Here is a 144179-nt window from a genome sequence, read left to right on the forward strand (position 1 = left end):
TATTTCAAACAATGTTTACAAGACAACACTATACCTAAAGGTCTTCGTAGTAATTTTGCCCCTACAGGGTTATTTGTGGATGCAGCATTTTTAACTGAGTTAAAGACTCTGTTTGATAAACAAGGGACACAGTTACTTGAACTCATGATTAAACACTACTCACTGTGCATAACAACTCTCACAGCGGAGATTAATCAGTTGGATAAGTTGATTAAACTGGACCTTGATTTTATCAGATATAAATATGACTACACCCATATATTTAATAGCATAGATGCTTTACTAGTCAAACTTAAGGATAATAAATCCAAAAAAACTGAGTAGGGACAGACTTTTGTACCAGCAAGAAAAAGCTTATCCTAGGCTGATATTACCTAGGTTTTGTACTGACACTTTGGGTATTCATGCTGCATCTACCAGTAACGGAGAAGTCCCTGGTCAACACAGTATTTCTAATCTAGACAACATTTTGGAAGAACATGACACTGAACTTGTCCAGGGTCCCAGACGGAGCAACAGAATAAAAGCAAATAGAAACAATAACTTTAATCACACTTTGCACAATCAACGAGAAGGAGACATTGACCAATTTAATAGTAACAACAGCAATTTTTTAGGTCACCACAACAACAATCGCCAGTTCAATCGCAAGAACAGGAACTGGAACAAGCATTAGAATTAAGTTTCAACAATGACTTTGATTTACTTGATGACAACAATTTAAAAATCATCTTTAATAGCAGGGGGGACTTTAAAATTTATAACTTTTCTAGTATTACACTAGACCAGGACTTAATAGACCTTGTAGCTTTTGGTAATACCTTTGTGCCTAGTCATAACTTTAACTTAACTAAAACTATATTAGACTTAACAAGCTTTGTGCGTAAATTGAATTTAGATATTTTGTTTCCTACCCCTTTATTACAACAAACTAGTAATCTTAAATTGCCCAGTGTGTTTAACCCAGTTTTACACCCAGACCTTGTTTTGTTTGAAAGAGCTTGTGAGGCAGACTTTAGGCACCTAAATAAGAACTACAGGCTTTATTCAGGGTTTAAGAAGGATAACACGTCTAAGGAACAAATGTCCCTGTTGAACAACCTCTGTAGTTTGCCAGTTAGAGTATTGAAACCAGATAAAGGGGGTGGTCTAGTAATCTTTGATAATAATGATTACAAAGACAAAATGGCATCTGTTTTAAACAACTCAGCATACACCCCATCATCTAAAAATGAAATGAACACAGTTTACTCTAGAAACAGGGGTTACTTCAGAGACTTATTCCTTTCTGGCAAAATTGACTTAGACACCTACCATTACATTGACATCACGTTCCCCAATGTTCCTGTGATTTTTGGGATTCCCAAAATTCACAAGAATTTATATAACCCTCCTATGAGAGCCTTGGTGGATGGTAGGTTATCTATGACTCATCCCTGTGCACGTCTGGTGGATAAAATTTTGAGTAAATACCTGAAACTCATTCCTCGTATCTGTAAAGATTCCTGGTCATTCCTTCGTGATATTAATAATATTACATTCGACCAAGCTTGCAACTTCCTCACTATAGATGTCGTCGATCTCTACACCTCTATTCCACACATTGAGGCTATAGAGTGGGTAGGTAATACACTTGCTGACCTGGGTGCCCCACCGGTCGAGATTGATACTGTCTCTGAGTTATTAGACATTATTTTATCATCTAATTTCTTCATTTTCGACCAACAATATTACCTTCAAACACAAGGTATAGCTATGGGGTCACCATGTGGCACCAGTGTAGCAAATGCTTTTGTTGCACATTGGGAAAAACAATTCATCTTACACAATAATGATTTTAATCACCAGGTCATGTATTACACCAGATAGCTGGACGACATCTTTATTCTATTTAAAGGAAATATTGGGGAAGCTGCAGCTTTGGTAGAATATATGAACAGTACCACTAGTTTTTTTAAGTTTACTTATCAGCTTTCGACAACAGGAATTGACTACTTGGATGTCAAGCTCGAAAAGGACATTATAAGAGGCTTATTTCTGTCATCTATTTATAGGAAGCCAACTTATTGTAATTCATTTCTTCATTTTTCAAGCTTGCATCCTTATAAACAAAAACGATCAATAGTGAAAGGACAGCTTATCAGGGCCGCCAAAATGTGTAGCACAACTGAAAGCTTTGAAGAAGAATGCCTCACATTGTCTGGAATGTTTTCTAGCCGTGATTATCCTGATTCATTAATAATAGAATTAACACATGAAGTGAGAAACAAAAGAGACTCAGGTTTATATGCCCCTTTGTTAAACAACAGTGTCTTAAACACAAATGACGTCCTAGACACCTTAGAGACTTGCTCCAGTATGACTGAAAATAGTGACAGCATTAATAGAACTGATGTGAGTCCTAAGTTCATTACCAGTTTCATTACTACTTTTAATAATGATTCTACCTTAATACGGTCTATTCTTTATAAGAACTGGTATTTTATTACCAGTAACTCTCAACTTTTTGAGAAATTAGGTAGTAACCCATTAATAGTTTACAGGAGAGGCAATAACATGAAAAGTCTCCTAGAGAGAAATAACAACAGTGACTCATTTTCTAAATGCAAGGGTACCTTTATATGTAGTCACTGTAACTGGTGTAAATATTTAAAGACAGGTTCAACATTTCAAATCAGGGGTAGAAAATATAACATCTATCACAAAATGAATTGTGACACCAGATCAATAGTCTATTTAGCTTTTTGTGATTGTTGTTCAGCATACTATGTTGGTAAAACGGATCAAAAGTTTAAAGATAGAATTTACCAGCATTGTTATGCTATTAGAAAAAGGGAAATTGATAATGCTTTAGCTAAGCATAATATTAACTATGAGGGGCACAACTTTCATTTTATGGCTATAGACCATGTTCCCCACAATATCAGGGGAGGCCCTAGTGCACTGATTCTAGAAACTAAGGAACTTGAATGGCAAATAAAACTAGAGGCATTTAACAGTCCTGGTTTAAATGAACAGTGTAACATCTCCTGCCTTTTGAAACTTAAAAGTTATATGAGATGACCATTTGCTGTACTGGAATAGCGCTTAATAATAACTTTTAATTTTTAATCTTATTTTAATCTTATTTTTTTCTTCTTTTAATTTATGTTTCCATATATCTACACAATTATAAAATTTGTCATAATATATTTATATATTTAATTGGTTAATAGATATATTATTGGGTACCTGATTTCTACTTCAAACAGACTATTTCAAACAAATTGCTTAAGATTTTTTTAGATTATAGTAATAGAAATCTAATAATTAAATGTAGACCCAGGCATTATTATAACATTTACAAATACTTATATGTTTGGTGACTGTTATGTTTCCAACTTATCCATTGGTGTTCTATAATAGTTGGTAACAATGTGACCATTGTATTCATTAATAGTCAGTACAGGTTTAGTAAACTGATATATACATGCACAATTTTTCTACAACCTGTATAAATATTAAGGCTCTTTTAGAACTGCAACAATGTTATAGCCTTAAAGTATTTTATTTAATGGAATTTTATGCTGTGATAGATAGTTTTTTAAAAGGGAAGTTACGTTTGCAGGTGTGACATTACATCAAAGTATTTAAATCACTTTTGGCGCTACTTTGTATCACTCTGAAGAAGCTACTGAAGTATCAGTAGCGAAAACGCTGTAACTTTTATCTTTGTTTTAGTTTAATAAATTTGCGTTAAGAAAAAGAATACTACTATTGCCTTGGTCTCCCTCGTCTCTGGATAACCGTGCCTTTGGATCTATTTATAATAAATACCAGAGTTTAAATCACAGGAAATATTAAAATAACACAGATGAACAGATTCATACAGATACAGGAATGCAGTACTTAACTAATCTCACTGTATTTTTCTGACTGATCTAAAGAATTACTATTCCCTGGTCACTTACTAGAGAAAGGTAAGATAATGTAGGTGAGGGGTCCTTCTTCAACAGGTACCAAAACCAGACTGCTCTGAGACTTTAGTCTCATCTATTTATTTATTTAACATTTGTTAACTAGGAAAATTCAACATGGAACAAAGCCAATTTTCAGCAGAGGCCCGGGGAGAAATGCTCAGGATGCATGCCTTTGTAACATGGGAGGAAACCAGAGCACCCAGAGGAAACCCGCATAAATGTAGGGTGGACATGCAGACTCCACACAGAAGGCACCCCAGCCGAGAATCGAACTGGAGAACCTCTTGCTGTGAGATGACAACAATTATCTCTTGGCTAGTGGGGGCTGGTTCTTTTGTGTTGTTGTAAAAAAAAAAAAAAGTTTCTGTCTTTTGCACACAGTGCAGACTAGAGAAGTTGTGACTGCAGCTGAGCTACAAAATATAAGTATCATCTTGATTTTTTTTTGATTATTTTTACAGATTACTGTTTTTACAATTTAATATATATAAAGCACTTTGTCTATTCAGTATCTTCACAAATCCTTATCTGTTTAAAAACTTTCATTTGTCTCTAGTGCTTGCTGTCTGGTAGGCTATTGTGTAAACTGAAACATCTCCTCTGTAATTATCTCTTGGCTAGTGGGGCTGGTTCTTTTGTGTTCTTGTAAAAAAAAAAAAAGTTTCTGTCTTTTGCACACAGTGCAGACTAGAGAAGTTGTGACTGCAGCTGAGCTACAAAATATAAGTATCATCTTGATTTTTTTTTTGATTATTTTTACAGATTACTGTTTTTACAATTTAATATATATAAAGCACTTTGTCTATTCAGTATCTTCACAAATCCTTATCTGTTTAAAAACTTTCATTTGTCTCTAGTGCTTGCTGTCTGGTAGGCTATTGTGTAAACTGAAACATCTCCTCTGTGTAATTATCTCTTGGCTAGTGGGGGCTGGTTCTTTTGTGTTCTTGTAAAAAAAAAAAAAAAAAAAGTTTCTGTCTTTTGCACACAGTGCAGACTAGATAAGTTGTGACTGCAGCTGAGCTACAAAATATAAGTATCATCTTGATTTTTTATTATTTTTACAGATTACTGTTTTTACAATTTAATATATATAAAGCACTTTGTCTATTCAGTATCTTCACAAATCCTTATCTGTTTAAAAACTTTCATTTGTCTCTGTAGTGCTTGCTGTCTTGTAGGCTATTTTGTCCCACCCTCCCTCCCTGTTGGTGTCTTGCTGTTATACTTGGTGGCTTTGCAGTTGCCCACCCCTACTGTAACACACCTCCCAGTCTAGTGTCATTAGCTCATTCTGCTTAATACAGAGAGAAGATTTGATAAGGCCTTCTGTTCCTCCTTTTTCCCTTTCAAAAAGTAAAACAAAACTTTTTTTTTTCTCTTTCGCCTGAACCTTTTTGTGTTCTGACTGTCCTTCTCAAACATTTTGGAAATATACAGTATATTTCAGAGCATTTGTTATAACTGTATTTGCTATAACTGATTTAAGTATTTTTTTCTGGTTTTTTGATTATTTACTGCTTAGCGACTGCATTTTAGCCTGTTTATACAGCTCTGCATTCTATTTAAACTGTTTTTGTGTTGATTAACTGTTTTGCACTTTTAAAAAGTTAGTTGTTGCTTAATTTTACCTGTAGGCTAACACACTCAAGTGCGCTAGCCGCTTAAAAGCATTTATAGCATTTACTGTCTGTTTTCCTCTGTTTTCTGCAAAAAGAAAGAAAAAAAATTTTGTTTTCCGCCTTACTGAACTAGAATAGTCCAGTCTTCAGAGTTTGCTGATCTCTGGGCTTTGTCTTGGTTCCTGTGCTATTCCATATCCTTATTTGGATAAAAGGAAGCGTCTTTGTTCACCAGTGGGAGTGGGGAGCACTGAGCGGCCTATTTGTCCCTAGAGGAGTGGTTTCCAGCCAGAAACTTGTAGTCTATTGGCCATTTTGGGTCAATTCCTAGCTCTTTTCAGCCCCCTGCAATAAAGCCCGCTTTAGCGTGCTTTTTCGCTTGTATTCAACTCAGCACAGCTCCTCGTGGTGTACTGCAGAGTTCTACAAGCAGCAGAGAGCAAAAGAGTGATTTTTTCCTGATTTAAGTATTTTTTTCTGGCTTTTTGATTATTTACTGCTTAGCGACTGCTTTTTCACCTGTTTATACAGCTCTGCATTCTATTTAAACTGTTTTTGTGTTGAGTAACTGTTTTGCACTTTTAAAAAGTTATTTGTTGCTTAATTTTACTTGTAGGCTAACACACTCAAGTGCTAGCCGTTTAAAAGCATTTATAGCATTTACTGTCTGTTTTTCTTCTGTTTTCTGCAAAAGAAAAAACAAAAACAAAAAAAATCTTGTTTTCCGCTTTACTGAACTAGAATAGTCCAGTCTTCAGAGTTTGCTGACCTCTGGGCTTTGTCTTGGTTCCTGTGCTATTCCATATCCTTATTTGGATAAAGGAAGCGTCTTTGTTCACCAGTGGGAGTGGGGATCACTGAGCGGCCTGTTTGTCCCTAGAGGAGTGGTTCCAGCCAGAAACTTGTAGTCTATTGGCCATTTTGGGTCAATTCCTAGCTCTTTTCAGCCCCTGTAATAAAGCCCGCTTTAGCGCTTTTTCGCTTGTATTCAACTCAGCACAGCTCCTCGTGGTGTCCTGCAGATTTCTACAAGCAGCAAAGAGCAAAAGAGTGACTTTTTCCTGATTTAAGTATTTTTTCTGGCTTTTTGATTATTTACTGCTTAGCGACTGCATTTTCGCCTGTTTATACAGCTCTGCATTCTATTTAAACTGTTTTTGTGTTGATTAACTGTTTTGCACTTTTAAAAAAGTTATTTGTTGCTTAATTTTACCTGTAGGCTAACACACTCAAGTGCGCTAGCCGTTTAAAAGCATTTATAGCATTTATTGTCTGTTTTTCCTCTGTTTTCTGTATAAAAAAAAAAAAAAAAAAAAATCTTGTTTTCCCACCTTACTGAACTAGAATAGTCCAGTCTTCAGAGTTTGCTGATCTCTGGGCTTTGGCTTGGTTCCTGTGCTATTCCATATCCTTATTTGGATAAAGGGAAGCTTCTTTGTTCACCAGTGGGAGTGGGGAGCACTGAGCAGCCTATTTGTCCCTAGAGCAGTGGTTCCAGCCAGAAACTTGTAGTCTATTGGCCATTTTGGGTCAATTCCTAGGTCTTTTCAACCCCCTGCTATAAAGCCCACTTTAGCGCGCTTTGGCGTGATTTAGCGCGGAGTTGCCCATAGAGCACCATCGGGCAGCGCCCGGTTAAACAAGGTTAAACTATTTCTGGCTCCGTAAAGTCTGCTCTTCAATTTTTCCCTTAGAACTACTCTACTTGCAATCTAAACAGTCTATTCTCTATCTCAATAGCTCAGCACTTGCTCCTAAAGCATTTTTATATAGGTAAAGTACTTGTATACTAAACAAAGTACTACATTAGCCTAGAATCCGTTTGATGACCCATTTCCCTATAGGTCCCTTCTGACTCAGTTACACAGCAAACTTTTTCACTTTTTCTAGCATGTCCAAGGGTCAGTTGCTAGCATCCTCTCCTGTTCAGCTGGTGAATCTGGGCATCTTGAGGCAATGTTACAATTGCCTCATGTACACAGACAACCCACTCCTTCTCCCACAAAACACAAATACATGTGAGAGATGCAACTATATAGCCAAACTGGAGGCTGAGCTCTCTCAACTCAGGACTGGCAAGACCAGACAGGAGGAGAAGGAAACCACGCACACCACAAACCCAGTTTCACATAGAACTATCACAACTGCAAAACAAACACATAAACACACAAAGACATACTCGGAGGCACTGATCAAAAATCTACCAAAACTACAGAGGCCTCCAAAGCAGACACCCAAGCAACTGCCACCTCAAGACATAAGACATGCAACACATAGTTCTCAAAGTCAGTGTGCTAAACAGTCACAGCCCTTAAGGCCAAACACAATGCCAGACACACTTGTTATAGGTGACTCCATAGTCAGACACACTGACGTCCCACTCACCAGACTGAACAAGGAAAAGATCACAGTTAGCTGCCTGTCAGGCGCTAGAATCCGCCACATAACACAAGCACTCAGGTCACTCCACAGCAAGTACAAGTATGACTCAGTCATTGTCCATGCCGGTGTGAACGACCTGAGACGTACCTCCCTGGACTACATGAAAAGAGACATAGAGGAGCTCTCAGATTATGTAGCCCAGGCCGGTATGACCCTGACCCTGAGCAGTATCCTACCCTCACCAAGAATGATGCCACAATGCAGAGACAAAATGATCAGCTTTAATAATTGGCTTAATTACTGGTGTCATTCTAAGGGGATCCAATGTCTGTCTGCCTGGGATGACATGCTTGACAAGCCACGCTGCTTCGCAAGGGACGGCTTGTACCTATCACCCCTGGGCTTCCGGATATTGGCAAAGGCTCTTGCCACCCCCATAGTGCCTTTTTTAGGCAAGGCTCAAATGATAAACCTACCGCCCTAGAAAACAAAAATGGAGAAAAACTAAGGGTAATACTGCTCAATGCCAGAAGTCTAAACCTCAAGATGCACGCCCTTGAAGCCCTCCTCAGTATGGAGAACATCGATGTTTGTGCTGTGACTGAAACCTGGTTCAAGGCTCCTGAGAGCACCCCAGCACTATCAGGTTATACCTCATATCATGTGTTCCAGCCCCAAAATCCGGACCGAACTACAAAAGGAGGGGGAGTATCCATATTCATAAATGATACCCACACCTCCAGGTTAGTGGCAACGCAGGTGCAATTAACCATAGGTAAAACTGCCCTACAGTTTGTAACATGCTACAGACCACCTTCTCAAACTCAGGAAACCCACACAGCTTTCCTGAAGACACTGGAGAGTATAAATGTCTCTCCAAACACCATCATATTGGGTGACTTCAACTACCCAAACATAGACTGGGAACATTACTCAAGCCCCAACACCTTAGCCCAAAGGTTCCTTGAGTTCATAAACTCAAATGCTATGGAACAACTAGTCACCATTCCCACAAGAGGAGAAAATATACTAGACCTGATCATCACAAACATGGGGACAAAATGCTCCACACCGGAAGTATATCCCTCATTGGTGAGATCAGACAATAAATTAATCTCACTGGAGATCCACATCCCGCCCCAACCCCCAGCAAAAAAGACCACAGTGAAGAACTTCTCAAAAGCAAACTTCACACTTCTTAAGACTGGAGTGGTATCCTTCAAGGCCCCCGAGCCAGTGGAAACCACAACCCACACTGCTGAAACCCTTACAAATGCCTTCTACGAGCACCTCCAGGAATGTATGGATCAAGCAATCCCTAATAAAATCAAGACCTTTTCCACCAAAGGCAGGCGCCCGGTCTGGTGGACTCCAGCCATAAACAAACTCTACAACAAGAGGAGAAAGCTACTACATGACAGAGAAAATCCTAAATGGGAAGGCATCTCTGATCAATACTAGCAAAAAACTACGATCACTCATAAAATCATCCAAGGCCAACTTTGAGAGAAAAATCGCTAATGACACAAAAGACAGTCATAAAGCCTTCTTTAGCTATGTTAGAAACCTGTGTGGAAACTCCCAGATATGCTCAGAATTAGTCCAAAATGATAAAAAATCACTGAACCCACAGACATTGCCAACATACTGGCAGACAGGTTCAGTGCAAATTTCTCCTCCCTCCCCCAAAGGAGAAATATCTATCCCACCAGAGTCTAGCCTCCCAAACATCTCAGATGCCCAGGTGAGAGCTGCTCTCTCTAAAGCAAAAAACACAGCATCAATGGGACCGGACGGTGTCCCCGGCTGTGTGCTACGAACTCAATGAGGAACTAAACCCACACATAAGGCTGCTGTTTAATCTTAGCCTTACTACAGGATACGCACCCAAAGAATGGCGACGGCAACTGTGGTCCCACTCCACAAAGGCGGTGCTTCTACGGACATCGAAATTACCGCCCCATAAGCTTGACGAGCCTTGTCTGCAAAGCTATGGAGAGGATCATAATGGAACTCATAAATAAAGACATTGCGGACCTACAGACACTGGATCCTACCCAATTTGGCTTTGTCAAGGGCAGATCCTGCCTCTTGAACTTGGTCGACTTTTTCGAAACAGTCACTAAGGCCATTGATGAGGGTAAGGCAGTTCACACAGCCTACCTTGACCTAGCAAAAGCATTCGACACAATACCCCACTCGGGCATCATAGAAAAGCTCACCAGCTTAGATGTAAACCCATATGTCACAAGATGGGTTGCAAACTGGCTCAAGGACAGAACACACAGGGTTAGAGTTGCTGGTGCCATGTCAGACTCTAAGCCGGTCATGAGCAGTGTCCCACAGGGCTCAGTCCTGGGCCCCCTCTTGTTCGGCATTTATTTTTCTGAAGTGCAGGCAAACATAGGGGGATTGTGGCTGACAAAATTTGCAGATGACTGCAAACTGGGCACCATAATTGACACTCCATCAGACACAGACATCCTCCAGAAAGGTCTCATAGAAATGGATAACTGGTGCCAGAGCCATGGCCTTAAGCTAAATGCCAAAAATGTATAGTCATACCCTTTGGGAAAAACAAGGTAACCCTAATTACCACATAGGTGGTAATTCATTAAACACAGAAGAAGTTATCAGGGACCTGGGGACCCAAGTTGACAGTAACCTCTCTTTGACACTCACATTGCCAAAGTGGTTAGGAAGACCTTCTACATTGCCCACCTGATCATGAAGGATTCACATCCAGATCAGGAGAGGTCATTGTACCCTGTACTCTTCACTTATCAGACCAATGATTGAGTACAACGCCCCATTCGAATGTACCTTACCCGACACCTGCAGCAGTTGGAAAGACCCCAAAGTTCCTCACCAAAAGGATAAAGGGGCTCAAACATATGTCATACGATGCCCGACTGAAGAAACTCCAGCTCTATTCAGTCGCATACCGTCTGCTCAGAGGTGATCTGTGCCTGACATACAAGGCCATGTCCAACCCGGAATTAATGGACATGCTCCACCTCAAAAATCCAAATCCACCAGAGCCACGAGAGCAAGAGACTTAAACCTCAACACGGATATAAATAGGACGTGCTGGAGGGACAGATTCATCACCCAGAGACTCCCTACACTGTGGAACAGAATCCCAGTCCATGTGAGGCAGAGCCCCTCACTGACTCTGTTCAAGAGAAATCTTGACGAGTGGATGGGAGATCGTAGGTTTACCCCGGGAATCATCTCTGTATCACTGCTGGACAGAGGCACAGCAAACTAATGGGTATAGTATTCTCATCCTAAGGGGTGGTGAAAGCCACACACACTCTGGCTAGGCTTATAAATGCCCTAGGGCATATAGCCTAGTATGAACCTATGAACCTATGAACCTATGAACTTACAGAATGACATCACATACACATCTGGTCATCTGTCTGCTGGTTCCTATACTACCCCCATTACTGAAAACTGAACCAGAATCTCACACATGTGTGTTACAATACACACAATAGAGCTTTACTAAGATCTCTTGCAGCTTCTGGAAGTCATAAAACAATAAAACACTTCCACTCTTCCTACAGGGGCTAATAAACCATTCACTGGCCCAAATATTTCGTCTCTGGCTGCAATCAGAACTGTAAGATACAATCTTTATGGCCTAAATTAAGTAATTTAATTTCATACTATTTTCAAAGTTAGCTGGAGCTGAGCTTAACTTCTCTTCCAGTATCCTCTTTTACAATATTAATTTCAATGATTATAATACAGTCTGGCATACAATTATATTTCTTTTTCTGTCCAGCAGGACACACTGTTGGTATTTTTTAGCACAAGAGGCTTTACAAATACATTTTTCAACAGAAGTGTCTGCACAAATCAGTTTGCTATACAAATGACATATAATTCTTTACAAAATTCCAGGTAACTGTTCTGGCATATGTTACACATCCACTGCCGTACTTCTCCTGGCATAGCTGGCAAAACTTCACATTGTCACACGTTTACAGTACTTCTCAATTACATGCACGTTGTAATGTTTGCACAGTTTCCAATTTAACCTTTACAATACAGACTGTCAGCCATATGTATATCACAGCCAGCAACAAGATGTGAAACTGTTTCTATTTCTAGACCAGACAAATTACATTTGCCTGCATCTCCCAGTCTATCGATTTTTGAACTAACACATACATAGTATTCCCATTCCTGGGCTGCCATTATTAATATTTCATCTTCTAGTTTAAGTTTTCCTCTCCTTAACTCTTCATGCATCAAATCTTTGCCAACAAGTGATAGCCCCAGTAGTTCTCTATAATTGCAAATATAATTTTGAGCTTTCCAGTTTTCTTTTCCCTTCTTTTCTGGTCATAAGTTCTAAATGTTTTCTCTTTTTTTAGCACTTTCTGCTAATGAGAATAAGGATGTCAACTTAGAATATATTTCTATATGGCTTAGAACTTTTACTACTTTCCTTTTTGATGGTCTAAACATATATAGATATATATTTTTCTATGGCTACAGGTCAACATTGCAAATGTTCATATGAGCAAATGCAAATGCTTTTTGAATCTGTAAACAAGAGCAAATCCTCATATGGGTGAATGTTCTTCTCTGTGGTGTTTTTGACGGTGGCCTATTGTGTAATACTGCAGTGCAGGTGGTAAGTTACTCATATGTATATTTTTCAGCTATACACAAACAGATATGTTCAATAATAGATATGTTCAATAATAACATAGCTAACTCTCTACCTTATCAAAAGCCTCAGTTGTCAAAATGAACATACTGCCTAAACTCCTATAATGTTTGAAGCATCTATATCATGTAATCGACAGATTAGATTGTCAAATGTTTAAACATCAACACCTAAGCGTCGAAACCTTACAATATCGAATGGTCACATACGTGAATTCTTTCCTCGGGAAAGAACTCACTAGGCCGTCCAGAAACAAAATAAACAAGAAAACCCAAACATAGTGGGGGGCTTTGCACCCCACAACCCCCTAACTAAATATATCACCTCCAAGATTGCTCTACATTGAGGAAAGGGGGAACTTATATATATATATATATATATATATATATATATATATATATATATATATATATATATATATACACACATATATATATATATGTGTGTGTGTGTGTGTGTGTGTGTGTGTGTGTGTGTGTGTGTGTGTGTGTGTGTGTGTGTGTGTGTGTGTGTGTGTGTGTGTGTGTGTGTGTGTGTATATATATATATATATATATATATATATATATATATATATATTCATATATCATTATATATCATTTTATATATATTATATATATATATATATATATATATATATATATATATATATATATGTATACCAGATGGCTTAGTGGTTAAGGTCTTCGCCTCCCATGCACAAGGAACAAGGTTCAATCCTGACCTCCGACCAATGCTTGTTTGGAATTTGCATGTTCTCCCTGTGTCTCTGTGGGGTTTCTCCCATGTCCGAAAAACATGCTGAGTGTTTCCATCTCAAACTCACCAATGAATGCAGCTGTGGGCAGCAGCACAGACTCTACATGGTGCCCTATAGGGGGAAAAGTTGTACAAACCAACCACTTTGGGCATCTACCGTGGTGCACAGTATCCTTAAGATAGGAGAACATGGATCACAGACTGCATGCCATGGCAGAGCTAGCCACTTGTTGGTGTAAAATATGGCTCTAGGTGATTCGGTCATGTTGACTAATGTCGCCAAAAATTGGCATAGGCATGGGCAGTTAACGGTGATGAGTGGGTTGAGGACCCGGCCTACTCTGACCCACGCCAGGGACCCTTGCTAGTATATGTGCCCCTATTGGCCAGTGTGTGCCCACCATAAACCCCAGCATCTTGGTTCAATAAGCTACTGGCTGTTGCCTAGCCTGGATTACCTGGGATAGCTCTGCTGAGTGAAAGCTGGAAGTAAAACCAATCAACCTGCCAAACATAAATTGGGAATTGCTGTGCTTAATGTAGGTTCACTGACAGGATGCAGCTTATAAGTGGATGACATGATGATACAGAGGAGGCTGGACATCCTATGTATCCAAGAGATGAGATAGAAGGGCAGTGCAGCAAAGCCACTTGGCTTGGGATCCAGAGTCTACTACTCAAGTGGAGGACAGGCTAGAAATGGTGTAGGAATTGTGGTGAGAACGAGGCTTCAGAAGGCAGTAAAGGATATCATCAGAATTAATGACAGACTCATGGCAGTCAGACTCCAGTGTCATGATAGGGCAGTATTCATAATCTCAGCCTATGCCCCACAGCAGGGCTGTGATAGTGAGGAAAAAAGTGCATTCAGACAGCATAAGGCAGGACAACATGAATTGATGTTGATAATGGGTGACTAGAATGCACATATCGGGACAGACAGAACAGGATATGAGGACTGCCTGGGTTGACATGGGTGGGGCAACAGGAATAAAGAAGTAGAAGCCATTCTAGACTTCTGCCTGGCAAATGGCTTGATAGTAGCCAATACATGGTTCAGAAAGAGAAACAGTCACAAGATCACATACAAGAGTAGTCAACATGCAACTCAAGTAGACTTCATCCTAGTAAGCAAAAAGCACTGAAAGAATCAATGATTGCAAAGTCATCCCCAGTGAAACAGTCAGCCCACAGCATAAACCACCAGTTGCTACAATCAGCTGCAAGCAGTGGTCAGAGAAGGTTCTAAGGTCAGCAGAGACCAGGCTGAAGACCTGGAGGTTGACTGGAAAGAAAGTGCAATAGTTCAAGGAATTACTCAGGGCTCTAGCTCCCCAAGAAGAGGAGGAAATAGGTGGAGATGAAGAAGAATGGCAGCACCTAAAAACAACAGAAAAGATATGTGGTGAGCCAGGTATGGAAATAAGGTACATAAGGAAAGCTGGTGGTGGAATGCAGAAGTTCAGGAAGTCATCGAAAGAAGGAGTGCAGGAAGAAATTGGAGATAGAAAAGACTGACAAGGCTATGGAGGACTACTGGTAGGCTAAAAAAGAATCTAAGAAAGAAGTTGCAATAGCAAGGAATAGGGCATCAGATGCACTGTGCCAACTTCTGGAAAAAGACTCAGTAAGGGGCACAAAAAAGCTATATCAGGTTACAAGGCAAAGACAGAAAGATAGAGACGATAGACACCCTTCATAAGGGATGCCAGCAACAACCTGCTCACCTGTCCAGAGGACAAGGCAGATGGACGGAGTATTTCCAGCAGCTTCTGAATGAAGAAAACTCCACAGAAGCTGTACTGCCCCAGAAACAGCCTACGATGAGAGAAGAAGAGGAGCCCACCCAAGAAGAAGTAAGAACAGCACTAAGGAAGATGAAGTCAGGGAATGCAGCAGGCTCAGATGAGGTCACAGCAGATATGATAAGGTGCTGGGTGAGATACGGGAGAAATGGCTCCTGAGGGTACTAATAGCAGTGTGGAGAGAAAGGCGTATCCCAGATGACGAGAATAAGCATAATTGTGCCAGTGTACAAGAACAAAGGGGACATCCACGTGTGGGCAGTACAGAGGCTTCAAACTCCTATCACATTGCATGAAAGTTCTGGAGAGGGTGATTGATAAATGGATACGCAGAGTAGTATAATGTAAGATGGGAGATGAGCAGTTTGGATTTAGATCAGGATGCAGCACAAATGACCCAATGTTTGCATTGAGACAGATACTTGAGAAGAAGCTAGAGATGAAGAGAGAGTCCAAATGGGTATTCCTAGACTTGGAGAAAGCATATGACAAGGTCCCAAGAAAGCTGATCTGGGCAGTACTGTGGTGGTTTGAAGTCCCAGAAACATTGGTAGAATTAGTGCAAGCTATGTACAAGGACCCAATGACTCTCAAGTACGAACAGTGTTTGGCCTCACAGAGGGGTTGTCAGTGGGAGTGGGTGTACATTAGGGTTCAGCTCTGAGCCCACTGCTGTTCATACTGGTGATGGACTACATTAGCAAACAGGTTGGAGGGGACGGATCAACAAAGCTACTGTATGCAGACGATGTGGCAGTACAGGCAGACTCTGATCTAGAATTTCAGCAAAGGATAGGAGAATGGAATGCAAATCTGAAGGTGCATGGGATGCAACTAAGTACAGATAAGATGGTGGTAATGGCAGCAAATTGGGGAAATCAGAAGAAGCTAAGAATAGAGATAGAAGGGAAGACAGTGGAACAGGTAAACAGCTTCAAGTATATGGGAGGGGTGGTTGAGGAAAAGGGTAGTCTGAATGAAGAGGTCAAAGCTAGAATCAGAGGAGCTGCAGCCAACTGGCATAGAGTATCAGGTGTAGTCTATGACAGAAGAATGCCAAAGAAGCTGAAAAGTAAGGTGTAAAAGACAGTGGTGTAACCAGTACTACTGTATGGTACAGAAACCTGGGCAGTAAAGGCAGAACAGTTGAAGAAGCTAGAGGTGATGGAAATGAAGAGCCTGAGAAAGGTGGTAGGATGCACACTGTGGGACAGACGAAGAAATGAAGACAAAAGCGCAGAAGCCAAAGTAGCTCCAGTTGCAGAAAAGATCAAAGGGAACAGATTACGGTGGTTTGGGCACATGTGTAGAAAAGCAGAAGACAATCTGGTGAGGAAGATTTGGGACAGATAGGAAGAAGGTAAGAGATAGCAAGAATGTCCAGCAAAAAGGTGGATGGATTGTGTGAAAGAAGATCTTCTACAGTCAGGCATGAGTGTTGAAGAAGACAGGAATGTGGCACTAAATCGAGAGAGTTGGCAACAGTTAACATGATACCCCGATCCCATGTAGAAAAATGGGAAAAAGGGGGCTGATGATGATGATGATGATATATATATATATATATATATATATATATATATGAGTATATGATTATACTTCCCTTCCTTGAACATCTATTCCATTGAGCCTCATTACATCAGCTCTCAACACCATACAGTCAATAAAATATAAGTAAGTAAAAACAGGAAAACATTTTGTTACAGGGAGGCAATTCCCCCTGCACCCCTACATCCTCACTACATTAACTATACCAAACCTGAGATTGCACAATAGTGGGGAAAAAGAGAAATTGCTCTTCCCCACTATTTCACAATTTGAGACATAAAAACTACCAAATCATTAAGAAACATTTCAGTGAAAGAGGAATTCTACCAAAAGAACAGTGAATTACTGTTTTGATGAAGCAAACCTGTGACAAACACAATTGCACTCATGCCAAAGCTCTAAGTTGGAACAGGGAGGGAAGGCTAGTTTGCAAACTGAAATTTATTTCTAAGTATCAAGGTAGTTTTCAATATTAGTTGAACCTTCTGAAATACTCCTACGTTTTACTCTCATACGTTTGTGCTGTCCTGCTGGCAATTCATCCTCTTCCCAGATATTTGTGCACTTCTAGTTCAATTTCTTTTATATCATATTCCTCACTGATCACCCTTTAAACTTAAAATTGCAAATCCCCTCCCTAAACCTAAATTCCTCTATCACTCCCTAAGCAGAAAACTTCCCTTTTCCTCCCAAAACGTAAACTCCCCCTTCCCACTCCCTAAACATTCAATTTCTTTTATATCATATTCCCACTGAACACTCTTTAAACTTAAAATTCTAAACCACCTCCCTAAACCTAAATTCCCCTATCACTCCCTAAGCATAAAATGTCCCTCCTGCTCCCAAAACTTAACCCCCCCTTCCCACTCCCTAAACATAAAACCTCTATTCGTACTCCTTAAAATCCCTCTCTAAACCTAAAACTCCATTCCCTAAACTGAAAGTCCCTTCCTTTTCCATGAACGTAAAATTCCTGTCCTGCTCACTAAATCTAAAATCTCCCTCCTCACTCTCTAAACCTAAAATAGTCCTCCTGCTGTCTAAGTCCAGTCTTCCCTGAAAAAATAACTGTGAATAAAAATATTTATTTTAAGTGATTTACAATAAATTCCTTCTTCAGTTCTCGGACTGGTGGAATTATGTTTGTGGTATCAATGCTTTTCTGCTGACCAGTCTGTTTTTTTCTCAGGGTTGCCTTCCTTATTACTGCAATCACAATTGTTTTTTAGTTAATTTTTGCACTAATTTCTTAGTTCCTAATCTTCCTCTTCTACTTCCTCCCCATGGCTGCTTGCCCAAACTCATATTCAAGTTCAAGCAACAGGAGCAGCCTGCCTGAGTTGCAAGATGCACAGATCCCTGGCTTCAAGACAGTGCTTTTCTAGCAGTTGAGATGCAAGTACCTGCAGAGCTACCAATATTATTTGTGTGTGTGTGTGTGTGTGTGTGTGTGTGTGTGTGTGTGTGTGTGTGTGTGTGTGTATACATATATATATATATATATATATATATATATATATATATATATATATATATATATATATATATATATATATATATACATACACATGTGTGTGTATCAGCAAACTGCAAATGCTCATAAGAACGAATACAGACAAAGTGATAATTTTACATTGAAATGTATATATAACTTCACCAAAAAACAGCACTCAGCATTCAGAAAATAGATTTTCCACAGTTCAATATCATTTAATGCATCCCAAAAAAATTAAAATAGAAGCAGTCTGGCTAGAAACCAAAATGATCGCAGACCTGTTTCGCCCACTGGCATCATCAGTGTAATACAAACACGTTCACTCTGAGAGCTTATAAGTGAGCAGTTTTAAAGCTACAGCAACCCCTACAACTCTCCAACATACAAAATTATTTTCACATATTAATCACATTAATACATGTTGCAGAAAATTGCTAATTCTGTTTAGACTACAAATTGAGACAAAATTCCATCAAGTCAGAATATCAGAATTACTAGCTACCATCAAATATTAATTAAACAGTATAAAAACACATACTAAATGTATTATATTTAAACCATCTCTATTATTTGATTAAACCTATTCTGCCAGTTTTCATTAATCCCTAGTTTACACATAGCACCTAAGTTAATAATCTACTTTCTTTTCTTCTGATCCAAAATTTTATATCTAGACAGATTGGATAACCCTTCACCTAGTACAACATCAATGCCAACAAAATGAAATGTGCAGAAGCATATTCTAGTTGGTGCTAATATAAAGCACTTCTAGTCTTTTTACAATTAGTATAACTCAAGTGAATCGCTATCCTTTGTTTAAAAGGTCTGGAAGTCTGACCAACATTGAAAGCTCCACACTGGCACTCTGCCATATACACAACCCATTCGGTGCTACAAGTGATTAGGTGTCTAATGTTATATAGTATACATACATACACACACACACACACACACACACACACATACATATATATATATATATATATATATATATATATATATTTATATATATATATATATATATATATATATATATATATATATATATATATATATATATATATATATATATAAAATCCATATAGCAAAAGCAGTGCACGAGTCATTTAAGAAAGTGCTCATAATACCACAATATCGAATGAAACAACACTTCCAGCACTATCAAAAGAATGTGAAAGCACAAATGCAGCAGATATTGAACATTTTATTCCACTTCAATGACCAGGCTTGCAATAAAACAACAAACTGGTTTCGGCCCATGGCGTCTTCAGTGCAAATCCGGAAATTGCTACAGCAATGCAACTGAACTCTTCACTTAAAGACACAGTCCCTTTATAGAAAACTCTAATCCAACCAACTGAATTACATCCCCCAAAGGATAAAAAAAGGATAACAAAAAAAAAGAAAGACAAAAAATATATCAGCAGTGGATGCAAAGACTTCTCTATCTATAACAAATAATGAAATACTTCACCATTATTAAAATGATCAAAAAGGATAGTGAGCCCTATATTTTAATGTATATACATATATATGTTAATATATATATACACACACACACACACACACACACACACACACACACACACACACACACACACACACACACGTCATATATAATACAAAAATCACCAAGTGCTTAAATCAGAGAAAATCATGAAGTCCAAGCCTACAAAGTGCACCCAAATTAATAATCCACATTTTCTCTTTTTGTGACTGTATTTCATATCAATACCAGCAAAAATGAATTTACTGTGGAATGTTCAAGCTGGTGCTTAAACAGAGCACTCCTAGAGCATCTGCTGTTAATATCACTGATATGAACTGCAATTCTCTGTTTAAAAGGTCTAGCTGTCTGGCCAGCATAGAAAGCTCCACATTGGCAAATTGCCATATAAACTACCCACTCACTCTTGCATGTAATCAAATTTCTGATATTATAAACCTTGAGCATATTAACCAAAGTAAATGATTTTGTCTTAAAAACAATTTTGCAATAAATGCAATTACCACAAAATGTGCTTCCACATGGCTTATCCTGTCTACACTATCTATTAATATTACTACCTACTACAGCATTTTTGAAACCTGAAAAATTTCACCCAAAGCTTTTCACCTTCAATAACCAAAGTGGCAGTGGGAGTCTAAATCCTGATCAAAAAAATGGGTCCATTTTCAAGAGATGCCAATGTCTATTAATCACCTCTTTCACCTTAAAAGTGATTGTCCCAAAGTGGTTATAAGCCTGGATGTGCACATATCTTGGCCATTCAAAGCCACTTCATCCTAACACTCCACCAATAGTTCCCTTGATTGATTAATGGCTGCATCGTAAGCCGTTTTTATTAAACTTCTCCTGTATCCCCTCTTTTCAAACCTCTTCTCCATTTTAGAAGCCTCTATGTTAAACCCTGCATCAGAACTACATATACGCCTTAAGCATAAAAATTGCACCGTGGGGATATTCTCAGTAACATGATCAGGATGACAACTTTTAGCATGCAGCATGGAATTTTTGATGAAGGGTTTTCGATATAAACTTATTATCATCCAATAAATCAATGTTAAACAAATCTGTCTTTCGAACAAAAACTAGATCAAATTAATTAACATTAAGAAAGTCCACAAACAATCTCCACAACTCCAATGTACCACACCAGACACACCAGCAGTCATCAAGGAAATGCTGCCACATATTAAAATATTTCATATGGGGATTTTCAAGATTACAGATCAAATTCAACTCTAAATATCCCATAAATAATTACGCATATATGGGAGCAAAAGTAGCACCCATTGCTGTACCCTTAATTTGTAAAAAAACAATTGGCCTTATACCGGAACACACTGTGTTCCAATATTATACCAAGTAATCTTGACAAAAATTCAATCTCAATCTCAGAGTACATCTGCAAATAAAATAACCAGTTGTCTGACTGCAAGTATCCCACCCTGATGAGGAAGGCAAGTGTACAAAGATTGTACATCCAATGTACACAAATAAAAGTTTGAAGGCACCTGGATTTCATTTATTAACACAAGGAGCTCATTAGTATCCTTGATATGTGTCCTCATGAACTTTAAAAGTGGTTTAATCTTGGTTTTGAGATACACAGACAGTGGTTCAATTAATGAGCCTCCCCCTGAGACTATTGGTCTTCCAGGCCAGTTAGTTATCGACTTATGTATTTTGCGTAGAATATAGAACCACTGTAGCTTGGGATCATCCACTGTCAACTGCTGAACCAAAATATCCACAATAACCACTTGATTTTTAGCCTCAATTAAAAAAAATGTGTGTGTGTGTGTGTGTGTGTGTGTGTGTGTGTGTGTGTGTGTGTGTGTGTGTGTGTGTGTGTGTGTGTGTGTGTGTGTGTGTGTATACATACATAACCACATTATCTGAAAAACAGCTAACTTGGGAGTTTTCTCAAGGTCAGTCTGTTCTGAGGTAGAAGGCACTACTAAAATGTACACTGGGGTCGCAGTGTGTAGTTCTTCTCCTAGAAGTGGCAGCACATAGCTCTCTTTATAGTGTCATTTGCTGTTCTACTTTAATTGTTCTTGCTCCCCTTCTTTCTGAACCTTATACATAGGACCCCCTTCCATTTGCTTAGAGTGCCTGCATTTTGCCTCAGTGGGACTATAATTAGGATTTTATTCAAGGTTATTGTCTGTTAGTATACTTTACCATCTCCTTTTTCTTGTCTTTTCTGTCACTCTCCCTTTCTTTCAGGTTGACTAAACTCTGCCCTCCAAGTTTATTTCTCTTCTCTAGGTTGCTCACTATCTGCAAAAGATTTATTTCCAATGTTTTACTATTCTCCTTGCCCACAGATACCTGTTACATAGTGTCTTCCCTCATGGCAGTCTGTCTTACACTGACAGAAATGGCTTTAGAACTCTAAAAAGGTACTGTTTCTTTCTCATTAACTACTCTGGTGAAACTTTTCTGATTGTTACATTTCTCCTTCTGAACACCTAACTGCTGCTTAGAATTCTCAGTTTCTGGGGCTTTCTGTTTTAGCTTGACAGAAAGTTGAGAATTCAACAAAAGTTGCACATTTTCCATACTTCTTAATGTCACTACGTTAGAGTAAAGCATCTCAGTGAGTGATTCCTTCTTTTCAATACTGCTAACCACTTCCACTCCTTGTTTTGTAACATTTTGTGTTTATAATAACATTTCTACTATCTGTTTTGGATTATTTTCTGCTGGAATTACATTTCAGCTCTCTACTTTGCGACACTTTAAGCTGCAATACATTGATTCGGCTGTTCTGTCACAGTGTAATGTTTTTGTATTTAAGTACCTCCTTTTTTATAGATTAAGTTCTTGCAGGTAGCTCAAGTATATGCTGAGATATATGATTATGTTGTGCCTGTTCTTCCCTTCTCTGTGTCCATAATCAAATGTTTGTATCTTTACAACCTTCTAACAGAAAATTATCTTTGTTGGTTTCATAAGCTCCAATGAATGTATTTGGTGGTTGTTTCCCCATTTTCCAGATTAGCCAGATGCAATTTGGTAGGCTTGCTTACTTGGTTGTCCCTTTCTCCACAATTATAGGATAATCTATAAAAATAACTACTTGTTTTCCACAAATCTTTAATGTGAGGAAAATCATTCACTGTGATGAATTGCGAATGACAGTAATAAGATAACCCTCTATCCCAAGCACCATTTATATTTTTATCTGGGTAATAGGATATTGTTTCTTATCCCATGAGTGCATGCAACTTCAACTACTTTGCAAGTAATTGAGTTACTTTAAGTACATACTGCCCTTCAGAGGTGAGAATATACTGTCTGAGTCTAGTATTCCTGATAGCTCTTTACCATTAATTAAAACTTACACTTCTCAGTTTTGCAGTAGAACATTAACATAATGCAGTCCCAACCATTATAGTAAATGATTTACCACATTCCATAGGCATACCATCAGCAGTAGCAGGATTTTCCAAGGTTATAGTTTTCACACATATAACAACATTGTTAAGCATTATTACAAAAATCTAGCTTTGTGACTATAATACCCAAAGCTGATACTTTTTATTTGTCATTCACATATGAAAAAGGTTTTACTGCAGGTCTAGATGTCTCAGCTGTAAACAGAGTTTCAAGTCATATAAATATTTTTAAGAGAGCAGCACAACTTTCATAGCTGCTAAGATCAGTTTGATACACCAACTTTCTTAAAGATGGTTAAAGTATTATTTATCAGTTGCTATCATTTCTGTCATTTTACTTTTGTCATGCTGACCCTCATGGTCTAACTACAAAGAATGATATGCCTTAAGTCAGATAATTGTGATGTTACAATTTTGTTAGGAGAAAATTTTCAGCTGTAAAACTTATAAGTCGGTGTTTTTAAGACACTAGTTTAGGCAAGTAATGCCTTTTTGGATTTATTATAAACCATGAAGGCTCTCAATGGCACTGTAGTCAGTTGGGCTGATGTAATCCTGGCCTTGTCAGCTTAGTCCCATCACTCCTGGTGGGCATATCACTAAAAGGTAGTAAGATGCACCTTAGGGTCCTCATCCTAGGTATTTTGTTTTAATGGTAGCACTGTTCTTGATGGGGCCAAGCTCCTATGGATTGTAGTAACTGATCTTTCATGGTCATCTTGGCACAAAGATCCACACACAAAAATACTCAAAAACTTCCTGCACCACAAGACTGTCTCTCTTTGTAGTATTGCATTCATTTTTTTAGTGATGGGTGTAATCTTTGGATCTGACATTAGAAACTTGGAGCAAAATGCTCACCTCTATCCACCAGTGTAGAAGATTAAAACCACTGAGAACACCACTTTTAAAAATACATTTTATGTGCAAATGAAATTAAAATGCAGGCAATTGCAAGCAAAATCAAAGTATTGTGGTTTAACCACAGCACAACAAAAAACCTTTACTCAGTCATACACTGCTATGAAAGAGTCTCTTTTGGCAGTCTCTCTGGAGTCCTCTGTTAGGAACAATTTCCAGTTTCTTCTTCCAGGTCTTTCTTTATTGTGATTGATTCTTTCTCCCACAGCTGCTGCTCTGGACACCATGTCCCTTTTCACTAGGAGCAAATGCTGTCTCTGTGCCACTTGGTTGGAAGGATGATCATGCACAGAAATGTGCATATACTTCCCAAAGACAGCTATAATGAAGATTGCAGTCTGCCAAAAAGGTGGGGGGAGGGTAGGACAGTCCACATGATCTGTAGAGTAACCTCCCATAAAACCTGATTTTCACTTCTACTGAGGAAATTAATGAGATGGTGGACTTGTGACCTAATTAAGGAAACTTTGGTAATTTGGGTACAGGAAGGGAAACTATTGAGCTGATTCTGCTGTCCACAAAAAAATGTTAGTAGTCACTTGTGGCTACAAGGCAGAGAAGCTAATTCTAGATGAGAGGTCAGTGTGTCACAGGGTATGCACACTCACGCATGGCAATACAGACCTCAGGTCAGTTTGTATGACTAGCAGATTGTGTATAGCATGTCTGTGGAAGATTAAAGGAAATAGTCCACACTGACAGACAAGGTATGCAGGTATTGTAAAGAAAGAGCTCCATCTTCTGGAGGATTATAATAAGTGCAGTTTGGGTGGTCACCCAAAGTACACAACTCCAGGGGAGCCCATCGCCAGTACATGAGTATGGAACCACGGTTGCAGCTGCTTGAATAGAGACACTATGGGCCATTTATTTATTTATTTACTTATTTATTTATGTATTAATTTTTGTAAAGTAATGCCATATATCTTTACTGTAAAACAAAACAAAGTAAATAAGCTGAAGAGCAATGCTTTCAAAACTGCTACAGGTGTGACACTCTAAGGGGAACAAGCACCCGACCAGTCATCTTGCAGGCTTTCTGCTCTTTGCAGCCACATGATCTACCTATTTTATGGGTGGCAAGAAACAAGAAGTCCGTAAATATTAAAATGATAAGGGATAGTCACTGTGGAAGAAAGCAGCTATGGCAGCAGTAGTGTAAGGCACAATTTCTTGTTTTTTTTTTACCTTGCAGACACCCAGATATGAGAAGAAGGGTCGCTTTGCATGGTGAGTACTTTACTATGGGGGTTGACAAGCAAATGACTGTGTAAACAACGGTGAAATATATTACTGTGTCATGCTTATATTATTTTTTTTATTTTATTACAGACAGATATCTGAGATATAAACAACTGCAAAGCAGCTATCATTGCCAGATACAGGGACTATGTGTAGATAATGACATATGTCGTTTATTATTCTGACTTTACAGTAATTATATGATTTGTGTGAAACAGGTTTATTTATTTTATTCATTCTTTTTTTTTATTTACATACTTACATTTTGTTGATTGGGTTAGTCCCATTAGGACAATGGCCTATTTTCAGAGGAGACCCGAGATGGTACTCATACTGACTAGGACAAATTTGGTTAGAGCACTGAGGAACTTTCCCTACTCTTTTCAATAATTGGCATAGGATCTTTTAAACCCACCTGAGTTGCCAGCAATTCAGGCAGATGCAGTTGGGGCCTTGGTTTAACATGTCATCCAAAGGATGGAGTTAAGGAGGCAATAAGCTGGAAAACCTTACATTGGCTACTGCTCATGTAAACTAGGTTAAATACATTTGCTCTGACCATTATTTTTTATTGCAATGTGACATCTGAGATGTACTCAATCAACAAAGTGAATATTACTGCTGAGAAGAGGTGGGGCTGCCTGCGGATGAACATAATTTATCCTCGTCTCACTTGCTTATTATAAACAATCATTAATCTGGAATTGCAGGACCAGTGTATGTTTGTGTGAAGTAATTGGAAATAAGTTCCCCTGAAGCTACTGTGTCTTTGTGTGAAACAAATGTTAAATACATGTGATTATTTGGAACATTTAGCCTTCTATTACTGCAGGTCCAGAATACCAAGTAACATCATTCCATCTAGTTTTGTCTATAACTGCCAGTTCCTGTATTCACAGGGATTGGAGAGAGATCATTTCATTTGTTCCATTTGTATGGGGTACCACCTCTTTAACTCTGTAAATTACCTATTTTAAAGAAGGAAAGTGGAGGTAGGTTAAGGAGGGAAAACTCCCATTTTACAGATTGAATTAACCAAAACACCTAACACTATTTCTCAGAAAGTTACAGCGGCAATTCCTTTCAAAGTATGGTACTGCCGTAACATTCTATGAAATGTACAAATGTACTAGCACATTCCAATATTCTATGTTAACATGTAAATACATTACTGTAGCAATTATTTTATCAAAATCAGGTGTTTCAGGTGTACATAGTCAACAAAGTCTTCTGTGGATGAAAATATCTAATCATCTTGTCATCTGCACATTTTAAACAATCATTAATCTGGACTTGGAACATTAGTGTACATTTGTGAGGAAAAAAGCTGAAATACTTTGCTGTGATTACTGTACATTTGTGTGAAACAAATGCAAAATACATTACTGTGGCCATTTTTTATCACAATTAGGTATCTGAGATTCATAGTCAAAAAATTGGCTTTGACCTCTGGGTGGTAGTGCCTGTGGATAAAAGAAAATTATCCTCTTTTAGTTTGCTTATTTTAAATAGTCATTATTCTGGCTTTGCAGAACTAGTATGTATTTTTGTAGATAAGCTGGAATACTTAATTATGACTGCTGAATGTTTGTTTGAAGCAGATTTAAAATATATTATTGTGACTGATGATTATTATTATTATTATATTACTATTATTATTATTATTAATATCTCACAGTCAGACATCTTAGGTGCAAAAATTCAACAATGTAACTATAATTGCTGGATACAGCAACTGCCTGTTGATGAAAATGACTGACCTTGCTCTCATGATCAAGTAAAGCAGTCATTAATCTGGCTTTGTAGAACAAGGATGTGTTTGTGTAAAGCAAGTTGGAATACTTTGCTATGGGCATCTCATAATGAGAGGTAAGGGGTACACAATAACTAATATGCCTGTAATTGATGGGAATGGACTTTGGTGGAATATAATGGCATCAGTTTGTGTGGTCTTTTATGGTCGAAATTTTCTGGAATTGGTAATTTTGCTATTATTGGTTAGCAAATTTGTTTCACTTCTTACTGGAAAATGTCCAAGTCAGTGGAAGATTAAGGTACAGTTAATCTGCCACTGACTGCACTCAGGCAACAAACTGCCACTCTACTACTCTGTATACACACACACACACACACACACACACACACACACACACACACACACACACACACACACACACACACACACACACACACACACACACACACACACACACACACACACACACACACGCATGCACCTTGTTTATCTCATGTATCTGGGCAACTGGAATACTATGTAGCTATTTTATCTATACTCTTGGCACAACATCAAACGTTTATCTGTACTGTAAGCATGCCAATAATGGTTCAGCTACATCCTTGGTGCATCCCTATTCCTACAGCAATTCTCCTAAACCTGACACATTTATGTAGTTACTAAAACCTTAGGTGAATATTCACGCAAAATACTTGCAAAACACAGACAAACAAAGATCAAAAAGGTTCTGCTATAAGCACTCAAGTAAAATGTGCTCAAAGACCACTGTCTCAAAGTCATGGGCATGTGCATCTTGTAGCTCATGAAAGATGCTACTCACATTCAAACTCAAATAGGAGTTTGGGCAAGCAGCTGCCACACTTATCCAAGCATTTTCAATTTCAAATGAGGTAAGTGCAGCAGCCAAAGTGAGGGAGTGGTAGGGGGTGTAGACTAGGGTTTCAGCCAATGATCAGGAAGGGGATTTAGGTTTAGGCAGTGGGAGGAGAGCTTTAGGCTTAGGAATCAGAAAAGACCTTTTAGAGTTAAGAAGCAGGAGAAGAGTTTTAGGCATAAGGAATGGGAGAAAGTTAAGGGTTTGTGAGTGACAGCAGAGTTTTTGGTTTAGGGAGCAGGAGGGGAATTTAGGATTAGGGAGTGATCAGAGAGTTTAGGTTTAGGAAGGGTTTTGGGTTTTAGGTTAAGCAACCAATTAGAAACATTTAGGATTAAGGACTGGAAGTGGAGTTTTGGTTTAGAGAGTGATCAGAGATTTTAGGGTTAGAGAAGGAGACCAGATTTTTAGGGTTAGGGTTAGGGAATGAGGACTCAGGTTAGGAAAAAGGTGTGACTTTTAGGGTTATAGTTAAGGCTCTCAGGTAAGTCTTTTCACTTTAATAGGGTTGGAAGCTAAGTAATTAAGATTAAGCTAGTGGGAGTTGTAGCACTTGCCTTTTCAAACAATTGGAGTGAGCAAGTGTGTCGCAAGCTACTAGCATGCAAGCACTTGTAGTAGACCCCATCAAAATACATCAGTCCAACTAAAAATCCTCTGAAATCTATATATATGCTTACCTTTATAGAAAAAAAAATAAAATAAACAGTAAACTAAATCACAGACTGTTACTCCCATTCACCTCAATGTAAAACATTTACTTTACACATTGGAATGACAAGATGCACATACACAATCTAAAAAAGTACTGCCCACCTAAATCAACCCCCACAAAAGAGAAATTTGCTCATGTTGAAGTGGAAACAGTTAAAATAAGGGAATTAAACATAAAACACATACCACAGGTGTCCAATCAGAAATGGCCTTACTTGCGAAAAAAAAGACCTGATTCAAACTATTTTAACTACCTAAAAATAACTAATCAGCATAACTAAAATATAAAACTAACAAATCATGTGATAGCACCCTCTGCACTACTAAAATACATCAAAAATGTAGAATTTTGTTAACTACAAAAAACAAAAAGTGTCTCAGAACTGTAATGTTTTTCTTGAGTGTGTCAGTTATTTGATGATGCATTTTAGTAAAGTATTCAGTAATGTTAGGATTTATATAGTTTACAAAAGGATAAAATGGTGCTAAAATAAACTTATAACCAAGTAGAAAGCACCACAGTCGAGCTGGATATAGGCAACAGTTTATTCAGTTCCAAACACTGAACACAAAGTGAAAAGACCCACACTTAACGCTGTAAAAGTACAAGTAACGTTTTCGTCATCAACTTCATCAGATAAATTTCACAATCCCATAATTCCCTTTATATATGATGTTATGTGTGATTTGGGCCACATGAGGGAGCCAAAGACAACAACATAAATTTATTCTGTATACACCTTTTGTATTTTTAAATGAATTTTATAGTTTAAATAAATTTTATTTAAATGTAAGTTATTTATGACAATTTAAAAAAATGTTTTTAAAATCAATTTTAAGAATATGATGTGTTTTTTTAATATACGAAAGTGATTTTTATCAACTTAAAGTAAAATGGATTTTAAAATAACACTGACATGACCATATAAGGACAGTCTTTAATGATATCCTGTTGTTTACATTAATTGATTAATTGATTTATTTGGTTTAATTGTAATTAGTGTGTCTATATAAAGGGAATTATGGGATTGTGAAATTTATCTGATGAAGTTGATGACGAAAACGCTACTTGTACTTTTACAGCGTTAAGTGTGGGTCTTTTCACTTTGTGTTCGTTGTTTGGAACTGAATAAACTGTTGCCTATATCCAGCTCGACTGTGGTGCTTTCTACTTATTTATATAGTTTAGTTATGTTGTCTATATAGTTTATTTTAACTAAGTTTTAAACAGATTAGAAAAGTAACCATAACACATTGCAGTAACAAAATACTTTCCCTTTCACAGCTAGCCAGAAGTCAGAAGCCAGTTCATGTGTGGGACCAAAGCCTTTAGATACATGCACTGCTAAAGGGAGTGGAAGAAAGCAGTTGACTACTGACCCTATTATATGGAGTTGGCAGCTTACTGGATTTTGATGTCTGGAAATTATGTCATCCATTTGCCTTGTTGTATCTTTCGGTCTTTTCCCGGTTAGGGGTCGCCACAGCGGAACTCCGGTCCGCTAATGACTGGCAGTAGATTTTTACATACTAAGTTACCAGCCCTGATGCATAACCTTTAACGAAGGTAAGCCCATTCACGCATGTCTCCACAAAGAAGACGCTTTAGCTAAGAATCGAACTACCTTGAATATGTTGAGAAGGCAAAAAAGAATCAGTGCTGTTATGAGATTTTTGATCTTACTTTTTTTGCTCATTCTCTCTTTTTCCAGGTATCCTTATGATTTCATATTGTCAAAAATGTTACAAGACATATACATTCTTTAACATGGTGTAGAGTGGGTGGAATTCTAGTTCATTTCCCAGCAGGGGGTATCTTCTTTTTGGAGTCTGCATATCTTCTCTGTGTTCACTTGTCTTTCTGCAGGTGTTTCAGTTTTTTCCCACATTCCGAAGACATGTGATAGGCATATTGGCAACTTCTAAATTGTGCATAGGTGTCAGTATATATGTTTTTGTCATATGGAAGAAAAGCTTAGCAATCTATTTCCATTTCCCCCTTGCATAGTAAACTCCATGGATGGTGATGGCAGTTCATACTGTTGCTTTTTTAGTTGGCTGTGACAGAAGGTCATGGATGGGATGGTTATTCCTTAACAGACGAACAATTAAAAGGTGAGGATGGGCAGTTAGCTACAAGGCAAAGAGTTGAAAATAGATAGAGAGATAGATAGATAGATAGATAGATAGATAGATAGATAGATAGATAGATAGATAAAATTATGAAAAATGTGAAATTGACGGTTTCCATTTTCAAAACTCATCTGGACATTTTGCTATGTGAGTCTCAAAACTGTGAAAAACAGTCGCTTTCTGTGCAGATATAAATAAAATGAGAAATATAAACATAAACAAAAGTTTCTTGAAGTAAACTCATTGCAAGAAGGGAAATGATAAAACATTTATCAGGATAAGAGTAGTACTGTATTATATCAATAAGCATTCACGTGTAAAATCATAAGGCTAGAAGAAATGCACTTGCATGGCTGTGTGGGTTAGATTAACTGCCAACAGCAAGCCAGCATTTTTCACTACTAATTGATGTTGTGAGGGGGCACTGAATATACCCCTGCCACAACTGGCCCTGGTTTAACTAATGTTCCATTTCTAAGAGGTTGGCCATGAAATGTAGAATTGAACAGCCTGTTACAGCTCCCCGGCTCTGGGAGTTTGAAACAGCTGTATTTCACAGAAGACTTCCCTTGTGTAGACTAGTGACATGTTCTAGTCAAATGGCTTTGGTGCATAAAGTGTGGGGGGAGAATACAACATTCAAGAATTTGCACAACTGTATAAGAAGCACATACACATATCCACTTTCCTTCTGAATGCATAGCCTTATAGCATGAAGAAAAATGTTATGCCTTGTCTTATAAGCCAAGGACACACACCGTATAAAAGTCTTAAATGAAGTTCTACCAGTTCTTATCAGGTCTGGTAACTTCATAAGCAGTGCCATTAAGGTAACTTCCCTTGCAGAAAAAGTATATTTACTTGATGGTTTGTCATGGACTGCAAAGTGCTAATGTTAGCTGAGGAACTAATGGTCAGACAGGTGAAACTGCAGCTGAAGCCCTATGAGATAAAGAGGATATCAAGAGAAAAAACAGCCAACATTATGATAAGAACCCATGCAAAGCTGGAATAACATTCTATCCTACACTCATGGTATTTTAGATTGCATACCCCTTAGCTCCTAATAGAAGGTTATACAATGATAACACAGGAATGCTAAATGATGTTCTTGGCAATCTTTATGTACCGCTGAATTTGAAAGGCTTCCCCAAGAGAGCAGGAGGCCACATCTTTATGATTTATATGTTTTTTAAGTTGTCACTGTGAACTTTGCGAGTGGCCTTTGGTTAAGCTGCATATCTAGGTACACAATTGTCTTCACCAGTTTCACTCTTCATCTGTTAGTGAGACAGCTTATCTCTACAAAGTGATTCATAAATAGGTAAATTGTGTCTTACTGTGCCTGCTAAAAACTATATATATATATATATATATATATATATATATATATATAAAATTAGTTTTAGTTTCTCCTGCTTTCGATCATTTTAAATTTGCTCTAAAATGATTGTTCTTTTTTCATTCTCTCTTTTCAGCATGTTATATATATATATATTTTTTTTTTTTTTTTTCTACACTGAGCACTTGAATGTATTGCAATTATCAAAGCATTTTGCAGTAAAGGAAGATTACTGCACCTAAATTTCGTCACACTGACACAATTATAATCAGAAAGATATTTACATCTGTCTGGTTTACAGTGATTTGTTTCATTTTCTTGTTGCATTAGTTATTGCATTCTGCATGCCCACAAACAAATTCCTCACAGATAACCCTCTATTTACTCTATAAAGTGAATTTATAAGCAGTGTACATTGTGTACCCAATGTAATAGCAAGCAATGCTTTGAGGTAACTTCAGAGAGAAGTAAAGTTTAACTAGAGTTTTTAAGAAGTGTTTTGAAAGTCAATTTAATATAAGGAATTAGCAATAGGTTTTGCATCAACATGCTGTATTTGAAGCAGCAGTAAATGAAGTATTTGTGAGAGGGAGAGAGAGAGAGAGAGAGAGAGAAAATGTGTGTGTGTGTGTGTGTGTGTGTGTGTGTGTGTGTGTGTGTGTTTGTAACAGGGAGGCAGGTAGGTGTGTGTGTGTGTGTGTGTGTGTGTGTGTGTGTGTGTGTGTGTGTGTGTGTGTGTGCGAAGTAGGTAGGTGTGTGTGTGTGTGTGTGTGTGTGTGTGTGTGTGTGTGTGTGTGTGTGTGTGTGTGTGTGTGTGTGTGTGTGTGTGTGTGTGTGTGTGTGTGTGTGTGTGTGTGTGTGTTTGTGTATGTGTGTAACAGGAGGCAGGTAGGTGTGTGTGTGTGTGTGTGTGTGTGTGTGTGTGTGTGTGTGTGTGTGTGTGTGTGTGTGTGTGTGTGTGTGTGTGTGTGTGTGTGTGTGTGTGTGTGTGTATGCTTTGATCTGTGTTACTTTTCTGTGCAGCTCTTGTCAGTATTCTTGATTATTTGCGCAGTTGTCTGTATATACAACGTCTCTGTGTAATGCAGAATTAAAATATAACCTGAAATCTGTCCGTTGTCATTTCATTTGTATTATGCATGTGGTGTATGCAACCCCCCCCCCCCCCACCTTAAGTCATTTCAATTCCCATCCTCTGCTGTGCACCCTGAGTGTAAATCTACTGGTTCTTTTTCACTGAGCACTCTGTCATGTGGAATAATCCTTAAAAGCAGAAGTAAATTACTGTGTCATAGGGAATTAGGTGAAATCTCTGAATCTCAATGGGGACTAGTGTCCAGGGTATTAGATATTATAGATGTATATATGTGTATGTAAGACTGTGTGTGTGTGTGTGTGTGTGTGTGTGTGTGTGTGTGTGTGTGTGTGTGTGTGTGTGTGTGTGTGAGAGAGAGAGCATGTGTGTGTTTGTGTAGTGAGATACCTCTCACTCTTTGTAGAATGTGTCTGATTTTGCCTCATATTTTTGCAAAGTCCCTTGTACATTTTGTTTTCGGCTAAACTAATAAGAATTATAGTCAGTCAGTAATATCAGATGGTAGAGTTTCATACTTCTGATTATTCAAACAAGGCATGTTGATGCAAAACCTGTTGCTGTATTAACATTTTAAATGAATTAGAGTAATATTTGATCAGTTGTCCCTTGTTTTGGGTCTTTGTCCACCTCTTATTTTTGTCTTTTTTTTCAGAATTCTTGAGTGAAGAAGCTGAGAGGTATATAATGTTTGTGTGCATATGTGTGTGCGCGTGTGCATGTGTGTTTCACATACATGCATTCATTCCAACATGTTATTCAATCTGGTAGTCAATGCATTTTCTGACTCCAAATACACTATATATTGTCATGACATAAATCCACTGGTGTGGTATGGTGTGAGGAGGCTAAGCAGAATGCTACTTATACAGAAGTATACAAAAGATTTTAATATCCTAACACCTTACCAAACGAAGATGAGTTTTTTTTTTTATTTTATGCCGGGAGGACTCCCGATTGTCAACAACATCTGAAAGACAGTAGCAAAACATTTGAGAAAAATTTAAATTAAAAAAAAAAAAAAAGAGTGCCAGTTTGCATATACAGATACAACTCACTGTGAAGTTCTATGCATATTAAATAAAATGTAGTCTTACTGAATCCATTAATGATGATGATGATGATTATAACAATAATGAAGATAATGATAGGACAATACCAACAATGGCTTTCATAAGAGCGCTAATAAACTGTAAATGCAACAGTCTGGTTCTTACATTGTCGGTTTGGAAAAAGTCATTAGCAGGGTGTCATAAGGAAAAAAAACAAAAAAGGCAGCAGTTCTAGTAATAAAAAATGAAATGAAGTTTAGTTGTAAGTGATGACTTCATGACTGACTATTTTTGTCTGTTGTCAAATCATTGTATTTCATTCATTTGTGGATATAACATTAATTATTTTGCTTTTTTTTTTGGATTATGTAACCTGATGATTAATTGTATGGTCTGTATATCTTTGACCTCATGGTTTGGGTCATGTCTGAAAACAGTAGGCTGAGGTCTTGAATATGAGTTGCCCCTGATATGGGCCATCCTGCCCTCTGGTAGCCTGATGGCATGGGATAGCCAGCGCAGTGAAGAAGTAATTTATTTCAGAAGGTGTTGATGTGTGGTCCCGACCATATGATTGAGATTCCGAAAACTCGAACATCAAAAAAAAAATCTACCTGTTTTACATTTTTGCTGGGGCCCAAGCCTCCCTGCACCCCCCAAACCCCCTGCAAATTATATACACAAACTATGAAATCACACTATAGTGAGGAAAAGGGTAAATTTCCTGATGCGCACTGTACCACAATCTCCATTCAAAAGCTTTGGATTTTCAAAACCTCAGTCATATAGTCCCAACCATATGAATTTTGTGTTTCTGAAAACTCGAACAACTGATGGAGATCTGTTCATCCAACTCAACCACAACTTCAACCAGAACATTGAGGGGCAGTAGATGATATGCTGGTGGCTCAGAGAAACAATTATGACCTGCAGACGGAAGAAACAAAGGGAAGGGTGTCATTAGTGATGATGTATTGTATCTGGTACATAATATATACTATACATCACAAAATAAGGGTCCACCAACCCTGTTACACTGCTAGCCTCTGTTGCCTTCTGCAGCAGCATTCTTCTCTTGCTCTTCCTATGCTGAAGGACAAAATTGGACATACAACCCATCACACACAGCTGTAAGGAAAATGTAGACAAAAGTGGAACAATCCAGCTTTACAAGTTGAAGCATGGGATGGTTCCCCCAGCCTGAGACAGAGGCTACACTAGCACATGTATGTGCACATATGCAAATGCAGGTAATGGTACCCATAGCCTGAGAAATAAGCTACAGTACCACATGTATATACAAGGAAACAAGAAGTTTAAAATAAAGTCCATGGCCTGAGAATGTGGCTACATGTATGACTCATGAAGCAGAAGCACAAAAGGGTGGCAACAGCCTCACACCTGTGCAGCTATATGCTCTGCCTCGCAAAATACCACAGTGCCATAATAATATAACCACCAGCAGCACCGACAGCAGATGTATCTAGACACCCACATCAGCCAGCCTGGCATACCCTGGTATCTGCCACAGAAAATACACCCAAAGTTCTTCAGGCTTGTGGTTCAACAGGTCATCATACCAGTGCCTGCACAGCTCACTGGGGATCCTAGTAGCCCCAGCCAACTGGTCTGTCACATTTTACCAGGCATCCACCTTACATAATGGCCCTGCATGTAGTCCCAGCAGCCACTCCTGGAACTGGATGTATGGGAGGTACAACATAATCCAAGTCAGCTTGACACACCAGGTAGGTGCACTCCATGGGGTACTAACATCAGCAAACTTTATCACAAATACACAGTTAAATAACATCCCAGCTTTTGTTTTATGCTTTGAACTAGACTTGGAATTATCAGTAGCACAACTTATAGTGGTTATGTACAGCAATGAGTACACATGTGCATCTACCCTGCACATGCATGAGTGGATGTGCACAGCATGTCTTTGACCTGCAGCAGAATGGACTTCTGCATTAGCACACTGCTACACTCTGGGGAAACAGAAATTCATAGACTTTGGGAGAAACAGTCCTTGTTAGCATATTAAAACTAGCATTTATTTGTGACTTTCATGGCCAAGCCATCATATTAGGTGTCAAATGGCATGGAAAGGAAGCAGCAGCAGTAATTGAGGAGCACTATCTCACTGCACAGAAGCAGCATTTTGAAAGAAGAGAACCCTAAGGAGGTATGAACTGTTTATACTACAGTGGTAACAGCTATTTTACAAGTGTTATATACATGTCAGTCCTTACCTGTGAATACACTATAGTAACCCAACTGTTACTTTGGTAAAACACTTGTGTTGTACTATGCTTGTCTGCAACTTGTACCTGCTTATACAGACTGTTTAACTTATGAACATGTGTGAGTGTGTATGTGTGTGTGTGTGTGTGTGTGTGCGTGTGTGTGTGTGTGTGTGTGTGTGTGTGTGTGTGTGTGTGTGTGTGTGTGTGTGTGTGTGTGTGTGTGTGTGTGTGTGTGTGCGTGTGTGTGCGTGTGCGTGTGTGTGTGTGTGTGTGTGTGTGTGTGTGTGTGTGTGTGTGTGTGTGTGTGTGTGTGTGTGTGTGTGCGTGCATGCGTGCTTGCATCTATGTGTACATGTATGTGTGTGCATGTATGTATATGTGTTTTTAATACCAGTACCTGTGGAAAAGTAGACCACAACAAACAGGCCTGCCCATTGGCTTCCTACTGAAATCTTGAGACTCGCATTGCCGAGTCCTCAGATAACATAAAAAGACTGAAAATATACAAGAACAGCAAATATTGAAAATTGCTTGTCTGCTTTAAACTTTTTTTTTTAAGGGGAGCAAGTCCACCACTGCATCCTCAAACTTATTTTTACCAACCTCAGCATCACTATCTCAGTCTTAGTATATGTAGTTTTTGATTTATGGCTATTCCGTCTCCTCATCTCAGGGCTCAATAATTTAGGTCCTGATATTTTAAATGGTTACCCTGCCCACCTCTCCTCGTTCCAGCCTGACCAACACACGTAGTATGTGTGTCTGTCATAATGACACCTGTTGTGGATGTCCACAGAGACAACCCCCTTTCAGCATAGTTCAGCACCCATTGTCACCTATCCTCCCCAGTGGGTCCATATTCATGCTGTCTGTGAAGCTTCCTTTTCACCTATGCATCACTGTGACCTCTGTGTGTTACCTACCCCAGCTGTATACATGCTCAGGTCTGTCTATACCACTGTTATTGGATACCAGTGGATACGTCAATATCCATAACATGTCTGTGGCCTCTATAGTCTTCTTATCACTGTCCCAGTCTTGTACTGTTGTGTAAAGTCAAGCCAACTTAATGTTTGTCATTGATAATCTATTGTACCAGACATCACTGGTATATGGCTATGGTTTCCTGTTTTATTGGGTATAGTCATGTCTCCCAGAGGGGTGGGAAGGCAGAGATTAAATAACTTCAGCCTAGCTAAGAATGATGTCCTGCTGTGGGCACTCAGAACCCATGGGCAGCATCTGATGAGGAGAGGGGGTGCTAATCAGACTCTATGGGACCTCATGTGGGTCAAGGTGGTCCAAAACTCAATGAGGTGTGATGAGGAGGAAATAGTTGCACAACTCAGCAGTGTCAGAAACATGTCAATGACATGATACAGCAGAGCTCACAGAAGGCACACTGCATAGCAATAGACATGTAGGCAACAGTAACTGGAGAGGGCTACCTTTCACTGCAAGTCTCACAGATGCTGAGGCATTGTTAGTATGCTTGCATGGGCAGGATGGCGGCAGGAGAGGTGTGACACAGGAAATCTTGTACATCTTACAAGGAAAATAAGTAGACTAAAAGCCATGCCACATTTGTTGTCTAGTAGCTCTCCACATGCAGAGTCTAGGGAACAAACAAATACTGCTATTTATGTTCCCCATAGGCACAGTGGGTATTTATACTCAGAGGAAGACCATTACATGTAAGTGTTTGTTGTATGGCTGCATGTTTCCATCTGCTATTTGCATGCACACCAAAAGGCCTTACATGTTGCAAGGGAGGTCACCTTCACTCAGCCATAATTTGTGTTGTGTATTCACAAGTCAGACTACTGGACCATCGCTATGGTGATAGTTGTATAAGCCAGGGCAGGACAAAAGGCTGAGGTCAGCACCTATGCAAGCTGTGATGATGATGATGCCAATATACAGATTGAGTCACCATCCTATGACTCATTGGGAGTGTCTGTCGTCTTCCTCTGTGGTCCAACACCCATTTCCCAGGGTAACAGTATGACCTCACCACAGCTGACCTAGAAGAAGCACAGAGTGGAGGGTCACCATCTCTGTCAAGGGAATGCTCCCCTCTGACGAAGCCCACCACCACTGCTCTCCCTGGGCATGCAACATGTGTATAACCACAATATAGCAGCCTACCAGGGGATTCCAGTGCCATCCAATGTCACAGCTAGCCCCTGATGTGCAGGCAGCTCTTGGCCTCAATCAACAGATGTGCAGGTCTATAACCTAATACAAACAGCACTTTCAGTTGAAGATCTAATTTCTGATATGTGAAATCTAGCCATTTTCCTCCAGATAGCAGTACAATTCTTCAAGCATTTCCACACTTGCCTGCAGAAGACACTGTGCAAGTGGGTTGGTTGGCTAAAACCTTTACTCACAATATTGTTCTTTTGCCATTAAGCTTAGTTTAAACTTAGCTTAACTTTTTATGTAGTGTTTTCCCCTTCTGATGCTCAAATCTTACACTACCTTTGCAAAAGCTATTAAAAGTACCTTCTTCTAACTCCAATCATACCCTTTTAAAACTGTCAGGGCTTAATTGTTTTCCTAGTAAGACCACCATTTTGAATTGTGTATGTACTTCAGGCATACTTTAAATAAATATTATTTAAGTGCATATCTCTGTGACGCATATATTAATACCTACAAAGCACACATCAGAGTTATACTGCAATTTACCGGCATGAGTAACAACTTTACCCAACATCCCAGCCCAGCCCAGTAGTGAAGAGAAGGGCATCTATTCTTGTATTTATTAAATCATATCCATTATACTCCAGGGGCATCTGTACAACATCCAGCTTCCCTGCTTGAACTCACTACTTGTCAAGCTGACTTGTGGTTGTCTTTACCAGAATAAGCTTCTGCCTGTTAAGCACTTTAAAGCAGTTGAATACAATTTTCAATGTCAAATGAGCCCCTAACAACTTACCCCACACTGCAGTTTAGTAGAGCACCATTTTATACCACAGGCAGAAGCACCAGGCATCTTTGGTAGCATATCAGCCCAATTGGATGTCATTTCCCCAGGGCAGACAGCATCTAGGATTCAGTTCATACAAAGATGTCATTTGTCATACTATATTTCAATCCCATGACAAAGGCAGTCTGCAAGAATAGCCTTGCTGTCTCAGATGAACATCAGGTAACTGTTAATACTTAACATACCTGTAAATAGTAAGTTTGCATTAAAAAATTAGAGGGATAACTCCATCCTGACAATGGAAATGTAAGATTGTCAGCAGCACATTCCTTACTAATTGGAATGCCCCCAGGAATGGAGAAGTTATGTTAGGACACTGTTCAGCTGCTCCTGAAAGACTGTAATACATTGATCTGCAAAGTCAGGTGCATTGGAGCCATGCAACAAACACGGTTAAATCATGTATCTGACCCTGTCATTTTCATTTATTCCTCAATGTATGGGTCTCAGATCAGATCCTCAGATCTGACTCAGCCAATCTCTTAGATTCTTGGATCTGACTCTCGAGCACCTCTCTTTACCCATAATGCCCTCTTGCTTGCCAGATTACCCCAGAACTCTTTTGCAGCTCTAACGATTCAGTTGTGATTGCATTCTCTTGAGCTCTGGGTTGCAGTTATTAGGTTTTGTGAGTAGAAAGATAGAATCTAGTTTCCTTTTTGTATTAATATATCACTTCTTTAGAACTCTTCCTCACTTTACCTCTGTTGGTAGTCTTTCTAAACTTTTATTCTAGAGGTATGTCTGTTACCATAGTTGGTATTGGCTTTCCCTTATCTTACTTCTAAGGTAATTTCTCTTTTGCTACCATGCTACCATTGTTCGTACAAACTTCTTTCTGTCTATCTAAAAAAAAACTTTTATATAGGAATTAGTATCTTGTTGTTTGTTATTTCAGTGTTGGTATGGCTGACAAGCTTACCGGTTTTAAGAAGTGCACTTCCTGTGGGCATAAGATACCCGGTTCTGATACTCACAGGGAGTGCATATATTGTTTAGGCCCTTCTCATTTGCAGGTACCTTGTGAGATATGTGCCTGCTTTAATCCGAGGGCAATTAGTGACAGGAGGAATAAGTTGGTCCTGATAGGCCTTTTGCCAGCTTCTTCCTCCTCTACTGTTTCTACTTCTGGGGCTCAAACCCCCTCAAAAAGTAAAGGTCATCGGAGCCCAAGGAGCACAGGAAGCCGTCTCCTACACAGTCTCCTAGACCTACTTCAAGTTTGGAGCCACCCTCCAAAGTTAAAAAAGTGTTATATCTGACATCTTCAGACCTGACAGCCTCTGCAGTAAAGTCTCCTCCAATCCGGAGTCCTAGATTTTGTCTGGAGCCTGTGTCTCCTAGAACAAAGTCTCCATTTGTACAGGAGACTCCCAGGAAGTTGTCCTGCCCTCCTTTTACTTCTTCCTTAATCAGGTCCTCCTAAAGTATTTCTGAGGCAGATGTGGACAGGATGATGAGGAAATTCCTTAGAGCATAAATTCAGATGGGGGTGTTGCTGGTTCCATCTCCCATCGGATCTGTAAGCCTTCAGCCACCTTTACACCCCACAGTAACTCCTCTAATCCAACTCACTGTTTTAGAGCTTTTGGATTCAAGTCCAATGAGAGTTGAAGTGTTAGATCCAAATATACCACCTTTTCTTCAGATCCAATGGTTTCCCTGACTCATTCAGCACCAATCCTTACTGAGCAGAAGGCGTCTTGAAAGTTGAAGTGTCTGCACCAGATCTGGGGGGTTGACTTCTACTCTGAGGTTTTTGGATCCATCACTTCCCCTTGGAGCCTCAGCACTAGACAGCTCAGGTCCAATTCCCTTCTCAGAGGGGAGATCCAGTGAGGTTGGTTTCTACTTCTCCTGGACATTCTGCCTTTGAGTTAGTTTAGTGGAGAGGATTTTCTCTCATCCACTTCCTTGGATCCTATTACTGTTCCCCCCATGGATTTCAGCTGTAAGTCTTGTCATCCTTCTCCACAGGGATAGCCAGCCCATATGAACTTCCAGACAGTTCCTATTCAGGAACTCCCAGTTGCTTCCAATACCACTCCAGAACATCCCACTGAAGAGATCAACAAGAAGAAAATGTGCAAGAGGAGGCACTTAGATTCCCCTCAGAAATCTCTAACTGAGGACACTGATTTTGATGAGAAGAAGGATCCCCTAGGTCCCCACCTGAGGACGTCTTCTTCACAGGCATTTTAGAGATTCATTGCCAATAAGGTAGTTCGGCCTCTCAAAGCCCTTCCCAAGAGGAATCAGTGTTCCTGAAGCCTTCAATTCTGGCCTGTCTACATACTGGGTTACCTCCCCGGTGGATAACCTTATAGACCTTGTCTCCACCTGGGCCTGGAAGGAAGTGGACACCATGGAGCCTATCCACTGCTGAGCAGATAAGATTCTTGGAGTCCCCAAAGACAGGCAGTTTTGGAGTAAGGGAATACCTATAGATGCTATGCTTGTGGCAGCAGCCACCAAAAAAAAACTAGCTGAACAAAGTTCCTCTGTCCACCTTCCTAACATAGAGTCTAGGGTGTTAGATTTGGAAAGCATGTTTACTCTTTGGTGACCTTTGTCTTAAGGTCACTTAACTACCTGGCATATTTTAGTAGATTACAGAGTGACTTGATCAAGAAACTCTCTAAGTCTACCCTGGGGTCCATGTTGGCAGAAGAAGAGAAAACTTATTTCTCCCAACTGGCCACCCTACAATCTATATCCAATGCATCCATGAGGCTAATATCTCATACTGCTGAAGGTTCCTCATTGGCTGCTGGTTCAGGCATAGCCATCAAGAGACATGGCTGGATGAGATTAAATTTTCAGAACCCTTTAAATCTTCTTTCATCAATGCTCCTTTTGATGGATCTTCCCTGTTTGGCCAGACAGTTAAAGATACACTTCCCCACAGTGAGCAAGATGGAAAGACCTTGTATGCTACTGGAATCCATTTCTCTACCCTGGAAAGATCTTTCATTGGAATCAGCACTGTGGTAAAAAGATGTGGTTCCAAAATCTCAAGGACCTTTTCAGGACTTACTTGGGGATTCTTCTTTCAGAGGCAGAGGGGGAAATAATAATGGAAGACATCATCCTCGTAGCAGAGGAGGTCCACAGAACCAAGAGTCTCAAGACTCTTTCTTTTCTGTAAAAGTTGCAGACTCCAAATCTGACCTCAAACCAGTGTCAAGTGGAGTACCACAGGGTTCAGTCCTGGGACCTCTCCTGTTTGGTATCTACTTCTCTGAAGTACAGGCTAACAGAGAAGGCCTTTGGCTAATGAAGTTTGCAGATGACTGCAAACTAGGAGCCATAGTCAAGTCCCCAAATGATGTGGACATCCTACAGAAGGGCCTCGCTGAGACAGATGCCTGGTGTCAGAGCCATGGCCTCAAGCTCAATGCCAAAAAGTGCAGTGTCATCCCCTCTGGTAAAAACTCTGTACCCATGAACTACCACATAGGCAGCAATCTACTTAACACCAAATGTGTGATAAGAGACCTTGGGACCCAGGTGGACAGTAGTCTCTTCTTTGATAATCACATCACCATAGTAGTCAGGAAGTCCTTCAACGTGGCACACCTCATCATAAAAGGGTTCTCATCCAGGAAAAAAGAGGTCACTGTTCCCCTCTACTCGACACTCATTAAACCCATTATAGAGTACAATGCCCCTTTTGGAATGTACCTCACAAGACATTTGCAGCAGCTGGAAAGGCCACAGAAGTACCTCACAAAGAGGATTACTGGCCTCAAACAAATGCCCTACACTGACCGTCTCAAAAAGCTCCATCTTTACTCTGTAGCATATCGCCTACTCCGAGGTGATCTCTGCCTAACATATAAAGCTATGTCAAACCCAGAGCTGTTGGACATGCTACACCTAAAGAAATCCCAATCCCTCCGAGCTACACACTCTAGGGACCTAAACTTTGTCACCACAATAAACAGGACATGCTGGAGGGATAGAGTCCTGTCCCAGAGACTTCCCATACAATGGAACAGGCTACCCATCTATGTCAAGCAAAGTTCTTCATTAGCACTTTTCAAGAAAAATCTTGATGAGTGGATGGGAAATAGGAAATACACCCCAGGGATCACTTCTGTGTCTCTGCTCAACAGTGGCACAGGAAAATAACTTTCTTGGGTGTCATAAGCCAAGGAACCTTGTTGGCTAGGCTTACTTAGGCCCTTGGGCCGATAGCCTAGTACCTACCTATGAACCTATGAACAGACCCTTTCAGTGCTTCTGAAAGGTTGCCTGACTGTTTTTCTCTGGAGGCAGTTGGGGTGCTTTTCCTTGCACCCAAATGTCTGGGCACCCATCACAAGAGATTCTTGGGCGCAAAGGATCATATCCAGAGGATACTTCATTCTCTTCACAAAACCCCTCACAAAAAAGATGTCTCCCCGATGTTCCACCCAATCAGAGGCAGTTAGCAGCCTTAGAAATTCAAAAGCTGCTAAAAAAGAGACTAATCTAAAAGTCTCCACCAGACCAAGCAGCATCCAGAATTTAGTCAAGGCTCTTTTTAGAGTCAAAGAAATCAGAGGACCTGAGACCTATTCTAGATCTCAGTCATCTAAATCATTTTGTGAAGAACTCCAAGTTCTGAATGGTCATGGTGCAGTCCATTCAGCCTCTTCTACAGAAGGACAACTGGATGTGCTTTATAGATCTTCAAGATGCATACTACCACATCAAAATAAACAGGAGCTCTCAAAGATTTATCTGCTTTTGGCTGGGAGCCAGTCATTACCAGTTCAGAGCCTTGGCCTTTGGTCACACCACAGCTCCCAGGGTGTTCACCAAATGCATGGCAGTGGTGGCACTCATTTCAGACTGCATGGATTCAGAGTGTTTCCTTACTTGGATGAGCGGCTCCTTTCCACACCAACCAAGCATCTCCTAGAGAAGGCCAGGGATTACTTACTCCAGTTGTGTCCATTCCTAATGATCACAGTGACTCTTTTGAATTACCAATTTCAACCAGCTTAAGTCTTGGAGTTTATAGGAGCTCACCTGGACACAGTCACACAGTTTGCATTCTTACCCCGGAGCAGAATTCCTTCGCTAAGATTGTTCATTAGATAGATTGTAGACCATCCCTCTCCTCCTGACAGACTGGTTCTTCAAACCTTAGATTCGATGGCTGCAGTGATCACCTTTTTACACATGGCTCACTTTCACATGAGAATTCACCAATGGACCCTGTCGGTACAATGGTCAATGCTTCGGAATATGTTGAAGTATCCTATAAAGATTTTGTGAGCCTGCAAGGATTCCCTACTTTGGTGGATGCAGTCCAACAAGCTTTGTTAGGGATGCCCATTTATATTTCCTTCCCTAAAGACCACGTAGACCACAGATGCCTCCCAAGTGGGCTGGGGTGGGGGGATTTCTTGGGATGGACTGCTCAAGGCACATGGTCCCCAGAAGAGACCAATTTGCATATCAATGTTTTAGCAATTAGAGAGGTCCTATTAGCATTGCAGGCCTTTCAGAACTTGTCTCCTCTAGGAGCAATTGCTATCCAGACAGACAATATGTCAGTGGTTTGGTACATCAACAAACAAGGGGGAATCATATCTTACCCCCTTTGCCATGAAGTCATGAGAGTCTGGCAGTGGGCTATCTCTTCCAACTGCTTTCTTGTAGCAATGCACATACTGGGGAAATCCAGCATTTTAGCTGAAAAGCTCAGCAGGATCATCCTGGTGCTGCACAATTGGACACTCAATTCTGTAGTGATGGAGATGATCTTCCATCACTAGGGTCAACCTTGCTGTGACCTCTTTGCCTCTCCCTTCAACAACAAGTGCAGCAGGTTCTTTGCCATAATTCCTCCAGGAGGAGTCACCAAGAGATGCTCTACTTGACCAAACAGAAGCAATCCAAATTTTGCTAAACACACTGGTTATGGGGGATTTATATTATCCCACCATCAACTGGGAAACCCACACTAGCCCTAAATCACTAGTACAAAAGTTCCTTGACTTTGCTAATTCAAATGCCCTGGAACAAATTATCCATACCCAAACAAACTTTCTGGATCTGTTCCTCACCAACACATGTCAAACAAATGCACCACTGCAACTTGTGATACCCCATCTCTGGCTCAGTAATCAAGGACCCTCAATCAACACCACTGGCAACAGTGGGGGATGTGCATTGGGAGGATGACAGGTGCACACACAGTATTTCCAGATGCAGCTCTCTGCATCAAGTCCAATTTCCCTTAAGAACACACAGATACCACAATCAGTCCAGGACTGATTTCTCCCTCTTTATGCAGATCCCCAATAAGACTCCACACTGCCACAGCTACAGGGTGAGATCTCAGCTGAGTGGTTAAGCCAAGACCTCCAGCACTCTGTCTGTCCAACCAGTGCTTTGTGTCTCTGCCCAAGTAGCTGACACACACACACACACACACACACACACACACACACACACACACACACACACACACACACACACACACACACACACACACACACACACACACACACACACACACACACACACACACACACACACACGTTGAGTTTTGATTTATACACACACACACACACACACACACACACACACACACACACACACACACACACACACACACACACACACACACCTGGGAAAGGCTGGCACAGGTTTACTAGCTATACCTCCTTCTACTCAGACTATAAGGTAGTAATTACTGCAACCAGAAAATTCTTTATCAGCTACTTTAAGGCCCTTAAAAGGTGTCCAATCTTACTGTGTAATATTATTATCAATACAAATGGTAGTTTGACCAAGGGCATGGCTATTAGGAGTGGCCTACACAGTGTCATCAAATAAATATGCAAGTACTCTCAGAACTTAAATACGTCTCACAAAGATCAGCCACAATGAAATGTTTAAATATATTTAATAAGAAAAGAGCAAGACAATACTATATATATATATATATATATATATATATATATATATATATATATATACCCGCGGTGGTGCTGCTGCGGTAGCGTTGTCACCTCACATTAAGACGCTGTCCAGTTCGATTCTCAGCTAGAGCGTCTTCTGCGTGAAGACATGCTCGAATAGGTGTACCTTTGTTGAAGGTTGTGCGTCAGGGCTGGTAACTCAGCAAGTAAAAATCAACTACCAGTCATTAGTGGACTGTAGTTCTGCTGTGGCGACCTGTAACCGGGAAAAGCTGAAAGACACAACAATATATATATATATATATATATCAATATATATATATATATATATATATCAATATATATATATATATATATATATATATATATATATATATATATATATATATATAGTAACATCAGAGTTCAAAATCACAGGAAATATTTAAAACAACACTGCAAGACAGTCTCAAATAAATAAAGAAAAACATCTAAACTATGCTTCACTATATTCCTGACTGAATCTAAGAGAATTATACTGTTCCCTAGATTTACTTACTCATAGCAAGGCAGATGTGTGGTGAATGGATCTTGTCAGGTAAAAGACAAAATACAGAATGCTATCTCTCTCTCTCTCTCAGAGACTTCCCAAATTAATATCTTAAATATTATTGCTGGGATACTAGCAGAATTACATCTTTTCTTGCCATCTGACTTCAGTTCCCAGGCACAGAAACAATCATTGATGCAGCTGGTAGCATTTAGCATCTACCTGTGAAAATACATACACAAGGACTTTTCCTCAAATCTTGGTACTTGCTGGAAGTCACAAAACAGTAAAATACTTGCAAGACAATGCAGAAAGTTACATAGTTTAGAGATTGTGTCTGTTACTGCACTGAAACTGAAAGATAACGTCTTTTTTTATGACCCAGTCATAAAATAGTTTAATTTCAACTATTTTTGAAGTTTTGCAAGTTAACCTCCTGTGTTCCAGTTTCCCCTGCTAAAATATATACATTTAAACAGTTGCAATAGTGTATACACATTTCTGTTCTTTTCCAGTAGGGTACACTGTGGATACACCTTTAAGCTCAGTACTTTACAAACCCTTTTCAACAGTATAAATCTAGTGTGATATACACATAACTTACAGTGCCAATAAGGCTGTATCACAAGCATCTTACATGAAGCCTGTTGACATTCACAAATGACACATAACCATTTACAAAATTCCAGACAGTTGTGCTGGCAGTATCTCTCTTTGTCCCACTTCTATATAAATCATGTTGATTCACAAATGACATGTAATAATTGCAAAATTCCAGATAGATGGGCTGGCAGTATCTCCTTTCATGACGTAACTGTCAGACCCTCATTAGTTAAAACTGACCACACAGTAACCTTCAAGCTGGCATTAACACCAGAACTCATAAAGGGTGAAATCAGACTAAAAAACTTCACCAAGGAAAACTATAGCCTCCTAGATGACGGTATACATTTATTCCAAGCCCCACCCCAAGAGGGAAGTGGTAACTATGCTGAAGCTTACACTAAAACTCTGTACAATCACTTGCATAAGTGTATAAACTCAGCCATATAAGAAAGAATCAAAGAAAGAGCCCCAAGTAAAAACAAGCTGCCATGGTGCACATCCAGCATCAACAAAAGGTTGCTGCCCAAGAAAAGAAAGGCAAGGTCCCAGTAATGGAAAGGTACTCTCCTCAGCTTCAATAGGCAAATAAGATAACTTGTCATATCCTCCAAGGGCTCCTTTGAGAGAAACTTAGCAAGTACAGCCAAGGATAACTATAAGGCCTTTTACAGCTATGTATGTAAACTAAAGGGTAGGACCCAAGCATGTGCAGAACTAGTGGACAAAGGTATCACACACACTGACCCAACAGAGATAGCAAACCTGCTAGCAGATAGGTTTGGCAAAAATTTCACTCCCTTATCCCCTCCTAACTTACAATAAACTTGCCCCCAAACTCCCCCCCTACATATCTGAAGGGCAGGTCCTCAAAGCCTTGTTCAAGGCAAAAAATCACAGATGCTATGGGAGCAGACAACATCCCAGGCTGTCTTCTAAACAGGCTAAAACATGAACTAGCATCACTACTAAGTACCCATTTCAATCATAACCTTACCACGGACGTGTTCCTGCAGAATGGAGAACAGCAACAGTTATTCCCCTCCACAAAGGTGGCCTAGCAACAGACCTGGGGAATTACAGACCCATAAGCCTGACCAGCCTCATCTGTAAGGCTATCATTATGGACCTCGTAAATAAAGGTATAGGCAACCTCCAAACCCTGGATCCTACCCAATTTGGCTTAGTGAAGGGCAGATCCTTGCCTGTTAAATCTGGTATATTTCTTTGAAAATGTGATCAAGGCCATTGACAAGGACAAATCTGTGCACACAGCATACTTCGACCTGGCAAAGGCTTTCAACACAATTCAACATTCAGGAATTACCGATAAACTTAGCAGACTGAATGTAAACATCTTTATTGCAAGATGGCCAGCCTCCTCCTTATCATCATGTCATCTAATTCCAAGCTGTGTCCTGTCAGTAAATCTACGAGTGTAGCAATTCATAGTTCATGTTTCGCAGGTTGATAGGTTTTACACCCAACTAACAGTATCGATCAGCAGCTTCTTGAATCAGGGCTCCTGGGCTTTATGGCGGGCATACACTGGCCAGCACTGACACATAGACCACTCCCACCATTAGCATGGGTCCTCAACCCACTTATGACCAGCAAATATTCATGCCTATTTGGTGACATTAGTCAACACAGCTGAATCCCCCAGAGCTATATTTACACCATCGAGTGTCTAGCCCTGACACAGTGCGCAGTCTGTGATCCATGTTCTCCTATTTTAAGGATACTGTGCAGGACAGTAAATGCCCAAAGTAGTTGGTCTATACAACTCCTCCCCCTATAGAGCACCACCTAGAGTCTGTGCTGCTGCCTCAACTCCATTCTTGGGTAAGTTCGAAATACCCAGCAGGTTTTGGGGAGGTGGGAAGAACCCCACAGAGACACAGGGAGAATATGTAGACACCATACAGGGAGTGGCCAAAGGTCAGGATTGAACCCTGTAACTTGTACATGTGAGGCAAAGACCTTAACCATTATGCCAACTGGTCATAGATAACGTACAAACTCTTGACCTAAGCTAGTATGATTTTGTCAGGGGCAGAGCCTGCTTACTTTAACATGGCTGACTTGTTCAAGAAGATTAGTGAAGCAATGGGTGAGGGAAAAATCAGTGCACACTGCATATCTACAACTCTCAAAGGCATTCAATACCATCCTGCACTCAGGTATTTTAGATAAACTAACCCAGCTAAATGGTAATACCTCTGTAATTACGTGGAAAACAAACTGGTTCTTAAATATAGCCCATGAAATTAGGGTGGGCTTCTCTACCTCCTCTCTACCTCCTCCAAAAGTCCTGCCACTAGGGATATACCCCAGGATCCTATTATTGGGCCACTCCTCTTTGACATTTACTTATCAGAGGTTAAAGCTACGGTTAAGGGTTTATGGGTGACCAAGTCTGGAGATGACAGTAAAGTTGGTGCCATCATAAACTTTCCAGAGGACACCAATATCCTCCAAGAGGGCCTTTCTCAAACCCATAACTGGTGTCAGCACCATGGACAAAAAGTAAAAGCCAAAAAATGTATAGTATTATCCCTTGGCAAGCAAGAATTCCCTTGTAAATATCATAATGTCAACACGCCCTTGAAAACTGACCCAGCAGTTAGGGACCTGGGACCTATGTAGATAATGAACTGTACTTTGATCACCATGTGTCCACTGTTGCAAGAAATTTTTTTTTATTGTACAAATTATAACTGAGTGCATGGCATCCAGGTCCAGAGGTGTGATTATTCTTCTGTATTCTGCACTCATCAGGCTGATCGTTGAGTATAATGCCCCTTTTGCTAAGTACCTGTCCAAACATCCGACACAGTTTGAAGGTCCACAATGCCTTCTGACTAAGAAATTTAAGGGCCTAAATCATAAAAAAACTATGTAGACCCTCTCAAAGCCTTGTCCCTCTTGTCAATGTCATACAGGCTACTAAGAGGTAATCTCTATCTCAGTAAAAATGTAGTAGGCCACACAAACTCCAAATGACAAAAACAGCAACAGTGGGTTCAGGTACAAAAGCCGACTCACAGTTTATCCAAGAATTTATTCAATAAAACACATGAAAGGTGTAGTCACATAAAAATCCAAAAGGTATAAACAATACTCCAAGCGCTTTTGTCTCTGGTGAATCAGAGTTTTCAAGGAAATTAGAAAACTGTTACTGAGTTCAATTTAAACAAACAGATCCACCCCCAATTAACATTGAACCAATAAAATAAAACCATATAATGAATATTCATAAAGTTCATAAATATTCAACAATCACAGTACAATTCAACCACGGAACCCATGACAAGATAAAAAACACACTAAAATGTACAGCAAATAACACACCAATCCCCAAAAATTATGCCCTTGTCAAAATAGTATATGTAAAAATGCTATAAATAAGCATTTACATATGTACATATAAAATGTAAAATTATATAAATACATATAAAAATGTATATCAATTCTTTTATCTATTTAATGCTTTTAACTTCAAGAAACAGGCTAAGGATAGAGCATCATTGATACCCAGCCAGTTTATCACATTAGTTTTAATCTGCCATAGTGCCTCTTGTTTTTCCAGTTGTAGGGTCCAGGGTCCACCCCTTGGGTCTATGTCTAAAACATCAATTATCGTAAATTTAAAATCATGCCCCTCATACTCCTTACAGTGTTTAGTAAGAGCATTTGTCTCTTTGCCTAACCTAATGTCCCTTAAATGCTCATATATCCTACATCTTAATCTCCTTTCCATTTTTCCCATGTAGAAAGTGGGACAAACCATACATAGGACACAGTATACCACCCTTTCAGTTTGGCATGTGGTCTTCCTTCTCAGTTCTATAGTAACCCCATTGATAACACAAGACGAGTCCTCAAGAATATGTGTGCAAGATAAACAAGCCCCACATTTCCTCATATAATCAGTCATAGGTCCCCTCTTGCAAGATTCAAAGACATTTTTAAGGGTCCTATCCCTTCTGTATATAACATTCGGTCTCTCACCCACCCATTGTCAAATGTGGTTACAGGATGCAATAATTACCCAATTCTTATATAAGATATCCATAATTAATTTACTGGACCTATTATAGGTCGTAACTAGTGCTGATCTCGACTGTGTTACTCCTATGGCCCTTTCAGTTCCATTCTGGTCCACAATGACCAAGTTCGAGTCATCTGTGTCATCAGCATTCACTTCAATGACTATTTCATTGGGCCCATAATAGGCCGTAACACAAGTCGAATCTCCATAAATTACTCCTATGGTCCTATTGTTCTCCTTGTTAACATTGGGTATATTGATCAAGCAAGTTTCATTTACATCCTGATTAAGGATAGCCTTGAAATAACCTTTCTCCCTCTTATTCAAAACCTCAATAAAGACCTCATTCACAAGTGAGTTAGGATAACCCCTTCTCAAAAACATTTCCTTCAAAAGTTCACATTCATTTAAAAATGCATCAAAAGAGGTAACCATTTGGCCGGCCCTAACCAGCTGACCTTTTACCACCTCCTTCTTTTGTTTATAAGGATGACCACTATCAAAGTGAAGGAAACTATTCGCATATTTCTTTTTACGAAAGATTTCAGATTGAAAAACCTTCCTGGACCTATTCTTAACTAGTTTAACATCCAAATATGCTATTTCATTCTCATCAAAACTACAAGTAAAGTTTAGAAATTGTGTTGAGTTGTTCATAAAATCTAAAAAGTCTATAATCTTATCATGTGGACCCACCCAAAACATAAAAATTTAATCCAAAAAACAATTGTACATTCTACAGTAGTTATAATAAACTGAGTTCAGTAAATATTTTTTCTCCCACTGGAGCATGACAATGTTCACATAGAGCCCCCCCATATGGTGAACCCATGATAACCCAATTTTTCTGGACAAAGTATTCATTGTTAAAAAATATAAAATTATTCATCAATACCACCTCCAACAATTGTTCATATATGTTAACCCTAGGTTGAGGAATACCCTTTTCACATAAAAATTCACAAAACCATTCAAGACCAAGCTCATGGGGTATCACTGTGTATAGATCTTTGACATCCATGGTAATAAAAATTCCTGAATCAACATAGTCCAACTTGTTGATTCTTTCAAGAAAGTCCCAGGAGTCTCTATATAAATTATTTACTGTCGTTGAACGTGATTTCAACCTGACATCCAAGAAACTTGCCAACTGATATGTTATAGACCCACGACCATCAACAATTGGTCTCATGGGGGGATCAAATAAACACTTGTGAATTTTTGGCAAACCAAACATACATGGTATTTTTGGATAAGCGGTAGATAAAAAGTTGAATTCCTCAATTGTAATAGAACCTTCAATAAATAAGTCATTTAAGACATTATGAATCTTCTTATATGAAACATTCAACTTATTCAAAGAGCTCTTCCCATAAGCATCTCCCAATAAGACATCCATCATTCTCCGATTATAATCCACCTTGTCCATTATGACCAACCCACCCCCTTTATCCGGTTTAATCATTTTAATATCAACATTAGATCTCAGATTACTGAAGCATTCTATTTCATTAATATTTAAATTAGAAATGCGACCATCATTTCTTAAATTCCTTATATCAATTTCACATAACCTTTCAAATATTTGTAGAGATGGGTGGTCTCTACCTCACCTACAGAGCCTCAACAGACCTTATCCAGGCAGACCTACTTCACATTCATATGTCCTACAGTGGCATAAACAGTTGCTCAATGGATCACAGTCTCTTTTGCAAAATTAATAAAACATGTTGGAGGACTAGATATGTATCACAAAGAATACCATTTGTTTTGAATTGCCTTCTTCTCCACATAAAGCAAAGTGTATCTCTTACACAGTTTAAATATAATCTGGACAAACTGCTGGGTAATCACACTCCCAGTTTAGCAGCCTTGTCCCTCATAGACAGGGGCAACATGTAATTGTTCTGCTTGTCTCTGGGTTATTCATACTTCATCTCGTAGAGCCCTGCTTGTAAATGTTTCATCTGCCAAGCCCCTATTTACATTACCAAGGGTACCAGAACTTTTCAGAGATTTGGCATGCATGGCTAGGCTTACAAAAGCCCCAGTGGTCATTACACTAGTACACACATATGACCCTTTAAAAATAAGGGCTAAAAACTTCATGTTAATGTAGGGCTAGGCTTCTAAAAATCTACCTGGACCGATAGCATAGTAAGTACCTATGAACCATTTATTGCAGATATCATAGCATATATTCTTGTCTTATATTGTTTTTTTAAGATAAAACTTCATATTATGCTTAATTGAGCTATCACAAACAAAATGCATTTCTGACAAATGTTATGTTTAAAGAAAACAATGTGTTTTTTTCCATGTCATGTTTATTCCATTAGCATACACCCATTCAGTCCTATGGGGGTGTTTATGTTGGTGTAGGGAGTAATATGGACAGCCTTATTTGGGGTTCTCTATAGTCACCATCTAACCAATACTCAGGGCAATGATGTCATTATCTCCTTATCTCTGGAATTAAAAGTCAGTTATGAAATATCCTTGCATTGTACTTGTCCTGGTCACCAGTTTTTATGCTGCTTCTGATGAATCAGATTTTTAAAACCCAAAACCTAAATCCAGTTGGTGAGGTTCAGTTTTCTGTCATTATACTTTAAATACGGACCCTCTTTCCTCATGATTTTTTTTTTATTATCAGCAATTAACTCCTTGTTTCCTCAGTAGAGAACCAATAGTCTGCTTCATCAAATGTGAGTATATGTGAATGTGTGTGTGTGTGTGCGTGCATGATTGCGTGCGTGTGTGCGTGCGTGTGTGTGTGTGTGTGTGTGTGTGTGTGTGTGTGTGTGTGCATGTGCACATGTGCTCGTTTGTATGTTAAATAGGCACCTAAGCATCTGCATATTTATCTGTCAAGGATGTTACAAGAGGACTGCAACAACTATTATAAAAGAAAGCAATCCCATAAGGACACTATAATTCCCTAGGACAAGTAATATCAAAACATGAACCTAAAGAAATGGGAGGATTCAGGAAGAGATAGCACCCACTGGGTAGACAAAAATGCTGTTTTAATTTAAGATGACTGATCAAACATAGACTAAAGAAATAAGAAGCTTCCAAGAAACCAGAGCACCCACTGAAGCAGAAAATGTTCTTTTGACATAAGATGACTGGTCAAAGGACTTTGAGGATCCTTTTTGAGAAAGAAGGCTAATGCTTTTTTTCAACAGTAATGTCTATTAAAATAGAATACTAAGGATGTAAATTTAGATTCTTTATGATTAATCAAATTCTCTCTCTCTCTCTTCCATTTATAAACAAATGCAGCACCATATTTCCTGTTTGATTATTGCCATGAAGTAATAATGTTGTGATAGTGTCTGTCAGCACTGTAGGCAGTTAACAACAAGCAGTACAAACTAATGAGATTGTCCTATGATTTGCTTTTGTTCCTACCGCATACACAGCATGACTCTTCTACATACAGCCTAGATATCATAAGAAAGGTGCGCACAGTATGCAGGGTGGATCATGTTTCCTTTCAAAGACAGCAAGGACTTACTTAAGCTTTTAACTAGCCCTAAACTGTTGCTTCAAAGTGTTCCAGCAATAGTACAAACAACAAACCAAATGATGCTGATTGAGAAGTGGAAAACAGAAGTATACATAACTTGACTTTCTGAAACTCAGCGAATTCAGCTTCTTGATTTGTCAGTATACAAAAAATAGTTCATTCAAAAACTATTCTCAATGCATTTCTACTATTCTCTGAAGTGATGTATGAACATTTACTGTATAGACAAGTAATTACAACTCTTTCCAAAAATGCATCTTCCATTGTACTCTTGGTAGTTTAGGGGGTTTGTTATACTGAGTATAACATCTATAGATGTATCCCATATTAAAAAGCTGGTATCAGTGTAGTGACTGTCCAAGGGAAGGATTAGCAGTGTATTGTATCTTTTTTGTGTTTATGCACAGATGTTTTTGCTGATATTCCTCCAGTACCCTAAAGATAAAGGCAGTTTAATCACTAACCCCAAGTGTCTTATACAAATGTAAATTAGCAGAGGCTGGGGAATGCAGATTTTTCTTCCGCTGAATGTTTGACGTCAACTAGCTGCTCTTTTCCAGTTTTCCCTATTTGCTTTTCTTTTATCAGTTAATTTAAAGTAACTCCTGGATAGTTTTCCACTGCACTAAGAATTATTTCACAATGAAAACACACACACACACACACACACACACACACACACACACACACACATATACACACTCACACTTGCAAAGCAATTAAGCACTTATGTTAAATTCTAGTACTTTTAATTCAAGTAGGATGTCTAAATGAAGTAGAGAACACATAACATATAGAGAGTTTTGTAATTTATCAATTTACTTACCTAGTGACTTATTTTTGATTGTTTGATTTTTTTTCAGCGGTGAACACCAGATTGGCAAAGTTCATTTAGAATGGAGGCACAGGGTGAAAAGTTCCAGACATGCAAAACTTACTAATAGAAAAAAACACTAGTAAAATGTCTAAAAACACAGAAAATAGTATGTAGTTGGAATATACATGGTTTTCCAATAACAAAGAAACTAAATACGAGTCAAAAATAAGTAAGTAAATAGCAGCTGAAAAAATTTCTCGTAAACAATATTTACACGATGACAAGTGAACTTTAATCTTTAGTACATCACAAATGATACATAATCTAAACAAAACACTTGAATGCATATTATCATACAGTTAATAGAGCTACAAGTGCATAACATTGTTAAATACAAAGTGCAGAAAATAAGATTAACAGTCAAACAAGTATTCTCTGTGGTAATACAAACAAAATGTAAGAATACAAAGCAAAAGGAGTAGGGTATAGGATGCAAGCAGGCAGCCAATAAACAGTTATATAGCTAAATCCATCCATCCATCCACAACCCCTTTTTCCCATTTTTGCACATGGCATCCGGGTGTCACTTCAACAGTGACAATCATCTAGAGCCGAGGTTTGCACCACTGGGTGGCTAGCCCTGTCACAGTTGTTCTTCCACCCCTCACACACACCTATGGCGAATTTAGTGTCCAAGCCACCTACTGCATATCTTTGGAGTGTGAGAGGAAACCGACACAAACACAGGGAGGACATGGACACTCTGCGCAGAAGGCACCCCAGCCAAGAATCAAACTGTAGAACCTATTGCTATGAGGTGACAACACTATCCACTGTGCCACCCTAGCCTATGTATATAGCTAAATGGGACAATGATGATTGGCAAATTACAATAAGGATAAATCTAGCAACCTAATGATTTACAAATGTCTCAGAAATCCTTGTTAAGGATAACAAAATAAATTATATCCACAAGAATCAGGTAAATGCAACTTATTATAATACTGCTGGAGAAGTATTCACTAACTTTATCATCAAGAACACTATAAAAATGTTTCTATTTCCATATTTACTGTAGCAAATAAGTGTACATACTACTTTTATCAAATTACTCCTTATAGCTTGGCATAGTCATCTCATTCATTTTCCAGTAATTGAGATACCTCTACCCTTGTTGCAGCTCTGATTCAGGTATTTGTAGGGGGCACCAAGTACTGAAACGGTTAACCAAAATAAAGCCATTATTTTTGTCTATCCTTTGGCTGCCTAATCATTGGCCTTCTCAGTAACCTTTCTTATTAATAAAAGTAATAGAAAGAGTACTGTCCCCCTTCCCCACAAACCACAGAATTGTATCTGCTGAGCTTAGAGATTAAAAACTTCTGCTTACTCAAACTGATCGCTACAGTATGTGAATCAGTGATATTTAAGCAAGCGAGGGAAATCTAATTTCTAATCACTTAAGAGCAGATCCTATGCATGGTCTCGGCAACACTACAGAGTAGACACTGCTCTCATTTTTACTTCTCAGTAATTCTGCAAGTTGTTGTGTCTTTCGGCTTTTCCCGGTTAGGGGTCGCCACAGCGGAACTCCAGTCCGCTAATGATTGGTAGTTGATTTTTACGTGCCATGTTACCAGCCCTGATGCACAACCTTCAATGAAGGTACGCCCATTCACGCATGTCTCCACGCAGAAGGCGCTCTAGCTGAGAATCAAACCAGACAGCGTCTTACTGTGAGGTGACAACTCTACTGCAGCATCACCACCGCGGATCTACAGTAATTCTGCAAGTAATGTAATTAAATCAAGATAAGAGTAGTACTGTTTCTAAACCTCTCTAAAGCCTTTGTCACAATCAGCCATTTGTTTTTAATAAGTAGACTTCCCAGTTTAGGTTTTGGTCCATTTGTATCTTATGGCTCAGTGGCTGTCTGAACAAAACACACAGTATAATTAAATATATCAGATTACAGGACAAACAAATCTCTAGGCCTCTCCTATTTACTCTCACATTAGCAATATGTAGTGTCATTGAGGAGGTTACCATCCTGCCCATAATGTGATTAGTTTCCTGTGGTGTATGAAACATGACATCTATCTTCCATGGATGGTTCAGAGCTCTTCTTTCATACTATTACAGTAAAACCCTTGTTTGTGTTAGCTAGGAACAAAGAAGTCAGACTGGATCTACATTCAGCAAATCTTCTTCAAAGGAAGATGTAACTGAAATGGTAGACTTGGTCAAGTACCTTGGTGTAACACTGAAAAACTGCCCCTCATCCAAACAGAATTTGTAAAATATTGACTATTTATTTAGCGCTTTCATCTTTTGAAAATACTTCATCAGAATGAATGACTCTTGTTTAATACACATATATATAACCACAACCAGGAAGAGATCATTACATCACTTCCTGGGGTTCACAACACACTTAAAGAATTTAAAAAGACAGTACAATATTGCCACAAGATGACCCATGAAAACTATTGTTGCCTATTCAGATAGAACAGCTTGTAAATAAACAAAGTACTGGAGAAACAAAAGCATGTGTTTAAAACCTTATTTTGAAATCAAGTGTTATAAAACCCACTACTTAAAACATTATGACTATGAAAGTGCTCAAAAATTACTAAAACATTTTATTGAATATTTTAACATAAAATGAACATAGCACACTTGTATCAGTCCACCTAACATGAATGGACGTATAACCTTGTTGCTGCCATTTTAAGGACTGGAACCAAGGATATCTGATCACTGAGACCTGGTGGAGTACCAGCATCTAATTGTAAGTGTCACATTAATTCACGATATTCAAGTAAGGTTCCCACAACCCTCCTCTTTGGTTAATATCAATCTTTTCCAGGGCCCAAAATAAAAATCTATGTTGGGGACACATGGCAACATGCCTGTAAAGGCCATTAGTTTCTACCTTTGTATTAACCTCATCATACATATGTTCGTATCCTCTATTCTTCAGGGCATGTTCGGTTTTCCCCACATAATAGGAGAAACATGCCTGGCAAAAAGCTAAGTATACAACACACTCGTATGTACAATTAAAGTAGCTACTTGCTCTAAAGGATTCAACAATATTAGGAAGGAGCAATGTGCTACTGTTCACCATATATACACATTGATGGCACATAACACACTTGAACGTCCCCTTCAAACTATGGTTTCAGTAGATATTTCCCTCTTTGTTCCTTTTTCTAGGATATTCTTAACATTGTAACCTCTTCTATAGGACTATTTTTTGGAGTTTGACTGTATCCTTGTTGTATTTCATAATAAAAGACCTATTGTAATTCATTCCACTAGACCTTTCCTCTGGTGTAGAAGAACCAAACTCGCTTGACTCATTGCTGTTGGGTGTATGGTTCTCCAAAAGGGGAACAAATTTGTTACCCCAACCATTTAACACCTCAGTTCTGAAAATTCTAACTATGTGCTCAGGGTACCTTCATTCTAGGAAAAGTTCCTCTATATATTCTAATTCTTTTACAAGATCTTCATAAAGAGATGTTATGCGGGCTGCTCTAACTATCTGTGCTTAACCTTTTTCTTCTTGTGCATGGGGTGATCACTATTAAAATACAAACATGAATTTGAGAAGTTTTCTTTTTTTACAAAGTCTAGATCTAAAACAATCATTATCGAGGTCTTCAAGGGGGGTTACATCCAAATAGTGACTCTCAGCGTCCCCTATACTGTTAGTAAATTTCAGAAAATCAGTGGTTGAATTAATAAACAACATAAATTCATCCAATTAGGTTTTGATTGCTCTGCAGATGAGAGAGATAACATCTAGGAAGCATAAATGCAAAGCAATTAATGGAGAATGCTTGGAATTAAACATCCACTCTTGTTCCTAATTCAATAATACTGTATTAGAAAAAGGTAGTCCCAATCATGACACCACTCACTTGTTTACAGTATTCCCCCTCAAAATAAAGAAAATTGTTAGTTAAAACTAATTCCAAACTTTTCATAACCAATCTTAAATCTTGAGTGTTAAGAAATTCACACCCTATCAATATATTTTCACACCACTGTAAACCCAGGGTGTGGGAGATAACAGTGAACGATATTTACTATCAATAGTCACAAATAAATGGTGGGGAAGATAGCATTCTTTGGTCACTTTTGCTAAAAGAATCCCATGAATCAGCCAATATGTCTTTTTATGACTTTAAAACCAAATTAAGTTTTCTGGCCACAAAAATCACAAATGGATAGGTTTTAGAACCTGAAGCAGCTGCAATAGGTATAAGGGGGATCCATGATACTCTTATGTATCTTGGGAATCCCTAAAATGGCTGGAATAACTGGTTTTGAAACTTTAAGAAAATTATGTAAACTCTTATCGATCAAACCCTATGTAAGATTGTCTTCTAATCTCATATCAGTTTTCCTGTATGCCATCTGAATTTAATTCCAAGAAATGTGATTAAGTGGCATCGCTATTTAACAATTCTAACACTGCATATATCCAGTAATCCATAATTACTACTCCACCCCCTTATCTGGTTTCATGATATGAACATCCTTATTCATACACAAGTTATTCAAGACTGTCTTTTCTTCCTGGGTGAGCTTAGAAATCTTCCAAGTTTTCTTTTTAACATATTGTTTAGTTCCTTGTATGACTAAAGATTCAAAATTAGCTAATATAGGGTACAGTGGAGGGTTGAAGGTACTTTTCTTACTGAACCTAGGCCCCTCATGGCAAATCACATTCTGCCCCAAAATAATCTCTAGGTTAACCTTCCTTAGAAATAACTTAAAATCAATCAAAAACTCTTCTATAACAAGACAGGATGATGGTACAAAAGTAAATCCTTTTCTAAAGATGGAAAAATAGTTAGACTTAAGCTCCAGGCCACTACAGTTAAAACTTTTAGTTGCCCTGGAGTACATAGCACCCAGCCAGAATTGATTACATTGGTAGTGTGATTTAATTTTGCCTTCTTCTTCCCACTCCTCAAGCCTTCACATTGAAAAAGCTGCTTTTGTCCCTCATTACCATTACTTCTTGGTAAGTAGGGTTTGACCGGTCTTTCAACCAGCTGAAACACCAAAAAGGGGGAAACTCTAAAGAGTCATCCACATTATAGGGTGATGCACTACCATTAAGTTCACCACTGACATCAATCTGTCTGTACACAAGATTAACATTCTGAGTAATGGATCCTCTGTAACCTGAAGTACCAAAGCCAGTATCTCTAGTACCCGAACCTCAGGGGACCTTACTTTTCAATGCCCGATAGGCTCTTCCTTCAAAGTAATCTTTCCGATCTCTCTCAAATGTGTCAGTCTTTCATTTTTTAATACTGGCTACTTTTTCATCAGTTTCTTTCAAAGCAGAATAATATTTGTTCCTATGCTCATTCATAATAAACAGTATTTAACATATTCATTTCATCATATAAACCCTCTAAACATTTTTCATTATTTCTAATAATAACCTTCATAATATTGAGTCCACAGTTGTTAAAAATTTCAGAGTTCTTTGTGAAACTCAAAGCTCGGTTCAACATTGTTTGGATATGCCCATAGTCTCAGCCCGCTGGGGACTTCTTTTTTAGTACTCATGTCTCTCAAAAAACATTGTCTAAAACCAAAGTTATATATTTTAGCATTTTAGTCTTTAATTTACACAGTGCACACATTTTTGATTTTCAAAACTTTTACTAACTCCTTTATATCACATTTGGTGACTAACCTCTTTTCTTGGACTAACTGCTTACCATGCTTTTTTTCTCTCCTCATTTTAATTCATTTCTCAACATGATGAACCCTCTGAAATGCCTGAAGTGCCCATAATAACAGTGACTATGAATCTGCAAGTTTATGTAAAATTGCTGTTACCATCCCAGTATATCCTGTTTCTATCTGTTTCTATCTGACATCTTATCACTGCCAGTGTTTCAACAGGTAGCACTCTTGTTTTATGCCAGGAAGATCAGAAAAGGGGTTCTATTCCTACAACATATGTTTTGATTTATTTTCCAACACAGTTACTTAAGTGCAGCATGGGAAGGGGTGCATTCTTGACTTAATATCTTTCATGGGAGACATTAAACTAAGTTAACAGTAGCAACTCAGGCCAGCGTAAAAGATCCCATTGCACTTACCACAAAGAGTAGGGGATTTTTCTTTCTGAAGTGGCTAAATTTCCCCTTGTTAGAATGAGTACCACTTCTGGCCTTCACTAGAGACAGGATATGCCTAGTCTGACTAATCCTCTCAACAAAAGTAAGTAAATAAATATAATATTATACTCATATGCATAACTCTGTCTATTATTATGTTTTTGTTTCCTTTCAGCTCCATTTCTGATTTATTATGTAGAAGTATGGTTTTACTATTTGCTGTTTATCATAATTTTTTTCTCTCAAAACATTTGAAAATACATTTTAGCATATCATTTTGGAGTTGTTCATCTTTGATCTTCACAAAAATGGGCACTGCTCCAACAGACATTTCTTTTTAACAAAATATAAATAAATAGATATGGCTTAGATAGCTCCTAAAGGAAATTTGATGTTTGAAAGTGAGGCAAAAGAGGGAGAATTCTGCAATGCTTTATGAGGTTGGTTGCCCCATTCATATCCTCCATGGGGGGGGGAGTGGACTCCTCCACCTTCCACTGCTGGAATTCACAATTTCTTGCCCCTCCGCCATGAATACACTAATTCTCATACCATATGTCTGACAACATCCTGCCATACCTATATGTAACAAGTCGACACTGCCTCTTGAAATTGTCCTTAGTGAGATCACCATCCTACATTCCTAAGTGTGGCAGTCATGAAGTGGGCATTTGATCTGCAGCTGGGTGCAGGGATGTTTTGTATTAGGTATGGAAAGGGTGGGGAATCCCTAAATAAGATGAAGCATATGTGCAACATCATATGTTTCACCATAAATGGCAGCATGCCTACTTAAGCCTCCCCTGCCATCATATGATCAGTGGCCTGCTTTGCCACTTAAACCTGTCAAACTCTACTGGGAAGTGGGCACTTGTGACAGAAGCCCACACCCTCTCCTCAAAACTGGCCAGCTGACATTAGCCAGTTACTTCTACCCCTCTACCTGGCTCCTCCAGCATCAGAGATGCTTATTGAATTCACATCATCTGATTCAGTCAGGGCTCGATCTGTCTCCACCAGAGACCCAAGCTTTCCATAAATTTGTAGCATATAAAGTTTTTTTTTTTTTTGAGTTTTGCCATGATTTTGATACTCATGAAAGACTATATGATTGTTTTGGAGACGATGTTCTTAGACCATGGCAAAAGTGAAGATGTATTCAGAGACACAGAAAGAAGACGGTCAGGTTAGTTGGCTGATGTTACGCCTTCTGTTAGTGATGAAAGCAATCTTTGGCAAGTGATGAGGCTTTGGAAATTTGAGATATATAAGGTAATGGAAGTAGTGTGGCAGCAAATAAAAATGGGGTTTTGGCTCCTAATTCCTTTTGAACAAATAGAATCCTCTGGTGATGACTAGATTTAATTTTTGAAAGAGCAGTATGAATAGAGCAGTGAGTTGTAGATGTGTGAAATAAGTCAGTGTAATTAAGCAGCCATTTTGTACACATGAAGTCAAAGGTGGCTAATTCTGAAGATAAAGCAAGAAGACACAATGTGAGACTAAGTGGTGCAGTGAAAGGAGGAGAGTTTTGATTGCCCCGAATTTGTGAAAACCAAAAGGGTGCAAAGGACTGGTTTCTCTAATGATCATGAGAACAGAGAATGCATATTTGTTCAAAATGTCTTGGCAAGGGTCAGTTAGAAAAGTTAGCAATGAATTCCTTTGCAAACAGTGAATAACATCAGGTAATTAATGGGAGGAGCTGAGAAATAGCATTCCTCAGTTAGCTACAAATATCTCTATTTAGCTGGAGTGCTTGTTTAGCTTGCTTGGTGTACTCTCCCTGAATATTACTGATCTCTGTCTGCATTTTATTTTTACCACCCACCCAACTACTGTAGTATTCTTAAACTTGGTGGCTTTTGAGTTGTCTGCCCTTACTATAATTCTGATTTTAGACATTCTTCCAAGTCCCATCTCATCAGCTCATTCTACTGAGTACAGACAGATCATTTGGGAAGGCCCACCTCTTTAGTTTCTTAACCTTGAATTATCTTCTGTTTCCTCCATTCCCAATTAACTTAACAAAAAAAGTTTGCATTTTATTCAGCTGCTGCTACTGTATTTGTGTTTCTTACTACTTTATTAATTTATTTTGCTTTTGCTGCTTATTCTTAAAAATGTTCAATTGCATTTATTCTACTGCATTTATTACTGCTTGTTAGTAGCCTGATTAAACTGTAACTGTTATTCTAAGCTTCTTAGTTTTGGTTTAAGCACTTGGGCTTCAGGCCAGTTGGTTTACACTAAGAAGGTTTGTGGTCTGCACCAGTGGCGGCTGGTGGCTTCAAATCAAAGGGGGGGCTACAGGAGACAACTGAATGGGTGGGGTCAATGGAAATGGGTGTGGCCAACTAGAAAGGGGTGAGGCTATGCTAAAAAAATGCAAAAACTGGGACTTTAATTAAATATGCTTTCCTGTATGCCAAACCATCATTAGAGAGTCAAATCATGACAAAATGAAGTGTAGAAGAAAAAAGTATTCCAATGCATTGGCTACATGACAGCTTACTTAATATCTAGATGGAAACAAAAAGGTTGTGAGGCATGAAAAAATAAATTACTTTTTAAATACATTACTGGAATGCCAGTCAAAATCAAGTATTAAAAAAACAAGCAGCACTCAACTCAAACCACTTCTCCTTGCACTGCAGTTCTAATTATAATTTATATTCAGCTTTATAAAAGTACCAAGTAACATGCTGAAAGTAGCAATCTCTGTGATACTCCCACTTGTAAAAATAGTTCTTATCCAAAAAAGACCTGCTGCCTGACAACTATCTACTTGTGTCATGGGGAAAACGTGATCAAAGTAAAAAATGAACAGCAAACAAGAAACAAGCTCAAGATTAATTGCTTAAAGGATTACGGCACAGGTTATGGACCACACATGATAGATTGGTATTCTGTTTAGTTTACAGGTAAAGCCTGCAAAGATGACTGCAAGTCTCCAACAAATGTAATGAGTTTCTGAAAATACTGTAATCCTGTCCTTTATTACAAATACTGTCATATGCATTTCAATACCCAAGGTTTATACGCTATCTAGTTATGTAAATATTCTCTGCATGGCAACAACTGAAAGGCTTTCAATGTTGGTAATTCTTTAACAGTATGCTTATTAAAGCTTACTAGCATCTTACAGTCTCAGACAAGCTTAACTGATGGTCATTAAAGCATTTCTACTTAAACAAAGAGCAACAGGCACTACAACAACATGCATTTTCTGAATAAGAAGCATAAATCAACAGTATAAAAATATAGCAGAAAACCAGAACATCCTGCAAAATCAAGGACAGATGAAAAGCCACTGGAGTACTTTTGTCTACCTTGGATGGGGAGATAATCTGCACACTTAACACTGCATAACTGCTCCTTGCCTTGCTTGGACACATCCAGAGTCACTACATGGGGGAGTGGGGTGCAACAAGTATATTACAATTTGAAATATCTCTGGCTAATGGTGATGGACCTGACACATTTGTCATACCTCTCAAACCTCAGAGCAAGGAATCTGGACAAAGCCATAAATAGAAGTTGGACAAAGGCCCAAAAATTAGGACAATTTTTAAATATTGCTCTTGTAAACCTAGAAAGATAATTAGGTCTTGCATTAGTATGAATTTTCTGAATGGTATGAAATCTGAAACTCAGATGTCTGTCATTATTTTCTAACTTTAATCTTTAATGATTTGCTACTAATTTTCCAGAAAACTACAATTTTATAAAAACGGACCAAAAATGTGATGCAAAAATATAAAACAGCCACACAATACAGCTGGGAATCTGTCAAAGAAGGGAATTTTTGTAATATTAGTACTGTTAACTTGAGCAGCTGACAAAATAAGAGAATATACATGCATTTCTAAAATTAAAAGTAATCTATAACTCTGATCATTACAATTATTTATTAATTCTAAACCCTCCACATTTTCTTCCAAATTTGCCATTTTGCATAGGGATTATTAGTGGGAGAGCAACATTTTGAGCCAAAATCGGGGACAGTTGAGAGGTTTGGATATATTTAATTTTATAAAGCAATTTATTTGCATGTTCCTCTTAACACAGGAAATTTGGACAAGGCTAAATATATTGGGGGAAACATACAAACAGTACTAATAATTGCTCTTGTATAAACTTAGACAGTTGATAGAATAACAGGTCTTGCATGCATTTTTCTGAAGGGTATGAAGTCTGAAACTCAATGTATGTCATTATTTAGTGACTTCATTCCTAAATGATTTGTCAGAAAATCACAAATGTTATGAGGAACAAACCAAAAATAAGAAGCAAAAATCTATTCATTCTGCAAAAATCTGGAAAGTTGAGAGGTATATTTCAGCCAGGGTTGTCTGAGTTTGCTGCCCTTCCCCCCTCACAAAATCATGGTCAAATGAGGCCATCCCCTGCAGCTATTCCAAGGTCCCATTACTTGGCTATTTGCCCCATTTACCATAAACATTGTAATGTGCATACTGCTTTACTTCTATGATAATTTGGATTTCATTTAAAAGTTTTATTTTACATTTTATAGCACAAACACTAATAGACATGTGCTAAACAAAGCAATGCAGTGTTATAATGAAAATAGATTTAGCATTAAAACTTATCTGCCCTTGAAACTCACATTCATTGAAACAGCATTGAAACCCACATTCAAAGAAAATACATCTGGCCAGTGGCAGATAAAGATTAACTTTGGGATGTTTTCAAATCATAGATCCCTTGCACAGGAAACATACATGTGTTCTTTGATACACCTTCCTAATTGTATTAAATTATATTCCTTGTATAATACAGTACAGTAGTTAGAAGGCATTTTAAATGTATTGCTTAGAACATTTTTCCAATAAACAATGAAATAAAATGCATGCACCAATAATGACAAAACTACCCAATTCAGAACATTTTCATCATAAATGTCTACTCAAACTTCTACAATCCACCAGTATCAGTAAATATGCACAATCTCTGCAGAAGTAAAAGTCATCTAAATAATTCCACATTAAAGAGATCTGTAACTAATGAAGAGGTTGCTGCTAGCAAACAACTTTATATTTCATTGTTTCATCTACAAATAAAGTGCCTGTTGCTCTTGAGGAATAAATTTCCTATGTTACATTAAAAAATTATAAGCTAATAATATTGCAATAGGAGTGGATGGAAAACTGATAACAGGTTAATCGTTACTAGGTATCTCCACCAAAGGGGACATTCTCAGGACTGCAGCATCCACCCCCTTTAAAAGTACAACACAATACAGTATCAGCAATGCATGTATATACTGTGGGAGTAGAACCCACAGCCTTCTGCATCAAAAGCAAGTACACTACTTGTTGTGCTATTAAAATGCAAGCAGACTCAGCATAATCAGCACTAAACTTCTCTTCAAGCTCCCAGCTCTTTGTAAACTCCACTTGACACTCAACTGTATCTTTCAACTTTGAAGGACAAGAAATGTGGAAAAGGCCAAAATTAATTGGGGGGGGGACAAAAGCCCAAAAACTAAGGACATATTTTAAACATTGCTTGTATAATCTTGGAAAGTTGCTGGAATAAAATGCTGTGTTACCACCATGTGTTTCACTGCCAAGTCTTAAACTCAGGACCCTGTGCACTACAGTCAGAGCAACATACCACTATGCCAAATCAGCTGCTTCTTGAAAGACAGCTAGACAAACTTAAATGGCTATCATTTAGTGAATTCAGTTCTCACCATAGCTCTCAACTTCTTAACACAAAACATCTAGACAAAGCCAATAATGGGGGAATAAATCCCTGCAAACATATTCAGTGAATTCAGTTCTCACTGTAGCTTTCAACCTGTCAGCACAAAAACCTGGACAAAGCCAACAACAATCTTATAAACAAAAAAAATTGCTAGAATAAAAGGTTTTGTGTTACCATGTATTTTCTGAAGAATATAAAGTCTGAAATTCAAACGCCTGTCATTATTTTCCAGAAACCACATATTTTATGAGGAACAGAACAGCAATATGAAGCAAAACTTTCACAAGTGGTGGTGGGTAGGAAATTCAAGCTCCTGATACCTCTTCCCAAGGTACAGGTCTTGAGTCTAGCCACCACTACCATGTATATTTCCTGAGTACTTGTAGTCACTAGGGCATTACACACACACATAATGGATGCAATGCAAGAAACATCCATCACAGAACAAACACATACACGCATACACCTGTAAGGCAATATGAGCCTTGCTAATTCATGTACTTATTTGTCAATGGGATGTGGATGGAAATCAAAAAAACACTGCGAAAACCCACAAGGACATAGGAAGGATACACAAACCAGGCAAAAAAGTTTTTACAACCAGGAAATGAACAAGTATAATTTTTTTATTATTTTAATAACAGCTTATTATGGTTAAACATCAGTGCAGTATTAATGTCCCCAACCACTCTAATTGGCCAGTATTATTTTATAATTTTCTGTAACCTAAAAGGGCATGGGATGGTTTAGCATACTGACATAATTTTACTGTTCATGTAATACTCATTTTTCTCACAATTCACTCTCTGACCACACAGTATAATATTACATGCCATTCCTTGCCCTTCAGGCTGTACTCTGTGTTCCTCTAGAATGCAAGTGCCATGAGTTACTCATTTCTCTGACAATCTCCTGAGAGCTTAGTCTATACAATTTTAATTTAATCCATTTGATTTGTGCCTTATCGACATTGCCTTAATAGACTTCAATATACATTTTTTGCTTCAGCTACAGATTGGCTAAAAAAAAAAATATATATATATATATATATATATATATATTTTTTTTTTTTTTTTTTTGCAAAAACAAACAAAACATTACTAGCTGCTTGAACTCCATCCCCAGTTAGTGTGAGCCAAAAGTCTAATTTTTTTCTGACTTTTATGCAGCAGCTACCCATTCATCTGTGACTGACAGCTGACCCAAACACAGCTTGCTTGTATTTGTAAACCATCATTTTACATGTTGCCGGATACAGCAAAAATTTAAATAAACCAACATTCTCTGAAACTCCATAGCACCACCTAGCTGGAGGGGGGGAAGGCAGGGTTGCAAATACCTTGCACTGAGGGCTTTCTCAGATTAACAGTCTGAAATGAATGAGAAGAAAGTAACAGGGGGCAATGAGAAAGATTCGTAAAATAAATTGATATGAGATGTCATGCACCCCTAACATATTGTACAATGTTGAGGCAGAAAAATACAGAACACCCGTAGTAAATCACATTTACAGAAAAATACACATATATACACAGTACTTACACACACACACACACACACACACACACACACACACACACACACACACACACACACACGCATATATACCTCTGTTTCAGCAAAGCAGTACCTGACGTTTCAGCATAACCCCGCCAGTACCTGGCCTGTCATTCAGCACAGTAGTCCAAGCTCATAAGCCACTGGTAAGCTAATTCTGGAATGCCATGCATGCAGTCCAAGCTCTATTTCAGCAAAGGCATAGCAGTTTCTCAGGACTAAGCCACCAATAAGCTAGTTCCGGTTCCGGAATGCCACACATGTGAGTGAGCACAGACTGCAGACCTTGCAGTATGATCACCTTCCAGTCTATGTGGCTGCATCTGCATAGACTTCTGGGGCATCTGTGAGACTGTTGCCTTATTCCATATCCAGACTGGTTAAGCAGCAGTCTGAATTTGAGTTTTCTGTGAGTTTTGGGATTTGGGATTTTTTTTTTATTTTTGGTTTTCAGCTGTAGGGGCTGCAGTCCTGCACTTCAATAGGACAAGGTGCCACTGGTCTACATGCTTGTGGCAAGAGGAAGTTTACATCCTTCTAAGTTGGGAATTGCTGGTTGAAGGCTTACTCTGTCTGTTACTTTAAAAGTGTCTCAGTTCTGGTTTAAGCACATGGGCTGCACGCCATTTGTTTTACATTAAGAACGTTTCTGGTCTACACTCTTGTGGGAGGAGAGGGTGGCCTCTGCCCTTCTGAGCTGGGAGTTGCTGGTTGAAGATTTATTGTGCTTGCTTATTTGAACTGTTTTTTTTTTCTGAAATCATTACACTTTGTTTGCTGTACCATAGATTAGATTCAAACTTTCTCAATCTAGTTCTGTTTGTATAACTTGAGCACTAAACCAGCTCATCTTTTGTTGGAGAGGGTTTCCTGCATCCTAGTGGCAGGAGTGTGCTGTTAGAACTCATCTGATTGAACGTTGCTGGAACAGGGCTTAGCTTTGAGCTTTTTTATTGGCTAATTTGTTTAAATCAGTTTACTCTCATTTGCTACATAAACACCAAGTTTGAGTGGGTTTGAGCTTGTTTTAGCAAAGCTCCACAGAGCTACTGCCCTGTTGTATTTATCTGTTCAATCCAAGCCATCTGCTGATCTCTACAAAATGTAAGTAGAATTTTTCACTGTATATTGCACTTTTGAACTGCATTTTTACCATATCACTGCTTATTTGAACTGTTTTTTTCTGAAATTGTTGCACTTTGTTTGCTGTAGCATGGACTAGATTCAGATCTGCTAAATCTAGTTCTCTTTGTATAACTTGAGCACTAAATCAGGCCATCTTTTGTTGGAGAAGGTCCCCCTGCACCCTAGTGGCAGGAGTGTGCAATTAGAACTCATCTGATTGAAAGTTACTGGAGCAGGGTTCAGTTCTGAGCTTTTTTATTGGTTAATTTCTTTAAATCAGTTTGCTCTCATTTGTTACATAAGCAGTGCATCAGTGCAGGTTTGTGCTTGTTTGTGCATCACACACTGCCAAGCAGCAGCAGGCACTGTTGACAGCTATAGACACAAACACTTTTGGCTGCAAATTTTCCCTTAGTACTCCGCTGATGCTCCATCGGTGAGTTCTAATGATTGTCCCTCACTGTCAGGTGATACATTAAGTGAAGCTTCTGAGATACCAACACAGGTTCTACCCACTAGCCATTCATATTTTTTGTCCACTTCTCCTGTCCTCTACTTTACCTGCTCCTTCCTGTCTCTTCCCTGTTTTGGGACCACATCAATTTACCTAGCATTATGGACAGACAATTTCCCACAGTTTCTCCAGTCAGCCTGGTTGACATAGGCATCCTGAAGCAATGTAGCAATCGCCTCAAGTACACTGACAACCCACTTCTTCTAGTCCACACAAATTCATTATGCAAAAGATGCATCTATATCAAGAACCTAGAATCCAGGTTCTCTCACTCACCAGTCAGTTCATCTGATACTAACAGTTTGTCAGCATGCATACCTCACCTCCTGCACCTACCAAACCAACAACACATAAACCTACATATGCAGAGGTTTTTACCAGAAGTTTACCTAAGCATCAGAGACTTCCCAAACACAAACACAAGCACGATTCACATAATACAACCTCTGCAGAACATAGTACACATAATATATCACACACCAGTGTCACCAGTCAAGCCCCTAAGGCATAACACAAAAACAAACATCTTAGTCATAAGCAACTCAGTTGTGAGACACACAGATGTCCTTCTCACCAGGATGGATAAGGAAAAAGCCACGGTCAGCTCTCTGTCAGGTGCCAGGATCCGCCACATCACACACACACACACACACACACACACACACACACACACACACACACACACACACACACACACACACACACACACACACACACACACACACACACACACACACACACACACACACACACACACACACACACACACACACTTGAGTCTCTCAACAACAGGCACTGTTATAACTCCATCACAGTCCATATTGGTGTGAATGACTTGAGAAGTACCTCACTGGCCTATATGAAGAGAGACATGACTGAGCTCTCTGATTATGTGTCTCAGGCAGGTATGCCCCTAGCCTTAAGCAGCATTTTACCTTCACCTAAGATGATACCTCAATACAAACAAAAAATGAGTGACTTTAACAATTGGCTTATTTTCTGGTGTCATTCAAAGGGGATCCAGTATCTGTCAGCCTGGGATGACATGGTCGACAGACCTCGATGTTTTGCCAGAGATGGTCTTCATCTGTCACCACTGAGATTTCAGTTACTGGCTAAGGCTTTTGCCACTCCCATAGTGCCTTTTTAGGTAATGTCACAAGAATAAAATTCCCAATGTAAAAATGCCATCTAAAAACAACTTCAAAGTTATGCTGCTAAATGCTAGGAGTCTTAAACAGAAATTGCACTCACTGGAAGCAGTCCTCACCTTGGAAATGCTGACATTTGTGCAGTCACTGAGACTATGACTGCAGAGAGCACCCCAGGTATACCAGGCTACAATTCCTTCCACACATTCAGACCACAAACTGAAGGCATTAGAACTAAAGGAAGTGGTGTATCAATATTCATTAAAAGATAAATACACCTCTACACTGGTAAAACAGCACGATTCCCTTGAATTACTTCAGGTGCAAATGACTGTAGGTGGTCATTGCTAGCTACAGGACCCCCTCCATGAATCAGGACATCCACTCAGCCTACTTGGATCTACTTGAGTCAATCAAGCTACAACCAAACACCCTGGTTTTGGGTGACTTTAATTACCCTTCCATTGACTGGGTAAATTATATGTGTTCTAACTCACTTGCCTAAAGATTCCTGGAATATGTTGACTCAAATGCCCTGGATCAGCTGGTTGACACACCCACAAGGGGATCAAGCATCCTGGATCTGGTGCTCACCAACATAGGAGACTGCTGCACCACCCCAATATGTGGCCATCCCTGGTGAGATCTGATGACAAATCATTCTTGCTAGAAGTAACAATTACACATGACCCCCCCCCCACTTAGCAATAACTAGACTAAAAAACTTCTCCAAGGCCAATTACAACCTCTTATTTGACAGCAAAAATAGCTTCATAGCCCCTCCCTCCACTGATGGAACAAACACCTATGCTAAGCTCTACACCAATGATTTATACGAGCACCTGTACAACTGTACTGACTCTGCCGTACCTGATAGAACCAAAGCAAGATCTTCAAGGAAAAAACAAACCTGCCTCATGGACAACAGCCATTAATAGGCTATACAATAGGAGAAAGAAATAGCTGTTTAAGAGTAGGAATGAATGGTCTGAAAATTGGAAACTCTTTCTCCTCAATTTAAACAAGCAAATAAGACTCCTAGTGAAGTCCTCCAAAGCTAACTATGAATCCAGATTAGCTTTCCTAACTAAGGATAACCACAAGGCATTCGTTAGTTACATCAGTAACCTCAAAGGTAAGGCCAAGATTTGCACTAACCTACATACTGGTACTACATACAGAACCTGTGGATATAGCAAACCTGCTGGCTGGCAGGTTCAGTGAAAATTTCACTCCCTGTTCACCAGTACATATACCCCAAAGCATCCCTAACACCTGCCCTGCACCTAGTATCTCCAAGGAGCAGGTCTTAAATGCCCTCTTCAAGGCCAAAAACACAGCCTCTATAGCACCAGACAACATCCCAAGCTGTGTTCTACATGGGTTAAAACAGGAATTAGCATCACCATTGGGCATGCTTTTCCATCACAGCCCAAGCACTGGTGTCATCCCAGCAGAATGAAGAATGGCTACCGTCATCCTTTTGCACAAAGGGGGTGCATCCACAGACCCCAGGAACTATAGACCCATTAGCCTGGCCAGCCTTATCTGCAAGGCCATGGAAAAAATCATCAGGGACCTTATTAATAAAGATATAGGAAATGTCCAAATGCTTGACCCTGCTCAGTTTGGCTTTGTCAAGGAGACAATGCTTATTAAACTTGGTGGGCTTCTTTCACAGTCACCAAAGCCCTAGATGAGGGCAAATCTGTGCATACAGCCTACTTAGACTTAGCCAAGGCCTTTGACACAATCCCCCACTCAGACATCAATGATAAACTCACCTTGCTGGGTATCCACCCATATATTTTCAGGTGGGATGCAAACTGGCTCATTGATAGAACTCATACGGTCAAAATAGGGGACTCCACCTCCTCCAGCAGACTCATAACTAGTGGTGTTCCACAGGGATCGGTTCTGGGACCCCTACTGTTTGGAATCTACTTCTCCAAAGTACAGGCTAAAACTAAAGGACTGTAGCTGGCAAAGTTTGCTGATGACTGAAAACTGGGAGCAATCATTGAAATCCCCAGTAATGTCAATATCCTGCAAGAAAGTTTTATGCAGTCTAATGATTGGTGACAAAGTCATGGTCTTAAATCTAATGCAGAAAAATGCATTATCATCTCCTTCACAAGGGTGATGTTCCTGCACATCAATAGCAGTACCCTAAGCACACAGTCAGTGCTGAGAGATCTGGACACACAGGGCGACAGCAACCTTAACTTCGATCACCATGTCTCCACAGTGGTAAGAAGGGTATTTTATATTGCTCATCTCATAAGTAAGAAAATTGCCTCCAGAAAAAAGCAGTTCTAACCCCACTGGCGAGGTCCAGATAGCCTGTGTGGACTGCCTTACCCTCGTGCACAGCTCTGGAGACTGATTCGAATAAGTCAATCAGGTTCAGGAGACAAGATCGGCCCTTCATGAACCCAAACTGGGTGGGGTCCAGTGTTTGAAGGTTGCCAATGTCTTTGTTTATAAGTTCCACGATAATGCCCTTGCAGATCAGTCTCGTCAGACTGATGGGATGGTAGTTCCCAGGATCCAAGGTGGATCGCCCCTTGTGGAGCTGGATAACTGTAGCTGTGCACCACTCAGTGGGCACAAAGCCTGAGGTGAGGCTATGATTAAACATGACACTTAGATGAGGTGCCAGTTCATTTTGTAGTTCATGTAGTACACAGCCCGGGATGTCATCTGGTCCCATGGATGCTGTATTCTTAGCTTTGGAGAGTGCGGTTTCTACCTGTGTGGCCATGATTACCGGAATTTGGAAAACTTTTGGTATTGAGATGGGCCCTTTAGGGGTGAGAGGGGGGGTGAAGTTGGCACTAAATCAATCTGCCAGGATATTGGCAATATCCTTGGGATCAGTATATTTAATGCCATTCTGTTGTAGCTCAGAGCATATCTGAGCATTGCCATTTAGATTCTTGACATAGCTATAGAATTCCTTGTGGTTGTCTTTGGAATCTTTGGCAATTTTATTTTCGCAACTAGCTCTGGAGGATTTTATGAGGGGTCTCAGCTTCCTACTGAGGCTGTAAGGGAGTTTTTTGCAAACTGGGATTTTCCTCTTTTCTGCAACAGTTTCTTTCTTCTGTTGAATAGTTTGTTTATGGCAGGGGACCAACAGATTGGCTTCCTTTTTTTGGAGGAGAGCGTCTTGGTTATATTTGGGATGGCACAATTAATGCACAATTTTATGTGCTCGTACAGTGCCTTAGTGTAGGATTCAGCAGTCAAACTTTCAGCTCCCATCTCCATGGGTGTCATGAAATTTGTCACTTCAGACTTGAGTAGCATGAAGTTGGCTTTGGAGACGTTTTTTACGGAGGTTTCCTTACAGGGGGTAGGGGTGGGATATGGATGTCAAGGGTGATTTGCTTATGGTCAGACCTGACCAATGAGGTGGGTGACCACTGGTGTAGAGCATCTGTCTCCCATGTTGGTAATGACCAGGTCTAGGATATTGGAGCCCCTGGTGGGACAATGGATTAGGTGATCCAAGGCATTGGAATTTATGAATTCCAAGAACCGTTGGGAAAAGGTGTTGGTACCTGAATAGTTTTCCCAGTTAATGGCAGGGTAGTTGAAATCACACAGTATTAGGGTGTTTGGTTGTATCTTAATATTTTCCAGTATGTTTAGAAAGGTGAAGTGAGAATCTTGAGGCATGGTGGGGGATCTGTAGCAAGCTACAGTTTGGATTGCAGTCTTACCTAGTGTTAGTTGCACCTGGAGAATTTCAGATGCATTGTGTTGGGCAACTAGCTTGGAGGTGTGAATATCCTTGGTGAATATGGACACTCCTCCACCTTTAGTGTTTCAGTCTGGGTTTGGTGGCCGAAAAGTGTGGTATGAGTTGTAGCCTGGTATTGCAGGGGTGCTCTCTGGCGCCTTGAACCAGGTGTCAGTTACTGCACAGATATCAATGTTCTCCATTTTTAGGAGTGCCTCAAGAGAGTGCATTTTGAGGGTTAGACTTCTAGCATTGAGTAGTGTTACCTTCAGATTTTGCATGCTTGTATCTGTAACGGTGGTGGTTTTGTCCTTTGAACCTTGTCTAAAAAAGGCACTATAGGGGTGGCAAGAGCTTTAGCCAGTAACCTGAATCCCAGGGGCGACAGGTGCAGACCATCTCTGGCAAAGCTTTGTAGTTTGTCGATTATGTCTTCCCAGACAAGACAGATACTGGATCCCCTTTGAATGACACCAGAAGCTTAGCCAATTTTTGAAGTCAATTATTTTGTCTTTATACTGCGAAGGCAGGATGGAACTAAGGGCTAGGGTCATACCTGCCTGGGCCACATGATCCAAGAGCTCTTCTGTTTCTCTTTTCATGTAGTCCAGGGAGGTACGTCTCAAGTCATTCACTCCAACATGGACAATGACAGAGTCATATTTGTACTTGCTGTGGAGTGACTTGAGTGCATGCATTATGTGGTGGATCCTGGCACCCGACTTGCAGCTGACTGTAATTTTCTTCTTGTTCAGCCTGGTGAGTGGGGCATCAGTGTACCTGACTATAGAGTCACCTATGACTAAAGTGTTGGGTATGTTGTCTTGCCTTAGAGGCTGTTGTGGGTGGTACATTGGTGTTGTGAACTATGTGTCACTTTGGTTGTGACTGTTGTTTGTTTGTGTTTCAACTTCGGAGGTCCTTGTTGCTTGGGCAGGTTAATGTTAAGGGCCTCCATATATGTGGGCTTAGTGTTGCTATGTGTGAGTGTTGATGGTGTGGTTTTTGAAGGGCTATGTACTGCTTGAGGTGTAGTGCAGGTGTTAACCTTCTCCTCTTGACTGTCTAGCACAATCTTGGCTGGAGAGAGCTTTGCTTCCAGTTTGGCTATGTAAGTGCATCTCTCTCAGGTTTTAGTGTTGGGTGGTAGGAGGAGAGGGTTGTCTGTGTACATGAGGCAGTTGCTGCATTGCCCCAGCATGCCCAAATTCACCAGGTGGACAAGAGAAATCACCAGAAGCTGACCCTTGGATATGCCTGTTTAGGTGCTTTTTTGTAAAGTACAAGAGCTGTTTTCCCTTACCTTAGCAAGGTACTTTGCAATTATAGGCTGTTTAGTGCCTATGATTAATTTCTCCTTATTAACAAGGAGAGTTGAGTGCTTGTATCAGTTTAAGGCTTCCTAGTGCTTTTCAGCAGGTTCTAGAGCAAGTGCTAGTCACATGGTTTCAGATTTTAGTGCTACTACTGAGAAACCAGATAGTTATAAGGGAAAATTTGAAGAGCAGACTTTCTGGCATCTGGAATAGTTTAACCATAGCCCCGTTGTGCTGCACGATGTGAAAAATGCACAAACACAAGCTTTTTTAAGCCAGAAAGTTGAAAGGGATAGAAATCATCCTTCAACACCATCACCCACTCTGGAATCATAGATAAACTTACTAAGCTGGGCATAAATCCCTACATCACTCGATGGGTTGCCATCTGGCTTACTGACAGAACCCAGACTCTAAAAGTAGCCGACTACAAATCCAGCTCCAGACAATTGACAAGTGGAGTACCTCAGGGTTCAGTACTGAGTCCGCTCTTGTTTGGCATCTACTTCTCTGAAGTACAGGCCAACACTAAGGGACTCTGGCTAACAAAGTTCGCAGATGACTGCAAACTGGGAGCCATTACTGAATCCCCAAATGATGTGGATATTCTACAAAAGGGCCTTACAGAAAAAGATGCTTGGTGCCAGAGCCATGGGCTCAAGCTTAATACCAGAAATGTATAGTTATCCCCTTTGGGAAAAAACATGTACCCATGAATTACCACATAGGTGGCAGTACACTAAACACCGAAAGTGTGATGAGAGACTTAGGGACACAGGTGGACAGTGGTCTCACCTTCGTTACCCACATCGCCACAACAGTCAGGAAATCCTTCTATGTGGCACACCTCATCACTAAGGGCTTTTCATCCAGAAAAAGGAGGTCATTGTCCCACTGCACTCATCCCTCATTAGACCCATTATAGAGTACAATGTCCCATTTGGTATGTACCTCACAAGACATCTGCAACAGCTGGAAAGGCCGCAGAAATACCTCACTAAAAGAATCACTTGCCTAAAGCAGATGCCCTATGCTGACCGTCTAAAAAAAAACTCCAGCTATACTCTGTGGCATATCATCTACTCATAGGTGATCTCTGCTTAACATACAAGGCCAAGTCAAACCCTGAGCTGTTGGACGTGCTCCACTTAAAGAAATCCCAATCCCTCAGAGCCACACACTCCAGGGATCTAAACCTTGTCATCACAATAAACAAAACTTGTTGGAGGGATAGGTTCCTGACCCAGAGACTCCCCATACTCAGGAATAGACTGCCCATACATGTCAAGCAGAGTGTCTCCTTGACGATTGGATGGGAGATAGGAAATTCACCCTGGGGAATCACGTCAGTCGCCCTGCTAGACAGGGGTTCAGGGAAGTAAATATTGTGAGAAGAAATATCCATGGAATTGTTATGGCTAGGCTTGTATAGGCCCTAGGACCAATAGCCTAGTACCAGCCTATGAACCTATGAACCTATGTACTCTTCCCTCATCAGGCCAATAATAGAGTACAACACTCCCTTTGGTATGCTACTTTCCAAACACCTGCAGCAATTGGAGAGGCCACAATGGTTCCTTACAAAGAAAATTCAGGGGTCTTCAAGATCTGTCTTATGCACAGACTGAAATCATTGTTACTTTACTCTGTGTCATACAGATTGCTCAGAGGTGACCTGTGCCTTGCATATAGAACAATCTCTGACCCAGCTTTAATGGAAATGCTGCACATTCGCAAGTCAAATAGCACACGGGTCACTCACTCAAAGGACGTTAACCTGCTATGTGACATCAACATACCTTGCTGGTTAGACAGATTTGTCTCACAGAGGTTGCCCCACCTTTGGAACAAGCTTCCTATTCATGTTAAACAAAGCCACTTGTTAGCCCAATTTAAGTGTAATTTGGACGATCAGATGGGTAACTGGAAATTCACCTCGGGGAACCCACCTGGGTCCTACTTGTACAGCGGCAATAGTTGCTGATTTTAGTGTCTGCTTGAACCAGACACCCTTGGAAATATGGGTTGAACTTAACTAGGCTTGAAAGGGCCCTGGGCCTATTAGCCTAGTAACCTCCTATGATCCTATGAACCTATGTTATTGTCACAATTGGTAGATATAGTATATGGTCCTCTTAGGTTAATTCTGTACAGTTTGTGACTTGGTAGAAGGCGAAAATGTGTCATAGTTGTGGAGGCCAAGGAAGTGGATTAAGGTGAAAGAGTAGACCAGTATTGGTGGATCTTGATTTCCCGGACACTACCTTTCACTAAAGGGTATGGCCCCTTTCCCCAGTTAAGGAGTGTCAGAAATCCAGAATTTAGTATAAACTGTTCTCAGTGGTCTGTAAGCTGTATTTCTCTAACTGGATGCAAATGTTCTTATCAGCTCAGCTGATGATACCTGTTTCGCAGGGCATGCCATCTGTTGTTGATATAAAAGGGTAAAAAACCTTTAGTGAAGCACTCAGGCAAAACTAATGAAGGTTCAGAAACAGTTGAAATGTAGGAGGAAATGTAACAAGATGGGGATCAAGAAGATGATGGTACTGGGTTATGTGTTCCTTAGAGGAGAATGTTAGGAAGAGAAAATTATATGGATTACATGAGTGGTTGTGATGTATGGACTTTTGTTAATATTGCTGTTTTTTTTTCTAAATCTGAGACTGTGAACAATAATTAAAAGTGATTTTGAAAAATGTTGACTGTTACTGGGTAATGACAAAGCATGACATAGGTAGAATTCCAGGTCTATATTACCGCATCAAAATGTATCTCCACTGAATACCAATCCATCAACACCTATACAATGAAATTCACTTTCACGAACTGCAGGTTTCCTAGTGTAAGGAAGCATTTGGTCAGCACCACAACTCTGCCCTTTTCCCCACTGTACTGCAATCTCAGAGTTTGCATACATAGTTGGGGGAGTGGGGGGCACAGCCCCCCCACATTGGGTGTTGTGGGGGGTGAAGCACCCTCTTGGGTGGGTTTGATTTAGTGTAGTGTGTGTTCTGCTGTGCTCGGGTGCAAGTGTTTATTTACCCTGGGACAAAGTTCAATGTTTGCTGATTTGGGTTTCTTTGTATAGGTGTCGATGGATTAGTATTCAGTGGAGATAACAATGACTATGTTGTTTATAAAGAATTTAAATGTGATACAAAATGCAGGATGCAAATCTGAATAATGCTTGTACATAATGTATGGATCACTTTAGAAGTTATGTTATTGAAGTGTGTTCCATAGGTTCATACGTTCATAGGTAGGTACTAGGCTATCGGCCCTGGGGCCTATATAACCCTAACCAAAAAAGATCCCTGGCTTTCATCACCCATGAAAGTTATTTTCCTGCGTCCCTGTCTAGCAGAGCCACAGAAGTGATCTTCAGAGTGAATTTCCAATTTCCCATCCAATTGTCGAGATTTTTCTTAAAGAGGGCTAATGAGGAGCTTTGCTTGACATGAATAGGTAGTCTGTTCAGGAACATGGGAAGTCTCTGGGACAGGAATCTATCCCTCCAGCATGTTCTGTTTATTGTGGTGGCAAGGTTTAGGTCCCTGAAGTGTGTGACTCGGAGGGATTGGGGTTTCTTTAAGTGTAGCATGTCCAACAGATCTGGGTTTGATATGGCTTTGTATGTTAGGCAGAGGTCACCTATGAGTAGACAATAAACGACGGAGTAGAGCTGGAGTTTTTTGAGACAGCCTGCATATGGTATCTGTTTGAGGCTGGTAATCCTCTTATTGAGGAATTTCTGTGGCCTTTCTAGTTGTTGTAGATGTCTTGCGAGGTACATGCCAAAATGGGGCATTGTACTCTATAATTGGTCTGATGAGGGATAAGTAGAGAGGAACAATGACCTCTTTTTTTCTGGAAGTGAGCCCCTTTGTAATGAGGTGTGCCACGTAGAAGAGTTTCCTGACTACTGTGGTGATGTGATTATCAAAGGAGGGTCTACTGTCCACCTGTGTCCCAAGGTCTTGTATCACACTTTTGGTGTTTAGTAGGCTACCGCCTCTGTGGTAGTTCATGGGTACAGTGTTTTTCTCAAAGGGGATGACAATGCACTTCTTGGCATTGAGATTGAGACCATGAGTTTGACACTAAGCATCAGTCTCAGTGAGGCCCCTTTGTAGAATGTCCACGTCATTAGGTGATTCTCTTATTGCTCCTAGTTTGCAGTCATCTGCGAACTTCATTAGCCAAAGACTTGCTGTATTAGTCTGGACTTCTGAGAAGTTGATGCCAAACAGAAGTGGACCCAGGACTGAGCCCTGTGGTACTCCACTTGTCACTGGTCTAAAGTTAGATTTGGAGTTGGCTACTTTCACTGCGTGGGTTCTGTCAGTGATCCAGTTGGCTATCCATCTTGTGACATAGGGATTTATGCCCAGTCTAGTGAGTTTATTTATAATTCCAGAGTGGGGGAAGGTGTCAAAAGCCTTGGCGAGGTCAAGATAGGCTGTGTGCACCACCTTACCCTTGTCCATGTCTCTGGTGACTGCTTCAAAGAAGTCAATCAGGTTTAGGAGACATGACCTACCTTTTACAAACCCAAACTGAGTAGGGTCCAGAGTTTGGAGGTTACCTATGTCCTTGTTTATAAGCTCCAAGATAATACGTTCCATGGCCTTGCAGAATAGGCTCATCAGGCTTATGGGGCAGTAGATCCCGGGGTCTGTGTTGGTGCCCCCTTTATGGAATAGGATAACTGTCACTGTGCACCATTCAGTAGGCACAAAGCCTGAAGTGAGGCTATGCCTGAACATGGTACTTAGGTGGGGTGCCAGTTCATTCTGTAATTCATGCAGAAAGCACCCAGGGATGTTGTCAGGTCCCATGGATGCTGTGTTCTTGGCTTTGGAGAGTGTGGTCTTTACTTGTGCAGCCATGATTACAGGGGCTTTGCATTCTTCCAGTATAGTGATGGGCCCTTTGGGTGGTGAAGTTTGCACTGAACCTATCTGCCAGGATGTTGGCAATATCAGTTGATTCTGTATATCTAGTGCCATTGTGCTGTAGCTCAGAGCAAATTTGAGTGTCGCCATTGAGATTCTTGCCATAGCTGTAGAATGCTTTGTGGTTATCTTTAGAATCAGTGGTGATTTTATTTTCGTAACTAGCTTTGGAGGATTTTATGAGGGATCTCAGCTTCTTACTGAGGCTGACCAAGGAATTCCTGCAATCAGGGGATTTTATTCTTTTTTGCAACAGCTTCTTCCTTCTGTTGTAGAGTTTGTTTATGTGGCAGGGGACCACCAGATTGGCTTCCTTTTTTTTGGAGGAAAGCATCTTGGTTCTGTTGGGGATGGCACATCCATGCACTCATGTATGTGCTTATACAGTGCATTTGTATAGGATTCAGCAGTCGTACCTCTATTTTCCATCTGTATGGGTGTCGTGAAGCTTGCCACTTCTGTCTTAAGAAGCATGAAGTAGGCTTTGGAGAAGTTTTTTTATGGTGGTTTCCTTAATGGGGGTGGGGGCAGGATATTGATGTCTAGGGTGATTAGCTTGTGGTTGGATCTGAACAGCGAGGAGTTGACCTCTGGCATGGAACATCGGTTGCCCATATTGGTAACGACCAGGCCCAGACTATTGCTGCCCCTGGTGGGGGTATGGACAAGCTGATCCAGGGCATTGGAATTTATGAATTCCAGAAAGCATTGAGCAAATGAGTTAGTACATGAGTAGTTTTCCCACTTGGTGGTGAGGTAGTTGAAATCACCCATTGTTAGGGTATTGGGCTGTACCTTAATATCATGCAGTATATCAAGAAATGTGGAGTGGGCATCCTGGGGCATGGCGGGGGATCTGTAACAAGCTACAGCCTGGATTGCAGTCTTGCCCAGTGTTAGTTGCACTTGGATAATTTCAGATGCATTATGTTGAGCAACTAGCCTGGAGGTGTGGATATCCTTAATGAATATGGACACACCTCCACCTTTAGTGTTTCGGTCCAGGTTAGTTGGCCGAAAGGTGTGGTATGAGTTATAGCCTGGTAATGCAGGGGTGCTCTCTGGAGCCTTGAACCAGGTCTCCATCACTGCACAGATATCAATGTTCTCCATTTTAAGGAGTGTCTCGAGTGAGTGCATTTTGAGGTTTAGACTTCTAGCATTGAGTAGCATTACCCTCAGATTTTGCTTGCTTAAACCTGCTACGGTGGTGAGTTTGTCATTTGAACCTTGCCTAAAAAGGGCACTATAGGGGTGGCAAGAGCCTTAGCCAGTATCTGGAATCCCAGGGTGACAGGTGCAGGCCATCTCTGGCAAAGCATCATGGTCTGTTAATCATGTTGTCCCAGGCAGACAGACACTGGATCCCCTTAGAATGACACCAGAAGCTTAGCCAGTTGTTGAAGTCATCATTTTGTCCTTTTATTGTGGTATCATTCTGGGTGATGGCAGGATGCTACTCAGGTTTAGGGTCATACCTGCCTGGGCTACATGATCCGAGAGATCCTCCATGTCTCTTTTCATATAGTCCAGGGAGGTATGTCTCAGGTCATTCACACCAACATGGACAATGACAGGGTCATATTTGTACTTGTTGTGGAGTGACCGGAGTGCTTGCTTTATGTGGCGGATCCTGGCACCCACCAGGCAGCTGACAGTAACTTTCTCCTTGTTTAGCCTGGTGAGTGGGACATCAGTGTACCTGACTATAGAGTCACCTATGACTGGTGTGTTGGGTACGTTGTTTTGCCTTATGGGCTGAGGTTAAGTGGCACACTGATTTTGTGGGCTATGTGTCATTTGGGTAGTGTTGGGGGCTGGTAGTTGCTTGCATTTCAGCTTTGGAGGTCTCTGTTGTTCGGGCAGATTTTTATTGAGAGCCTCCGCAAATGTAGGTGTGTGTTTTGTGTTACTATGAGTGGGATTAGGTGGTGTAGGTTTTGATGGACTATGTGTTGAGTGTGGTGTGGTGCGGTGCAGGCATTTACCTTCTCCTTTTGACTGTCTAGTACAGTCTTGGCTGGAGAGAGCTTGGCTTCCAGTTTGGCTATATAAGTGCATCTGTCACAGGTTCTAGTGTTGGGTGGTAGGAGGAGAGGGTTGTCACTGTACATGAGGCAGTTGCTACATTGCCCCAAGATGCCCAGATTCATCAGGTGGACAGGGGAAAATACCAGGAACTGACCCTTAGACATACCTGGACAGGTGCTTATTAATTTAAGTACTAAAAGTTGTTTTCCTCCTAACAAGTGAGGAAAGTTGAGTGCTTTAGTAATTTGTACATTATTTAGTGCTTGAAACAAGTTTTGAACAAGTGCTGAGCACAAGAACACAGTTTTGAGTGCTGAAATTAGAAAACTGGCTAGTTCTAAGGGAAAATTGAAGAGCAGACTATATGGCACCAGGAATAGTTTAACCCTAGTTAAACGGCGTTGCACGATGTGCAAAACCGTGCAAACATGGGTTTTTAAACAGAAAGATGAAAGGGATAGAACTAGCCCAAAATGGCCAGTAAAACTACAGATTCTGAGCTGAAACCACTCCTCCAGTGACAGATAGGCTGCTCAAAGCTCACCACTCTCACTGATGAACAGAGAAGCTTCCTTCTATTTAATAAGGTCTGGGCAACAGTAAAACTACAAAATAGCCCAGAATTCAGCAAAATCTGAAAACCAGACTCTACTGGTTATAGAAAGATGGGAAACGAGTAGAGAGATGGGATTTGTTTGTTTTTTTGTTTTGTTTTGTTTTTTTTTCAAAAATTAAAAGAGATACAGTAAAACAAATACTTTTAAAGCAGTAAAATGGCTATCGCACTTGAGTATGTAGCCCTCAACAGTTCAACAGTTGAAAAACACTTAAAAATGATCAGTTAAAGTGCAGACAGTATCAGAATTCAAAAACAGTTCAAATAAGTTGAAAAGTTAATAAAACAATGCTTGGAACAGTGTGGCTAGCAAAAATAAGCAATAAAAAGCAAAATAGAGGTACCTTAATCCACTCAAAGTCTCCCTTTTCTCTCTCTGCTGCTATAGAACTCTGCAGGACAACCAGGCAGGATCTTGCTAATATAAAACAAGTGCAAAAACCAGCAAACATGGGTTTTTAAACAGAAAGATGAAAGGTAGAGAAATAGCCCAAAATGGCTAATAAAACTACAGACTCTGAGCTGAAACCACTCCTCCAGCAACAGATAGGCTGCTCAAAACCACTCTCACTGATGGACAGAGAAGCTTCCCTCTACAATTACAAAACAGCCCAGAATTTAGCAAAATCTGAAAACCGGACTATACTCGTTATAGAAAGGCAGGAAACGAGTAGAGAGATAGGATTTTTTTTTGTTTTGTTTTTTTTTTAAAAATTAAAACAGATACAGTAAAACAAACACTTTTAAAGCAGAAAAATGACTATTGCACTTGAGTGTGTAGCCCACAACAGTTCAACAGTTGAAAAACACTTAAAAATGATCAAAGTGCAAACAGTATCATAATTCAAAAAGCAGTTCAAATAAGTTTCAGTATGCTATTGTTCCACATCAGACATTAATATAATTAGGTGTGACCAGTTTTGCATAAAATATGTTTCTAAAAGCATGTAGTTGTCAGTTCCGTACAATATAAATACAGATGTTTTTAGGAGCTTGCCTGCTGTGATGGCAAGGCAATGGAGTGTGCTGTAATGTCTGATACATAATATGGCGCCTAGAATGATGCAAGCAATATGACATCTTGGCTGGGCTTTGCAATGCATGGACTTCCACGCTATGCAACAGACACAAGTTAACCTGGTAACAGACCACTGATGGCAGGACACAGTTGTCATCATATGCACAGGTAGGGAGACTAGAGTGACAGTGGTTGGCATTGGGCACTGGGGATTTAATAATGTGGGTGTGTATGTGTGTCTTGGCCTGGTTCATAAGTTCATAGGTAAGTACTTGACAATCGGTCTGCAGACCATTTCAAGCCTGGCAAACAAACCTTAGCCTCAAGCAGGGAAAAAAAGAGTTTGAGGCTGTCCATCCAATTATCTAGGTTTACCTTGAAGGTAGCAAGGGTGCTACTCTGCTTGAAATGTAGTGAAAGGTTGTTCCAGAGGTGAGGGATACACTGGAATATGAATCTATCATGCCAGCATGCCTTATTTATCTGCTGGTGAAGGTTTACTTCCTTTAACTGAGTATTTGATGTACCATTAGTTCTGCAAAGGAACAGGAGATAAATAGGGGTGGATCTTTTATGGCACAAAAGGCTAGATATAGATTACCACAGAGGAGTATTTTACAGACTGAGTACAGAGAACTGACTGCCAGACTCTCCTGATAACTAAGATTTTTGATACCATTGATCTTCTAAGTTAGGAATCTCTGAGGTCTCTGGTGTTGTCTGATATGTTTAGATAAAAGGTGCATTGTATTCAATACTGTGTCTAATAAGATATGAGTAAAAAGGAATTAAGGCTTTTTTGGATCTAGTGGAGATGGTAAAAAGCTTTCCAAACTACTGTGGAGACATGGTGGCCAAGTGATAAGGAATTGGTGAAAGAGGAAAGCTTGAAAAATTGTGCAGGGAGGGGGTGGTATCTGCAGCATAGGGTAGATGTGCAGATATGGGTGGGGTTGGCTGGACTGTATGTAGGTGGACATAGCCCCTGTAGATGTTACAAGAATGTGTATGTTTCCATGTGACAAGTCCACAGTCTACAGTGCACATAGCAGGTATGTGCATCAATTCTGCATGTGACCATTCATGAGGGTGTCCTCCATGGAAGTGTTACTGGCATAATCTGCAAATGACACAGAGGATAGTGCACTTTGTGAGTGTAAATAGAGGCCATGCCTTAGTGATGTCCATCACATACACTTTATATGCATGTGTATCTACTGCTGACCACAACCCACTCTATATTGGTAGTAGCCATGGAGGACATTATGCTATGTGACCTATACCATTCCTGTTGGAAACAAAGAGGGATGACCATGTGAATGCTTTGTCATTGGTGTGTGGCATCATTTGTAGATATAGGCTCCCCCAGGAACATTTAAAAAATGCTACCTAAATAGGCAAAGCCTTATTTGTTGTCATTACATGGCCTACATACCACAATGACAATTCTTGCTGTGAACAATGTGACATCAATATGTGCCTTTATGACCACCCAGCACATCCATTTGTAATGGATATGGATAACTGCAGCTCAGGAGTGGAGCAAGAACAAAGGTGTAAGCAGGTACTGGTATCCAACCGCATACTGGTGTCCCCATGCTCACTGAAGCTGCCAGCACCCACTGGATGACCCATACAGTGAATCACCTGTGAAAGCAGACAGAAACAAGCTAGTGTGTCAATAACCCTTAGTGATAATCCTATACTCCAGTGCTGTAATAGCTGTAAACAGTACAGCAAAAAAAGAATATGTGTACATTCATTATGCAGGCTACTGTAGCAGCTGATGCCCTGATGTTATTGTAGGGATAGTATAACCAGCTTCACTATGTGATTGTTACTGTCTGTGGCTTGCTGCACTATATGATACATATGTAAAGTCAAACCCACATAGAGCATAACCCATAGACATCTGTAGTGGTGAGTGAAGTTTAGCTACAATGTCTAGTCCTCCACCAGTTATGTGGGAGGGGTCTTTTACCAGAAGCAGAGATGCCAGGAACTCTTCCTTGTCCATGAGTGATGTCCATGTAGCCAGACTTCTACCTATGGCCATCCTCCATGGCTGGCCTTAGGCATAGGAGAACTAGGCAACCGCCTAGGGCGCCATACAGGTTAGCCTCATAAAGGGCGCAAAATCGCAAAACAAACAAAAGTTAAAAAGTTAAACATCTTTCTTCACTTTTCTGATTTTTTTAACATTGCGCCCGACGCCCGTTTGTACAGTAGCATTACGCCCTCCCCCATGACTGATGACATGAACACACAGCATATAGAATGCCCCCTCCCTACGTTGTTCTTCCATCCCCCCCCCGCGTGATGTATGAGTCTCTTAGTAGTGGCTGAGGTTGTCAGCATTATTTAAAGCATCCAATCAGTGATGCTTTCATATCACTGTCATCCCTGGCTACTGCTTCAATCGACAGTATATAATGCAGCTCATGCCCACCTCTCATTCCTTTCTTCATGACGAGCTAGAGGCAGGTGCATCCATTGGCTGATATTTACTTCCTGAATTTCTTCACGGGACTGGACGGTGTGGCGTGGGTCATTGGCGGCCTGGTTTGCTTCACCACGCGGGCTCCCAACTGCGGATTTCATTTATTTGGCATTGATTTTTTTCTTCACCACTTGCTTCACTATTTTGCTTTAACTTAAGGTAAGCTGATGCTGCAGGCGCCTGTCTCACACACAAGCGTTAATTACTATAATGCTGTGCCTGTGTGTGAAAATTGCTGTGTTTTCCTGCTCTGGGTGTTAGGCTTGGGGTTACTCGCTAAACTTATCGTTAATGGTTTTCTCCTTTTTTGCTCATAAACTTATTGTTTAGTTAATAGCTAAACTTATTGATAACTTAAAAGTATAGTTTTCTCCTTTGGCTCATAAATTTATCGTTTAGTTGTGCTGCACAAGCCTGCACAACTAAATGATAAGTTTATGAACAAAAGGAGAACACCATACGCTTCGCCCCCTAACTGGTTGCACAGTGAAGTGATTACTTTTTCTCCTTGATGGATTCTTCAGTCTTTCAGAGTCCCTGATTATATGAACAAGGGAAATTTGATTTATATCCCTAGCCAACATATAATTGGCAAAATCAGACCAAAAGCAGGTTATTAAGTGATGATTGGTAGAAAAGGGGCTCGTTGAGGTTGCTTTTTCGCGTAAGGAAACCTCAAGTAATACTGGTATCGGTGAACTTAGACAAATTCCAAGAAGCATAAAATATCCCTAATTTAACCATTTATTTATTCCAGGTAACACACCCTTCAACTATCCTTACTTTTTAGGGATGGCCCTAATATATTTTGGCTAAACCTTTGCACTGTTTATCCTTAAGTTGTGAATGAAATGGATTGATTATAATAGTAAATATTGATAACCATGATAGGTACAAACTGATTTTGAGTCAGAAAATCAAACGAGTCACAAAACCTCCTTTTATCAACTTTCTCTTCTCCCTAATTTTGGCATGTCCTCAAACAGTTCTGCTTTGTCCTTATAGGGTTACCACCTGTTCCACTTTGCTAGGGACAGTCCCTCTTTGGGCAGTTGTGTCCCGCAAAAAAAATAAAAAATGGCAAATGCCCTGACATTTTAGGACAAAAATATTTCCTACGTTTTTTTTAATAGTTGTATAAAACAGTTATTTTTTATCTGAAACACCTAAATGTTATATGAAATAGCATAATCAACTCAAATGCTAGACTAGAAGAATAAGCTTTTATTGTGGCAAAAAAGTGAAGTTCTATCCTTTGTACTGGTAATTGTTTTGTCCTGCAAAATCTGACATTTCTACAAAAAAATGTCCCACTTTGGGCATTTGAAAAAGTGGCAACCCTATGTCCTTATTTGTCCCTGCAACCATTGGAAAGGCAAACACTTTAACACTGAGCATGACGATTATCAGACTAAGCATGCAGAATGCACATTGAGTTAAAGATCACATTTTTGACTAGTCTGCAACAGGGAAGTTAGGGCTTAGTGGAGAGAGTGAATTCTTTGGACTGCTGAGCTGGGTTGGGGAACCTGAGGCATGTGAAATAAGTGGGCCAGAGTGATATATTTTCTAGGGGGCATAACAGTGTTATGAAAAAAGAAACAGATCACTTAAAAAAAAAGTATGAGTACATTTGGAGCATTCCTTCCTCTTCCTTACAGTTTTCTAGAGGAGGAATCTTGTGATTCATTTCTGTTGCATCCTGTGGAAAATAAATTTAGCTAGAAGAGGCACGAGTTAACAGGTTACATAAGGAGACGAGCTTGGAGTCTGCTGTCACTGGAATATAATTTTATATATTTGTTATGCAGAATGTGGATGCAAAAAGTGTGGCTCTAATATTTCTCCATTACTTCAAGTGGCAGTATTTAAACTTATAACAGCGAATTTTGCTCTAAAAGCAGACTGTTTAAAAAGTTTCCACTTTTCGTGTAGCAGGTACTATTTTGTTAACAATTTATTTATTTTGACTAGTAACTGAAAATGTTAAACAGATGTGTATCTGTTTTTTTTCCATTATACATACGAGTTCATAATATAACAGTTCTAGGCAAAATCTACAATTTGGAATTAAAATGCATGTTGACCCCAGTCTTCTTGCTCACATTTCATGCCTGTTTTAATCAGCGGTAATTGTATGATGACTGTATGACCAAACTAAGGGCACTGCAATGTTTGATTTAGTTTTATGTGCTTTAATGTAAAACTTATGCCTTTTACCTGATACCTCAAGTCACTGCCAACGTAGTTGGTAAATTTTATTCTCAGTGTTAGAATGCTTTGCTGGTCTGCAAAAGTTGCATGCAGTTGGATGTATAAGTAGCTTTTGACTGAGTCTTGTATCACACTTGAAATTGGTACTTACCTGGGGTACATGCTAAATGAAGTGAGAATTAATGAAAAGTGTTTTTAATTTTCGTGTGCTATGATGATAATTTTGATTCCAGAGTATGGATTTACTGAATTTTCACATGCTGTAGATATGCAAGATAATGAAACGATAAGCGTTTTCGGCTATTTAGCCTTCTTCAGATCATTATCTTTTAATTACATCACTTCATATTTATATTAAAAACTGACCAATAAAATTTAAAATTAGTTAGCTTCATATCCAATCATATCTATTCATTCTCATTCTTTATTAGAATATCCAATAATCTTTCTTTAACATTACTAAGTGACCTATGATTATGATTTAAAATTGGCACCAAAATATGCTAATATACCATCTTTTATATCAATCTCCATTGGTTGCAGGTCTCATAGCGTCAATCATTGGCGTTTTCCTTCTAAGGATTGTGTTTGGCCCATCATGTGTTTCCTACTTCGGCAATATGCTAATATGCAGTTCTCTTTCTAGTTTTTCACTGGCTATGGTGCCAGGTGTATCATTCCAATAGAACTGGTTTTACATGGTTTCCCTGTTTCCACTTTGCTGCCATCCAGTGGCCAAAGTGTAATATTAACTTTTAAAGCTTTTTAAGAGTTTTTCAAAAGCATTTATTTCCATTATATTTTGTTCTTCCTTGTTTATAAAATATAAACTTATTTTGATAGTCAAATCCCCTCATTAGAATTTTTGTTTTTGATGTCTTTCACGTATATATACTTCATGAAATATATGAAACAATTCTTAACTATAACTCAAGCTATTGAGATACAACTAGCGCGACCAAAAGCGTGGTCACCATATCAACCCTGCTTACATCAGCATAAAGATCCATGCTACACATTAAATTTCTACTTCTTTCTCCTACGCATTAGATAGAGAGTCCATTGTTCATTAAATAATCTATGATATGTAGAGCAACGTCCCTGTTCACTACTTTAATAAGGGACAAAGTCCAAATATACATGATATATAACTATAACTATTAAGAGGCGCACATGTGCGCATCCTTAATAGAAAGCAGTATTCGAATCTGAAGGACTTTTCATAACAAAGTTGAATAAATAAATGACTAATTATAAATATGTTTGCTAAATCCTAATTAAACTAAATGACCTAAGTATTATAAAGAATTATTTAGTACTTAAAGATCTTGTAAATCTCTTATCGGTTATAACAATATCAACTTAATATTATGGAATATGGTAAAAATATTTAAAATGATATTAAATTTAATCTAAATAAGATAGTCATTAATTTATTCAACTTTGTTATGAAAAGTCCTTCAGTGACACTATGAGACCTGCAACCAATGGAGATTGATATAAAAGATAGTATATTAGCATATTTTTGGCGCCAATTTTAAATCATGATCATAGGTCACTTAGTAATGTTAAAAAAAGATTATTGGATACTCTAATAAAGAATGAGAATGAATATATATGATTGGATAAGAAGCTAACTAATTTTAAATTTTATTGGTCTGTTTTTAATATAATATGAAGTGTTGTAATTAAAAGATAACGATCTGAAGAAGGCTAAATAGCCGAAAGCACTTATCGTTTCATTATCTTGGAATTTTATTGTTGTTCTTATTTCAACTATTAAACTTGTTCACTGCTTGACATAGGACTTTATCGTGGTGAATATTTGCTGTGGTGGAATACCAGAGGTTTTTTCTTTTGCATTGCTTCATTTTTCCACTGGTAAACCTTCAACAAGTGTAAGATAGTTTTTCTTGAATTGATTTTTCTGTACTGTACAGTATTGCTTATGCTAATTTTTCATCCATAGATTTCTGTGAATCTTGGTTACCTTGAACTTGATAGAAACCAACTGCTGAAATATTCTGAAGCTTCCAGTGCTCCAGTGAATACAGCATCCTCTGCAATGAATGCATCTTCTCTATCTATGAATCTGTAAACATTTTCATGAAAACTGAATAGCAAATTCCTGAAGCTGGCGTTGTAGGCACAATCCATTTGGACTGTAAATGAGATTAAAAATGAGCCATCACATCACTTTATGAACCAGTAGTGGTACCATTCTAAATGTTTACAAGTAAATCAAAAGTATGAGACGGGGGGGGGAGTAAATGTGCTCAATATGGGTATACAAGCTCTAGTTCCAGGTGAATGATTCTTTATTTGAATTGGCTGTTTAGTGCCAGAAATTGAGAAGTCTGTACAAACTGTTGTGCTGTTCTACTTCATACTTTTTATAATATAAAGCTGTCTGTAATACATGTACTTAGACCTACTTGGGTGAATTGCAAGACTTGGGTGGGAAGGCAGTTCTAAGAATTGAGAGGAAGTTTATGAACACTGCAATTTCCATTCCTAACATCTCTGCCTTTACCAAATTTATTTTTAAGAGACACACTGGAAAAGGTCCAAAGAAGCTTTCTGGGGCAGCAAATAGAAAAAGAAAGGCTGAAAGAGAATTGCAAGTGGCTAGTTTACATGCTTCAATGATGCGCTTTATGCAGTCTAGTCAGACATTAGACAGCAGTCAGCTGCAAGACAGGGACAGTGAAATGCTTCAAGAGGCAGATTTATCTGAAGTGCCGAGTAGTCCTTCCAGACAGGGTGAGAGTGACAGTTCCTGCCAGAGTCCCAGAGATGCTTACTGTATGACAGAAGTTGAGAATACTGTACTGGATGTACAGAGAATGAATTTGAGTCAGAGATGTTTCATGGCTCTGACCTTGCAGGTGGTAATGCTGAGTGTGATAAAGAGTGTGGAGTGCAGTCAGTGTCTGGGGCATCCTTTGACTCTATTCCTATGTGTTCAGAGCCAGGAGCAAGTAATGTATCTGACCGAGTAGTAGATGTTGTATATGAGGAAGAAAATAAGGAAGTAGATCCAGTAACACACAAGGAAGTCGATAATGACCGTGGTAAATGGCCATATCCCATGAATGATAAAGTTCACTGTCTGTTAATTGCTGCAGGGCCTGTTCAGATAATGAATCACAGTTTCCCCTATGATGACCACCATAGAAGATTCAATCCCATGTTTTATAGTAAAAGACTTACAAATGGTGAGACAGTCAGAAGGTCTTGGTTGGTGTATCCAGAAAGTAGTGACTTGGTATTTTGTTTTTGTTGCAAACTCTTCAGCAGTCTAGCACTGGAACATCTGACTGGATAAATTTGGGACAAAAGCTGATAGAACATGAACGGTCAGTGAAACATAAAGAAGCTGCTGCTAAGTGGAGTGACTTGCATTTGACGCTTAAAAATAGCTCTACCATTGATCATCACCGTGAGAATATGATAAAGTCTGAGAAGAAATACTGGAGAAATGTTCTGGAAAGACTGCTTGCAATCTATCAGTACTTGTCCCAACATAACTTGGCATTTAGGGGTAGTGAAGATCATCTCTTTACAAGTGGTAATGGCAACTTCCTTGGGTTAGTGCAGTTGTTGGGCAAGTTTGATCCAGTAATACAAGAACATCTGCGTCATATCAGTAATGCTGAGATCCATGATCACTACTTGGGAAAAAACATTCAAAATAAGCTGATAATGTTAATGTCCAAGTCTGTCAGAGACAGTATTTTGCAAAAGATAACAGATGCAAAGTACTACTCTATTATATTGGACTGTACACCTGACTGCAGTCATCAGGAACAATTGTCACTGACTGTCCGTATTGCTGAATGCAATGAAACTGTGGAAGTAAAAGAGTACTTTTTGTCCTTCCTCCAGGTTTCTGAGACTACTGGTGGTTTTCTCACTGACATTGTGGTAAATTAACTTAAAAGTTTGGGAATTCCACTCGAGAACTGCAGAGGCCAGGGTTATGACAATGGCTCTAATATGAAGGGAAAACATCTTGGTGTTCAGGCAAGAATCTTGTCTTTAAATCCACGTGCATTCTTTGTACCCTGTGGCTGTCACAATCTCAATCTAGTAATTGATGATGCTGCAAAGTCATCAATCGATGCAGTTTCATTTTTTGGTAATCTGCAATGAATGTACACTCTGTTTACCTCATCTACTCAGAGATATAACATTTTTTGTGAGCATGTGTCAGGTCTAACTGTAAAGCCATTGTGTGAGACTAGATGGGAGTGTAGGGTAGAAAGTGTGAAAGCAGTGCAATATCAAGTGGGTGCGGTTTACGATGCCTTAGTTTCAGTGGCAGAAGTTACAAAAGGCAAGGATCATAAGGCTTATTCTGAAGCAGCATCGCTAGGTAGTACAATGAAAAGTGCTAAGTTTTTGATATCGCTGGTGGTCTGGTATGATGTATGAGTAAAGGTTGGACAAGTCAGTAAACTTTTGTAAAGCTCTTCCATGCAAATTGATCAAGCAGTGATTCTGCTTGATGAACTGAAAAGGTTTTTAACAGAATACAGGGCCACAGGGTACGAAAAGGCAAAAGTAACTGCTACTGAGCTAGCTGAAGAACTGGGAGTAGAATTGAAGTTTCCTGATGCAAATGAGGTGAGACCCAGGAAAAAGAGGAGGCTTTTTGGTTATGAAGCACATGATGATTGTCTAATTAGTCCTGAACAGAATTTTAAGGTCAACTTTTTCTACACTCTGGTTGATGTTGCACTGTCATCTGTGTAGGACAGATTCACTCAACTTGTAGCTCATAGGGCTACTTTTGGCTTCCTTTACAACATGCAGGAACTCTCAGCAGTTACTGATGGGAAGATATTTCAACTCTGTAAAGACTTGCAGATTCTTTTAACCCACAATGAATCTGCTGATATTTATGCAGTAGAGCTGTATGAGGAATTAAAAAACATTTGTCACATTATTCCAAAGGGATTATCAGTGCTAGATGTCCTTAATGTCATGAAAAAGTCAGGATTGGTGGAGATATTCCCACAGGTAGGGTAGCTCTACGCATTTTGTTGACACTGCCAGTGACAGTTGCATCTGGGGAGAGAAGCTTCTCCAAACTTAAACTAATTAAAACATATTTAAGAAGTACTATGTTGCAAGATAGACTTGTGGGCTTGGCTATGATCTCAATTAATAATGAGATATCTTGCCAGATAGACTATGCTGATATAAAACCATACGCACATTAAACAAACGTATTTATGAACACACATTGGCCATCAAGAAAAATGACACATGTAATGCTTTGGCTAGGCATTCTTTAGAGTGTCCTGTTTTCAAAAAGTTTTCCTTTTTTGTTTTAGAGAGGGTGAAAAATGCATTATTTAGTGGAGATTTTAAAACACTTTTAGAGTGTCGTGAAGCTATATGGCAAATCATGTTAAACGCTGACCAGCTTCCTGGTTTAAATGACATGATTAACATCAAATGTTTTTTTTACAGGCACAGACTTGAACATGTGTTTTTATGATGATAGAGGCTACAACATTTATTGTTTATTTAGATCACTTTTTTCTTTTTTATTCATGTACTTTTATTATTGTCATTACAATCATCTATTTGAACATTTATTATATTTATATTTATATTCATTAATTTTAAATGTTGGATATATATTCCATGATTGGTTACAATTTTCATGTGATGATTTTTATTAGGTATTTATACCTAGTGATTTATGTGGGTGTGTTTCTGATGAAGTTCAGTTGTATTAAATTGAACGAAAACGTTAAAACAAGGTAGTGGTATTTGTTTTGTTCCCTCACCGGCAGTGTTTTCAGTTTCTTGGTTTAGATTTTGCATCTCGTGCTTCGTTTGGTCAATATTTATTTGCTGCTTGGGTGATGTCAGGAGAAGACACACAGGGCACTTTACTTAACCTTAGCACCCATTCTGTTCCTGAATTGGGTATCAACTTTAGTGAGCAGATGTCCGGAGTTATTGGTGGAGTCATTCGTGAGGCATTTGCCAGCCAATTTGGGAGCAGGGGCACTTTTAGTGCTCAAACAGGAAGTGTACGTGAAGACGTCTTACCTCACAGCAACAATGTTGTGAAGCAGAATGCTGAACGGCAAGAAAGGATGGTGTTCCACGTTAGTTTGGTCAGCGATCAAGTTTCCCCGGGCGATGGTAATTCTGTTACCAACATGGTTCATTTGGGAGGGATTTTGGATTTAGTTTTGTTGGACAACAATCCATTTTACATTGGTGACAATGGAGCTCGGTTGAGACAAGTAAGTGGTCTTGCTGTTTCCTCTAGCACAGACATTCACACTTCATGCAAGAATTATATTTTCCAGCTGAAAAAACTGAGCATTAAATTATTTTTGCTTCAACTTGAAGTGTTTTATTTAGAACAGAACATCAGACTCAAGTGTGTTCCTTTTGGTTTAAGGGTTTTCAAATTTCCCAATTGTGTTGTACAGGGCGACAATCTGTTTTCTTAGTTAGATGAACTGTTTAACAACACAGGGTTGAGTTTTCTGAAAATGTTGGTGGACCATTACAAAGCTGAAATGGTTTCCCTTAGAAACCAATTGGAGACTTTGGATAACAAAGTTAGGACTTCTGAGGCTTTTAATGCATTTACTTCATTGTATCTTGGCACTGAAGCTAAAATCTATAGACACAGAGCCTCAGTTATTTCTTGTAAATAAGGGAAACTAAAAAGAAACATTGCAGCTTATGCTGCTCACAATGCTTATTTGGTGAAGTCTGCACAAAAGAACCGAGGGTTTGAGGTCAATAATAAAGACCTTTCTAGACAGATTCACAGTATTACTGAACCTGTTGGTGAAGTCACTCTGGTCAACACTTCTGTTCCTGATTCAGGACAAGTCAATCAGAATGGCAGCAACAAGAACAACGTTACTGCGCCTATTTCCACTTCATCTGTTTTGGCCACAGTTGACTCCAACACAGCAGGTCCTTTTTTGATGGACAGTTCAGGCAACAAAAAGACTCCCAAATGGTCGAAAAAAGTGCAAACGAGAAACAAGGGGAAGGGCAAAGGAACGAAAACATATTTGATTTTTCTATTAATATTCTTAATTTAACTGATTCTCCTTTGTCTCAGGACATGACTTCTGTTCTTAAGAAAGGGTTTTCTTTCATTCCATCTAATACAGTGCACCTTCCTAAATTGATAGTCGATCTGAAGTTGTATTGCAGAAAACTCAGTTTGAAATACATTTTTGATGGGGTAATAAGTTCAGACTCACATCAACTTTGTATCAAAAAGAAAAGTACATACAATCCTTTGTTAAATTCCACTTTATCTGTGTTCAGCAAATTGTGTGAACAAGATTTTAGGAGACTAGACAGTAGGCAGTATCAGGGGTCCAACCTTTCAGTAGGAGAGGCATCAGCTCTTCACACTATGGCTGACAACAAAGACTGGTGTATTATGAAAGCCGACAAAGGTGGGACCATTGTAGTTATGAATTCAGTTGATTATGTGTCAGCTATTCACACTTTATTAGCTGACGAATATTGTTACAAAAAAGTGGCCACTGATTTCATCACCAAAAGTTTTTCAAGATTAGATGCTTGCCTGTTTGATTTATTTAGTAAGGGTTGCATTGACTTTTCTGTTTATACTTTTTGTTTACTGAATATCCCAAAATTGTCACATTGTTTGGCATACCGAAAGTGCATAAACTGGCTGAACACCTTCCATTTACACCAATTGTTTCAACCAGTTTTTCTAACACAGAAGCCATTTCCATTTGGTTAGACAATTTGTTAAACCCAGTAGTACAGGATTCTAAATTCTATCTCCAGGATTCTTGGCATCTTTTAGAATTGTTGAACAAGATTCACGTGTTTGACACAGACATAAAATTTGCTTCTTTGGATGTAGCTTCTCTTTATACAAGTATAGACCAGAAATTAGGCATTGAGTACATGAGGGAATACCTCAGTCAACATACTAGTTTTGATAAGATCCTTGTTTATACTTGTTGCACTTTGATGGAACTGGTGTTAGACAACATTTTTTTCAGATTCGAAGGAAAATTGTTTCAATAAATATCAGGGGTTGCTATGGGTGCACGAGTACCGCCTAGTTTTGCCAATTTAGTTATGGCAACCTGGGAGACTAAGTTTCTTGTCACCCATCCTTTTGCTCACAACATTTTATTTTATAGACGTTATATTGACGACCTGATATTTTTATGAAAGGGAGATTTTGACTTTTTTTCCACTTTTCTTCAAGATCTGAATTGTACTACCAGTTTTTTGAGATTTACTTTGGGAGGTTTTGGAAGCAGTCTAGATTATTTAGATTTGCATTTGACTATCAATCATTTCAATTGTACCTTTGAAAGTAATATTTTTAGAAAATCTACTTTTGTTAACCAATATTTACATCATGACAGTTTACATCCTAGCCACATGAAGCGAGGTGTAGTCAAGGGACAATTTATAAGGCTTAGTCGGTTGACCAGTAACGATGACATTTTTTCGGATGAAATTTTCAAGTTAAAATGTTTTTTTTACAGACATAGGTTATGGATCTTCTTGGTTAAATCAGATTATAGGTGAAGTTTTTGCCTTAAGAGCAAATATTGCAAGTCCTATTTTGAGATTCACTGGAGACACCTATCGCCATGTGGTTGAAGTTTCAGCCAATATTTTGGACAATTTCATCTTGTCCTTTTCTATTTCTATCACTTATGAAATGGGTATCATCAGAGAGATTATTTCCAACAATTGGAAAGTAGTGTTAGGCAATTCTGAGTTATCAAAGATTTTAGGTGATCGACCAGTGTTTAGTTACAAGAAAGTATCAAACATTAAGATGATTTTAGAAAGAGGATCCAAAAACATTGGGTCTATTTGTGACCTTATCCCTGGTACTTTTCCCTGTCTATCTTGCAAACAATGCAGATTTGTCAGTGGGACATCTACAGTCACGCTTAAGCACATTAATAGGATGTTTGTAGCAAAGGGGCACTACACATGCAAGACAACTAACATTGTTTATTTAGCTCAATGCAGTTCATGTGAACATTTTTACATTGGGAAAACAATACGCACATTAAACAAACGTATTTATGAACACACATTGGCCATTAAGAAAAAGGACACATCTAATGCTTTGGCTAGGCATTCTTTAGAGTGTCCTGTTTTCAAAATGTTTTCCTTCTTTGTTTTAGAGAGGGTGAACAATGCATTATTTAGTGGAGATTTTAAAACACTTTTAGAGTGTCATGAAGCTATATGGCAAATCATGTTAAACACTGACCAGCTTCCTGGTTTAAATGACATGATTAACATCAAATGTTTTTTACAGGCACAGAGACTTTAACATGTGTTTTTATGATGATAGAGGCTTTAACATTTATTGTTTATTTAGATATTTTTTTTCTTTTTTATTCATGTACTTTTATTATTGTTATTACAATTATCTATTTGAACATTTATTATATTTATATTTATATTCATTCATTTTAAATGTTGGATATATATTCCATGATTGGTTACAAATTTTCATGTGATGATTTTCATTAGGTATTTATACCTAGTGATTTATGTGGGTGTGTTTCCGATGAAGTTCAGTTGTATTAACTTGAACGAAAATGTTAAAACAAGGTAGTGGTGTCCGTTTTGTTCCCTCACCGGCAGTGTTTTCACTTTCTTGGTTTATGTATTAGTAAAGGTTCAAAACTTTTGCAAAGCTCTTCCATGCAAATTGATCAAGCAGTGATTCTGCTTGATTAACTGAAACAGAATACAGAGCCACAGGGTACAAAAAGGCAAAAGTAACTGCTACTGAGCTAGCTGAAGAACTGGAAGTAGAATTGAAATTTCCTGATGCAAATGAGGTGAGACCCAGGAAAAAGAGGAGGCTTTTTGGTTATGAAGCACATGATGACTGCCTAATTAGTCCTGAACAGAATTTTAAGGTCAACTTTTTCTACACTCTGGTTGATGTTGCACTGTCATCTGTGCAGGACAGATTCACTCAACTTGTAGCTGATAGTGCTACTTTTGGCTTCTTTTACAACATACAGGAACTCTCGGCAGTTACTGATGAGAAGATATTTCAGCTCTGTAAAGACTTGCAGATTCTTTTAACTCACAATGAATCTGCTGATATTGATGCAGTAGAGCTGTATGAGGAATTAAAAACCCTTTGTCACATTATTCCAAAGGGATTATCAGTGCTGGATGTCCTTAATGTCATGCAAAAGTGAGGATTACTGGAGATATTCCCACAGGTAGTGGTAGCTCTATGCATTTTGTTGACACTGCCAGTGACAGTTGCATCTGGGGAGAGAAGCTTCTCCAAACTTAAACTAATTAAAACATATTTAAGAAGTACTATGTTGCAAGATAGACTTGGGGGCTTGGCTATGATCTCAATTAATAATGACATATCTTGCCAGATAGACTATGCTGATATAATTGATAGATTTGCTCAGTGCAAGGAGTGAAAAGTGCAGCTTTAGTAAGTAGCTAGGTAGGGAATGAACAGTGTTCAAATTATGCATGATTTCACATCTGATGTACCCTGTAGTTGCAGAAGGCATAACAATTGGGTAGTATGCCAGAGTTCCTGTAGGGTAGCACTACAACAAAGTTGGTAGGGAAGCGCAAAGTGGTGTCAGCTGGGCACTATTCTCTACTACTGTAACTGGCTGACCTGAATGGCTATAACAAAGTTGAACCCTGTTCTTGCATCTGCTAATGTTTCTGACTGTGTAATGAAGGTGTAGTTGCATAATGCCAATAGGGTCATTGCCAGTCTTTAATCAATTGTCTGACAATAATACAGTATCTTTAACATGAACTGTGCCAACTGAAACCTACTCTTTAAAATGACTCAAGTAAACATGACAGTTTGTACAGTTTGTACAAGTGTAACATTTCACTCAAACATTGCATATAGAAATGTCACTCTCCGTTTTGCTGAATGCAATGAAACTGTGGAAGGAAAGGGGTACTTGTTGTCCTTCCTCCAGGTTACTGAGACTACTGGTGGTTTTCTCACTGACATTGTGTTAAATGAACTTAAAAGTTTGGGAATTCCACTAGAGAACTGCAGAGGCCAGGGTTATGACAATGGCTCTAAAATGAAGGGAAAACATTCTGGTGTTCAGGAAAGAATCTTGTCTTTAAATCCACGTGCATTTTTTGTACCCTGTGGCTGTCAAAATCTCAGTCTAGTAATTGGTGAAGCTGCAAAGTCATCAATCGATGCAGTTTCATTTTTTGGTACACTGCAACCAGTGTACACTGTTTACTTCATCTACTCAGATGCAAATTATTTTGCAATCATGTCAGGTCTAACTGTAAAGCCATTGTGTAAGACTAGGGTAGAAAGTGTGAAAGCCGTGCGATATCAAGTGGCTGCAGCAGTTTATGATGCCTTAGTTTCTTTGGCAGAAGTTACAAAAGGCAAGGATCCTAAGGCATTGTGAAGCAGCATCACTAAGTAGTACAATGAAAAGTGCTAAGTTATCGCTGGTGGTCTGGTATGATGTATTAATAAAGGTTGGACAAGTCAGTAAACTTTTGCAAAGGTCTTCCATGCAAATTGATCAAGCAGTGATTCTGCTTGATGAACTGAAAAGGTTTTTAACAGACTACAGGGCCACAGGGTACAAAAATGCAAAAGTGACTGGTACTGAGCTTGCTGAAGCACTGGAAATAGAACTGGAGTTTCCTGACGCAAATGAGGTGAGAGCCAGGAAAGAGTTTTTTTGGTTATGAAGCACTGTCTAATTAGTCCTGAACAGAATTTTAAACAACTTTCAACCCTTGTTGTTGCAGTGTCATCTGTGAAGGACAGGTTTACTCACCTTCCAGCTCATACTGCCGCTTTTGGCTTCATGTACAACATAGAGGAACTCTCGGCAGTTACTGATGAAGTGCAGCTTTAGTAAGTAGCTAGGTAGGGAATAAACTGTGTGCAAATTGCGCATGATTTCACATCTTATGTACCTCGTAGTCAGATTCTACTGTGGAAGGCATAACAATTTTGTAGTATGCCAGAGTTCCTGTAGGACAGCACTACAACAAAGTTGGTAGGGAAGTGCAAAGTGCTGTCAGCTGGGCACTATTCTCTACTACTGTAACTGGCTGATCTGAGTGGATATAACAAAGCTGAACCCTGTTCTTGCATCTGCTAATGTTTCAGCATGTGTAATGAAGGTGTAGCTGCATAATGCCAAGCCAGTCTTTAATCAGTTAGCTGACAATGATACAGTATCTTTAACATGAACTGTGCCAAATGAAACCTACTGTTTTTAAGTGACTCAAGTAAACATGGCAGTTTGTGCAAGTGTAACATTTCGCTGGTAACCGTTGCATATAGAAATGTCACTGACTGTCCGTTTTGCTGAATGCAATGAAACTGGAAGGAATGGGGTACTTTTGGTCATTCCTCCAGGTCACTGAGACTACTGGTGGTTTTCTCAGTGACACGGTGTTAAATGAACTTGGGAATTCCACTAGAGAACTGCAGAGGCCAGGGTTATGACAATGGCTCTAACATGAAGGGAAAACATTCTGGTGTTCAGGTAAGAATCTTGTCTTTAAATCCACGTGCATTTTTTTTGTACCCTGTGGCTCAGTCTCAATCTAGTAATTGGTGGTGCTGCAAAGTCTTCAATAAATGCAGTTTAATTTTTTGGTAATCTGCAACAAATGTATGCCGTTTACTTCATCTACTCAGATACAAATTTTTTTGCGATCATGTCAGGTATAACTGTAAAGCCATTGTGTGAGACTAGGTGGGAGTGTAGGGTAGAAAGTGTGAAAGCAGTGTGATATCAAGTGGGTGCAGTTCACGATGCCTTGGTTTTGGTGGCAGAAGTTACAAAAGGCAAGGATCCTAAGGCATATTGTAAAGTAGCATCACTAAGTAGTACAATGAGAAGTGCTACGTTTTTAATATCGCTGGTGGTCTGGTATGATGTATTAGTAAAGGTTGGACAAGTCAGTAACTTTAGAAAAGCTCTTCCATGCAAATTGATCAAGCAGTGTTTTGCGCTTGATGAACTGAAACGTTTTTTAACAGAGTACAGGGCCACAGGGTACAAAAAGGCAAAAGTGACTGGTACTGACCTAGCTTTAGCACTGGAAGTAGAATTGAAATTTCCGGATGCAAATGAGGTGAGCCTCAGGAAAAAGAGGGAGTGCTTTTTGGTTATCAAGCACTGTCTGGTCCTGAACAGAGAGTCAACTTTCAACACTCTTGTTGAGGTTGCACTGTCACCTGCGAAGTACAGGTTCACTCAACCTACAGCTCATAGTGCTACTTTTGGCTTCCTCTACAACATACATGAACTCTTGGCAGTTACTGATAAATTATTTCTGTTCTGTAAAGACTTGCAGATTCTTTGAACCTACACTGAATCTGCTGATATTGATGCTGGATGTCCTTAATGTAATGAAAAAGTGAGGATTAGTGAAGATATTCACACAGGTAATGGTAGCTTTACACGTTTTGTTGACACTGCCAGTGACAGTTGCATCTGGGGAGAGAAGCTTCTCCAAACTACAACTAACATATTTAAGTACTATGTGACAAGATAGACTCGTGGGCTTGGCTATGATTTCAATTAATGAGATATCTTGCCAGATAGACTATGCTGATATAATTGATTTGCTCAGTGCAAGGCACGATAACTGCAGCTTTAAGTGGCTAGATAGGGAATGAACAGTGCAAATTATGCATGATTTCACATCTGATGTACCCTGTAGTCAAGATTCTACAGTGGAAGGCATAACAATTGTGTAGTATGCCAGAGTTCATGTAGGGAAGCACTACAGCAAAGTTGGTAGGGAAGCTCAAAGGACTGTCAGCTGGGCACTATTCTCTACTACTGTAACTGGCTGACCTGAATGGCTACAACAAAGTTGAACCCTGCTCTTGCATCTGCCAATGTTTCAGCATGTAAATATTGAATATCAAAGTAAATATTGTGGGAAGAAATAGCCAGGGAATTGTTTATGGCTAGGCTTATAGGCCCTAGGGCCGATAGGTTCATAACCTAGTACCAACTGATGTGTAATGAAGGTGTAGTTGCATAATGCCAATAGGGTCGGTGCCAGTCTTTAATCAATTATCCAACAATGATACAGTATCTTTAACAGGAAATGTGTCAAGTGAAACCTGTTTTTTAAAATAACTCCAGTAGACATGACAGTTTGTACAAGTGTAACATTTCACTGTGAAACATTGCATATAGAAATGTATATCTAATGGCAGCAGTGTAATAACATCTGACAATATTACAATGTCTGAAGCATGAACTGAACCAGCTAAATGAATGTGTCTTGAAATTACTCAACTGGACCTGAGAGTTTGTCAAGTTAAACATTTAACTGTCAGACATTGCATTATAGAAATGTGTCTAGTAGCCAGCAATGAAATAAAATCTGACAATATTTCAATGTCTTTAACATGAACTATGCCTAATGTTTTCAAAATTATTCAAGCAGACCGGACACTTTGTACAAGTTAAACATTTATTGTAAAGTATTGCATATAGAAATCCATGTCTAGCAGCAGATAAAATCTGACAAATTTTGATGTCTAACATGAAGTGCACCAACTGAAATCTAATGTCTTCAACTTAAGTTCAACACTTTACTGTTGAACACTGCATATAGAAATGTACATCTAGTAGCCAGCATAGGAATACTTGAATGACAATTGTCGATGTCTTTCACATGGAAGTGTGCCAATTCAAGTGGACCTGACACATTGCACTGTCAAACATTGCATATAGAAATGTACATTTAACTTGCTGTATCATCTAAACGAATGTCTTGAAATTATTCAAGTGGACCTGACAGTTTGTGCAAGTTAAACATTTAACTGTCAAACATTGCATATAGAAATGTCTAGTAGCCAGCAATTAAATAAAATCTGACTATTTCAATGTCTTTAGCATTAATTGTGCCAAATGATAACTATTTTTTTCAAATAGTCAATCAGACCGGACAGTTTGTACAAGTGAAACACTTTACTGTTGAATACTGCAGATAGAAATGTACATCTGGTAGCCAGCAAAGGTATACTTAAATGGCAATTTTCGATGTATTTCACATGAAGTGTGACAATTCAAGTGCACCTGACAGTTTATATGTGTAAAAAATTTCACTGTCAAACATTGCATATATAAATTTACATCTAATGGGCAGCAATGGAATAAAAAATCATCTGACAATATTAGAAATTCTTAAGTATGAACTGTATCAACTAAATGAATGTCTTGACAAATAAAATCTGACAATATTTCTATGTCTTTAGCATTACTTGTGCTAACTGAAAACTAATGTTTTCAAATAGTCAAGCAGACTGGATAGTTTGTACAAGTGATTGTTGAAAACTGCAGATAGAAATCTACTTCTGGTAGCCAGCAAAGGAATACTTAAATGACAATTTTTGATGTCTTTCACATGAAGTGTGACAATTCAAGTGCACCTGACAGTTTATACAAGTGTCAAACATTGCATATAGAAATGTACATGTAATGGGCAGCAATGGAATAAAGTCATCTGACAGTATTAGAAAGTCTTGAGTATGAACTGTATAAACTAAATGAATGTCTAGTAGCCAGCAATGAAATAAAATCTGACAATATTTCAATGTCTTTAGCATTAATTGTGCCAACTGAAACCGGTTTTCAAATTAGTCAACCAGACCTGACAGTTTGTACAAGTGCAACATTTTACTTTCAAAGATTGCATATAGAAATGTACTTGACACAGTAATGGAATAAAATCATTTGACAATATCACAATGTCTCTCGTCTTAAATATGTCTTCAAATTACTCGAGTGGACCTGATAGTTTTACAGTACAGCAGTGTACTGTTTTCAGCTGAGTTTAACGGTACCACATCCATCTGTAACCCATAATGGATAAGAAACACTGCCAATACAATTCTGAGAAATCCGCTAGCTATTGGTAAGTTGTATGCAAAGTTCAAGATGGCAGTCACTGTAGTAGTAACACTGCTTTCCTTTTTGGCCTCTGGGTCAGCATACAGCTGCAGCAGCACCACCACATCACAATGTGTAGCTGTCTTTGAAATATGTGGACTTGATGCAGCAACCTGTTAACCTGTGAAGAGCATGAAGCACATCAGGGTATATAATCATGTGTTAATGTAGAGTTGATGCTACACTACACCAAATGAGAACTTCTACACATAAACATCAATGCACCTTGCAAACAGAAGTTAATACTGTCTTTCATGACTGTAGAGAAACTTTACACTAGCAACAGATCAAGCAGGTTTATTAAGGAGCATGCAGCCTTCAATTGCAGTCTTAAGGTGACACAGTATGACTGTTTTTTCATGCATTTAAACATTGAAAGAACTGGAGAGGGTTTTGTGGGAGTGACCCATATGTGGGCGTGGCTCAAATAGGGGTGTGACCTGAGTATGGTGTGGGTGCAGCTTAAGAGGCGCCAGAGCAGTACTTCACCTAGGGTACTGTTTCAGCTAAGGCCAGCCCTGCCATCCTCTCCCACGTAAGGCTGATTGCCTTGGTGCAGGCATGGAGCATCATGTCGGTGGCCTTACAGTGCACATGTTGTATAGTTGTATTAAAGAAACTGACAGTATTTGGATCCACAATAAGGTCTCACCATAAGCTGTCCTGTAAGACCCATTCAGGTGGTCAGTTAGGAGGATCCACTGACCATGTTCACAGAGGACTTGCAGGATGCCAGTCTTTCCCTCTGATTACTTCTCCATAGGTTCATAGGCTCATAGGTAAGTACTAGGCTAGCTACCTTTGCAGGCCACTTAAAGCCTAGACAATTTCCCTTTTTGTGCTTGAAATAACCTATCCCATTTGGTTATAGTTTGGCCTTACCCATCCCATGGTCAATAATTATACATTACCCCTAATGACAATAACTAGGACTATACAATAGATAATTTGAAGGAGTCCATGCATGGGATAAAGCATTTAGGAGCTGCCTCTGTCCATTACTAGTACAGGGAGCAGTTCTGTGGTAATGTTTCTGGTTTACATCTATAGATCTAAGCTGCACTTGAACATGGACAAAGATGAACTTTGTTTTATATGGATGGCAAGTCTGTTCCACAGCAGCAGTATACTCTGTAAGATATACCTGTCCCTGCAAACCATTCTGTTGATGTTGAGTATATCCCTAGACTGAGTATTTCTGATACCATTTGACTTGCTGATGTGCAGTAAATCCATCAGTAATGGTTTGGAGAATGCCTTGTATGGCAGATACAGTTCAGTCTTTAACAGTCTGTAGAATACCAAGTATAGTGACAGGGCTTTGAACTGGTCTGTGTAGGACATGTTGTTTAGGTCTTGTATACTTTTATTAAGGTATCACTGTGGGCATTCCAGTTGCTGCATGTGTCTGTACAGATGCATGCCAAAGGGGGTGTTATATTCAATGCCTGACCTAAAGAGGGCTGGGTAAGTGGGGGCAATGTATTCTCTAGATCTAGAAACAATCCTTTTGTTTATATCCTGCAATATAGAAGGAGTTTCTTACAACAATGGACACATGTTGTTCAAAAGTTAGGTCACTGTTCATAGGAGTTCCCAAATCCCAAAAACCGAGTCAACTCTTAGGGAAATATTGTCAGTTTAGTAGTTCCCTGGGGTAGATAACTTCGCAAAGGATACAATAATACATTTTTTGGCATTCAATTTCAGTCCATGATTTTAGCCACAGTTATTTATTTGAGACAAACCTTCTTGCAGGATGGCTAAGTCATTTGGGGATTCAATGACTGCTCCTAGCTTGCAGTCATCTGCAAATTTGTCAGCCAGAGCCCTTTGGTATTACCTTTTACTTCAGAAAAGTAGATTCCAAACAGGACAGGTCCCAGCACATAACCCTGGTGGACTCCACTGGTGACTAGTCTCTTTGTGGAGACTTCTACATTCTTTAAGTGCCATTTTGCTCTGTAAATTTAAACATATACATATATGAATTGACTGATCACTGATATCTGTTGCAGCCACAACACAGTCCCCCACACCAAAGCCTGCAGTAAGCACAAACCGCATCACAACTACTCCACCAGAGGCACAGACCACCTCAACAGGTTGCTGCCATGGTGCAGACTACAGGTGTAACTTTTACACACCACACTGCTCAGTATGTACTGCTGAAACCTACTGTGGTAGTGTATATGGATGCATATATATCCATACATGTGGTCTTTGTATCACACCACCATATTATCTCATATTTTGTTTCCATCACACACATGAATAACTACAGTTGCCTGCACCTGTACTCTTTTTGTCCCTCATGGTAATCTGTACTCCTTTCTGTCTGTCCCCTATGGTGGTATGCACCATGGGTTATTTGTATAACTGTTTGACATTTGTTGCCTCTCAAGAAAAAATCTGTAAAATAAACAAGAGATATGGTAACAACATGGCCACTGTCCAGTGTTGAGTGGTCTCTCACCATTGCAGATGCTTAGTACAACTGCAAGCCATCCCCAAGTGTGTCATGTGTAACCTATGCGGTAGCCTCCAGGTAATATGGCACACATTAGTGATAATAAGACAATCCCTACTAGCCACCAGAATGTGTAGCATATGCATTACTCCTCAGACCATATAATTACCTTTGGAGGCCCTCACAACAGGCAGACATATTTAGAAATAAATTTTCATCCTGTGAATATGGCCTGTGTCCCCATACCTCCCACAAATGAATAACAAGTCCTCATATGATCCCTGCCCCCCTCAGCATTCAGATGTTGGCCAACCCCCTTACAGCAGGTACAACAACAGAAAGACATCAGTAATGAGCCTGGCTCCATGATGCAAAGTGATGGAGACCTTTCTGCAAACCAGAAAACTGGGGTTTGAATAGCAGACCTGTCACTAGATGAACCTGCCAGGGAGAAGAGTGAGGAAGTATGGCCACCAAGAGGACAGGAGGATTGTGGTTGCTCAAGGAGTTTATAAGGATGTGTGATTTCTTTAGTGTAGACTGGGAAAACTACTTCCAATGCCTGAAGGAAGCGGATGGGGCTGCTTGCTGGCAGCATCTTCTGGGAAGAACTACCACCGTGGTTAGTTTATTGCATGTTCATTTTCCACTTCACAAGTCAGATGTCCACTGGGAATCATTAGGGCTTAAGTAAAACCTCTCAAACCACATGATGGCTGTCTGAATAATGTCTGAATGATGTCTTGTTTGATCTGCACCTCAGTGATAGAGTATGAATGGCCATTTGGTCAGAAGGGAGCTGATGACTGGCATTGCAAGGTGTGCAGAAAAATGAAAAAGAAAAAAAGAAACATGGAAGTAATGGTGCCCACACATTCTTTCCACATGTCGATGTCTCCTGAACACTTAGCATAGCAACTTTGAGTCAGTGCATCCTGTAAAAGTGTGCACTCTCCAGTTCCTTTTCTTTCTCAGCAAGAAATTTCCAAAGCTTGGTGAGCATTACAATGGCCACAGTGGTATTTATCATGAAATTCTGAGGCTTTTAGTGCAACAATTATGCTATGAGTCAATCAAAGTTAAATGTCTCTGAATGGCATGCTTTATGCAATGCATACCATACAAAGGCTGCAAAATGTAGCTGATACCTGCCGTGTACATGCAAGACAGACATTGAATGCATTGTGTATACCTAGGTGAGTCACTAACATCTGCAGGAATGTGGTTGTGTTAAGCCATGTTTCAACTGCTGGAAGTGCCATACAGCCATATAGTCTGAGTTTTGGCTTGTACAGGCTGCATGCAATCAGTTCATTGCGTGATTAAGACCCCAAATAGCACCCTAGTTTATCATTCATTCATGTGCTACTATATAGTGGCATTACACAGTGTCTCACTGCCTTTCAAACCATTGGTGTGCTTCACTGGGTGCCTCCAACATGCTTTGATGCAAATATGTTACCATTTCCGTTAAGATTATGACCTGTCTAATGACTGTGGCTTCTGAGAATGATGATTGTGGCAGGACTCCCAAGAGGTGTATGAAAGAGTCTAATGTAATGCACAGAGAATACCAAGAGCACCTTCTTGAAACATTGTATGAGGGCCCCCAGTACAAGGCAGGTGCCTGGCACTGCTTTGGCATGGAGTTAATTGATGCCACAGGTATTACCCACACTAGCCAGCAGAGCATGCATCATCACAGGTACCAGGTGGCACGTTGACCTTCTTTGCCAGTAGGAAGAGGAAGTTAGAGAAAATTATCCAGAGTTCTATAGTAAGAAACCACAACAGGTATTTTGTATTGTAATGTAGTGCTAACTGCAGAGTCAAACACATGACATTTGATTCATGAACATTTTCCTTTTTCTGCTATGTTTTTCAGCTGCTGGGGAAACTGATGACAACAGGCTGATATTTTGAAGATGTACAGAAAGATTCTCCAGACAAACAGACACGTATATACCAGTAATATTATAGTTGTGTGTAATACTGATACCTGCAAAACTGATTACTGTCATGGTGGTGCTGGTAGCTTAAACGCTTTCTACCATTTTATATGTCTCTTGATATGCACATTTATTTTATTTATTTATTTATTTATTTATTTATTATATTTGTTTACTGGGTAGTGTCCGACTGGGCCAGGGGTCCCTTTTTCAGTGGAGACTTGGGGAGAAAAGCTTCACAGTATAACAAAAAACAACAATATTTCAAAGAATATTTCAGAGAATACAATCCAGGCAGTAGTACAGTACAATGCACTGTGCATTCAGGCTGCCATGCTGTCTCACTACCCACATCCATGTAGTGTCTGTGCTGTCAGGGTACTGATCACTTTCCTGCCTCTAGCTGACCCTCCAGTATGCATTTTGTAATATTTTACATCACACCTGTGGGTTTCCCCTCCCCATAATTGCTATGCCCACTGCCATAATCCTACCATCCATTCAGAGTGTGCTGTTCTATTTGCATGGCATACTGCATACACTGTCCCCTCCCTGCCAGTGCCAGGACTACCTTGCATAACTTAGATATGCCTCATAATCTGTCATGTACTGGTGTCTGTCATGTCATACTAAGTGGCTATCAAGCACTGTGTGTAACTCCTGTTTTAACATATGGCTGTGTGTCAATGGCATGTGCCACATGTTGCCCTGCAGGCCATATCAGACACCTCCTTGCATGTTTCCTAGCCATACAACAGTGCACCAAGGTGTCAGGGTCTACCTTTCATGGGCCTACTGTCACTTGTAGCACAGCAAGCATTGTTCTTCTCACATACACATAAGGGGAGCTACGTAGGCCAAGTCATTCCACTGTGTGTGTGGCACACTTCCAGCAATAGTAGTTTCTGTTCTGGCAGACATATTGTCTATATTGGCAATGAATACTTAACAACATTTTTACTCCTTCAGGTACTTTTATGCATAATAGTGTTATACAGTATTGCTAATGTTTCTTTTTTCCTGTCTTTCTTTTATGTTTATTTGTTGTTTCTGCTTTGTTTCTCTCCATTTAATTTATTATTTAAAGCAGTATTAGCCATAGCTGTGGCTGTGTGGTGGCAGTAGTCACCTCACCATTGACCTGCCGTGCCATCAACTGCTGGGTCTCCTGCTGCTTCCAGGCCTGCCACTCTGCAGGCTGATATAGGTGGCTTGGAGAGTTTGTAGTGGCCTTCAGTGGTGTATTACTGGTAGTGGCACAGGCTGTCCACTTGGGGACACCTACAATATGTCACAATATCTGTTAACCAGCAGGAGTGGTGACGGTATTAGTGGATAGAATGCTTGACATCTGCTTTGGCCTCCTGAAGCATGTTCTTGTGGAACTAGCAGCATAACCATGCTGCCTAGTCCTGCACATCAGGCCACCAGTAGCTAGGCCCAGTGGCAAAGCAGTCATGAAGGTGTCTGACCTCAGTTTAAGTGTAATGCTGAGCTCTTCAAACATCAGATGCAACTGCAACCTATTCATCCATGTGCTCCCCTTTTTTTGTATCTCACTTCTGTTTCCTGTTTCTAGTCCAGTCCTCCTGAACCCAAACCATCCTCTTTCTCTCTGTGTCTCCCCTTTTGTGTTCCCCTCTTTTGTGTCAGTACCTCCATCCATTGTTGACCTTTGTCTGTGCTTTGTGTTTGCCCATCTGTTCATGCTACCATCCCTATATCCTCCCCTGTTTCCTTCCCACACCTTCTCCTACTTACCCTCTCCATCTACCCTTATTTACAAAAAGAAAATGGTAATCTGTCCCACAAAAAAATTACCTCTGCTTCTCCACCCCCCTGCCACTCCTTGTTTTCCCTTGCCCTGCTGTGTATTCCTCTGCTTGCGCTTTCCCTTTTCTAACTGTTATATACACCCATTTCTTTCCCCATTTATAACTATAATTTGGTGGAGACTTTGTTGTGAAGCCCTTATTACAGCTCTCAGCTGTTCTCTTAGTGTTGCACTGTGAGATTGCTACATGGATGCTACTGGGCTCCTGAGGTCACATGACTTCAGTCACATAATGCTGTTCATTATGCAGCCTGTGGCTTCAATGTGACATCTTCAGGATTAGCCTCTAACCCACTGGTAAGGATATCGCAGTAGTTCTATACTTATAGCTTCAAATACTTGGAATGTGTAAGATGCCATATTTAGTTCTGTCTTCCTTACTTTTTTATGTGTACAGTGGCTTATTGAATACAATGGAAATGCTCAGGACCATAGTACAGGCAACCTTCCTGTAACTGTGGAAAGAAATGCTTGAGAAATGAATTAATAATCACTTTACCACATCAGTCCAGCAAAGTCTCATACTCCTTCATTTCACTATTCACGGTCTCACATATACATGCATAACATAAACAGTGCTGCAAAAGAAAGGCAAACCCAGAAATCATAATTAACTTTTCACTGCACTTCTGCTATTTTTTACTTACTGAATGAAATGCATGAGTCAGAAATTATTGCACTCACACAGAATAATAATTAATTTGTAAACGTGTATTTTCAGGTTAAAAAAACATTACTGCAGCAAGGAGCAAGACACATGAGAGACGACTTTGGTTTTGAGAAGAATTACATCCTAATGGCTGAAGTGAGAACATATGGAAAATGTCTTTTTGGAAAAGGAGGACCAAAACAGGCAGAGAGAGAGGCAGGGTGTCAACTCAAGTAATGGATGATATAAAAGCTGTAAGGAGATGCAGGCATCATTCAAGGTGGTCTTGACACAAGTACTTTCAGATACCTACAACATCTACACTCAGTCATGCAGAAGGTTAGTGTTTGGATGGCTTTGTTATTTTCAAGCTAGGTGTACTTGGCATGGTACCTGTGTACATATAACTCTTATATGTTTCCTCATCAGGTACTCCATCAGCAGCAGGCTGCAGCACAAGATCTACAGACTCTGCATGGTAGGTGTGGGCATCACACATTTAAAAAAAAATATGCAAGTGTTTCAGATCACATTAACCACATCTTGACATATTTCTTCACAGGTCAGTACCGGAACCTCTCTCATGCTACGCTTTGCCACAGCTGGCTGATGTTGACAACAGAATGGTTGTTGACAATAAAACTCACAGTTACACCTGTACACAGAGGTGCCAGGCAAAGACTTATTTCACAGTTAGCTCTAGACCCACACAAGGCCTTGTCTGCCCACAAGCTGATGTACCGTGACGTAGTTTAGGCCCAGGCTACTGCCACTAAGAGTCAGGTAGAAATTGTTAAAGTACTACAGGATATAAATGAGGCAATTCACCAGTACATGGGGATGGTGGATGCTAGAGACAATGCCATGATGGTCCTCAGTTAGAGTGTGATTGTACACATGGCATCTATGTAAACCTTCATACTATAGAGTTACCAGACACATGTTGGGGGCACAATTAGATGTTGACAAGGGAGTGCCAGCCATGCATGGTGGATGAGTAGGGCATACACCACATGTATTTCAAAGAAAGTTGTTCTTCATATCTATCACTGCTGCAGTAGCTTTAGTTATATGTGTTATGTCCTGCCAAGGATGTTACAGCCGACCAGTTTACAAGGCTTCAGGGCACCTTCCAAACACCCAAACTATCAAGCAACTTGAGGTGAGCTGACTAAAAGACTTGTTTGGGCATGAAGCCCTTCAGAGCTTTACTGTCACTGAAGACTACGCTCCTCTGAGGTTTTTAAGGATCATCAATCAGCTTGTGCTTTCCTTTGCTGGGCAGATAAGTTCCCTTTGGGGGAAAAACTTCCATTTTCATATTTTTTTTACTTATGTTTTATTAATTTCTTCTTAAGGAATGTTATTTTAAAGCTAGGAGTGTTATGTTTTAACAGATTGTCTCAAGATTATAATGTACTTTTAAATAGAGCACTCATTGTTAATGTCAGTTTAAAAGGAGTATTATTTAACTAATAAACTTTTTTCTGTGGAGAAAGTATAATTATTTTAAGGTTGTAGAACAGCCATAGTGTTTGAAAGTGCTTTTTAGTATGTTTACTCTATCAAACAATTAACTTTTATGAACTGGTAGTTTTACTAGCATTGTTGCTTGTTTCCCCCAGTTTAGAGGCACCATGTTTAGTTTAACCATGGAACAGATTGTCACTCCCATGGTCTGTCTTTCCAGCCACAAAAAGAAAAACGTTAAGCAAACAGCCTTTGCCACCACAGCAGGCTTGTAATTTCCTTCAGCTGCAGGTGGGTGACTCTGCTGGGGTTATTTGATGTACCTCAGACCATTCATCTTTTACCCTGGATCCCTCTGGTGTAGGATCTACAGCCACTATAGACAGGTAAACAGCTGTTGAGGTCCTCTTAGTGGGAAAGGAAGAATCACTTTTGTCTGTCCTAAGAGAGGGAATGGAGAGGTTTCCCTGTTCTGTCAGAATGCTGTGTCCATCCCTAGGGAAGCAGAGGTTGACATTGATAACACAGTTGGCCCCATTTTTCCTTTCAAAAAGAAAGAGAAAACCAAGCATGTATCTACTCGTCCTCAAATTTCTTTGGATAGGAGTAGTTTACTGGGACTGGCTCAGGGTTTGATTCAGGTTAATGTTTCTTCTTGTAGAATATTTTGCAGTAAAAGAAGGAGGGATGCCACCTTTCCTGAAGAGATTCAAGATTCTGACATTGACCATGAAGATGCGGGGACAGATTCAGGGTTTTGTCCTCAGATTTCTGATTCAGACTCAAAGAAGAGTTCTCTTTCCGATTCTCTTTCTGTGAGACTATTTCTAGAATATTCCATTGTTTTCAGTGGGAGAACACTGATGTTTCTCTGCCTCTCAACAAATACTGAGTTGTTACAGAAGGATTTGCTTGAACCTATACCTATTCCTCTTATCCTGTCTGTTTAGAGGATGTGTGTCTTACTGTCTACAATTTTCCTGATAGTCAGCCAGCTGTCCCTAAAAAGGCAAATATATAGATGTATAAAGTTCCTCAACCTTTTAAAATTTTATATATTATTCTCAAATCTGACCAAGCAGCTAATAGCCTTAGATGACTCCTCTACTGCCAAGCACTCAGTTAATTCCAATCATACTGTTTCTAATAAGGATGGCAAAATTATTGATAGGTATGGCAAAAAGTACATACTTTTGCAACTTTGAATTTCAGAATCTTAAATTGTCAGGCTGTTACGCTAAAGTTTATTCTGACATATTGTGAAAGTATGAAGAATATTTTAATTACAGTTTCTTCTTGTGAACAAAAATCTTTTTTAAATAACAGTTTTTTTTTTACTGCACAGGTCACTGCTCATTGTTTGCAGTGTGTGTATGACTCTGTTGATACTTCTTCCAGGGCTATGGTCACTGGTATGATTTTAAGGAGGTTTGCTTGGCTGTATTCTCAGAACCTTCCAGATAATGTTAAAAACAAGATTCTAAATTCTCCCTTGAATAGAGATTTAGTGGTTGGCCCCTCTGCTGCAGAAGTGATCATAAAGTGTGATGAAAAGGGCAAGGTGATCCAAGAAATCTCTAAGATTTTTCAGCCCTCTTTTTCCAAATTGTCCAAGGGATTTTCTTTCTCCTCATCTAATTTTGGCAAAAAAACAGAATAAACAGTCTCAGTAGAATTCAGGTAAACAGGTGTTTAAGATGTAGTGGCAAGAAAGTTCCGAAAAGAAGGCTCAGACCTCCTAATACCAACTACACTGCAACAAGTATGAATAACTTTTCAAGAGACCTTGTGACCCCCTCCCATCCTGGCATTTTCTCTTTGGCAACAGATTGTTTCAGACAAATGGGTTCTGAAAAATCATTCATCGGGGTTACTGATGGCAGTGGGAGGAAATTCTGCCTTTCCAGGGTGTCATTCCTCATCTGCAGATCAGATTGTTTTGTTTCCCCCTGTTCTTCATCACATGCTATCCCAAGGAGTGCTAGAACAAGTTTTTCCTTATCAGGCGGGGAAAAGGGTCTTATTCATAGATGTTCCTAGTCCCAAAGAAAGAAAACACTTGGAGACCAGTTCTGGATCTTTTTTCCTAAACCTGTTTGTGATAGTGCCCAAATTCAAAATAATGTCATTTCACAACCTATTGCCTTTGCTTCCACTTTCAAGTTTCCTAGTAACACTAGACTTAAAAGATGCTTATCATCACATCTCTATTCATGCAGACTTCAGGTGTTTCTTAAGGTTTTGTGTCTGGATCATATTATCAGTTCTCTGCCTTACCCTTTGGAATATCCACTGCACCAAGAATGTTCATAAAGTGCCTGGCTCCACTTATAATTCATTGCAGGCTACATGGTAACCACATTTTTTCCGTATTTAGATGACTTGCTTATCTTTATAGAGTGTTATTCAAAAGGTCAGGATTCTCTCTCTCTCTTGGGTAAGAGATCTCTTGGACAAGGTGGAATTCCAAGAGAACATTCAAAAGTATTTCTTGACTCCCTCACACTGGATTGTGTTACCGGGATCTCAGCTAGACACCTCAGTTCAAACAGCTTTTCTTCCACAGGAAAAAATAGATCTTTATTTAGAACTATTTCTAAGTTTTTCTACTCAGATTTCACTCACTGCAAGGGAATACCTCAGGAGTTTGTTTTTCATGGCATATATGGTTCTCATAATACCCCTGGCAAGACTCCACATGTGAAAGATACAGCTGTATCTGAAATATATTTTGATCCTAGCATCAACATCCTTTTACTTTTTCAGATCCCAGTACTGAGGTTTGTCAGAAGAGAAATCACTCAGTGGAGAGAATAGATATCCTTAAATCAAGATTTCCCTTCTTCATCCCAGCTCCAAAGCAGTACAACCCTAAATATCTTTCATAATACCCACTCTTCTACACAAATCAAAGTCAGCCAGTATAACCAGCATTTGTGTCACTGACTACTAAACAATGTACAAATGATGATGGTTAACACTTCCTAAAGACAAACTTTTGTTTATGATATAGGAAGAAATGCTTTATGTACAGTGTAAGGTGACCGTGCCATACTCAACATAGCCCACAAGTAACACTGCATGCATCAGATATTATCTTTGTACACAACCGTTTGAAATGTGGAGACCCGCTATAGTGAGTCCTATAATGCTTAGGGATAAAGATAACCATTCAGAATGTTGGATCCTGGATGCAGCTAACTTAGCAAAACTTAGCAAAAATAAAAACAAAAATAGTCTTCTTTTCAGAGGAAAAATGAGTCCAGCTAATGTTTTAAGCAGATGTTTATTCAAAGATGGAGGAGCATTCTTACCTGCTCAGTGTCAGTGATGCAACAGGTAGCACAATTACCTATGGTGCAGAAGCCGTGGGTTCTATTCCCACACCAGGTAAATTGACTGCTGACACTGCAGAGTAGTATAAGAGGAGTGCTTCACTCCTGAGTGTGCTGTCCTTCACATAAGATATTAAACCAAGGCCCCATCTGGTTGAACTGGTGGTAGTTTAGGTGGATATAAAAGATCCCATGGCATCTATTGAATAGAGTGGGGAATCCTACTTGATGTCCTGTCTAAATTTCCCTGGAGTATAAATACCTTCTTGAGTCTTCCCTGAAAAGAGTTTACTACCCTAGTGGGACTAACCCAGTTAACAAAGGATTACAACATAATAATAACTGTTCTCCTTTACATCTGGTCTGACCTCTACTGGCCATTGTCCAAAACTGCAATACTGAGTCTTGTAATGCTGAGATTTAATGGCCGAATATCCAGGCTTACATATACCAAGCCCAAGATTGCCATTTCATTGAATACTCCTTTTTGTCTGAGGTATGGTGATCTTAGATTTAGTATATACACACACACACACACACACACACACACACACACACACACATATATATATATATATATATATATATATACACACAACAAAAAATAGCTAAACCAAAGACGATACTCAAAGAGCAGCACTGTAGAACACAAGCATAAATCCCAAAAGAAACCAGTGCAGTCCCACAGTTGCAAGCATATAATAAGTGTATTCCATAAATAAGAACTATATCTAGGTTCTGGGTATGTGGAGCACTTACCCTCCCACAATGGTGGGTGCAGGGATCCTTCCTGCAAAAAAGAATGTTTTAGAAGAGGAGCAATGTTCAATATTCACTCTTTTCATGCATTCGGTCTTTTTTTTTGTTTTATTTCAAGTGCTGTCATTTCAATAGGGTGCTATCTTTGTAACTTCTTGTTGTGTACTGAATGTCATGCCCATAGCTGTGGACTGGATGATGCCTCTTTATTTGTGCATCTGTGTACCATGCACAAGCTTGCTGAAGGGGTTGCCATACTACTGATGTCAGCTGACCACCGTCATTTTAGGTGACTGGCCCTGTCAGCTGCACGCCAGACTGATGTCTAGTCATGTTGTGTAGAATGCAGCAGATGAGAAACATCCTACATGCATTCATAGACTCATGCTGAAGGGGCCCCCAACTCATCCAGTCAATGGAAATGTACTTTGAGCAAACTAAACACTCACCTAATGACTCTCTATGCCTGGGACAGTGGAGTGTTAAAGTGTTCATCAGCTGCTCCCTGAGGGTTACAGACTGATGCCATTAGAAAAGGTTCAAGAGAGTCCTGCATCATCTGGAAAACAAGGCAGGAAGGGGACATATAATAAAACAGGGAATGATTACTCAGCACTACCAATGCCACTATACACACAGAGAAATAAGTATGATTAACAACATTAGAATAGTTTGCCGTTACCAACTAGGTGACCGTGAGGAATCCTGCTATGTAAGAAGAAGCAGTACATTGAGCTTGTGTGTCGAATATGAGAATCATGGACACTGCCACAATGCTGGGCCAACACATTGGTGATGTACCCGCATGCATCACACACCACCTGGCAGTTGGCAGAATGGTAGCACTTCCTGTTAAAGTACCGGTGACATGTGGTATGGAAGGGGTCATTATATCAACATGGAGAAGCACCTCAGGAAAGGATTCCATTCCACAGAAGGCATGTATGGTACTGTCTCAGTCCTGGGGTGTTTTTGGGAACTAGATATACTGACCTACAAGTTCTGATAGTATATTGAGCAATTACTGCAGAAGTCTGTGAGATACCCAGCATGGCTTCAGTTTGTCTTTTAAAGGTCCCCATGGCAAATAGCGTGATGGCTAAACATACACTGGTATCTACAGCTATACCAAGACTATGCATTCTCTCATTCCTGATTTGCAGACCATACAAACTCACAAAAGCCCTTATTATACCTCTGTCCACTCTAATTCTGTCCAGTAATTCCTGCTCAGCAACGTAATGGTGAGTTGTCCTCTGCCTAAGCCTTTTTTTTTATGCCAATAAGCACTGCACAACACACCAGGTTTTTGTGCAACTGAAATAAAAAATTCAAACTGGAAAACAGCCAGGCTTGTAGTGAAACTGAACATATTTGTGAATTGCAAATTGAATAGAAAAGACAAGGACTCACTTTTTATAATTCATCTGCACACAGCACATTGTCACATCAAAAAGAACCATGACTCACATAAAGGCAGAAAGACTGCCGCATTTGCATAAAAAGGTTGCAGATTTTTCATATGTTCCTCATTTACATATTATTACTCCCTTATATGCATAGGATTTTCTCAGACCTATTCAAACAGCTCCAGTTTGGCACAGCTACTGCCTCTGAATCACTCCAGAGCTGTGCTTGTTCACAACCCATGCACTTAACTCACTGCACTCAAGTGTAATGACTATGAATGCCTTCCAATATCTCATTGTATCACCGTAGTCAGCAATCTAAGTTTCGATGAACATAAACAGTCTACAGCAAGGGTCATTAACAAGAAAATATGAGCGCTTTAGAGCACTATTTTATGCCTAATCCTTTTACAATGAAAAGACTAATCAAATCACTTCTACTTAAATTCATGTACAATATCGGCTCCATCCATCCATCCATCCATCCATCCATCCATCCATCCATCCATCCATCCATGCACAACCCCAGAAAATATATTTAACAAAACTACCTACCGTAGAACTGCAAGATTTGCCACCAAAAGTACAGTTGTGTACACTTACCATAAATGTAGATGTTCAAGTGTATTCACTGTTGCAGTCATTACTTTAAGGTTATCTGCCTGCAGTAGCCCTCAGTTAGCCTGATTAACAAAGTCTTGGGTCCTGCGTTGGTTGCTGTCCCTTTTTCCATGACGTCAGATCGTCAGGGGTATAAAACATGCAGCCGACGCCATTACATCAGTTTTTCTTGCCCCAGATGTCAGGTGCCCCCTTAATGGGAAGCAATTAAATCTATAAATATACAAGGTTATACCTCCAACAAAAAAGCAAATACACCAAAAAAACCTTTGAAGATAGTAAAGGAACATAGGGGTATATCCAAAAAAGGAATGGGGAGGGAGGGTAACCAGGACTGCAACAGTGAATACACTCGAACATCTACATTTATGGTAAGTGTACACAACTGTACTATGTTCTTCGTGTTTCACTGCTGCAGTCATCACTTTTGGGTAGATTTCCAAAGCTAAGGATGGGAGGAGGAATTTAAATAGAATTAGGACCAGCTAAAAGGCCTTGCAAGACTGCAGTGGCAAAACCAGCTCTGGATTTAGAGAAAATTGGCAGATGGTAATGCTTGGTGAAAGAATGTACAGAACTCCAAGTAGCAGCTTCTAGGATGTCCCTGGTAGGGACGCCTCTGAGAAAGGCTATAGAGGTAGATGCAGCCCTGGTAGAGTGGGGTCTGATCCCCTGCAGATAGGTTTTCCATGGTGTTTGTAGCAAAAAATAATGCAATGGCCTATCCATTTGGAAATAGTTTGCTTTGAAATAACCTTCCCCTCTGCCCTCGCAGCAAATGCCACCAGCAGTTGATCAGATTTCCTTTGAGGTTAAGTTCTGTCCAAGTAGAATCTAAGTTGTCTGTGCACATCTAAGGAGTGCAGAATCCATTCCCCTTTGTTCTGCAGATTAGGAAAGAAGGTTGGCAAATGTATGGACTGATTAAGGGCCACACTGGATAACACCTTGGGCATGAAGGAGGGATTGGTCCTGAGGGACACCTTGTCCGCATGAAAGATGATGAAAGGCTCCCCTGCCATGAGGGCCTGTAATTCAGATACCCTTCTTGCTGAAGTGATTGCTAAAAGGAAAGCTGTTTTCCAAGAAAGGAATTTTAAGTCCGCAGTGGCAGCTGGCTTGAAAGGAGGAGGGGTGAACTTTTCCAATACAAAGTTGAGGTCCCAGGCTGGAGTTGGAGCTCTCCTGGGTGGTCGTAGATTTTTGGCCGCTCTGAGGAACTGCTTAAGCAGTGGATGAGAGAAGAGGGGTGGTTCTGTGTTATAATGAGCTGAGAATGCTGAGGCATGAATTTTGATGGAGGAGAAAACAGGCCCTTATGAAGCATCTCAGTTATGTATTGTAAGATCTGAGGTAAATTGGGCACAGATGTGCTCATCCCTTGAGATTGGTTCCAGGCACAGAATCTTTTCCATTTTTCAGCGTAAGACTTTCTGGTACTAGGCCTCCTTGCCTCTAAAATATCCATCACTGGTTTACTGAGGGATGGTAAAGGAGAAATTATGTAATTAGCCAGGCTGCTAGATTCAGTGTTTGAAGTTGAGGATGCAGAATTTGGTTCTCCTGCTGAGACAATAGAGTAGGAGTCTGGGGCAGGTGCCATGGGGCCCACAATGACACACTGCGCAAGAGGGGGTATCAGTGTTGGTGTGGCCAGTCTGGTGCAATCAAAATTGTCCTTGGTTTGTCTTGTTTGATCTTTAGTAGTACTTTGGAGAGCAAAGTCAGAGGAGGAAAGGCATAAACTGATAGGTTTTTCCAGCTGAAGGACAGAGCATCCACTTTCCAAGCTTGTTTGTGGGGAGTCCTTGTGCAGAATTTGTCCAACTGATAGTTTTGGGGGAGGCAAACAGGTCTATATCTGGGCTCCCCCATTTTCTTGTCAACATGTTGAAAATCCTTGGTTCTCATGTGGGTCCATGAGGTTTCTGCAGAGTTCGTCTGTCAGTTTATTTAGTTTTCCTGGCAGGAATTGAGCTTGTAAATGTACCTGATAACTCAGGACTGTGTTCCACAATGCCATGGCTAGTCTGCAGAGGGGGTAAGAATGTGTACCCCCCTGCTTATTTATGTACCACATAACAGTGGTGTTGTCCGTCTTTATCATTAATTGTCCTGGAAGAATGTGGTCCTTGAAGGCTGTCAGAGCATTCTGTACAGCTAACATTTCTTTTTGATTGATATACAGGTGCATTTGACTTGGGTTCCATTTGCCCTGAATGCACTTCCCCACCAGGTGTGCCCCCATGCATAGTCTGATGCATCTGTTATTAATGTTTGGGTGGCAGGGGGTAGTGTGAATGGTAGTCCTCTGTTTTGGTGGCAGGCCTCCACCCACCAAAGGAACTCTAGGCATAGGCAAGGTATGATAGGAATCATTGCCTCTAGAGCCTGTGAATATTGACACCATAGGCTTTTGAGATACCATTGCAGTTTCCTCATATGCAGCCTTGCATATGGAATTAGAAGAATGCAGGAGGCCATGAACCCCAAGGCTTGCATTATTTGCCTTGCAGAAAACTGGGTTTTTGTGGCCACTTGTTTGAAGTAGGTTGTCAAATGAATCTGTTTCTCTGGCGTGAGGAAAGCCATCTGGGAAGTTGTATTCAAGCTTGCTCCCAGGAATATAATTTGTTGACAGGCTACCAGTTGTGATTTCTTTTCATTCATGGTGTACCCCAGACAAGTCAGTACTCTTTGAACAAAGGCCAGATGATTCAAAAGTATGTCCTGGCTTTCTGCCTGAATTAGACAATCGTCCAGATATGGGTATATTTGAATATTTCTTTGCCTGCAGAATGCAATGACTGGAGATTGGCACTTTGTGAATACCCTGGGTGCAGTAGATAAGCCAAAGGGCAGTGCAGAGAACTGATAGTGCACGTTGCCTGCTTTGAAGCATAGGGATCTTCTGCAAGACTCCCTGATAGGGATGTGCAGGTATGCTTCTTTTAAGTCTAGTGTTGCCAACCATGCATCTTTGCCTAGCATAGGAAGCAGCTGGTAAAGAGTTAGCATCTTGAATTTTGAAATCACCAGAAATGTATTCAGAGTAGAAAAGTCCAGGATAGGACGCCATGTATTGCCTTTTCTGGGTACCAGGAAAAGTCTTGAATAGAACCCTTGTCCCTTTTTCTCTTCTGGGACAACTGAATAGGCCCCATGCTTCAGAGAGAGTGTACTTGATTTTGGGCCTCTGCCCACTGATTTAGGGGTAGATCTGGCTAACCGCTTGGTGTTGGTAAGGTGTGGAAGTGAAATCTGTATCCTTGGGACACTATATTTAAAACCCATTTGTCTTGGGTAATGAGTTCACAGTTTTTGGCCTGCAGACCAATCTTTCCACCTAAAGGAGCATTCAGTTGGGAAGTGCTTGGAAGTTTTAAAAGCAAGTCATTGAGACTGTTTTCCATAGGGGGGAGTCTTACTACTCCCTGATTTGGGTGCGGAAACCCCCCACTGCTTAGTCTTGTGTGTCCACTGGGACTGAAACCTGGGGTTTCTGCTATGTCTGGGTTTGGCTTGAGAAGACCTTGAAGAGTCTGGAAAGGACCACTTCTTAGAGGGCCAGTGCCTACTAAATATAGGAGGCTGAACTTGTAAGAAATCTTTAACAGTTTGCATAGATTTAGCTTTATCTTTCATCTTTTTCAGAGCTTCCTCAGCCTTGTTGCCAAACAGGTGGTCCTGATTTAAGGGAGCATCCAACAATGTAACTTTAACATGATCAGGTAAAGATTGCTCCTTAAGCCAAGCATGCTTTCTGAGCACAGAACCAGTAACAGCAGTCCTGCAAGAGGCCTCTGAAGAATCAAATCCACATTGCAAAGAATGTTTTCCAACCTGCTCAGCAGAATGCATAAAATCCTGTAGTTCTTTATTTTCCACACAGTCAGGAATCAACATAATTTTCTGTTTAAGCAATCCAATAACATGTTGTTGCTAATTTAACATATGAAACTGGCAGTTTAAAGCCCTAATGGCCAAAGTTGCAGAAGTGTAAACCTTCTTACCCCATCTATCCAGCACCCTGGAGTCTCTATCAGAAGGGATAGGATTTTTAGCAGTAGAAGCCTTAATGCCCCTGGGTCCCTGTGAAATAGTCTCCGGATTCGCAGTAGGATTTTTAAAAAGGAACTTGTGTGAATCAGGAGTCCTGTAATATCTGTCAGGTTTTCTGGGAGCAGGAGGAAAGGTATCAGGGGCCAAACTAGATTCCGAAAAAGCATTATCAACAATGTCTAGTACTGGAGAAATAGCTAAAGGCATATGCTGAGGCAGGAGTAAGAAATCCCTAAGCCTCTTTTTTGAATCAGAAAAATTCTGGCTTTCCCAGTGGAAATGCTCCCTTAGAGTATGTAAAGTTTCACCAAAAGAAAAATCCTCTAGAGGGGAAGCAGAGGGGATAGATTCCTCTGCATCAGAATCCTCATAAGTAGATAAGGGCAAATCCAGATTATCAGAAGAATCAGAAAAATCAGAATCCTGGTCAGAAGATTCATAAACAATTTCAGTACTAGGTCTCTTAGAAGGGGGGAGGCTGGCTTTCCCTGATTAGAGTTATAAGATCTTCAGCCATTCTTATCATTTGTTTTTTAGGCATAGAGGCCTGAGCATGCAGCCTGGACGTCCATTTTTTAGGCATGGTTCGAGATTTAGGCCTAAAAGAAGAAGGAGGCATTGGTTTAATATGCAAATCCGTAGGCCTGAATACACCCGCAGAAGCCGGTGCCTGCACAGCGGCTCCGGACCCATCCAAGGTAGAGACATCCGCAGGTTCCATAGTTGAAGCATCTCACGGCAAACCAGACTCCGAATGGGTCTCAGAAGAGGCCTGCAAATCAGAAGTAGTGGGTATCAGGGGCTGCGAAAGCGCCTCACTGAGTACCGGCGAACTGGCGACTGACTTAGGAGAAGCGTCGTCAGCAGTTTTGGACCTCGATGGCCTGTCTCTGTCTTTATCCTTGCGTTTTTTTTTAAATCCCGGTAGTCGGATGGCTAACCGATGACATTTCTGGATAATTAAACCGAGAACCGAAATATTTTGAGGCAAAAATAAACCGACGATGGATAGTGGGCTGATTAAATAAAGCACAAAACCGACAGCACGGTACGTTGTGGTCAGGGCCTAGGCATGGAATACAGTACGAATGAAAAATCTTTATGAGGTATTTGCTTTCCACAAGTAATGCAATTATTAACTTTTACTGACATCAGTAAGGAGCAAGAAAAAGTTTCCCCAATGGGGTACTTAGCTTTAGTTGAAGACTTTGTTTCTGAAACTCGAAAATGAAATTTCAGGAGTCGGCCGATCGGCACTTGTGAACTGCTTCTGCTTTTGGCACCGCACGGCAAGAAAGACAGATGTAATGGCGTTGGCTGCATGTTTTATACCCCTGATGACCTGATATCATGGAAGAAGGGACAGCAACCGACTCAGGACCCAAGACTTTGTTAATCAGGCCGACTGAGGGCTACTACAAGCAGATAATCCTACAGTGATGACTGCAACAGTGAAACACGAAGAACATCATCCATCCCATACTCATCATTGTAAGGTACCATAGTTTATTAGGTTTATAATAGGCTAATAACCATCAGGGTCTTTATAAGCCTAGCCCTGCAACCCAACCCATTTTTTTCCTTGAGTAATTTGGCTGCCTATATGGTGGAGTATCTTAGTAAGGAGGTAGCTAAGAGTTATGGGGGGTATGTTAGCTGGGATTTACTGTCAATCTCTCTTTGTCTTAACTGGATGACAGTCAGCAGTAATCTTAAATACCTCCATCTTCCTTCTTATCACAAACAACTGTACTCAAACTCATGTCCAACTCTCTATTCAGTGCTTGTATGGTATAGTCAGTGTGATGCCCCACCCCTGGCCCAGTAATCAAGGAGACTTAATCATCACCACTCACCAGTAGCACCAGTGGGAGACATACACTTGGAGGATGACAGGTACACACACAGTATTTCCAGATGCAGTTCTCTGCATCAAGTGCAATTTCCCTTAAGAGCATACAGAGATCACAGTCAGTCTGGGGCTGGTTTCTCCCTCTTTCTCCAGATCCCCAATAAGACTCCCCACTGGCACAGCTATAGAGTTTAGATCTCAGCTGATTGTAGTGGCCAAGCCAAGACCTCCAGCACCCCATCTGTCCAACCAGTGCTTTATGTCCCTGCCCAAGTAGCTGACACACACCCTCTTGGAGATTTGTTTTACACACACACACACACACACACACACACACACACACACACACACACACACACACACACACACACACACACACACCTGGGAAAGGCTGGCACATGTTTACTAGCTATGACCCCTTCTGTCCAGACTATAAGGTAGTTATTACTGCCACCAGCCAACTCTTTATCCGCTACTTTAAGGCCCTTAACAAAGGTTGTCCACTCTTACTGTATAATGTTACTATCAATACAAATGGTAGTTTAACCAAGAACAAGGCTATAGGAGTAGCCTACGCAGTGTCACCAAACAAATATGCAAGTACCCTCAGAACATAAATATGTCTCTACACAGATCAGCCACAATGAAATGTTTAAATATATTTAATAATAAATAATAAAAGAATAAGACAATACTAAATATATATGTACAGTGATATCAGACTTCAAAATCACAGGAAATATTTAAAACAACATTGTAGGACAGTCTCAAATAAATAAAAAAAATATCTAAACTAAGCATTGCTATATTCCTGTCTATATCTAAAAGAATTATACTGTACCCTAGTACACTTACTTCAGAGCAAGTGTGGTAGATGTGGTGAGTGGATCTGGATGTTCTCAGGTCAAAGTCAAAATACAGAATGCTGTCTCTCTCTCTCAGAGATTTCCCAAATTAATATCTCAAATATTACTACTGTGATACTTACAGAATGACATAATTTCTTGTCATCTGACTTCAGTTCCCGGCCCAAAAACCACCGTTGATCCAGCTGGTAGCATTTAGCATCTACCTGTGAAAATACATACACAAGGGCTTTTCCTCAAATCTTGGTACTTGCTGGAAGTCATAAAACAATAAAACACTTTCAAGACAATGCAGAAAGTTCCTTAGTTTAGGCAGTGTGTCTGTTACTGCACTGGTCCAGCCATAAAGTAATTTAATTTCAACTACGTTTCTAAAGTTTTGCAAGTTAATCTCATGTGTTCCAGTTTCCCCTGTTAAAATATATACATTTAAACATTTACAATAGTGTATATATATTTCTATGGTTTTCCAGTAGGGTACATTGTGGATACATCTTTATGCTCAGTACTTTACAAACCATGTTCAACACACATGTCTATACAAACCTAGTCTGATATACAAATAACATACAGTTCTAATAAGGTTGCAACACACACATCTTATATGAAGCATGTTGACATTCACAAATGACACATTACCATTTACAAAATTCCAGACAGCTGTGCTGGCATTATCACTCTTTGTCACACTTCTATATAAATAATGTTAATATTCACAAATGACGTATAATTATTTATAAAATTCCAGATAGCTGGGCTGGCAGTATCTCCTTTTATTACAGTCAGATTTATAACAGATTCTTGCATTCCTGTTTGAAATAAATGAATTCCATAAAAGGAGAAAGAGCTCTCAGAAACTTTCTTCCTTTATTTTTGAATACATTTATACTCAATTTAAGGTCTACCACCCCATCAGCAGTTTCAAAATAGCACTTAGAGTACACCTTAACTCTTTAGTACAAAGCAGATCTTGCAGAATTACATAAAAATGTACTCTCACAGCCTTTAAAATTCCCCACTGTTTCTTTTTCTCAGGTTTCCAAGTAAAATCTACTGCAACCATCATCAACACTGACCTACAAAAGCCATAGTAACCTATCTTTAGGTTCATAGGTTCATAGGTAGGTACTAGGCGATCTGCTCGAGGGCATTTATAAGCCTAGCCAGAGTGCATCGACTTTCACCGCCCCATTGATTAATTAACTGATCTTCTGTCAAGCAGAGCCAATGAAGAGATCCCAGGGGTGTATTTTCTGTTACCCATCCATTCGTCAAGGTTTCTCTTGAAGAGTGTTAGTGAGGGGCTCTGCCTAATGTAGTTTGGAATGTTGTTCCAAAGCATGAGGAGTTTCTGTGACAGAAATCTGTCCCTCCAGCATGTTCTATTTATTGTTGTGGTGAGGTTTAGCTCACTAGAGCAAATGGCTCGCAGTGACTTGGATTTCTTTAGGTGGAGCATGTTCATCAGTTGTGAGTTGGACATGGCTTTGTAAGTCAGGCAGAGATCACCACTGAGTAAGCGATATGCCACTGAATACAGCCGGAGTTTTTTCAGTCGGGCTGCATAGGACTTATGTTTGAGGTCAGTAATCCTCTTGGTGAGGTACTTTTGTGGTCTCTCCAGCTGCTGGAAGTGTCTTGTGAGGTACATCCCAAAATGGGGCATTGTACTGATGGATGGGATGAGTAAATTAGTAGAGGGACACTATAACCTCTTTTATATAGATGCGAACTTTGCAATTAGATGGGCCACAGGGAAGGATTTCCTATTTCTAACTACTTTTTGAATATGGAGGAGATAAGGGAGACTTATTTACCCCAGATCTCTCCTTAAAACGGGATGACTATGCATTTTTTCATTTAGCTTGAGGGCCGATGTCCATGTCAGCCGGAGAGACAATTATGGTTCCTAGTTTGCAGTCATCTTGTGGGACACCAATTGTGACTGGTTTAGAGTCGCAGCATTCCCTATACTACTAACCAAGAGGCTGTTTAATGATGAAAAAATTTTTATTTCTACAAAACTTTTCTCAGAAGTGAGTCAACACAGTCCTTTTTATTTACTAATATGTAACAGACCTGTTCATAGATTGTAATTTATATGATGTATATAAATTCAAATGTATACAGGCCTTAATGCTTTTACCTGTACAATTTACTTTAAATGCCTCAATACAGCACTATCTATTGATCATTGTATTTTCTTCTGTTGCACGTTTATTATTTCAATATTATGTTCATTTAAGTAAATATTTTTAGAATCAGGTATCTGCATAAGTATTTTTTAATAAAACTTTTTTAATATTATTGTTAATGCGCAAGTGATATGCTGAGCATTCTATCAATGTAGAGTATATACCTTTAAGGGAAGTTTTTTTAAAATAGCCATTTGACGCCAAAAGTTTTACTTAAACTATAGTTGAATTTGTGTTAGGAGTTCTGATGAAGCCCATATGTAATTGGTGAAAGCGCTTAACTACTTTAACATTTAACATTACATGTATTAAAATAGTTTGTTACATCTTGGCTTGGAAGCATCATCATTCTGATATATGTGGCAGTTAACGTTTGTGCTTTTTGTGGACTAAATTACTTTTGTTGACCTAACGCTTTAGTTCTTCAGTTGTTGTTCATCATGGATATCGTTGGTGATGTTTCTCCTGCACCTTCACCTCATGGTATTGAGGACATTTCTAGGCTTCAGGTGGAAGTCACTACGCTCACAGGTGAAGTTAGCAGGTTAATTGATTTATTTGCTAACGCAGGGACTACAGCAGTAGGTAATATGCAGGTCAGCATTCCTACTACAACTGGTGCTAAAACCACATTTATACGTGATTCCAACAAGGGTGATGTCAGCAATTCATCCAGTAATCTTATCGGTGCTTGTCGAACTGATGCATTGAACCCTATGAAGGATACGGAACAAGCTGATGAAACCAATTTATCTTCCACTATTCCAAATGGACAAGGAGTTGGCACAAGAGGTGGAACTGTAATTGATATATCGGCTACACAAGCTCAATCTGAGCCATATACCAGCAGCAGATTAAATTTATCGGATTTCACATTTGATTTCTCTTTTTATGAGTATGAGGAGGAAGCTAAACGTGTGGGTACAAAACCGAAGAGAATGCAACCGAAAAAGACATATTCTCACATCATAGGGAATACCAATAATAAAGAGGCGAAGGAAAAAGGTACTGTTAGATCCAGTTCTAGAAATAAAAATAGTCATTCTGTCGTCAATGACAGAGGGCATACAGATATGTGTTTAAACAAGTTTTTTTCAAATGGAATGTGAGTTTGATAATGCTATTAAGGACAAAACCAAGGACTGTCGTATTGACTTCAATTCTGAGGGCACATTAAAAGACCTTATTTTTACCCTCAGTAAAAAGTTACATTCGATAGCTGGGTTAAAATTGGATAATGCATACTTTAACAAATGTTTAACACTTAACGTACCTATGGGGTTACGCTTTTTAAGCACCCTATGGGAATTGACATTACAGAAAAAAACAAAGTGGAGTTTAATCTTTTGTTTGACCAGTTCGGCTTCAATTTCATGAAGCTATTGATTAAGTTAAACAATGAGAAATTGTGTGTACTAATGAACGAAGTTGAACAACTTAATCACATGATTGTTAATAATTTATTATTCCCGCAGTGGGAGACACTGTATGTTAAACAATTTAATTATGCTGAAAAGAAGACACACAAAATTCATGATAAAAAAAGTAAGAAGATTAGTAGAGATGTAGAGCTGTATAAGAAAGGTACAGCTTATGTTTGGAACTCAGATAAATATGAGAGTAGTATTAGGAAAAAAGGATTTTCTTATAAAAGGGGATACAAGGGTTGGAATGAGCCTAATGAGCCTAATACAGCTTCTAGAAATTATGAGGGAGACAAACAAAATTTTCAGAGAGGTTGGAAACAGGATCGACATCTAAAGTGGAGGAAAGAGGAGTGAAGACAAGAATACTATCACCCCATACAAGGTCGGAACAGGGACCAGTATTGGAGGAAGGGGGATGTATGACAGTAACAGATTCTGTTTCAAGAAACAGTACTACCGTCTGCAATGGTAGAAAAGACATCAGCAGTGTCAACAACATTGTAGTGGATGGTGTCATACACAGTTATAACAACTTTAAAATTTACAACTATACTGGTTTAGCATTAGACACAGTACATTTTGACCTATTATCTCGAGGGATGAAATACATTCCTACCACTTTTTTTTCATTTAGTTGATTGTTTAAGTGAAATTAAACTTTTTTTTTGAGGAAAATCAATTTAGCTATTTTTTATAAGGATAGAGTTTGTAGTGTTAATGAACATATACATAGTAGCATGAATGTGCTTAAGAAGAAAAGCACATTGATTCTCCCCATGCATACTAGTGTAGCTGTATATGACAAATTGGTTACCAGAGAGATTTATAAGCTTCACAACAAACTTATAACTCATAAACGTAGTAGCAACTTAAATGATGATGAGTTAAAAATATTAAAAAAACTTAGGGAAGATTCTACCATACGTGTTATGAAGCCAGATAAAGGGGGAGGAGTGGTTATTTATGATGCCCTTGAATACACCACAAAAATGTATGAGATTCTTCAGCAGTCAGAAAACTACGAGACTGTATCTATAAACAAAATCAATATTGCACACAAGCATATAGATTCGTATATTGAAGAATTTTTGATTGATGACACAATTACAGTAGATCTATATAATTATCTCAAAGTTGATTACCCCCAAATAGCTACATTGGTGGGTATTCCTAAGATACATAAAAACATTAGTGACCCCCCTTTCCGTCTGATAATTTCTGGTAGCCATTCCAAAACATTTCCATTGGGGGTAGTTGTTGATACATGGCTCAGACATTTGTATGGCAAAATTCCACACATGGGGAAAGATTCTTGGGAATTTTTAGCCAACTATCCTACACATTTATGGAAAGAGAATCTTATGTTCATCACAACAGATGTTATTGACCTCTTTTCATGTATCCCCAAACAAGAGGGAATAGATTAATTTTGCAATAGCATTAGAAAATACGCTAACTTAGAATGGGACAAGGTGTGCTTGATTTTAGATTGTATGTCCCTAGTATTTGAGCATAATTACATTTATTATGAGGGTGAACATTACCGTCAAACCAGGGGGGTAGTGATGGGGGCAGCTTGTGCCCTCATCTTTGCCAACCTGGTCATGCAAGACTGGAAAGAATCAGTTGTTTTTAACAGTGAATATTTTCAGCATGTAAAATACTATTCTAGATTCTTAGATGACATATATATTCTTTGCGATGGTAGTTCTGACTGTTTAGACATCTTTTTAGATTATTTGAACCAAAGCAGCCAGTTTTTTAGGTTTACACATTCGAGTAACAGAGAAGGAATAACGTATCTGGACACATACATTTTTAAAGGTGATGAAGGATTCAAATCCCGTATTTTTAGAAAAAACACCTTCTCTAATAGGTATTTGGAATACACCAGTAACCATCCCAGAAAATTGTTATATAATATATACAAGGGTCAATGTATAAGAGCAGCACTTATGACGTCAACTTATAAGGATATGGTTAATGAACTGAATTTCATTACTAGACTATTTAAAGAAAGGGGATATTATATAAAATGATATCAGATGTCAGATCATATATTATTGAGGAATGGGGCAAGAAATATCCCCCATTATTGGGTGCTAATCACAGGGGGATTAATGTCCCAAGTTTACTCAGATCTGAACCAAATAAGGTGAAGGGTTATCAACGGGCTTGTATTTTGGAATATGGACCTCATGTAAGTAAAATTAAGTGCATTTTGATTAATAATTGGAATGTGCTGCTAGCTGACCAGGATATTATGGATACAGTAGGTAGTAGACCAATGTTTGTGTACAAAATGGGTAATAATTTGAAGATGTATTTAGAACACAAAAATAGTGGAAGGGTAAAGGATTATGAGAAACATACTATGAAATGTGGATGGTGCAATCAATGCACACATATTATGGAGGAAGATGCATTAATATTGGACAATATTAATAAAACACATATCAGGTTTAGGCAGGGCAATTGCAATTCCAAATTTGTGGTATATATGGCTAAGTGTACAGTCTGTACTGGATACTATATAGGGAAAACAGAAAGGTTTTTCAAAAAGTGTATTTATGACCATTTGTGTAGTATCCAGAAGAAGTTAACAATGCCTTATACAGGAACATCGAAAAGTATGGAAATTTACATTCTTTTAAGTTTGCTATTTTAGAGAATGTTAAATTCGATCCTAGGGGAGGTAATACCAAGGCCACCTTGGGCTATAAGGAGGTCTGGTGGCAATTGTACACAGATGCTTCGACTTTGCCAGGTCTCAATGACCATATATCCATTAAACCGATTTTGGCTAGGAAACTATAAATTGATGGGTTAAACATATGATGATTATATTAATATACATTATTTATTCAGTTTATTGTTGGATTATACGACATATTGAATATTGTTATGCTGCTGGTATCTATCATTCTTCACATTTTATTATTTTTAATATTATTTTTTCATATTATTCATTATATATTTTCTTATATTTTTTCTCATTAGTGTGGTAACATTTTAATGTGTGTTTATATTAATGTGTAGCAACAGTATATCAGCACACTAATACCTTAGAGTGCTATACACAGCTATGATTCAATATTATGTTCATTTAAGTAATAATATTTTTAGAATCAGGTATCTGCATAAGTATTTTTTAATAAAACTTTTTTAATATTATTGTTAACGCTCAAGTGATATGCTGAGCATTCTATCAATGTAGAGTATATACCTTTAAGGGAAGTTTTTTTTTTTTAAATGGCCATTTGGCGCCAAAAGTTTTACTTAAACTATAGTTGAATTTGTGTTAGAGTTATACAGGAACATCGAAAAGTATGGAAATTTACAATCTTTTAAGTTTACTATTTTAGGGAATATTAAATTAAATCCAGGGTGGGTAATACCAAGGCCACCTTGGGCTATAAGGAGGTCTGGTGGCAATTGTACACAGATGCTTCAACTTTGTCAGGTCTCAATGACCATATATCTATTAAACCGATTTTGGCTAGGAAACTATAAATTGATGGGTTAAACATATGATAATTATATTAATATACATTATTTACTCAGTTTATTGTTGGATTTTACAACATATTGAATATTGTTATGCTGCTGGTATCTATCATTCTTCACATTTTATTATTTTTATTATTATTTTTCATATTATTCATTATATATTTTCTTATATTTTTTCTCATTAGTGTGGTAACATTTTAATGTGTGTTTATATTAATGTGTAGCAACAGTATATCAGCACACTAATACCTTAGAGTGCTGTCACAGCTATGATTCAATATTATGTTCATTTAAGTAATAATATTTTTAGAATCAGGTATCTGCATAAGTATTTTTTAATACTTTTTTTAATATTATTAACGCTCAAGTGATATGCTGAGCATTCTATCAATGTAGAGTATATACCTTTAAGGGAAGTTTTTTTTTAAATGGCCATTTGGCGCCAAAAGTTTTACTTAAACTATAGTTGAATTTGTGTTAGGAGTTCTGATGAAGCCCATATGTAATGAGTGAAAGCGCTTAACTACTTTAACATTTAACATTAAATGTAATAAAATAGTTTGTTACATCTTGGCTTGGAAGCATCATCATTCTGATATACGTGGCAGTTAGCGTTTGTGCTTTTTGTGGACTACATTACTAATGTTTATTGTATACTGTACACATATTTCTTATTTCTTTTCCACAGAGCTTTTTCCCAGGTTGGCACCTCTGAAAATCGGCATGACCCAGGAGTATAATCTCGCCAACAAAACACAAATAAATAAAAAAATAAATGAAAAAAAATGCATGACAAGAAGCTAATATATGTTTTATGTGTGCTGCTATCTCACATCATTTATACAAAACATCTGAGCTTCTGTCCATTTTACCTCATCGTACGTGATACAAAAATAATATTGTTCTTACAATCCTGTAAAAGTTATTTCAACATTATTTTAGCTCTGTGACACAATCTTCCTTTTTTAATTTATTTTTTTCCATCCATTTATCACTAATTCTAGATGTACAGTTCAAATGCATGATTCTGCATATGATTTCCTTCAGGCATGCATAACTCTCACAGTTTGATGCACAAATTACCAGCGTTTGTACCATGTTACTTTTCCTCCCCATTCTTGCCATTTAAAGTAATTTTTGTCAACACTTCTCATTTTTTCCCTAAAGCATTTACCATTATTTTTCCACTGACCCAGTTTCTTTTATGGCATTATGGCTGTATTCACATGCTACCATATCTGTGTCATTGCCTTCCTCTGCTGCTCGTATTTTATGAATGCCCTGGGGGGGTTTTTTGGGGGGGGGTTCCTTTCCTTTCCACCATAAATGCCATTATTTGTCTAGCCAAAAATGTAGGATTATAATTTATGATATGGCTTATACATGTTAGCCGCTCACTAAATACCAAGAGTCATACAACCTGTTCAGGACTGATTTACGGAAGTCCATTTGGTTGGGCCTAAAAATAAATTGGCAATATGTGGGGAAGAGATTTGGCAACCTTGGAGTTAGCTACATAAGTTATGGGGATACACTCCCCCAGATGGGCTATGGAAGGCTTTACCCCATGTAAAAAATGAGAATCTCTGATTGGTACCATGTTCTGGTTATAGTATTTTGTTATCCTGCCATCTGTTTTGTAGTACTTCTTAGAGATGCACATGAAATGTACCCATATATGTGTGTGTATTTTTATACACACACACATATATATATATATATATATATAGATATATATATGTATATGTGTGTGCTTGTGTGTGTGTGTGTGTGTGTGTGTGTGTGTGTGTGTGTGAGATACATAAATTTATAGGTATATATATATATATATATATATATATATATATATATATATATATATATATACATATGGGTCTACCTGACAACGCCGACAAGCCACAACATCGACAACCAGTTTACCGACACCACATAACCGACAGTTCACAAGGTCGACAAGCCACAACATCGACAACCAGTTTACCGACAGCACATCAAAACAAATCCCCTGTCCAAAAAGCACACACAACACAAGCACACCAAAATCCTTACAAACCCACACTAAACCTCACATACACAACTATCTACAACCTTAACCCAAACCCTAACCCTAAGGTCCGTCACTATCACACACTTACCTAAAACCCTAACTCACTTAACCCGCCCCTAACCCAAAGACTATCACTACCGACACTTACCTAACCCGCCTCTAACCCTAACTCACTTAACCCGCCTAACCCAAAGACTATCACTACTGCACACTTACCTAACCCGCCCTAACCCTAACTCACTTAACCCGCCTAACCCAAAGACTATCACTACAAGACACTTACCTAACCCGCCCTAACCCTAACTCACTTAACCCACCCCTATCCCTACAGACCAATATCGACACTTACCTTACTCGCACCCTAACGTCCACTACCGCATACTTACACAGCCTTTTCCCATGTCGGTGTTCTCAGCGTCGGTGTTTTCATCCGTCGGTCTTCTCAGTTGTCGATCTTCTGGCGTCGGTGTTCTCGGTGTCGGCGTTCTGAGCTGTCGACGTTCTCAGGTAGACCCATACATATATATATATATATATATATATATATATATATAGAGAGAGAGAGAGAGAGAAAGAGAGAGAGATATGTATGTATATATATGGGTGCTCTGGTACTTGTGAAATGAGATTTTAGTCATCTGATGGTTGACAGGTGGAGCAGATCGAACAATTCCTGGAGTGGGGAATATGTCCTTAGCACAAACTCAGAGTTAATGTGGGAGATGTGGGAAGTGGGGGGTGCAGCAAAGCTTGCCTCCTGCAAAATTAAAAATATGCTTTTTGCTTTTTTTTTATTATTTTAAACATTGCATGCACCAAGTTTGTTTCTCAGCTTATGTGTAGTAGGGCACGGACCTTCATGTTTTCGACATTTTGTGGCCAACTCTTTCACAGTCGATATTCAGTTGTTTTGACTAATTGTGGTAATCCCCATATAAATGGATGGATAGATAGATAGATAGATAGATAGATAGATAGATAGATAGATAGATAGATAGATAGATAGATGGACAGATAGATACACAGATAGATAATGTATAGCTTACGAAAGCTTTGCTAAAACGTCCCATAATCCAATAGAACATGCCAGTGAATGCAATGAAACGCCTTGTTGAGATTCACGCTCTCTGATATGAGATTCTCATTTTCCTTATTTACTAGTCTTACAGTAGTAGGATTATTCCTCAAACTGCATTGTGCAGGTGTTCATTCTTCACTACTGCTACTTGTATAATTCATTTGGACTTGAACTGTCTGTAGTCATCTGACAATTCAGGGTATTTTTATAGTCTTCACTGCTAAATGCTATCAGTCTACAAATCTCAGTTAATACTGCATCCTTATCCTTCCTTGGTGTTGGTGACACCTTTCCATAATCCACAACTTGAGCCTCCAAACCTCAGAGCTAACTTTTATTCTTAACAAAACTGGTAAGCATTTCTATTGTTTCAACATACAAATAACTTCATCAGACCTAGCTGATGCCAGTTTAGGATGCTCATTTGTGCAGCATGCAAGCATTGCACAACCAGGCATGTGCTTCATGAATAAGCAGTGTTCAGCTGCTATGCTGCTGAAACTATAATAAAGTGAATCATAGACTGTCATGCTATGAACACTTACCTGACTATGTAGTATATTAACAGCCTGTGTATACCTATTAAAGTGCACAAAACCACAACATAGAATATTATGATCGGGTCTCCAGTCATAACCAGCTTATATGTCCAAGACATGGATACCAAGAAATTCACCTTGATGGAGAATGATTCACATTGAGATCCAATCATATGTCTGTTATATACAAGGGTATTGTACTGCATTGTTCATAGGTTCATAGATTAGTACTAGCTAACTGTCCTTGTGAGCCATTTTAAGTCTAGCCAATTACCCCATATGAGAATCAAACCCTGTGCCTTCTGTCTGCTAGGGAAATACCGTAACCATTATGCCAACCATATGCAACATTTCCTATTTCACCACACCATTGAGAAACCTCATCCAAACATCGAGAGACTCAACGTTTCCTCACAAAAAAGATCTCCAATCTCAGTACCCTTAGCTAATCAGACAGACTAAAATCCATGTCCCTCTACTCAGTGTCTTACAGAATCCTAAGGAGTGATCTCTACTTACATGCTATGAAAAACCCAGCAATCTTTGAACTCCTTTGCCTAAATAGAACCATTGATAGAGCCAATACCTGTTTTAAAGACCTAAATCATAATCATCCAAGTACATAATTACATCCAAATTCTTGAATATATTTTCCATTATTTTTTGAAAAAGAGATGGTGCTGAACTCACATTAAATGGTAAGCTTTTGTACTCAAATAATAATAATAATAATAGTTGTCAAATGTTTTTATTATCAAGCACTTCAACAACACCAGATGGCTTGACAGATTCATATCCCCCATTTCTGGAATAGGAGTACTTCCCAGGAACCTTTAAAACCAGTCTGGATGATTGGATGGGTGATTACAAATTTTCACTTGGGGTATGTGGAGAAAGCCTACTTAATGGAGAACATTGTTAATCAACTATAGCATCAGGTGATGTGCCTGAGCCATTTGATGGTCTCTTTTGGTATTAACTTTGTAAGAACCTAGGAACCTATAAACAATTTAAAAGGTCAGTCTCTGTCAGGAACTGGCATGTTTTAACATTCCAGAGTTGCCACAGCCTACATATTTGTGAATGTGTGCCTGTGAGAACCAAGTGAATTTACACTATCTGTACATGGTTGTAGGCCAAAATTATGACAGCACAAAATGTTGTTGTACAAAATGTTGAAATACAAAATGTTGAACCCTATTTTATGCAGGGGGTCAAGACCTCCACATCCTCTCCTAATTATATATAGCAACTTTGGGATCACACAACAATGGTGAAAGGGCAAACTCCATATTCAACATTACGTATTTCAACATTATGTACCTGCAATATTTTGTACTACATTTTGGTCTGCAACCCTATACACATACTCCTTTTAATCACAATAAACATGTAATGCTATACTCCATGTTTCATATCAAGAACATTGTTGCAATATTTGAAAAACACAAAAGTATCCACTGGATTGGAAAGATCAGTTTATATTCTAGTCCCAAAAAATGGTAATGCTAAATAGTGTTTAAATTATTCTATGGGTTGTACTTGTTCACATGCTAAGATTCCAGCAATATATAGACTTAGAACTTCTAGATGTCAAGCTGATATTAGAAGAGGCACCAAACTTATTATCAGCATCCACTAGATAACAGACAGCAAGGAAGTTCTATAAAATACTTACTTCTCTTTTACAAGTATGTTAAATAACTGATGAATATGGCACTCTTTTCTATGAACATGTGATTTGTAGTTCTTTCTTTAAATGGATTTTTATAGGCATTTGTAATGTACAATGGTTAGATCAGTCCTTGAAAGTGTAACAGAATGTACTGCAAATGTCAGCTGAATTTATAGAGAAATGTTTATGCTGACAGAATAGTTTCTATAGCCAGATAAAATAATTCAGTACTAAGCTGACAGTAAATAGGTTCATGCTGGAAAGAGTGTTCACACATGCATCACAGCACCTGCTAGCTTCTACACAGGCATAGGTGGGAGCTCATATAAGGACTCCACAGCAAAGATGCCACTAATTATACAAGTAAGAAAGAAAGGAGTGATAGAACAGTTGAAGTGGAAAAGAACAAATAGAGGAACCCACAGAAAGGCACTGGGAGGGGAAGGGTGGTGTGTATGTGTGTGTGTGTGTGTGTGTGTGTGTGTGTGTGTGTGTGTGTGTGTGTGTGTGTGTGTGTGTATGTGTGTGTATGTGTGTGTATGTGTGTGTGTGTGTGTGTGTGTGTGTGTGTGTGTGTGTGTGTGAAGAAAGATAGAGAGATAATCTTCAACAGTTCAGCCCCACAGCCAAGTTACCCCTAGTAGATAAGATGGAGGACACAGGGAAAGAAACATGGGACAATCAAGCATGCATACAATGCAGACAAAGACTGACAGGGAAAGTAGTATTGCATAAAGAGACAGCCATGGAGGGAGACTGACAGAAGGTGACCAGTTGTTGATAGGGAAGACCATCATGGAAGAGCATCAGGAAGCCCTACCAAGCCAACCCAAAGGAAAACACACCAAGAAGTTGGTTATCTTTGTTGCCCAATAATTGGAGCCTGCCAGCAATATAACTTTACCAGCCACAAGAGAAGTTGTTCCATGATTCCAATGTGAACACTGAGTTAGACGTCCACCTCTGCCCTCACTGCCCCCCACACTTCATGCTGGATGATCCAGAAGGGCTACTCTTCATCACTCTTGGATGAGGAGCCGGTGTCCCCATAACAGAATCAGCAATGGAGGCCGGCTGCGAGCTCTCTGGGTTGCCTTCCATAGACCGCCCTTCATCAGCCTGTAGAGTGGCAAGCCTGGGGACTGCTTGAGGACCAGTAGTTGGCACAATGCCCAGTGTAGTGTACAACAGCTGCAGCTTCACCTCTGCTTCTACCATGGCTGATCTTTTAGAAAAGCAAACAAAATGGAGAAAAACAAAACAACATACCAACATAATAAAAAATGTAAAAATGAGAAAAAATACACAGATACACATGGTCAGTGATATGTGGTGTTTATTAAAGTAGCACATGAAATGGAGAAATACAAACCAACAAAGCAACATACCACAAAGTGAATGGAATACTGAGAAAAATACAACCAAATACAACACTTCAATTATACATGGTATAGTGTATTGGTACAGTTAATTTCACTATTACATTATATGGAAAAACAGCAAATGCAATTCATACATATTTAATGGCTAAAAAACAAAACCACAATTGTTTGTTGATGAATTCTACAGTTTTATTACAATATTACATCAGTGTCAGCAACGGACTTCACTCATCCTGCCTTCTGGAGCTCCTGGCCTGCCTCTTCTAGTATCCTCAATGTCCAATGGCACTTGAAAAGCATAAATCAAACATTAATGAGCACAGCCCATCCCTAACAGCAGAAGGCAATGACAGCTACAGGTGCTAGGCCAACTGTACAGTGTCAGTGCAAAGCACACTGGGAAGGGATCCAGCACAACAGGTCAGAGCATGCCTAATCTCTGTAGGTTACCAGAGACTGATGATGAGATTACCATGCACATGACATAGTCCGATGACACAGTGACACTGTCAGCAATGCCACTGAAATAGCTGAATGAATTGTTAGGTGTTGGTAATAGCTAGTAATAATAATAATGGCATTTTCATACCTCTCAACTGTCCAGATTTTTGCCTCATATTTTTGGTCTGTTCCTCATAAAATCTGCCTTTTTCTGGCAAATTATTGAGGTTTGAAGTCACTAAATAATACAAAATAATTACATACATTTGAGTTTTAGGCTTCATATTCTTCAGAAAATACACAATAATGCAAAACCTGTTATTCCAGAAATGTTTGAAGTTTCTAGGAGCACTATATAAAATCAGTTGCTATTTTTGGCCCTTTGTCCCCACGTTCTTTCTGGCTTTGTCAACATTTCTTGCACTGACAGGTTGAGAGGTACGGGTATCTTTTTATCAGTACTCTAGATGCAACCAATCCTTTGTTTAAGAAATGTCCACAATATGTTTATCCTTATACTCCTGTAACTTCAATTTTAATAAATTTTTCACATTTACTTTGGCTTTCCATTAATCTTTGCATAAACATAGTAAACAGTGGTGCACAGAATGATGGAGTATGATGTTTGATGTTTCAGCACATTTAGGTGGCTTTACAAAGGTCTTATGTAAATAAGGCTTTTTGGCAAAGAGCTCTACTTACGCCCAGATGTACACATTTTTTTTCACTGTGAGTTAACACAACCATGAATGAGCATTGTGCAGTACAAGCACATGTATCTGCCTGACCTGTGCATGCACAGGCTTGCACTTCACTCAGCAATTTGCAACCTTGCAACTACTTGAACTGCTTATAATCACATTGCACCTGCTGTGATTCACACCCTAGCAGTTACATTTTCACACAACAGGTACCTTTTGATTTTGACTTTCAATAACAAGGATGGTCTCTGTGAGAATCTTAGGCAGAGCCCCAAGTTGGTGTCTAAAGAAGACTTAGATGTGTTATACCTGTATACCAGCAGGTTTAGGGAAAGGTGGCAGTAAGTGCATTAGGGTACCTTCCATAAAACATATTTCTGGACTAACTTGTCAGAACAACTAAACCAGGAGACAGGAATTACAAGACCTGGAGAGCAGTACAGACACAAATATAGATTTCATGATCTATAGAGGAGGCAGCCCAACCAGCTTCTTCAGTAGGTGGCAGAATTTGAGTAGCAACATCCTGAATTATTCAGTAATTATCTTTACCTTTGCTGTTGGTACTGAAATTCCATACATAGAAGATGTTTATCCTTCTATTCTCCTGTTTTTTATATCTCAGACTTTATACTAAGTAACTATGAGTATTTAGCTGTATTGTTGCTGTCTAATGAAATGACTGCCGGTGTAGTCACAGAAAACATATGTAAAGTTGGGTTGTTTTTGCCTTTCTTTGTTAAACCTAGTCATTACTGTCAATACTTCTATATTGCTCCATTTTATGCCCAGTTATTAAGCTCTGGGAGATTGAGAGGTATAGTCATTATCCTCTGTTTGTGGACAACTGTGAAAATAGTAAGAATAGTTCACTATTACGGAGAGAATAAGGCATACAAGTGTGCACTGTTACAGATTACACGCCTCCATGGATCCATACAAAATAAAAGCTTTAACTTTGTCAAATGAAATAATGAGATAATTGCACAAATCTGCTCCTATACACACAAACACACTAAAGTAATCTGTACTCAAACTATACTACTTTACTCCTCAGTTGTACAATCCTTGTACAGCAGTCTGTGTCATGTTTAAACACATCATTTATCAATACAAAAGGTTATCATGATGGACAGTCGTTTCCGTTTCAGACACCTGTTTGCCTTAAATATATTGCTATAGATTCTAGCTCTGCACTGTAGAAAACTGCTAAACTTGCTTTACAACTATTTAACAAAGTATAAAGCCCAATTAGGCAACAACGG

Source organism: Protopterus annectens, chromosome 5.part0, assembly GCF_019279795.1.
Source record: "Protopterus annectens isolate FY-2018-M chromosome 5.part0, PAN1.0, whole genome shotgun sequence".
NCBI lineage: Eukaryota > Metazoa > Chordata > Ceratodontiformes > Protopteridae > Protopterus > Protopterus annectens.